We start from the raw sequence: 144179 nt of genomic DNA, 5'->3' as shown, positions 1-144179 counted from the left end.
ACCACACAAATCTTTACTCCTTTAGCCTGTGGTTGCTTTAAATACTAAAAAGAAACCAAAACATAAAAGATAATGGAACATCTTACATTTTGTGGCAGCAAAATTCTGGATTTATAGCGTTTAAAACACAATCTGATGTAAATTCCTAGACAACAAAGTGTGGTATTGGAATGAATTGTAGCCTTTTCCATGTTGTTCAAATGTTGGTGAGAGGCACTTCTTTGTCTGCTTTATTCCCTGCTTGAATCCATTGTGCTATATTGTCTTGCTTGTGTTGTAAAACCACTGATGGCCTCGATTTTTTGGACTGAGTGACACCTTATGACCTGAAAAAAGGCATGAGGGATTGCCAAGGCCACCTACAAAAGCAGGATTGAGGAATACTTTGCTGACAACGACCTGAGGATTAGGTGGATGGGACTACAGCAAATAACAAACTGTAGAGAAAACAACTTGGTGACTGGGCTAATGCCTCACTGGCAGAGGACTTAAATCACTTTTTTGCCCGCTTTGAGGCTGGAAGGCCCCCAGCAGTCACATCACAACCGTCAGTACTCAGTAACAGTACACTGATACTTCAGGAACATGAGATAAGACGTGTGCTGAGATCGGTGAACCCCAGGAAGGCGACTGGTCCAGATGGAGTACCAGGGAAGGTGCTCAGGGACTGTGCTGACCAGCTGACAGGGGTCTTCTCCACACTATTAAACCAGTCCCTGTAACAAGCCACCGTTCCACCCTGCCTCAAGACCTCCACCATCATCCCGATTCCCAAGAAGTCAGCAGTGGATAGCATCAATGACTACAGGCCCGTTGCCCTTACGCCTGTGGTCATGAAGTGCTTTGAGAGGTTGGTGGCCCAGTAAATCAAGGACTCCCTTTCCCCCACACTGGTCCCTCAGCAGTTTGCCTATAGGCAAACCACTCCACTGATGACGGCATAAATATTGCACTCTACAACGTTGACTAACCTTGAGCACCAGGGGAGCTATGTCCGAATGCTCTTTCTGGACTTCAGCTCAGCTTTCAATACCATTATCCCGGGAATTCTTGTGGAGACACTCTCTCACCTGGGGCTCTCTTCTGCCATCTGCCACTGGATCATGGACTTTCTCTCAAACCGCCCAAAACTTGTGAAACTCGGCAACCACGTCTCTTCCGCTCTAACACTGAGCACCAGCTCCCCCCAAGGATGTGTACTGAGTCCTCTGCTTTTCACCCTCTACACCTCTGACTGCTCAATGACCCACCTCTCCAATAAAATTGTTAAGTTCGCCAACAACACCACCTTGATCGGCCTTTTCATGAGACGGCGTCCAGAGAGGAGATTGAGAAACTGGCAGCTTACCAATGTTTGTCAATCCAATTGCATATGCATGAAATGTTGAGTTTAGTATTGACAATAAATGTAGATTTACTTCACCTCAGAGCCCTTTGTGATGTGTTTATTTTAAAGGACTTCTGTTTTTGTGTGTTTGTCTTTTTTAATAGAAATGTGAAAGAATTCCCCAACAGCAGGCGACTGCGTGACAGATCCCGCCTCAGCTCGCCAGATCCGCATAGCAATCGCATCCACTAAACGTCAGTGCGCCAGATGTGGCCCGGATCAGCACTATGACAGTCCAAATGATAGGTTACGCACTGTTCTGGGGCAGACCTTGCAGACCGGATGTGCTCTAACTCCTGCTTAAAGTCAGTGCGCCAGATGCGGCCCGAATCAGCTCTATGACAGTTTTGCCTTAATTGTCGCCTTGATTGCACAGATGGGTGAGTCTGGGATCAGGTGCCGCTGATCATCATCAGCAGCTTACTTAAACCGGTCCTTGGCCTCACACCATCTCCAGATCGACAACTCACCTACAGGTATGTGACTTTCAGCTAACAAAGAATCTTGTAATCCTGATACTGAGCTCATTTTTGTGTTTTTCCCCCCTAGATCCTGTACTGCTTGCCTGGCAAAACGCCTGCCTGCCCGTTCACCTGTTCTATCACCAAACTGCCCACCGGATTCTTTGTTCACTATCTAATCCTCCCTCTCATCGTCAATGAATTAGATCCCCTGTTACCCCAGAACCTTAACAAATACAATATGTTGTTTACAGTCTAAAAATGGGTCATGTTTAATGTTGAGTTGCTTGTTTCAATTAAAATATTTTGTGAAAAAAACAATATTATAATGTTATGTTTTTGTAATTTGCATTAATATGTTAATAATTATTAAATGGCATGAAAAAGAAGTGTTGTCATTATTGCTTTTAACAGACAAATTTAATTTGCAATATAAACACATTACAGAATGAAACATTGAAGGAAATGGACTCCAAATTTAAGACTGAAAACGGTTTTGATACAAATCTGGCCCAGATTGGGTAACGTGTGCCATATCCGGGCCATACATTAATGTTGCGTCTGCTACTTTGGACCAGTTCCGGCCCCAAAATGGGTTGCTGATCCAGCAAGTGACTCCTTACTGAGTTTAGGCCATTATTCAAAAAGACACTGGGGCAGATCTGTTTAACGGAGTTGGGCCGAAATTTTCAGTACATCTGGCCCATGTCCGCTCCAGTTATATTTTGCTATCTGGGTTGTCATCAGACAGTAACAATCAACAATCTCATCAAAACCAGCAGTATGAAGACAGAGTGTACTTCAGGAAGAGTGCGATTACCTCACGCTGTGTTTTAACATGTTCATTCATGGAATCCTCTCTTGAGCATGATCCCTGTGGATGATAGTTGAGTTTACATTGTGAGGAATTTTATCTGACTGGTGACTAGGTAAATCTCACAGGACTCATCCACTGATATTTGTTGTTACAGTTTCGGATGTAATTGAGTTTACAGTTTGTGATGTTGAAGTGTTATAATTTGAAGAAAAAAAAATTCAATTTTTGTCTGATTGCACGCTCAAACCATTCCGTTTTCCTCATTAAAACCTGTGGTTGTCGAGTTCTCTCATTGTTATCTTTTTGCTATCAAACATATTCTTATTTATAATTATTAATTCATTCATATTTATTGAAAAATAAATAAATAAATAATAATCATAATAATGTTCAGCTATAATAACCCTACTTTGTTATCTGAGCCCCATTTGTAAAAGAATTGTACAACAATTGGTACAATTTCTCTTGATTTCTTATTCAACTCTTAAATTTTACAGTAAATTTCGGACTTTCAACAGCTAATTTTTTTTCGACTGGTTTGAACCCTGCGGTTCATAGTGTAGTGCGGCTAATTCATGGATTTTCTGTACAGGCTAACGAGCTTTATTTGTTTAGCTGTAAATATTTTAATAATTAATCATTAATATAGTACAGTATAGTGACCACGACAGTTGCCTAACATAATTCACCCATGGAACTAATGTGGGGGAAATCTGTGTTCTGGATGGAAACTTTTTGACGTGTGGTTTCCGGCAGAGAGACGAGAGACACGAGCGCCCAGCAGACTACACACGAACTCAACTCACCAAGCGACAAGACTCACTAACATCGGTAACATCCGCTACAACTGTATATGTTACGTGGGGGATGCATGAAGGACCCAAATGCAGGGAAAACAGAGGCGAGGCAACTTGAAGGTGAGCTCAAAATGGTAACTTTAGATACAGACATGGGGTAACATGAACATGAACAATAATGAAATCCTAAAGTAAACCGTTATACGGGAAAAAGCTGCTGATCTCAAAACCAGAATTGGATATCTAAAAATTAGAATGTCAATGTATGGTACCATTCATACCACTTAAAATGTTTTTGTCTAAGTTTCACTTCACTTTAAAGAAATGTCCAAAACTGATGGCAGAACTTGAAAAGAATCAGTCACATTAAATTTCCTGGCTGTACAAGTGGAATCTTAGAATTCGATATTCATAAGACTTTCAACTCATTAGGTATAGTATCTTACGTACATCTGTTTATTCTCCTATGCTCATGCACGCATTAGACTTAAAAGGGTATTGTGTTTTCTTTTGTTTTATTTTCTTTTGTTTTTTTTTAAGTTCTCATTTGATTTTAAAATATATTTCAATCACTGGCAGATGCTGGTCTTTCAATGAAGGGAAGCTCAAAGTGTGTCCGCCTCAGAGTACTTTGTGACAGGAGAAAGGCTCAGCCGCACCCGCTGCTCGGTAAGAAAAGAAACTGGAATGCCAGAAGTCAAGTCTCCAAATAAAAGCAGCTACAATAGAAAAAAACATCAGAAATCAGCTCGCTAGTCATTTTTAACAAAGCAAGGGTCACTAGGATGATTATGAAAGTCTGTGGTTATACTTCAGCTCAGAACAATGGAATGAAAATTGAAAAATGCCTTCCGTGGATAGTAATACGACAAATCACTGATTCACTCATTTCGCTGTCAATCAAAAAGTGATTCAGCCTCAGACAGATGATCCAATCATCATGTAGAGCAGGGGTCCCCATCTACCGGGCCGCGGACCTGTATCGGTCCGTGGCGCATTTGCGACCAGGCCGCAAAGAAAAAATAATTTAATAACGACCGCATTCTGGCCGAATTAACCCTGTGCCGCTGCTTAACACACCAATATCTCTGTCTACTCTAGATATAATACTATGGGATAGATTACAATGTTGTCATAGAAGTCCATTGATTGGACTGCTAGCAGTACATCTTGTTTGTGTATATAATATATCTATGTGCGCTTGTCCTCGATAATAGCGTATTACCAGAGCCATATTACTAGGCCGCGTCGCAGCACATTTGTTCCCGGAAATAATTAGCCCCCACACGAGTGAAGATAACAGGAAAACAGACGAAAGCAGACGTCTTTGGAAATATTTTTACGGCGAAAAGGATATTTTTACAGCAAAAAGGGCACCTGACGAGCCTACAACCTCGAAGACCCACGGACTGCGAAGGAGTGGATTCATGACCCGTTTGTGAATAAACAGAGAGATCGCAAATGACGGCGACCTTATTAAACGTACATTTGAGACAACAACTCTATCGAGGTTCTGGATTAAAGTCATTCTGGAATATCCTGACATCGCGACAAGAGCGTTGAAAACCTTGCTACAATTTCCAGCATTGTATCTTTGTGAAGCGGGCTTCTTAATTAATGTTTAACGACAAGGCGAAGTCGTTAATGGTGAGCGCGGTGTGTAGCTGTTGTGTGAAGCTTACATGGCAGGATGAATCTGAGGAGAACTTTTCTACAAGTCCTTCCATGATCAAATTTAAGTTAATATTCCTTTCTTTCAAGAAAGTTCGTAGTGTTTACTTTAGAATCGCTGCATTTGCGCATTTTGCGGCTATGTATAACGTTACGCGCATGCGCAGAACCGCATCGTTGCAATTTTTGATGGGTTGCAAAATTTGTCAGAACACCGGTCCGTGAAAAAAAAGACCCAAATAACACCGGTCCGTGATGCAAAAAAGGTTGGGGACCCCTGATGTAGAGAACCAGAGCGTCGTGGGAGGAAAAAACAGAAAATCACATTGTTTGATTTTTAAAGAATTTATTTGCAAATCATAGTGGAAAATAAGTATTTGGTCAATACCAAAAGTTCATCTCAATACTTTGTTATGTACCCTTTGTTGGCAATAACGGAGGCCAAACGTTTTCTGTAACTCTTCACAAGCTTTTCACACTGTTGCTGGTATTCTGGCCCATTCCTCCATGCAGATTTCCTCGAGAGCAGTGATGTTTTGGGGCTGTCGTTGGGCAACACAGACTTTCAACTCCCTCCACAGATTTTCTATGGGGTTGAGATTTGGAGACTGACTAGGCCACTCCAGGACGTTGAAATGCTTCTTACGAAGCCACTCCTATGTTGCCCTGGCTGTGTGTTTGGGATCATTGTCATGCTGAAAGACCCAGCCACATCTCATCTTCGATGCCCTTGCTGATGGAAGGATATTTTCACTGAAAATATCATGATACATGGCCCCATTCATTCTTTCCTTTACATAGATCAGTCGTCCTGGTCCCTTTGCAGAAAAACAGCCCCAAAGCATGATGTTTCCACCCCCATGCGTCACAGTGGGCATGGTGTTCTTCGGATGCAATTCAGTATTCTTTCTCCTCCAAACACGAGAACCTGTTTTTCTACCAAAAAGTTCTATTTTGGTTTCATCTGACCATAACACATTCTCCCAGTCCTCTTCTGGATCATCCAAATGCTCTCTAGCGAACCGCAGGCGGGCCTGGACGTTTACTGGCTTCAGCAGTGGGACACGTCTGGCAGTGCAGAATTTGAGTCCCTGGCGGCGCATTGTGTTACTGATAGTAGCCTTTGTTACTGTGGTCCAAGCTCTATGTAGGTCATTCACTGGGTCCCCCCGTGTGGTTCTGGGATTTTTGCTCACCGTTCTTGTTACGGGGTGAGATCTTGCATGGAGCCCCATATCGAGGGAGATTATCAGTGGTCTTGTAAGTCTTCCATTTTCTAATAATTGCTCTCATAGTTGATTTCTTTACACCAAGCGTTTTACCTATTGCAGATTCAGTCTTCCCAGCCTGGTTCAGGCCTACAATTTTGTCTCTGGTGTCCTTCGACAGCTCTTTGGTCTTGGCCATAGTGGAGTTTGGAGTGTGACTGACTGAGGTTGTGGACAGGTGTCTTTTATACCGATAATGAGTTAAAACAGGTGCCATTAATACAGCTAATGAGTGGAGCCTTGTTAGACCTCGTTAGACCTCGCGTGCCAAAAATTACACACGTATAACAATTAAGTGATCACAAGTCCAACAGAAAATAGAGCCCAACATATCAAAGTGAGCAAACTAGGATACAACCATTGGAACGTCGGAGGGCACGAATATGAGTACACTCAGCGATAAGCTAGGCAATCGTCCGACACCGCTGATAGACACAGGCGTCCTTAAATACGGCGCTCTCCTAATGCACCACAAGTGCGTAGCATGACCCCACCCATCCAGCCCAATCAGATGCTGGAATAAAAAAACAACAACTGATAACACAAACATGACACATTGTCAGCCTGTTTCCTACTTCCGTGCATTTTGGTCTAACTTCCTTTATTCCTCGCATGCTCGCCACGCAACACGTGGCAAACATCAGTCGATTAACTTAATATAAAATATGGAATGGTTTTGTGTGACTGCGTTCAATTTTGGGTCCCTTTTGAAAATGATCCATTTATTATTTTTTCATCTGTAGCCTCCATGTTCACTCTCATCAGTGTCATGACAAGGCACTGAATGGACCACCACATCTGTATCGATGATACTCTGCTGTTGGTCCGCCGGATGACACAAGTCCACTGGATGATGTTTCTAACTGCCGCACATGTTTTATAGTGTTTTGTCATTCTCAAATGTTTAGTGACAAATCTTTTGAGTGAAAAAGGCTGAACGGATCCCTTTTTCAAGTAATTGGTTATTTTCTAAGAAATTGGGAGGGTTTCGAAATTATAACTGCAGCATCTGTTACCCACTCCTGAATCTTCAGTGGACGACTAATAAGTCAGTAAAGCTAGAAACCAAGCTGCTTGACAGATCATTGCCACTTTCTCTGCTCACTTAACATTTGTACCTTCACAACATTGCCTGGATACTTTATGAGCTGGTCAGCCACAACCTCAAATAAAACGAGAAGTACACTTTCGTAACCTGCTGTTGAATTGATGAGGTTTTGTTGAAGGCCTGAACACACTGCACTATGAAGTTGACATCACTTTGCACATTTCAGAGCTCTTTCCAGTATACCTATACTCCATCTTGGCAATGATTCAATGATGTTACTCACTTTTAAAACATTACATAAACAGTCTTAACCAGAAATTAATTGGTTCCATGGCAGAATACAGTGGTACCTTTACATACAAAGTTAATTCTCTTCCAGGACCTTGTTTGTAAGTCGAAATGGTCGTATGTCGAGCAGGATTTCCTCAAAAGAATACATTATAATTCCATTAATTCTGTCACGTTCTGCTGCTGGTTAGATTATGTTTTGTTACAGAGCTCATTGTGGGGGGCGTTCCTGACATCGCACCTGCACTCAATGCAGGCTCATCAACTCAGCATTTAAGCACGGGTGATCCCGAAGAAAGCTGCCGAGATATTGCTTGCTGATCACCACTTGATTCTTGCACTATAGCCTCGCTACTTTCGCTTATTCTCTGTCTAGGATTTTGTTTGTGTGCTGCCCTCCGTTGAATCGCTACCTTGTGCAGGTATTTGAGTATTTGTATTTTGCCTTTTCGTCTCTCTGCCTATTGTCTTAGTTTATCCTCGAGTTTGTATTATTGAGCCCCGTCGACCTACTGTCAAGGACTCTTTTTGTTTTTTCTAACTTTCAGCAATCACGTGTTGTTTTTTCGTTTGTGATTAATAAACCCTTTTACACCATCCCCGCTTGTTGTCTGCTGCTTGGTCCCACCTTATTTTCATATTCGCGGACATAACAAATTCTTTCCACAGCCCAAAAACCTACACTCAATCCCTAATAAATACTGCTGGTACCTTTTCAAATGGTAATTACGCATAGCAAAACAAATAAATTATAAATGAAAATCGTAATAATGATACAGTATAATAAAGATGATTCCTGTAATAATGTAATCGGGATCTAACGTGGTGGATGTGTTTTATGTGCTGTACCTGAATGCACTGCATGGCTGACGTGACAGTGAGATAGGTGCGGTTGAGATTTTACTTTCTCTTTTAATGTCCTGCTGTTGTTGGTGTCATATGAGGCGGACAGTAAGCGTGTTGTGTTGCACAAGCTCTGAAATAAATTCTTAAAAACCAGACAAAGCTGGAGATTTCTTTGGCGATACTACGACAAGAATAATTGTCACCTATACTTGTAAAGACTGGCAAACTGGTCGTAGGGGGACTGTCGAGATCGTAGACATTCTACGGCGGTATTAAGCCAGTTCACGGACGCGCACACCACGCTCATATTTTTCTATCATTTTCATCTTTATATCAATGGTAAACGCCACATTTTTCATTTTTTCACCACCTGCACTAACCTTGTTGGAACCCATGTTGATTTTTCTCACAAGAAAAACCGTCTTGTGGGAAAACAAGGAAACTGAGGCGCTGTCATAAATTGTCGTATTTTGAGCGTGTCATCAGATGTGGAAACAAATGGAGAGTCAAATTTTACATCTCATGTCGAAAAGATCATGTGTCGAAACGATCGTATGTCTTTGTACCACTGTAATCTAAAATACTGAGCAGGCAAATTTACAGTTTATCCAGTTTACACAGTTGAGTGTATGTGTGAGGGGAGCAATTGTGTGTTTGTTATCCTGAGAAGCAATTGCTCAAGTTGCTCAGTAACATAAAGAAAGTGTATTATTGGTGAGTGTTATTATAATGAGTAATTTGTTAGTATGTCTAATAACCTCGAAGTAAATCTGACAGTGCGACTCATAAAGTTTTTTTAAGCAAAAAAAAGTTTGGTCATGAAAAAAAGGATTGAGAATGTTTCCTCGTGAATTGATTGGAAAGGTTTATAAATTCTGACAGGCTATATAGAAATGACGTGTTTTTCTGAACATGATCGTGAATGCAGATACAATTATGCAAGCTTTACAATGACTTTAGGAGGTAATTTTCCAGGACACAGAATTTAAAAAAGAATCAACAGATGGGAATCCATCTGCATCCATCACCTGAAGTAAGTTGAGAGCATTGGCCTTTAACTTGGCTTTCTTTTAATCCTAATAGGCTTGTACACCCATAGGGTCAATTCAGATGCTACAGCAGTGCATTCATAACTTGAAGCAGACTTTTTCCCAACCCAAGGGTGCAAAATCAAGGAAACTTGGCCTCCGATTTCGAGGTGTTGATTTTCATCCTAGTAGCTTGACATTCAGCTGTGATCTACCAAGGTAACAATGAAACTTATTACAGCTTTTACAGGACCTTTGTAATGGACCCGAGAATTTGGGTTGCCATTTCCACAGCACCAAAAAGGAGGACGCTTTGTGGCCTGTAGTGAGGAAAGAAATATTACACCATCGAACTCCAGTGTAATACCCACAATATAGTACATGTTTCATCTAATTGAATTTTAAAGCGCTTATTACCATTTTCTGGCATTCTGATTCCGATGTGCTGTCATGAAAATTCACTTCACATTTTAAGCTATACTGCACGAACGCAGTCTACAAATATAGGGCCCAAACACACATTTACATTCAGGTGTGAAAGTGGGCCGGAATGGTCTGGAATGCCGTTCCGGTAAGAGATTCGCCGCCGGAACGGGGCGGAACGGTGCTTCGATCCTGGAATTATGACTGTCAAAACCCCTTGCTGAAAAGAAACCTGCCTGGCTGCCACAGAGGACTCTCAAAAAGGAAAACAACTACTCACGCCAGATTTACATACGCAAGTGTTAACAACAAGCATAATAAAATGCTTGTGTAGCGTCATCCGTTTACACGGATTTTTATTATTTATTTATTCCACGAACGGCACGGAGCTCTCTGTAGCTGCAGCATTTATCGAGTTTGACTAGATCAGGTATGAGGAGTCGCGTCAATGGGGGCATGTACTCAGTTGTCTGTTCAATTGGCTGACAGACTGACATGTGATCAGGATAGATAGTTAGCTCTGATAGGTTCGAATGTACGTTTTCTGGAACATCATAAAAAAAAAGGAAAAATGAATGAGCTTATTGAATTAATGAGATAAAAAAGAGCAATGCAAGACAAAATTGATCAGATATTTAAGAGAAAGGAAGGAGTTGAAGAGGCGTATTTATTTTATTATTTTATTTCATTATTTATTTGATGGGGAGGTTTAGAACATCTTCCATGTCAATGTGCACTTTGGACTTATTTTTGTTCATTTATGTTAGGCTTCTTATTTTCTTATAATTTAAAACAGTCAATGTTTGTGTGATCTTCAAAATATATTCCACTGTGCTTGATGTAAGTCATTTGTATTTAATTTTGTGAATGTATTTTACTTATATCATTATTATTTAAACAAAAATAAGTACATTTTTATATTGTCATCAATTTTAATCTGCATCCAATGTTCTTAAGTAGTTAAAATTTAGGTTTTGCATTTAGGTGTGAGGAAATGAGGGAAAGTAAAAATTAGGAAATAGAGGTTGGACAACTCTTATTTTGCAAATCATTGAAAAATACAATTTTGAATGAAAATTAATTTCTCATGTTTGCCTTGTGATAGTGCAGTAGCCTAATTCATGTGTAAAACCATTTTTTTGTGTGTTTGTGTTATAGGTACAGTATAACTGTGCCAAAAACAGTTTTCTTCGCATTTCGGTGGTTTTAGGAGGTTTGTACCAACCAACCCCCCCCCCCCCCCCCCACACACACACACACACACACACACACATACACACCTCAGAAAAGAAAAAAAAAAAAATCTGACTCCGTGGTGACTTTCATGTAAGGGAGTTCCAGCAAGAAGTTCTAGCACCTTTCACCACTGTGTAAACTATGTCAGAGAATACAACTGTCCACTGTAGTTTAGTTGATCAACACAATTTTTCCCTGAAAGTACAATGTGAATATTTGTTTTTATTGTGGTTTTAGCAACCAAAAAACAAGGATGCTAAATTGCCAGCTCATGCATTTTGATACACTTTTGGTGGTGTTTAATATCGGAGAATGTTAGATATGAAGCTAGGTTTATGTACACATAGCTTGGCCAAAAAGAAATCGATGTAGCTTTTGTGGAGGTTGGTAGCTGCTCCCCTAGCTGCTGTAATAGCAACCGTCTTTATTCAGGGGAAGACAAAAGGATGGAAGGGGCAGAAAAGCGACATAGAACATAGAATAGAATACATAGACTACATGGGGGCAACATGGCCCAGGGCAAAGGCAAGGCCGACTAGAAAGACGTTATCCTAACTGGTGACTAACTATAATTAGGAAAGAATAAACGCTAACAGTATGCACAACAATTCTAACAGAGAATATTTGGGATGCAGAGTTATTGCAAAACCCTTTATTTTACTGTGTATTGGTTCAGCCATGTACTGAGTTTAGCTTCATATTAAAACAGAACAAACCTGTCTCAAAGGCACAGAGGCGTACTTTAACAGGACGATTTAACCCAAAAGAAATGAGCCGGACGACAGAGTACATTTTTCTCATGCAGGCTCAATCTACACTCCAATTCATCAAATTTTTTACATGCACAGTTGAACTAAATGATACTTGGGCTTGATGGTGAGACACACACACTCGAAAAATGTTAAGAAATCTAGTACTAGCCTAATTTCTTAAATGCTATTCAATCAAATAGTAGTCAAGCACTTAAGACTCCCTTATTCGCTTTAACTTAACTCAATAATGTGGAAGGTTGATGAATGTTTAACAGCAGAGAGAACAAGGCCACTTATGAGTCTCATCAATCTTAACAACAAGAGTCTGTGGCATATTCCTGTGATTTAGGGTGCTTTTCCAAGCTCAGAGATGAATTGATTCTCTTTAAAGGGGTCAATGAGATCCACACACACGAAAAGAAAAAAAAAAAAAAAAACAGTTCAAAGATGGACTGCAGCTAAAAAGGGTGAAAGAACGGGTTGATGCTTAATTTTGTGGTGGGGTACCAAATCATTTAAAATAAAGTGGCCATTCAGTAGAACTTGAACACATATGTAACCTCTAGTGATGAAAAAGATTCAGTCCTGCTCCGTGTTCAAGTCACCTAAATAGGTTGCAGTCATAGTCACAGTCTAATGGGATGTATCTTTGCCTGAATGTGTTATTAGGAATGCTGCATTTCTATGAGCGAATAAATGTTGGGTTTTTTTTCCTGTGGTAAGTCTCTTTTGTAGTTACTTCGTGCATTGCAAATCCTTGTTTGCTTCTGATTATAATTTTGATCTTGCTACTAGTTACTTTAGTTGTCAAAGGACTCTCAGACCATGAGAGACACAATTTTTCGGCCTTTACCATCCATACAGTGCATAATAGTGGTATAAATGCAGTAACGTACGGAGAAATCCAAGTCAAAAACCTGTTCCAGATCACTCTGACCTCACACTGGGTCAATGATTCATTTTTACAGCAGGACAATGACCCTAAGTACATTGCAGAATGATTATACAGAGGTTCCTTCAGGACAAGTCTGTTCATGTCCTTTATTGGCACAGACTTGAATCTAAATAGTCAACAGCATTACTCATTTAAACAAACGAATGACCCCGGCCTAATTTTGAGGAAATATGGTATACAATAAATGACTCCCGGAGTATTGCCTCTGTGCTAAATACCAGTGTCAATTTTGAAGGCCACAGAACACAGCAAAGCAACAAGGGATGTACCAAAAGCAAAATTCTTGGCCGAAACAATAAATCGAACATTGGAAAAATGAATGGACGGATGGACAACCGAAAGGCTGAAAAATACATTCGCATGAAATTATTTTTTTTCTATTATTATTATTATTATTATTATATAATTATAATAATAATAATTATTATGTCATTAATTATTTTCCACTTAATGCCGTTTGCCATGGCATTGATTATTTCTAGAACCCTAGAGGCTCGAGAAATTGAGTTTGAAATTTGCCGATTCTGAAACCCCATGGGAGAATGTGTTCTCCGCGGCAGTGAGCGTTTTGTGGCAAACTCTGAATGCGTCTTATAGCAGAGTTGCTGGCGTCGTCATAGCATTCTGTTCAGTAGGCATAGATACACACATGATGGCCGATGAAACCTTGATAAATGCGCTTTCTAGGAAGTTTGGGACTCAAAAAATGGGTCTCACTCTTCCAATTGCTAAGCTACAGGACATCTCGATGTACGTTTGTATGGAACTGTAGTTCACAACAAAAAACTATTCAGTTCTCGCCGAAACTAGTAAAGATCTCTACAAGGGTATTATAATCTCTCCTACTCCTTTTAATAACCCAGATAGCAAAATATAACTGGAGCGGACATGGGCCAGAAGTACTGCAAATTCCAGCCCAACTTCATAAAACATATCCACCGCAGTGTCTTTTTGAACAATGGCCCAAACTCAGTAAGGAGACACTTGCTGGATAGGCAACAGTTTTGGGCCAGAACTGGTCCAAAGTTGCAGACACTAAATTAATGTATAGCCCGGATATGGCACACGTTACCCAATCTGGGCCAGATTTGTATCAAAACCGTTTTCATTATTAAATTTGGGGTCCATTTTGTTCAAATTATCATACTTTAATGTGTTTATATTTCAGATTTTAAATTTGTTTACTAAAAGCAATAATGACAACACTTCTTTTTCTTCTTTTTTATTAATGCTAACATATTAATGCAACATACAACATTGTTTTTTCACAAAATATTTTAATTGAGCTCAGTATCAGGATTACAAGACTCTTTGTTTGCTGAAAGTCACATACTTGTTGGTGAGCTGTTGATCTGGCAATGATGTGAGGCCAAGGACAGGTTGGAGTAAGCTGCTGACGATGATCAGCGGCACCTGGTCACAGGCTCACCCATCTGTGCAATCAAGGCGACAATTAAGTCAAAACTGTCATAGTGCTGATCCGGACTGCATCTGGCGCACTGACATTGAGCGGGCGTGATTGCTATGCTGATCTGGCGAGCTGAGACCGAATCCGGCACGCAGTCGCCTGCTATTGGGGCAGACTCCCTCTTGTCTTGTGCAACAAGTGGAATCGATCAAGAGCCAGGCGAATGGGCCCAGTTGTAGCGGCGACGAAGACGAGCGAAGTCGCTCCTAGCCGGATTAAATGGTAACCGGCAGAGGGGATGTGGAAGTCGCGGGAAAAAATGTGACAAAAAGTGGAAGTGGTCGTGCCATAAACAAATTGGACTTAACTACAGCAAATGTACATGTATGCATGTAAATACTACTATATTTGTATACTGTTCGCTTGATTAAACTCCAAACTACTCATGCAGGGGCTCAAATGCACTGTACTCTATGTGACGCAGGACATCAATAGACAACTTCAGAACAAGCGTTTGGCAGCAGTAAAGCCAATTTATTTTATCTTCCTTTATTTAATCATCTATATTTCTTTGTTACCTCAAAACCCTTCCAAGCAACACTACTGGTTGTGAGCCGTGCGTCTCGCCGTGTTTTGAGTATGTCAGGACTACGGTTCTTCACACTATCCGTTAGTAAACATTCGGTCTTTTAACCGAAAACCGATATTTTCGTCCGAAAATTTTCTGTCACATATCTAAAAGCAACTTTTTTACACTGGCATATATACAGTATACATATATACAGTATATATATGTACTGTATGTACAGCTCACGGTACGATTATTGGTTGTAAGCAAGAAGTGGTATGCCTTCTCTAGACGCTGTAGGCTTGACAGTTTGGGTCATGCTAACAAGAAAAATGCATGATATTTATAGGCTAGTCAAACATATGGATGACTTTATAAATCTGTGGAAATGATTTGCGCACACTTCTCTCTGTGCATTTCTACAGTTTTAGTCAGGAATTAAAACAAGCGTGTGAAAGCTTGTCAAAAACTTGCAACGTGTATAGAAGTTGGGGCCAAAACTCACTCAGCAGCCATTTGTCAAAACCACACAATGAAAACTGTTAAGCAAGTATGACATTGTCCTCACATTACCTTGGTGATAGGCTCGAGATTATAAAGACGGGAGAAGTGGGAGATATGGTGCATAAATGACAAATCCTTTGAAATAAGCACGCCTGTTGAAAGTTTTGATAGGGGTCTCCAAGAGCTGGAACTGCATCAGATCTAATCTGCTGTCCCACTTCACACCCACAGCTGGACTTCTGAAAAGCAAAAAGTGGAAATGAAGGACAGACAAGGAAAAACATTTACCTCAGCGATCAGTTTTCTTGAAACTGGTAAAAGAACAAAACTGGGATTGGCTGGCAATCAGACTACAGTGTAAGTATCTTCCTGCCCAATGTAATCTGGGATAAAATCCAATTCAGATGAAAATGAAAAGAATTTATAATTGTACTGTTTTGGGGACCATAGTATCATTAAACACCGTTCGAGTCCAACACAGTATGTAAGTTGTTACACCGAAACCAGACACCTCTTGTAACGCGTACGGGTCGGGGGGAATAAGCAGGCAAGGAACAAAGGAGGACCCGAATGCACGAAAACGGAGGCGAGGTGCAAAAATATTTAATACATGTGAACTATACACCACAAAAACGTTTAATTCAAGGTTTGCCTCCTTAAGTTTCTTGCTTTCTGTTGTAAAGAAAACTGACATAAAAACAAACAGGCAAATTTATAAGCATGGTTGCCAAGGACTAGTGAAAGGCAAACGTGTCATTTTCTTGGGCCATTTTCACTGATTTCATCTTTAAGGGAACCTCGGACTTAAAGACTTATAGGCTCTAATAAGCCACAACTGTTGTCTTTTGCTAAAATATGTTATTAGAAACACTTATAATGTTGCCATTGATTTAAAAATCTATAATATTTAGTACATGTTTTGACCTACGGAGGGCGCCATGTTTTATGTGCGCAATGGACGCTCGGGGTGATGACGTAGTTTGTTACCGTCATTAGACGAACACTGAGGGGTTACTGCAATACCTTCTACGCAGTGAGACGTCCAACACATGCGCACATTGGTTAAAAGCCGTGAGTACTTACTATTTGTGTTTTAATTGAGTCTTTTATTACCTTTTAATTGCCTCAAAATACTTTTTGCATGCGTTTCCCTCTCATACTTTAAAGCATCGTGTTTACTTGCAGTAGCTTTAAAGCAGATTGTTGATCTGTTAACCACATTAGTCACGAACAGTGTTGGGCACGTTACTTTAAAAAAGTAATTAGTTCTAATTACTCACTACTTCTTCCAAAAAGTAACAGAGTTAGTTACTTCTACTATAGAGTAATTCAGTTACTAGTTACCAGGGAAAGTAACGATTTCCGTTACTTTAAAAAGAAGTTGTTGTATGTGAAAGAATTTGAAATTTTCTGAGCAGTAAAAAACAAAATTAAAAAAAACAATTAATAATACTATAAGCAACTACTCGCGAAAAAGTTAAAGCTTTTCACAAATCCGGCCCTGAAGTACGTGCGCTATGAGGATCGAGCGTTTACGTCCCAGAATGGGGGATCACGTGAGATTTGACAACAACGCAGCCATATTGGAAGCAGGTCTGGCTCGCGGGACATTAAACTTTAACTTGCCAGTTCGATAAAGAGACAAACTCGTTACTAAGGCGAAGAACAGATATGTGATCAAACTTAAGGATGTGAACAATGTTGACCCTTATGAGCAAGCCGAAGACAAATGGAGTAAAGATGTCGACGGGCTTCCACAATTACGCGAAATGGACATTCTGCTGTATTTATTGTTTGGTGTATGTTACCAAACTCATCAGCGATTCCAAAATTACAAATCGCTACAAAGCTACGAACAGTTTCGCTGCGGATGGGTGCAGGACGTGCACATTATGACCGTATCAAACAGTTATAATGTGCAAAAGGTAGGCTATGTGTGTTTACTATTTTCATAGCCATAAACCTGAACGCACACAAACTCTTGGATGACAAATAAACAGAGCAGAGTAGACTCGCTACGGCTGGTAGTTTCTTCAATTTATTCAAAGTAAGTACCGCACCGCTTTTGACGGTCAGTAACGGTAACAGCGGAAAAAATAATTAGTTAGATTACCCAGTTACTGAAAAAAATAACATCGTTATGTAACGGTGTTATTTATAACGGCGTTATTCCCAACACTGGTCACGAAACATATTTAAACCACCCTTATTTGATATCACTACGTTGAAGTATTTATTTTCTTAAGGCATATTTAGTATGTTCTGTCTGTATGCATCTAAGCAAAACAAGCTCAAAGCGCACGGTAGTACTTTGGGTGTCAATTTCGCCTCTTGCAGGATGTTTCGCCGTTGTAGCACATTTTGTCAGAACAAGGTTTTTTTCCCCCTACTCTCGCCTTGTCTAATTCCGTCTTTCCTGTTCATTTTGCTTTTGCTACTCGTCTTGTGAAATATCGACATTGCTGTCATGCTCATTGATGTTCCTCTGTGGTTCCATTTGAAAGGGTTGAACAGATGGCATGTTTATGTCGCTAAAGTCATACTCTGGAAACCCGGCAGCGTAACCATGTGACGTCAACAACAATGGTGACCTACTAGTTAAACTAATTTTACAAATTGTATAAAAACCAAAAACATCAAGAGGGGTTTCAATATCAAATTATTTGAACTCATAATAATGTTTATCTTTTAAGAACTACAAGTCTTTCTATATGTGGATCCCTTTAAATACCCATAGCAAAAATGTGCTACTCATCCATTGCATAATCCCATCTCGTGAGATGAATTTGATCATCTCAAATTTATCTCATTGTCTGCTTATTTGTTTCTGAGTTTGTGCTCCTTAACCTTAGGAGAAAGTGATGAGTCAAAATGAGCAAAGATATTGAGAGAAAGGACATTGATTTGAGAAAACCAGATTTGAGCAATATTTGAGAAGAGAAATTGTCTTAATTGAATATGGAGTTATACTTGAATAGCACCTTTCAGGCACTCAAATACTTTGACACTAAATCCTCATCTACCTGCTGGTGACGCAGCAATGTGGGGTTCAGTGTCTTGCTCAAGGATACTTAGATGAATTTATCAGGACGGCGAGTTGAACTCTCAACCTCTGGGTTGGGGAATGACTTCTCTACCACTGAGCCACGCACGCATTGTACTGACTGAGACGTGGCACATCAACAAGATGAACCAAATGAACCAGATGTTATTTCATAATTTGACCAATGATAGTGATTTCTCGGATTTTGGCATGAGATGAATTCAGATGTGACTGGACATTACAGAGCAGACACTACTTTTACAATGAAAGCATCTTGAAAACCCAAAATCAGCAATTGCAGACTGGAAGGAGATCAAATTGAGAAATATTTGTGACTGGCACAATGCAGGGTTGCTTAGCGAGATCAGTAAAAGAGGCAGCTTTGAGGCAAGTTTAAGAAATAAAATACTTTGCTCATTCATGTTTTATATCGAGACATTACTGAGATCATGACTCCAAGTAAGGAGATAAAATTGAGACGCATTTGAGACAGACACAAGTACTCATAGTTGTCTCTTGGTGAGATCTTGAAAGGAGACAACTGTGAGACTTTATTGAAAAATCGAGCCAATAGAACTATTCTCAAGACATTCTCATGTAATGCTCACTATGAGACTTACTTCTCATTAGACACATTTGAGAAAAAGGAGAAAACCACTCTGGTCTCGATTATTGCTGATTCAGTTCTCAGAGATGTAAATGTGACATGAACAAGATCTCATCTTCAATTTTGCTTTGCTATGGGAATCATCAAATTTGAAGGAGAAGTTATGTAGTTATTCTGACCCTTCTAATCAGATTTCAAACTTTCATGCAAAGCATGCCAAATACACAAATAGGAGAGGTGAAAATCACGTTTTAAATTTTTGACCAAAAGTTTTGTTTTGGTGGAATGGCTCACGTACAGAGTGGAACTAAGTCCCTCCCATAACGATATCTGCTTTCCCAGTTCACAAAGGTGACAAATCACTCCTGTTATTTTGCAGCGATTTATATCCAAGTCTTGCACCTTCCAAATCCCGTGTTTCTCCGGTCACAGTTGTTCTCCTCAATTTTGCTGACTGAAGAAATTATATTACTCCAAACCTGTTGCTGTTGGCAATTGACTGCTGAATTATTGACAGAAAATAATCTTAATGTGATTTCCAGCTTGTGTAAGGCAGCGGCTTCATGTTTTTGCTTCTGGGTTTAAACTATGATGTTGGTACTTTGTGAGTTAATGCTATTACTCTTGGGAAGGTCAGCGAGTTCTGGGAGTAGCAAGTGGAGACGAAAGCTGGAACGAACACCTGCTTGCAATTTTGCAGAAAAAATAGGGGAAATTAATCTTCAGGTATGGCTGCGCTAGTTGGCATTGTAACAAGGCATCGTTTTTCAGATCAGTCTGATATTGAACCGACAGAAGCGCAGCATCTTTAAGAGGAAAAGCCAAGTGTTGACATGTCTGACATACGGCCGCTTTAGGCTGCCTACGACTACATTCCTGGGGAAGGAAATGTGAAAAATGTTTTTTTCATCACATTTCACACTAGCAGAAATTAAGCTTGTCCATGTGTTCATTCCAGTGGTATAAAATACAAGGCGACAAGCTGTGAGGACAACTGCGTTTGTATAAAAGAATATGGGCTTTGTATTAAAACGTCTATATAATAAAATTAAGCCAATTATCTGTTATTATGGCATTGTTTCACACTGGAATAGTGAGACTTGAGTCAATTAAACTACATGTAAATCATATTGACTTTGTTTTTGTTGTTTCATTACTATTTTGTAATAGGCCAGATGTTAAACATTTTAATGATGAGGCTTAGCTTTAAAGATAAAAATAAAAGGATGGGCACACAGTGTACTTAACCACAGAAAGTATGTCGTGATATTTTCATATTCAAATCTGAAAAACAGATTTGCTTTCTTGTCTGGGTACAGCTTCTCGTTTCTACAATGGAGTTGTGTGTGCGTGTGAGTTTGTGTCTTGGCATTTGCCTGCGTGTGAACTTTATTACGGCTTCCATTGGCACATTAACACATCTGTTTACAGTATTTGCGCATTGAGAGATTGAAAGATGTGAATCAACCCAAACCACAGTGATGTGCATCTTGGGGTCTGGATCGTCCACTGCCTCAGGCTGTGCGCATCAGTGCAGAATATAAACAGTATTTTTTGGACTATAAGTCGCACCTGAGTATAAGTCACACCAGCCAAAAAATGTGCAATGAAAAAGGAAAAAAAACATAAGTCGCAGCGGAGTATAAGTCGCATTTTGGGGGGAAATTTACTTGATAAAATCCAACACATAGAACAGATATGTCATCTTGAATGGCAATTTAAAATAAAAATACAATAGAGAACAACATGCTGAATAAGTGTACAGTATGATAGTGTTATATGATGCATGAACAACGAAATGCGAACGTGGCCGATATGTTAACATAACATAGCTATTAAGAGTTATTCATATAACTATGGCATAAAGAAAATGCTAACAAGTTTACCAAACCATCAGTGTCACTCCAAAACACCAAAATAACATGTGAAATGATATAATAACGTGTTAATAATTTCACACATAAGTCGCTCCAGTGTATAAGTCGCACCCGCAGCCAAACTATGAAAAAAAACTGCGACTTATAGTCCGAAAAATACGGTACAAGGACTGCCATCTGGCACCATCAAATTGTGTGCTGTGTTTTTGTCCTTGATTGTTGTGTTCTGTCTTTCATTTCTTCTCATTTCCATTCCGACGGGATGTAAAGTGATGATACTTGAGAGCTTTCTTGTTTGGAAGGGATATATTAAAAGGATAAAAGTACACTTCTGGATACTCAGAACTAACATTTGTAAAATACATGATGTGTTGAGAAATTTCACACAAAGCAACATTATAGGCTTTTCAACTTGTTGATTGATCCGTATGCCCAAACACTGACACATCTGTGTACCTCCTCCAAACACGCCAGCACACACAGAGATCCCATCTTACAGATGCCCCACCATCCACATGGTGAATTTTTTCTAAGTGTTCACGGTGAGTGCATATTGTCTACATTTCTTTGTAGCTGGACCAGAACCGACTGCCAGGCTGTTGCGCTACAGTTTAGCACCAGCTGATAAGACGGCTCTTCATGAACAATGCTTCCACTTGTAAGTTGGAGGGAAAGTCCACAAAGCCAACTTTGAAAGTCATTGAAAACTGTTCACTTAATGGCTTTTTGTGTTATTCATTTGCAAGTTCCTTGCTATACAGAACTCTAGGCTTGAAGAGTAAATGATTCAGCACCCTGGACAGTGGAAATGTAATTATCTAATCATATTAAAAAGCTAATTTTCCATTTTGGTGGTTATCACCATTCAATCAATTTTCAAAACAATTTACAAAGGAACTTTGAAAGTTAAAACAGCTAAAATAGGTAATCTCTAATGCGTACACAGTTGGGTGTAGTGTCATCCGTTTCCACCAATATTTATTATTTATTTATTCCACGGACAGCACGGAGTTCTTCCAGCATGTGTCTGATGTGTCGTGTCGATGTGTGCATGCGCTCAGCTAACCACGCTCCCTGGCTCGGACTCCAGTTGCCAGTTCAACTGACTGACATACTGACATGTGATCAGCATGAATAATTAGCTCTGATTGGTTGAAATGCACATTTTCTGTGACATATAAAAGAACAGGCTTACTGAATTAATGCGATTAAAAAAAAAAAAAAAAAAAGAGCAATGCAATGAAAAATTGATCAGGTCTTTAAGAGAAAGGAAAGAGTTGAAGACACTGATTTTAATTTCTCTGATGGCGAGGTTCATACCATCATGTTAACCCTATAATGCCTGACCCCAGAAATAATGAACAGAAAATTAAGATTTGTTTCTATTTGAAAGCTTTATGTGGTCCTTAAACGTAATAAATAATTTTAAACATTTCTTTAAAACAAATTTGTATATGTATGTTCTCTAATTTGTATCATAAATGATACATTAAGCATTACATGCAGTTCTCGTGGTAAAACAAATATAACTAAAGTGAAATGGAACAAAATAAGGTTTTTAACTTTTTTTTTTTTTACTGCAATGAGGTCCAGAAATGCTTGCCTCAAATATGATACATTTTGCAGTATAGTTTATGTGCACTTTGGACTTTATATAAGTTTTTATATAATAGCATAATATATATATAGCAGAAAACACTCAGGTGACTTGAAGTTTCACCCTGAGACCCTCAATTTGGCCAAATTTCAAAATTGTCCTCAATGCATGTGTGATACATGATTGGAAAGCTTGAAATCTGTATTTTCTGGGGGAAGAATAATTTTGAACAGGAGGGCATTAAAAATAAATAAATAAATAAATAAACAGCAAAAACCTAATTGGAGGTGAGAGCATAAGAGAGCATTATTAAAGACGCCATGATTTTAACGAAATATTTTCACGTACTTACCTCTTTTTCGATCTAAAATCTCATGTCGCATGTACAACCAAGTGTCAAGACACAGCTGTGAATGGCCACAGCCAGATTTTTGAGGGATTTTATGGGAGAGACGTGGTAATAACAAGGGTCGCGATGCAGAAATCGCAGACATCAACGAGTGGTCGAGATTTTATTTTTCATATATTTACCATTTTAAACTTTTTTCAATTTTTCTTTGTTTGGATCGATTATTTATCATCTAAAATATTGGGGAAAATGCGACAGTAACAAAAAAATATGTAATTAAGCGATAGTTATGAGGTAGATATCCGTGACTTATTTACAGACACTATTTTTTTCATTGTGACGTAATTTCTTTAAAAGTTGAACATATGCGAATGAATAATTTTTTAAGTCATTTTTTTTATCTAAATATTAGACATCAATTAATGATTGTACGCTAAAAATGACAGACATTTTGAATAATAAATATAATTACTTACCTTTTTATGGCTGGGTTGAAACTAAAGCGGTTGCGCAACATATGTAAACGGGGGTCTCCAGGGTAAAACGGACATATTAAAAATAGTTCGGGAGCTTAATGCGCCATGAATCTGCTATGGCAGTATATAGGCATATTGTTCTATCAAACAACAGTTCTTTTGGCTAAATTACAGCAGTTTATTTTAAAGAGGTGTGCAAGAGCAGAAACTGATTTTTCAGCCGTCTGTGTTTTCTGCCATATATAATAACTGATATAAAAAAGTCAATGTTTGTGTTATCTTCAAAATATATTCCATTTCACTGTGTTTAATGTAAGTCATTTGTACTTATTTTGCTCATGTATGTTACTTTGAAATACAATTTTGAATGAAAGTCAGTTTGTCATGTAGGCCTTGTTACAGTAAGTGTAATGAAGTAGCCTGATGCATGCGTAAAACTTTTTTTCAGTTTTTATTTATTTTTTTTGCATTTCTGTGGTTTGGCTCCGTGGCGACCATTTTGTCAGGGAGTTCCAGCAAGAAATTCTAGCCACTTTCACCCCTGGTAAAGACTAAATGAAAAAATTAAGAATTAAAATGTTAATCAAAGCCTTTAGATTGCTCCTACACATAGTGCAACTTACTTAGGAAAGGTTTTACCTTAATCAGCATTTGTCACCCATATCAAAGGGCCTGTCAATAGTAAGAGCTTGAATAAATCACCAGAATAAACCTTAATATCTGCAATCTGACCCACAACAACTGGAAGTTTGCAACCTCTGACGTGCTGTGCGCACACACATCTGTCCCAGACAAAGATCTCAGAAGGAGATCAGTTAGTCAGGCCACTTAGACAGCCAGGCACAGAACAGCAGGTTGTCTTATAATTCTTCGTAAATCTCCGCAGACTAACATTCTGCTTGCTAGCTTTCGTGTAATGACAGACACCCGTACACGAGTACAGATGAAAGGATAGCCTTTCAACACTGAACGGAAACAAACAGGCTGAAGAGTCATCAACCATCTCCCCCGAACCCATGCATCCTACGTGCCGTCTTCCTAACATTCATACGGGAGTCCTCCAAACTATCATTCAAGCGTGCGCAAGGCGTGATGCAAATAGATCAACTGCTGCTTAACAGATGGTTCACAGGAAGCTAAATTCTCTTTTCAATTTGCCACCTGGCCTAAATGATGCTCATCAAATTTGATACTTTATGCTCTATTAGATACTGTATGCTCTATTAGATGAGTCCTGATTATTTTCTCGTCTTTATTGAACATTATCTTTAATTCTATTAGGATTTTAAAGCATTTAAAATTCTCTTGGTAGTGTTAGATTGCATTCATCTTTTGTCGGTTTTAAGATGATTGGTTTAAACAACATTTCCCATATGCATAACGTGAGCTCATCATTTCCTACAAGGAGTCACAGCTCTCTCCTTATAGTCTGCCAAATAATAAAACTATCTTGAAAATAATTAAACCAGCACCAGATTTTGCAAGCAGGATTTGCTTTGTGACACTGTACTAAAAGGTGTTAGGGGCATGCAAGCAGTAATTAAAACAATGTAGCCGAGAACGCAAGATGCAACTGACGGAAGGAAACAGACGAGTTGATTGGGGAACGAGGTGGCGGCGTCCACTGGCTTTTAAAGATGGCTGATTGTTATTGCCCGCACCTGTGCCGCTCCACTCATCAGACGTCCCAACCTGTAATCAAATAAAAACATGCCCACCTGTGGCCTGCCCAGGGAGGGTCAGTGGCCCTAACAGAGGGAAATTCAGATAACATACTTGAAATAAAGAGTTTCATAAACTTTTTACTTGTATCACAAAATGTAAAATTCTTGCTAAATTCTGGATTTATCTAACAGCTTACTTCATAAATACAAGCATTGTGGTTCACATAAATACAGTGGTATGAAAAAGAATCGGAACCTTTTGGAATTTCTCACATTTCTGCATAAAATCACCATCAAATGTGATCTGATCTTTGTCAAAATCACACAGATGAAAAAAAAACTGCTTTAAATATAACCACCCAAACATTGATAGGTTTTCATATTTTAATGAGCATAGTATGCAAACAATGACAAAGGGGGGTAAGTAAGTGGCCCCCCCTTTGGCAGAAATAACTGCAGATCAGTCTGGCACATCGATCAGGACTAATCTTGGCCCATTCTTCTCTACAAAACTGCTGTAGTTCAGTCAGATTCCTGGGATGTCTGGCATGAATCGCTGTCTTTAGGTCATGCCAAAGCATCTCAATGAGGTTTAAGTCTGCACTTTGACTTGGCCACTCCAGAGCGTGTATTTTGTTCTTCTGAAACCGTTCTGAAGTTGATTTACTTCTGTGTTTTGGATCATTGTCTTGTTGCAGCATCCATCCTCTTTTTAGCTTCAACTGTCTGACAGAAGGCCTCAGGTTTTCCTGCAAAACATCCTGATAAACTTTTGAATTCATTCTTCCATTAATGATTCCAAGTTTTCCAGGCCCCAAAGTAGCAAAACAGCCCCAAATCATGATGCTCCCTCCAACCTGCTTCACGGTGGGGATGAGGTGTTAATGTTGGTGAGCTGTTCCATTTCTCCTCCACACATGATGTTGTGTGTTACTCCCAAACAATCGAACTTTGGTTTCATCGGTCCACAAAATAGTTTGCTACAACTTGTGTGTGTGTCCAAGTGCCTTTTTGTGAACATTAGACGAGCAGCAATGTTTTTTTACACAGTAGTGGCTTCCTCTGTGAAGTCCTTCCATGAACACTATTCTTGGCCATAGTTATACATATTAATGCGTGCACGTAGATTTTTCGACTGTCCCAGTGATTTCTGTTAGTCTTTAGTAGACACTCTTGTGTTCTTTTTTACCTCTCTCAGTATTCTGCACTGAACTCTTGGCGTCATCTTTGGTGGACGGCCATTCCTTGGTAGAGAAGCCACAGTGCCAAATTCTCTCTATTTGTAGACAACTTCCCTGACTGTCGATTGATGAACATCCAGACTTTTAGAGATGGTTTTGTATCCTTTCCCAGCTTTATAAAAATCCCCAATCCTTGATTGCAGGTCTTCAGACAGCTCTTTTGACCAAGCTATGATGCACATCAGACAATGCTTCTCATCAAGACAATTCTTACCTGGTGTGTGTTTTATAGTGAGCACGGCAGCTTTAAACCACTCATCATTGATTGGGCACAAACCTGACTTAAATTGTTTGGTAAAAATTGGTTTCAATTGCTCTTTAAGTCTCCTCAGGCAGAGGGTTCATTTACCTATTTTTCCCGTTCTGTCATTGTTTGCATATTATCCTCATTAAAATATGAAAACCTATAAATGTTTGGGTGGTTTTAGTTAAAGCAGGCACTATTTTTACATCTGTGTGATTTTGACAAAGATCAGATCACATTTGATGGTGATTTTATGCAGAAATGTAAGAAATTTCAAAAGGTTCAGATACTTTTTCATACCACTGTATCTTCAAATATAACCTTACTAGCCCAAGTCCGAACAATACCGCATATATCCCAAAATGTTATTTTTTACCCTATTCCTCATTCCCAAAATTCACTGATGAGCAACATACAAATTTGAATTAGGAAATAGAAAGTTACCCAAAAAAGCCGCACGGTTCCAATCCAGAGCTAATTCCAAGAGTGATACTTGAATTACCCCTCAAAGGAATTCTGACTGCAAATCATCCTGATGACAGCTCATTCAATGCAGCCTACAACTTTTAATTTATTTCTTTTAAAATGTTGGATCCATTAGTGAGACAACACTCTGTAAGTAAAAATGTTCATATGTGCTCTCAGTGAACCACTTTTTCCTTCTGTCAACCCTCCATTGTCTTCCATGACCACAACCATTCGCACAGCCTAGCCTATCTACAGACATCATTTTGTGACTCAAGCAGTCTGAAATGAGATTATCAGAGGACACGTACTGTATTTTTCGGACTACAAGTCGCACCTGAGTATAAGTCGCACCAGCCATAAAATGCCCAGCGAAGAGAAAAAAAACACATACAAGTCGCACCGGAGTATAAGTCGCATTTTTGGGGGATAAAATCCCACACATAGAACAGACATGTCATCTTGAAAGGCAATTTAATAAAAAAATACAATAGAGAACAACATGCTGAATAAGTGTACAGTGTACAGAGCATGAACAACGAATTGTGAATATACTGTCCTCACCAGGACGCTAAGGCTCGGTCCTGGCTATTCAGTGGGCTAAACTCCCAAATGACGATGCTGGACATCCGTATAATTTGCTGAATCAATTTCGTCCTTGATACCAAACAGGTTCGCATCGACATAAAAAAAAAGATAATTACGTGCTTTTACAGCAATGACATGACACAAACGGTTAGCATGCGTTCGCTAGCATTAGCGCATCGTTCAAACAACCACACAACTGGCTCTCAGTGTCCGATCACGGGTGGAAAACACACAACAACAAAAGAAAAGATAATAGACACAGGCGTTGCCTGTGTAGAGATATTTTACAAGCATAAACAATGAACGTATAGGTTCGCAGCCGTGTTTTTCTCTCGCTAACTCGCCCACTCAGTCAGAGCTATGTAGCTGTCGGTCTTCTTCTGGCGTGTGAGCGCTCTTCTTCACGTAAACAAGTGCAAGTGCGCCCCCCAAGTCAATAATACAATTGAACACACATTGCCAAAAGGCAGAACGTGAACGTGGCCATAGCTATTAAGTTATTCAGATAACTATAGCATAAAGAACATGCTAACAAGTTTACCAAACCTTCAGTGTCACTCCAAAACACCAAAATAACATGTGAAATGATATCATAATGTGTTAATAATTTCACAAATAAATCGCTCCTGAGTATAAGTCGTACCCCCAGCCTAACTATGAAAAAAACTGCGACTTATAGTCTGAAAAATACGGTATGTTTGCCTGATCGATCGACAGGCCAAGATGAAAGCGTCACACAAAATATTTACAAGTGGAGGACATTTAATACAACTGTCAACATTCCCAGGTCTAGCCGTCCAAGCAAGTTCACCCTGATCACCCTGAGAGCAGACTGCAAGATGCTAAAAAAAATCTCCAAAAACCCTAAAATGTCATCACGGGACCTATAGCAGGCTCTTGCTACTGTTGATGTAAAAGTGCATGCTTCTACAATCAGAAAGAGAATTTTACAAGCTTCATGGGAGGTGTGCAAGGAGCAGTGTTGTCACAGGTTACTTGAAAAAGTAATTTAATTACTGATTACGCCTCAAAAAAGTAATCAAGTTACTTTACTGATTGCTTCATTATCAAAGTAACTAAGTTACTTTAAAAGTAATTTGTCAGTTACTTTTTACCCATTTTTCTCCCTTTGCCGCCTCAGCATAAGAATGACAACAGAAAAATGTCATCACAAATAAGTCGCTCCTGAGTATAAGTCGCACCCCCGGCCAAACTATGAAAAAAACTGCGACTTAATAGTCGGAAAAATACGGTATGTTTACCTGATCGGTCGACAGGCCAAGATGAAAGCGTCACACAAATAGTCTACAAGTGGAGGACATTTAATACAACTGTCAACATTCCCAGGTCTAGCCATCCAAGCAAGTTCACCCTGATCACCCTGAGAGCAGACTGCAAGATGCTAAAAAAATCTCCAAAAACCCTAAAATGTCATCACGGGACCTATAGCAGGCTCTTGCTACTGTTGATGTAAAAGTGCATGCTTCTACAATCAGAAAGAGACTTTACAAACTTCATGGGAGGTGTGCAAGGAGCAGTGTTGTCACAGATTACTTGAAAAAGTAATTTAATTACTGATTACTGATTATGCCTCAAAAAAGTAATATAGTTACTTTACTGATTACTTCATTATCAAAGTAACTAAGTTACTTTAAAAGTAATCTGTCAGTTACTTTTTACCCATTTTTCTCCCTTTGCCGCAACATAAGAATGACAACAGAAAAATGTCATCACATGTCATTAACTTTCCGATGATTGAATTTAACGGGGAATATCAGAATTTCGCGCTAGCTTAGCCACTCCGGAGCCCTGAAACTAACAAATATCTGACAAACTGCTTGGAATTTTTTGAAATCAACTCCACCGACCAATTAAACCCCGCAAACTCTAAGATTAAACCTGATGTCAAAACTTCTGAATTTCGGCTTATGGTTAACAGCATATCAGTGCCAATGTAAAACAATGCAAACTGACTGCACAAAATTGCAAAGGTGGTGGCGGGCGCGGATGCGTGTCCACAACCCGGAAGTACTCCTCTCAACACACACGCCGTCAATTTGGCCACAAAACGTGGCGGCAACTGAGCACTTTACATTCAATCGGACTTACAACACATCCCACAGATGCTAAACGAACACATCACCTCATGGCATAAATGTGCAACACGCATATGATGTAAACAAAGCTTGCCAACTTGGAGCGATGACTGCCCGTCGTTGCTACGGCAAAGCTACGAAACGGCCGCGCGTGTAGGGGGTCCAACCTTTTGCTTAAACCCTCCAGAATGATGGAAAAATACTCACCTTCATTCATGGATATCCACAGATCAACATTCCGTCGCAACGTCTCAACATTTGGCGCGAATGTCCACCCGCCTCAGTCCCACAGCACGTGACGTGAGACCAAAACAGGAAATAGCTAAGAGGTTGTCATGGAAACACATACCGGGAACCTTTTATTTTAGCATTTTCCATTTCAAATGCTCTTTGTACATGACTACAATATTCTTCATTCTACATACGTTATGAGGCAATATAAAAATAGTAACGCAGAGACAGTAAGGAAACTAACTTTTGTCAGATTACTGGTGTAGAAAAATGAACGCGTTAGATTACTCGTTACTGAAAAAAGTAATCAGATTACAATACTGGCAAGGAGGAAACCTTTGCTCTCCAAGAAGAACATGAAGGCCAGACTGAAGTTTGCCAGAGTGAATGTAGACAAAGACCAGGACTTCTGGAATAATGTTCTTTGGAGAGATGAATCTAAAACAGGGGTCTCCAACCCAGTCCTCAAGGCCTGCTGTGGGTCCTGGTTTTTGTTCCAGCTGATCCAGCACAGACAGTTGAACCAATGAGGTTTCTGCTGAAACAAGCCACACCTGACTGCAATCAAGTGACTGATCTTGTAAAACACCAAATTAGTGAAATGAATCGTCATCTTGTTTGGTTGGAATGAAATCCTGCACCCACAGCGGGCCTTTGTGGAATAGGTTGGAGACCCCTGATCTAAAACACCAGAACAGAGGACATGTTAGGCGTAAACCAAATACAGCATTCCAGGAAAAGAACCTCATACCAACTGTACGATCTTAATCCCACTGAGATGCTGTGGAGTGACTTGAAACAGGTAGTACATGGAAGGAACCCCTCAAACATCTTCGCTTTAATGAGTAGAACAATGTTAATTTTTGTTGTTTACCTGCAATTGAATCACTTTCTTTTCCACATATGAAGAAAAACAAGATCAGACATGTTATGTGAACATTTCTTAATAAAGAACTGAATATTTAATGGGGTGTCCTAATTTTTTCACATGACACGACTTTTACGAGTTGTACTGGAGTTAGGGCTGACGCTGGAAGCCGCTCTTTCATTGTCGGCAGAATTCATGGTAAAATGTAGACTGTTACCGGCTCACGTGTGCAGTGTTTTTGCGAAGTGGAGACTAGCAGGAGGCTTGGTGAACTAGGGGTGCTGCCGAATGGACGCGCAGGGACGTGCACAGGCGCTTGTACGCCCAGAGTTTTTGACCCAAACTCTCTCCATTGAAGGGAAGAAAAAGTGCTATTTGGGACCGTCTCAATGAAAATGTCAGGTATCTGTATACTCATCAGGGCATTAATGGAGCATGTTTGGAATAGAATGGTATTTTACATGAACACTATAAATTCCATATAGTACCGTATTTTTTGGATTACAAGTCGCACCTGAGTATAAGTCGCACCAGCCATAAAATGCCCAACAAAGAGGAAAAAAACATAGTCGCACAGGAGTATAAGTCGGATTTTTGGGGGAAATTTACTTGATAAAATCCAACACATAAAACAGATATGTCATTTTGAAAGGCAATTTAATATAAAAATACAATAGTGAACAACATGCTGAATAAGTGTACAGTGCATGAACAATGAAATGCGAATATACTGTCCTCACCAGGACGCTACGGCTTGGTCCTGGCTATACAGCGAGCTAAACTCCCAAATGACGATGCTGGACGTCCATATAATTTGCTGAATCAATTTCGTCCTCGATACCAAACAGGTTCGCATCAACGCAAATAAATGACAATTAGGTGCTATTATAGCAATGACATAAACGGTTAGCATGCGTTCGCTAGCATTAGCACATCGTTTAAACAACCACACAACTGGCTCCTAGTGTCCGATCGTGGGTGGAAAACACACAACAACAACAGAAAAGATGATACACACAGGCGTTGCCTCTGTAAAGATATTTTACAAGCATAAACAATGAACGTAGGTTTGATTGATTGATTGATTAATTTATTTCGAGCAGTAATAACAAAAACAGCAAGAATAGGGGAAAACAATAACAATAGTACATGTTGATTTTAACAAAAATTAATAACAAATACATACAGTACATACGTAGCTCGAAAAGGAGTGGGAAGAAGCAGAGCTTTTTTTTGGGTCCCACCCCCAAATTACTCCCCAAAAATTCAATGTAAATACAGTCACTTCCCAAAAATCGTCATCATCATTGCACTATCACCACCACCATCACTACCACCGCCATCATCGTCGTCATTACCGCCGTCCCCATATATGAATTGTACATTTAAAATCAAAATTTATGTAATGACAGCTTTACTGGTGCCAGTGGTGATATATAGTTGCAGTGATAACACAATATATCAGTAGTAATATGTATAAGTAACTATAGCATATGTAATAATTATATATACAGTATATACCCAAAACATTTAGAGACCACTTTCTGTGTATTTTGACCAGACCTGATGTTAATAGAACAATTTGAATCTCTGAATACTTTGACACTGCTTAAATTTTAAATCCAGACTGTTCCAGAGTTTTACCCCACATACAGACATACAGAATCCTTTACGAGTACTGCGAAATTTTGGTATTGAGAAGTTGTGAAATCCTCTCAAATTATGAGATTGCTCTCGCACTGTAAAAATGGATTGTAAGTTTAAGGGTAATATTTTATGGAAGGCTTTAAATAAGAATATAGATGTGTAATATTTTACAAGATCATTGAATTTTAACAGTTTGGATTGGGTAAATAAATTATGGGTGTGAGCTAAAAATCCCACTTTATGTGTGATCCGGATTGCTCGTTTCTGTAATATGACTAACGGATTTAATGCACTTTTGTAGGTGTTTCCCCATACCTCGACACAATATGAAAAGTATGGGAGTACCAAAGTGCAGTATAGTGTACGAAGATCAATTACATCAAGGTAATGTTTTGCTTTGTTTATGATTGACAGACATTTAGAGATTTTGTTTTTTGTGTATTTAATATGGGGTTTCCATGACAATTTGTTATCTATTATAATACCCAGAAATGTTACTTCATTTACTTTTTCAATTGTTACGCCTTCAATAGTTATTTGCAACTCAGAATTTGCTGTTACATTGCCAAACAGTATTGCTTTTGTTTTTTTAATATTTAAGGATAATTTATTCATATCCATCCACTTCTTTATGGCTTTTATTTCCTTATTTATAGTAGTAACAAGCTCGCTATAATTGTCATGACTATAAAATACATTGGTGTCATCAGCAAATAATATAAGTTTTAATACATTAGATACGTCAAAGATATCATTTATGTACAAAATGAACAGTTTTGGTCCCAAAGCAGACCCTTGAGGGACACCACAACCCATTTGAAGTGTGCCAGATATGTTCTCGCCCATCTTAACATACTGTAGCCTATCCGTTAAAGGGGATGTAGCGCCCTGGGAAAATTTTGATATTCCATCATTTATCCATAAACGCATGCCTTTTGTATTCATATCATGCCACTTCGTGTAATTACACACAAGAAAATGAGAGAAATTTGGCTCGATTGTCAAGCTAAAACGACCGGCGCCCGAGATCTGGCAGATTGTGTGCGTGACGTCACGTCAAGTGAAGAGAGTGCCACCGGCCACTAGGGGGGCAGCGCCTGTCTGCATCAATATAATTCCTTCTAGTGTGGGGAGAATTAGGGGTGTTTTGAGCTGTTTATGCTGATGCATTGTGTTCGTCCTGCACATATTCCAGGTTCCCTCATGAAGAAACACCGCTCGTTGTCAATAAAAGAGAATTCAGAGTTGGCAGTGAGGGCTGTTTCTTCAACAAGAAAAAGGCTCAGTGCTTTAATACTGAATGGCGGCGATGATGGCAGACAATTTCGTTTCTAGTTTCAGCGACGAATCCGACGTAGAAGGACGTAACGAATGTTCATCTAATGGTGACGAGGAGAGTTGCAAAGCTTTAATCGGTGTTATAGGTGACCAATTTGAGCCCAAACGAACGCCAATGCAGCGTAATGAAACGGTCATTGAGGGGAGCAATGACACTGATGAAACATCGGCAGCAGATCGTGTGGGAAACACCAATGATTTGTTTAGCATTTCTTTTTGTGAAGCTGATACACCGTGACTGCAAAATAAAGGAATGCATAGAATAATTATAATTTATTGCGCTATCATAGCTTTTCGCTCTGCCAACAGACACAAATATGAACGGGATCAGAGGATTTGTTCTATATATTTTACGAACGATCATTTATACATGTGTCGAGTCCTGTATCCAAAGGCGTGGCATTTTTTTTTATTAATTATAAAAGAGTACTCACTCTGGCCATTTCAAGCTTGGCTGCTCCCTTCTTTGCGTAGCTTTAGCCTCCTTTAGCAGTCATCGTCTCTCTCTTGATATCTCGGGACATTTAGGTGGCTGTGCATCTATGGTCGGCACCGCATCTCCTTTGAGCAGCAATCTTTTAGCAAAACCCGATTTCTCTTGTCCATAGTTCGAGAAGCTTTCAGTTGGAAAATGCGCACCACAGAAAAGCGTGCCGGAGGCTGTGTCTAGAAAATTAGCCCTCTTTGCACGGACGAACTTTACCCATTTTCTGTGTAGTCCAGCTTTTTTTTTCGCGTTCAGGAACTCATGGATACTATATTCCGATAAACAACTATTTGTACACCACATAGCACAGCAGTTTTGAACCATTGTTGTGATGTTTTGGTCAAACAAACCCCAACGCTACTCTCTCGTCGTTAAAAAACAATGGCACCTAGCTCCGCCTCGACTTTCAATCACTTGTCGTGACGTCGCCGCCCCATTCGGCTGTTTCCGGAACACTTTCGGTAGTGTTCGTCATTTTCGATCTATTTTCGATAATTGCTCATTAATGTGATTGATTTTTTTGTTAACTTTATCAATATTTGTTATCTTGGCGCATAACGGTTCTATTGATGTCTCACACCCCCTTTGCCGAAACATCCCCTTTAAGTAGCTCTTCACCCAATCCCCAGCCAAACCTCTAATTCCATATTTTTCCAACTTATTTAGTCAAATGAAGTGATTTATTATGTCAAATGCCTTTTTAAGATCAATAAAAACACCAATTGCATGTTTTTTATTGTCTAATGCATTCGTGACTTCTTCAAGTGCGTCAATTATTGCCATTGATGTAGTTCTTTTAGTTCTAAACCCATATTGTCCCTCATTTATTATCTGATGCTTTTCAAGAAATTTATCAAGTCTAAAATTGAATAGTTTCTCCAGAATTTTTGAAAACTGGGGCAATAGAGAAATTGGTCTATAATTGGAAAAACAATGCTTGTTATCATCTTTGAATTGTGGAATTACTTTAGCAATTTTCATCTTTCCAGGAAAACAACCAGTTCGAAACGATAAATTGAATATATATGATAAGGGTTTTGCAATATTCAAAATAACTCTTTTAACCAAATACATATTGATATCATGACAGTCAGTAGACATCTTACTTTTACATTTAAGCACAGTGTTTATCACTTCCTGTTCATTTGTTGGTGAAAGAAAAAATGAATAGGGATTTTGCTTAATATTTGAGAAATGTTTGTCAGATCCTAGGTCAGGAATGTTAGCAGCCAATTTGGGGCCTACATTTACAAAAAAATTATTGAATTTATCCACTATTTCACTCATTTCGTAATTCTCCCCGTTTTCATCTAAAAAATAATTAGGATATGTAGGTTCGCAACCGTGTTTCTCTCTCGCTAATTCGCCCACTCAGAGCTGCGTGGCTGCCCGTCTTCTTCAGGCGTGTGAGTGCTCTTCTTTGCGTAAACAAGTGTGAGTGCCCCCCACGTGGGCGTGAAAGCGCCACAAACTAGAAGCATGCATTTCAATATAAAAAAGTCAATAATACAATTGAACACACATTGCCAAAAGCAGAACACGAACGTGGCCATAGCTATTAGGAGTTATTCAGATAACTATAGCAAAAAGAACATGCTAGCAAGTTTACCTAACCATCAGTGTCACTTCAAAACACCAAAATAACATGTGAAATGATATCATAATGTTTTAATAATTTTACACATAAGTCGCTCCGGAGTATAAGTCACACTCCCAGCCAAACTATGAAAAAACTGCGACTTATAGCCCGAAAAATACGGTAGGTACTTTTAAACTGCAACAGTTGATCATCCAGGGTCAAACTTCCATTTGGAAAGGATGGAGAAATAAATTGATTTATGATATATGAAACGATGCGATGTGATATGATACTATACAACACAAAAAGATAAGATACCATTTAAATAAGTGTTACACTATGAGTTAATAAATGTATACTCATCAAAATAAAGTTATGGTTCAGGATACGTATATATCTCAGTTAAACTGTTTCATATTTATATCTTTATTCTGAACTTGGATTGACTTTTATTAGATTGCGGGTGCTGTACACCTCATGTGTGTGGGGTAATGTTAATGTTGAGATGGAGGCATCCTAAATCTGTGACTCCCCCACTCAACAAGTAGCCATGCTACTGATTCCACAAATGCCTTCTCTCCAGGACACCTCCTATTCACATCTCACTAGCAATCACACATCAACTCTCTCCCTATTGCTCTCCCACTAATTTAATGTTGTCTTTTGTTTTTTTCTTGCCCTCTAAGACCTTGTCCTAATGGCTGACATTGATGAATGCGTGTAAAGGATACGGTGCAGGTAGGATATGGTTACAAGCTTAGCTGTGAGGGGAAGAAGATAGAAGACGGAGGGTCGTTTTGAGACGAGGTTGGGTGGTGTTAGTGGTGTGTGCGTCTGTGTGTGTGTCAGGATGTTTGTCTTCCAATGAGCCATGACTCTGAGAGAAAGACGAGGGGAGAGTGGGATGAGAGAAGAGATGAAGGGAGGATTATGAAAGGTGATTGAGCTGAGTGGTACAGCATCTTGATTGACATGGAAAGAAAATTATATAAATGAAAATGTTTTGTATCACCCTGATAAAAAAAAAATCCTTAAAAAGAAGAAACACAGAATAGGAGTTTAAAGAATTTTTTATATATAAAATATATATATTTTTTTTTAATTTGCTTCTAGGTGCTAATGTACTATATGTGAATGCTTTTCTTGGTAATCACACAGGGCAAGGGGAGTGTGTCACTGGAGATGTGTAAACACTTGGATATACCGACACACAAACATGCACACGCGCACACACTGGTCAGTTGAGAGGGGATTCCCTGTTTACCCCCCCCCCCCTCTCTCTCTCTCTCTCCTGAGGAGCTCAACTCAAACCAGTTACGGTAAATCTATAAACATGGAGAAACACACACTGATTAGGAAAACTTTTATGTTATGCATTTTTGTTTTTTTGCGCAATTGGACTCGATGCACAAAAACTGAAGGAAATCAAACAAAATTTGCATCAGATGGAAAGGTGCTCATTTTTGCTCTATTATTTTAAACGGTAGAAGCATCAATGAACAAAACATTTTACACTAGATTGAATTTGAACATACTATCTGGTGGATCAAAATGCACAGTAATGTGCACAATGAATTGTTCAATGTACCAAAATTTAATATATCTAACACAAGGTACTGCATTAGATTAAGGATATTGACAAATAGCCAACCAATAGATCTTTTTTTTCCAAGAGTGAAATGGAATCTGCTCCAAAGTATGATGGGATGTGCATCGAAAGATTTTCACAGTCACAGGTCTAAAAGTCCTTTCCAGTTTTGCAATTGTAAACAGTGTACATATGTCAGTGCTTCTCAATAATATTCTGGTACACCACTCCAGGCGTAAATGTTTCGCGCCCCCCCCCCCGCCCCTACTTTCCGCCACCTCTGTATATAGTATCATTTGTGTATAAAATTATTATAGGCACACCTCTGAATAACATTGTTTCCTTGTCAACATTAATGACAAAAATATAGATCAGAAAGGATAAAAATTGTTTTGTTTGTAAAAGAAATAAAACTAAAGCACAACTTACCAAAACATGCACCCAAGGCACATTTTTTGACTATTTGATACAGAAAAATAAAACTTAATAAAATGAATAAATAATAATAAATTCAAATTGATTAGCAACATTAACTCAGAGCACAATATGCCAAATAAAAATTCATGAAACAAAAACAAGTGTCATTGGACAGAGGGACAGTTTTTATTTTTGCATCACCTGTATTGTCCAGCATGACTGAGACCATGTATAATGCTGCAGGCAGTATTAGCTTCTCTGCTATGCTATGGTATTTTTTTTTTTGCAGTGAGTAACTTGCTAACGATACTCACTAGTTTACTGATTTAGCACTCAAAAAGTGGGACGATTTACAATATCCGACACTTTTTAGTTAAAAAATTTTTGAAACGGCTTATCAATGTGATTAGGGTCTAATGTCTTTAACTGAAGTCTTCATTGCACGCTTCATGTGCTCCGCTGCCATCATTTTTGGACACAGTAAACATATCGGTCTTTCCTTGTCTTCCACTGTATTAAAAGTGAAGCAAAACGCTACGTACGCTTTGTCATATTTCCTTGTCTTAGCTTTCGGGAGACTTCATATATCCTGGGTGGGGGGTTAGACGGGTGGGGAAAAAAAAAAGACATGTTTTTTTTTGTCAATGGGAAAGGTGCCAAATGCCAATTGCTAGTGGGTTGCATCGGCTTGGAAAACACGCGCGTTGACCCACTAGTTTCAGTGGGAAAGGGGCATAAGAGTGCCACTACCGTCCCTGACAAAAGTCTTGTCGCTTATCCATTTTGTAGAAACAATTACTGATAACCTGACTTTTAAGTATTCAATTGGTTTCAGAAATGGCTCATATGAAAGCTAAGACCCTCCCAAATGATGTTGAATGTACAAAAATATATTTGTTTCATTGAAAAAAGATAAAGAAGACATAAAGGTCAAATTTTGGAAGACAAAACTTTTGCCGCCTGCAGAAAGTAGTCTGAAAATTGAACAAAAAATGTACTTCAAATACAAAAATATGTTACATAACATAAGCGAATTAGGTAATGGTGCTGTTAGATCCAAATTTAATGTTTTGTATGACTTCTATGGGCTTGAAGGACTGCATCCATACGGTTCGGCAAGGATTCATACAATTTATGAATGAAGTTATCAGGAACATCAAAGAAAGCAGTCTTGCATGCCTCCCAGAGTTCATCAACATTCTTGGGTTTCATCTTCCATGCTTCCTCTTTCGTCCTGTTCATGTCTGATGACTGGGCTGGCCAGTCCTGGAGGATCTTGATCTTCTTTGCCTTCAGGAACTTTAAGGTAGAGATTGATGTATGCGATGGAGCACCATCCTGCTGCAGAATGTGTCCCTTTTTATGGTTAGGAATGTAAGAGGCAGCTAAGATTTGTTGATATTTCAGACTATTTATCTCTCAGGGCGCAGACAATTAAAAAACCGTGTGGCATTTGCCAAGGCCCACAGCCTGTCAAAAGGAAAAAAGGAAAAGTGGCAAAAGGTGTTTTTTTCAGATGAATCTTCCATTGAATCACACCACAGTCGCCGCAAATATTGCAGGAGACCTACTGGAGTCCGCATGGATCCGAGATTCACTCAGAAAACCGTGAAGTTTGGTGGTTACATCATTATCAAAATCATGGTCTGGGGTTACATCCAGTATGGGTGTGTGCGAGAGGTCTGCAGGGTGGAAGGCAACATAAACAGTCTGAAATATCAAGAAATCTTAGCTGCCTCTTACATTCCTAACCATAAAAAGGGACACATTCTGCAGCAGGATGGTGCTCCATCACATACTTCAATCTCGACCTCAAAGTTCCTCAAGGCAAAGAAGATCAAGATCCTCCAGGACTGGCCAGCCCATTCACCAGAAATGAACATCACTGAGCATGTCTGCAGTAGCAATTTTTTCTACAAAATGGATAAGCGACAAGACATTTGTCAGGGACTGTAGCACCCACTGAGGGGTTGGGCAATTGCACGTTATTGTAGTACAGCAAAAAACTATGTTCCGCGAGGTCCCTTCTCCCCCAGCATTGCCACTATTGAGAAGTACTGACATAAGGCCTTTTCACACACATATCCAGGCAAATTCCCGTGTAAGTTGACACAGGATTTACTCGCATCATTCCTTACACATATGTAGAGATGTCCCAAGAATGACGCGGTTTGGACACTTTCAGACTTGTCCTTTATTGTCCACTGGCGCTCTCTGTGCGGGGAGGTCTGCTGACGCGATTTTATAACTGCATCCAATTCAAGCTCATCAATCGTGATCGCGGTCGCGTGTATTTTTGTTATGTACTGTATATATATTTATATTGTTATTTATTTTTGGAGAGGCTCGCTCTCTCTCGGCTCCTCAGGCCCAGCCGAGTAGGAAGGTCGCTGCGTTGCGCATGGAAGCCTCGGGCTAGGGCCTGGGTGGAGCTGCCACGGGTGCAGATGTTGGTGGTAGTAGCAAATATGAATATAATAAACCGTTGAACGCTTCCCTCTGTTGTTTTTTGCTTTGAAGTCCAACATTGTTTCCACAGTAACTGACCCTAACATCGGCAACAAAAGAAACCGCTAATTTCCAAAGATTGACGATGGACTCTCTTCCTTGGTTCTACTGTCACAGACCTATTAGGTTATTTTCCCTTTTCTGCGATCGCATGTACAGTATTTTTGTTTGAGGGGTAACGGCGGGGAGAGGCTCGCTCTCTCCCTTCACCTCAGGCCCCGCTGAGTAGGAAGGCTGCCGCGGTACGCATGGAAGTCTCGGGCGTGGGCCCAGGTAGAGCCTGGATTTGAACCCCTACCTTCACGCACACCGCTTCCCGGGAAAGCTGGACAAGATACCAAGACGCGACCAGTAAAATGTCCGCGTAATCTCTATGTTAGTCGACCGGGTAAACGAGATGAATACCTTTTCACCAATCTGGTGTCTTACAAGTGTAATTAGTTGATTCCCGTCAGGTGCTGCTTATTGTAGCAGAAACCTCATTGGTTGAACTGTCTATGCTGGATCTGTTGGAACAAAGACCAGGACCCACTGCAGCCCTTTGTGGAATCGGTTTGACACCACTGCTATATGGTAACGTGTGTCCTTTATGTACCCAGATTCTTCCCTCTGGAGGTCATGTTTTACATTGCAGCAGTTTTAGATTTTGTAGTTCTGCCTTCAAAATGTCCTTAGTGTACTTACAGAAAGTACTTGTCTACTCTCATCTTGCTATTTTATGGTGGATTTGAAACAAAAATAGTCCATTAATTTATAATGAATGAAGCAACTGTTCTCTTTTATCACGATAAAGTGACTTTTTTTGTTCTGGTTTTGTTTGTTTTTTACCGTTTTTACCTTTATTTTACCTTCATACAAAAGACACCAAAAAGATGAAAAACTACAGCGATAAATGGATTTCACATTAAATAACTTCTCTTTAACCAGTGCCAATGTAAACTTTTTGGTCATTATGTTTCCCGCACTAATGTCATAAGAATTTCTGATACATCTGTGAATATTACTGGGTGCACTATGACCTATCAAACTGATAAAAAGCACATGGGATATGATGTACTATTAACATTATTTACTACGCTGTTTCTTCTTCCAAAGCTGTGTGCAGTTCTACATTGGTGCATAAAGAGTTGCAGCCATAAAGTTCTCATGATGAAAATTATCTGCCGCCATCACTGTATAGAGTTGTAAATATAAAGTTAAAACAGCTTGATCGAGAAAATGAGATTTGGGGAACGAGCCAAGCCTGTCGTCTCATTCAGTTCTGCAAAGGTATTTTTCCACTCGCATGTAAAACATTAATACCAAGAAGTAGATCTTCAATACTAAACTCCAAGAACAAAATGTATGTGACAAGATAATACCCCCATAAGGCATATAGTATATACACCTACAGTACAAAACGACTTTGGTAAAAGTGTATTGTACTTCACATGCCATCATACGCATATAGTGGTAGCTCTGGTTCAGTAGGCAATCATTTGTTTTCAACCTTACATTTCTCTTTGCATTCCTCTTGACTTTATCAGTTTCCTCTTCGGCTTCACTCCCTTTGCCTGTGTCTTTGATTAAGCAATGCTTGGTTGCAGAATCCCAAGTGATTTCTTTGAAATAATGTAAACAGCCCTGCAGAGCAATGCCATAAAGCAAACTTTTATGACGCACATTTCAAATAGTTGAAAAATTTCATAACTGCGGTCATACATAGCATTCATAGTTTGGAGGTCATTATTTAGGGTTTCACCAACTGATATTAAAAAGTTAGTGATTGCCCTTTTGGAACATGTCGGCAAAAAATGTATTGAACAGTTATTAATTTAAATGTGATAGGAACACCTAGTGAATGTCTTTGTTTGTTCGTTTGTTTTTTTGTTTGTTTGTTTGTTTGTTTTTACATAGAAAAAATAGGGTAAAAAGTCAGCTGCAATTCTTGATCCATTTTGGCAAAAACTATGTAACAATACAGCCCTACATTGTTTATACATAATGGCTATTTCACATCAGCCATTCCATCAGACAGCTTAAATGGATAAATATGCCATTCTTTGAATATGAGCTCCATAACAGCACTGATCGAGAACATTTCATATTCCTTGTTTAATGCATAGTAGAGCTTGCCAGCTTGGCTTTAAAGAGCACTCAAGTAAGTCATTCGAGGACTTTAAAATATGTATTTTGGGCTTCAAGCCCTGTTTAAAGACAAACACCTCAAATAATCACAGAGTAGTATTGGACCGCTGCACTAACTCAGTATTATACCAAAATTAGGAATGTAATCATATCTTAATGTGATTTATGTTTTCCTAGAAAATATTTGGATGAATGTGGTCAAACCTGGAATGTACTGTAAGTAAGCATTGAAGGGAGTTACCAATTAGTGCAGCAAACAATAAAGGTTAAAATAGTTCATGCCGTTTGGGCGGCAGATAACCTGGCACAAAAGAGCGTGTGAGTTCAAAGTGTTGGCACTTATTAGCTGATAGGAGTGGCAAAAAAGTATACAATTAGAATTCAAGTTACAATATACAGTGAGGAAATATAAGTATTTGAACACCCTGTGATTTTGCAAGTTCTCCCACTTGGAAATGATGGGCAGGTTTGAAATGTTCAACGTAGGTGTCTGTCCACAGTGAGAGAAAAATCCAGAAATCATAGTGTATGATTTTTCAACAAATTATTTGTATTATACTGCTGCAAATAAGTATTTGAACACCAAAGAAAATCAATGTCAATATTTGCTACAGTAGCTTTTGTTTACAATTACAGAGGTCAAACGTTTCCTTTAACTTTTCACCAGGTTTGTGCACAGTGCAGCAGGGGTTCTGCACCACTGCTCCACACAGATCATCTCTAGATCAATCAGGCTTTCTGGACTGTCACTGAGAAACACAAATTTCAGCTTCCTCTAAACATTTTCTTTTAGGTCTGCAGACTGGCTAGGACCCCCAGAACCTTGATGTGCGTTTTACAAAGCCACTCCTTGGTTATTCTGGCAGTCTGCTTTGTTCCATTGTCATGTTTGTGGACCCAGTCACGACAAATTTTCAATGCTCTAACTAAGGGAAGGAGGATATTCCCCCAAATATCACAATACATAGCCCTGGTCATCCTCTCCTTAATACAGTGCAGTTGTCCAGTCCCATGTGCAGAAATACACCCTCAAAGCATGATGCTACCACCGCCATGCTTCACAGTAGGGATGGTGTTCTTAGGATGGTACTCATCATTCTTCTTCCTCCAAACACTACGAGTGGAATTAAGACCAAAAGGGTCCATTCTGATTTCATATGACCACATGACTTTCTCCCATGACTCCTCTGGATCATCCAAATGGTAATTTGCAAACTTAAAACAGGCCTGGACATGTGCTGGTTTAAGCAGGGGAACCTTCCGTGCCATGTATAATTTTAAACTATGACGTCTTAGTGTATTACCTACAGTAACCTTGGAAATGGTGGTTAAAGCTCCTTTCAGGTCATTAACCAGGTCCTCCTGTGTTGTTGTTGGTTGATTCCTCACATTTTTTAGGGTCACTGTGATCCTACGAGGTAGATCTTGCATGGAGCCCCAGTCCAAGGGAGATTGACAGTCATGTTTAGCTTCTTCTATTTTCTAATAATTGCGTCAACGGTGGATCTTATATCACTAAGCTGCTTTGTAATGGCCGCTTAAATCATTCCAGGCTTGTAGAGGTCAGCAATTCTGTCTCTGGTGTCTTTGGACAGCTCTTTGGGGTGTATGGTGTGCACAAGTGTTTATATGCAGCTAACCGCCTCAAACAGGTCAAAAAGTCCAACTCAAAAAGTCCACCTCCACGCCGCTTATTTAGGAGAATAAAAATAATGACCTCCACTCCACTCACTCCAGTTGTTTAGGAGAATAAGTGGAATGGACTTTTTAAAAGCGACTATCAGGTCTTTGAGGCTCTCAGTTCTAGCTAATTGACAGGTGTTCAAATACATATTTTGTTACAAATTGTTAAAAAATCATACACTGTGATTTCTGGATTTTTTTAGATTGTCTGTCACAGAGTACAAGCACCTACCATGAAAATTTCAAACCCGCCCATCATTTCTAAGTTGGAGAACTTGCAAAATCGCAGGGTATTCAAATACATTTCCTCACTGTATAAACATTTTTAGTGGTGTTTGATGAATATGCTATTTTTCCTGTCTATACCGATTGCTTGTGTCAGTCTCATACTGGTTTGACAAGATATTGATAATTCAGTGATTACAGTATATCATGTCATACAGTTGTGTGAAAAACTGAAAATGGTTCAATGACCCACTGTCAGAACAATCAATGTGGCCTTTTCCACTGAGCTGGTGCTGGTGCTCGTTCTGGGCATGTGCTCAAGTTAGTAATGGTTCTTTCGATTTCCACAAAGCAAGCACTGGCTCTAGGGGCTCAAAACTGGTGCTTAGCAGGCACCAACTCCTTGCTGGGCCAAACAAGGGCCAGTGAAATAATAATAATAATACATTTTATTTATACAGCGCTTTTACCGATGCTCAAAGACGCTTTACAGTTGAAACGAAAAACAATAGAGAAAAGAATCAAAAATTAAAAGCCAATTTAAAAAGGTGATTTTTTAACTATTTTTTTGAATGTGGGAAGATCAGAACAGGTGCGGATGGATTTAGGGAGTGAGTTCCAAAGTGAAGGGGCAGCCACGGAGAAGGCTCTGTCCCCCCAAGTACGGTGTGTTATTTGTGGGGGCTGTGCGAGAGTGTTTCCATTAGATGAGCAGAGGTGGCAGGAGGGGGTGTGGGGACAGAGAAGGTCCGTGAGGTAAGGGGGAGCCAAGTTATTAAGTGCTTTGTATGTGAGAAGGATGATTTTAAACTGTATCCTGTGTGAGATGGGAAGCCAGTGCAGTTTGTGGAGGACGGGTGTAATGTGATTCTTATAGGGGGTACGGGTGAGAAGGCGTGCAGCGGAGTTCTGGATATATTGTAGTTTATTGAGGAGTTTGGCTGGAGAACCGAAAAGAATGCTGTTGCAATAGTCGAGTCTGGAGGTGACGAATGCATGTATGAGGGTTTCTGCAGCAGAGTAGGTGAGGGAGGGGCGAAGGCGGGCTATGCTTTTGAGGTGGAGAAGGCAGTTCTGGTGATGTGGTTGATGTGCTGGTCGAATCTTAGCTTATTGTCAAAAATGATACCTAAGTTGCGGGAGTGTGTTGAGAAAGGGAGGGTGCAGTTGTCGATGGTAAGGGAAAATTGACTGTCTTTGATATGCGCTGCAGAGTCGATGATGATTATGTCCGATTTGTTACTGTTGAGTTGAAGATAGTTTACTTGCATCCACGATTTAATTTTGCTGAGGCAATTGTGAAGTGTAGAATTTGTGCTGTGTGAGATGGTTTTTGTGGAGATGTATATTTGGATGTCGTCGGCATAGCAGTGAAATTGCAGTCCATATTTACGGAGATCTGACCAAGGGGGAGGTTCTATAGAATGAAGAGGAGGGGGCCAAGAACTGAACCTTGGGGGACACCTTGTGGTAGGGAGACAGCAGGAGACTTGCAGTTGTTAATGCTGATGAATTGTTGTCGGTCGGTGAGATAGGAGCGGAACCAGGATAGCGCAGTGCCAGTAATGTGTAGAGACTCTAGTCGGGAGAGCAGCATGGTGTGGTTGATTGTGTCAAAAGCAGCAGTGAGTTCCAGGAGGATGGTGAGTTGTCCGGAGTCCATGGAGAGGAGGATGTCGTCGGTTACTTTGAGAAGTGCTGTTTCGGTGCTGTGATGTGAGCGGAAGCCAGATTGGAAAAGTTCAAATAGGTTATTGTTGGTAAGGTGGGTTCGGAGTTGTGATGCGATGGCCCTTTCCAGAATTTTTGACAGAAAAGGCAGACTGGAAATGGGTCGGTAATTGCTCGGTAGCAAGCACTAACTACGTCAGGTCGCAGAGTTATCCTGATGAAGCATATCTTGTGTGACTGTCTAGACGTTTGAGTCGAGCAGAAGCACCGAAGTGACCCCCGACTCCAATTCCCCTGCAGCCGCCATTCAGCAATATTACTCAGTCTACTTCCCACTCTCAGAGCTTGGCTCAGTGTCAAATCATGGTTTCCAGGTGGAACTCAATTTTGAACTAAAATTGCCTAAAGTAGAGGCCTGTCAAACTTATTTACTGGCGTTAACTCACCAGGCTGGTCATGCGACTTTTTGGTGGAATTTATGGGCAATTTCAGAAGAATACAAATCTCAGAGCCCGAACCCACGACGTCTCACTCTCTAAGCCGCCAAAGGTGCATCATTTTGGGCCAGGCTCACCCGAAAGTTCGGTCTATTACACCCGCGGCTGGTTATATAATGATGTACTGACGTTTTACAGTGACGCAGTAATGTTGCTGATGGAAAACCAAAACAGAAAAGGAAAAGTCTAAAGATTGTTGTTTTGACATTGCAGTTGCAATGTCATTATTTTGTTTAACATTGTGGTGGTAAAATGGCAGAATCACTGAGGTCTTGCTCAAAAGGGAGCAGAAATTGGAAGAAAGATTGACAGAAAACAGTTAGATAATTATATTTGTGGTCCATCAGCGGTTTTCTTCCGCAATGTAGATATTGGAGTATCGATGGTTGGACTAAACAGACCATGAAACAAAGGAAATCGGATTACAAGAAACTTGCATATGTTCAATAAAAGGAGAACAAAATTCTTGTCCAACTTTGTCTCGGGAGTCTTATGCAGATACTAATAAGTGGGCGCAATTTCAGTATTTCATCGTTTTGATTAAAATCAGCAAAGGCTCGGTTTTTGGGTTGTCACTGAAATACAATCCTAAGTGATTCCCATGAGGAGTGGTTATGTGTTGAGAATTTTTCCATCTGCCTGAATTGATCAGAAAATGGTACGAGCTGACAAGTTTAAGTGATACCCCGTAATACACCAGGTGCGTCTGCGGCGCGTCAGCATTGCCTACGTGTCAACGCAGTGAAACGCGACCTGCAAAGTCAAGCAGCGAGTGCACACCAGTTGCAGAATGGCTGCATTTCAGTCACACCCTGATTGATTGGCAAAATGTATTATTTGTTGCGAGACGCAACCGTCCTGCGTCAATCAAACTTGTTAGGATTGGACAGACCAGAAGTCACTTGTGTAAAAATACAGTGGATCTGGTTCATTTTCAACAAAATACGCAATAAATTTCTGGGTGTCGCTGTAACTTGAGAAAATTTAATACTAAAGCTTTCATCAGAAAAAAATGATTCATTGAGGCATTTGATCTGTAAAATACATGTTAAAATCTTTCTTTTTCATTGCAATTATTTTTCTCTTTAGCACAGAACTTTCAGAAATAAAGCTGACCATTACACCAGGTCTGAACGGGAAATGGTTGTTGTATTGTTTTCTTTAAATGCCCGCTACTCCCGCGCGATCTTGCAATCCTCGCGTGATCAGTCGAGTCACTCCACAGATGCTGCCGCAACCCAATGTCAATCCCGGCAGGGTGTGTGTGGTGCATGCGTTGTATACATGCACAAGATAAACGTGCATTTGTTGACTTGCGACCTTTCTACGACACTTTTGTTATGTGATGTGTTTCGGGTATCTTTTTTTTAAACAATGTTTATTATTAATAATAATAATACTAATACAAATAATAATGGCTGTATTTTGAGTTATTTTGAGAGAACAATAAATGTACGCTGCTATATAAGCTGACTACACTGACTACTTATACTTGTGTAAAAGTCATATCTTCAGTGTTGTCCCATGAAAAGAAATACTTAAACACCTGCAGAAATGTAAAGGGATGTACTCAATTTTATATATTACCATAGTGGCCCAAATATAAGACGGTGTTTTTTGCATTGAAATAGCCTGAAAAAGAGGGGGTCGTCTTATATTCGCGGTCAAGACATTATACCTATTCACGAGACTAGATGGCGCCAGATATCATTGAAGCGATGTTCTGTCATGACAAATTTCAGCTACTCTCCCCATTCACGACGCTAGATGGCGCCAGATATCATTGAAGCGATGTTCTGTCATGACTGATCTCAGCTACTCTCAAGTTTAACTAGTTTGCTTTATTTTATTGCAATGTTTTTCCTTATTCAGATTTGTTTCAAGACTACAGTTACAGTTAGACTTCACTTTGATGGTTAATGCAGTTATTGCAATCTTGTTGTTTTATCACAATAGATTGGTTTATTTACATTTCAAAAACCAGAAGCCATTCATTTACGAATGTGATGGCACTTTAGTTTACATATTTAAATGTTCAGATATTAAGATTTGAATGAGGCAAAATAACATGCTTTTTCTCTCAAATATATTGTTATAATAATTTGTTTCAGATGTACTGTAATTATTTTCTGTATAAAAATTAATTGGGTGTTCAAAAAGTCTTTTTTCAAACTTGAGTCTTGAAGGGGGTCGTCTTATAATCAGGGCCGTCTTATATTCGGGCCAATGCGGTATTTGAAAACTTGTTCATCATCTCATACAGGCAACCACAATTTAATGGCAGTTCAACACAATTTCGCTTATGCTTCCAGTTCAAGACTTTGTTACTGTACACATGCGCGATTCACACCAGTCGCCTGCCGTAAACAGTGCGCATGCGATGCTCACATCCTGTCGGTTCTTACATTGGGTTGTAACAGATGCTCTGCTAGTAAAACACATCTTGTTGAAATTGGAAGCACGCATCAGCGGTGCGTTGACACGTCAGCAACGCCGACGTGCTACGGATACGCCAGGTGTAAAACCGGGGTTAAACAGGTTCAACGTGCAGTCGAATTTGTATGGAAAACATACAGATTGCCTGAGCCATGGGCTTCCTGATTGTAAGATAAAATGGAAAGTAACCTCAAGCTGTTGCTGAACGCTGAAGAGAAGAAAAGTAGCTGGTTTGTGTGAGTTTGGAGAATATTTCTCAAAAGTCATTTACCACAGAAAATTTACAGTATACTCACATTTTAAAAATTAGTTATGATCAGGGTTTACTATTCTACTTCCTTAATGCATCCATTTATATTCCTATGATCCATCTACAACTATTTATGATTATTGAATTGACCTTCCTGACAAATCAGTTTTATTTGTTTGATTTTCATTTTTAAATCTAAATGGAAATCACCCAGAAACGTAAGTTGTTGTTTTAATTTAATATCATAAATTGCATTGACATAATGAGCTGAATTACATTTGTATTTCTTTTCATATAACTTAATGAAATCACTCTTAATTGCTGTAATTTTCATATTTCCAGCTGATGCTATGTTGTAAAATTAATATTTGAAAGTATAGGCTTCAAACTTCTTTTTTTTTTTTTTCCTGAATTTTTGCCTGAGCAAAATAATATATCTTTTGGAACAATGGAAGAGCATTACCTTCTCAGGTCATTGGCATATGTAAAAGAGAACTAAGCAGTCTGGTGATTTTTTTTCCCTTTCACCATAAATCAATGGAAGTTCAAGTAGCAATTTATTTCAAAGAAGTCCAAATAATGCAAGCTGTTTTCAGAAGAAGATACTGCGCGATGGTCTCTCTAATACATCATGGAGCATTTCCATTGTCTGCACGAAACGACATTTCAAAGAAGATCTTCAAATCAAAACTGTTAGTAATTATAAACTCCATGCTGTAAAGTGTTGAAAACTGTACACCAATTCCAAAAATCCCCAGTATTTAACCACGGTGAAGAGATTATGTGCGATTTTGACTACCTAATTGCCATTACACTTGAGGCAATGCAATGAAACATTTATTTGCTGCACAATTTACACATTGGATGCTTATAAAAATCAGGACAATCTTTTTATCGTCGGATACGTCGATGTAAAAAATGTTGCTGTTGGCTTACTTTGCATCACACACCTTGTTTCCAAAGTCGAAGTCACATGCATAATTAGACTACCATTGCGTTTATATGGAGGCCATTATCACCGGTTATAAACTGCCACTGTTGTCAGTCGCCTTTTCTTTACGTCCAATGAGGGATCACTCAAGTTTTACTGGTCCCATGTGTTTCACATACGTGGAACATGTGTGCACTCAAAGCTCAGTGGACTGGCACTGTGTAGATTTTGCATTTGCTCAAGGAATAACGATAATGTCAGTCTCATAAACACTTTAGCTTGCTATTTTTAAATACATATATATATATATATATACATACATACATACAGTACTGTGCAAAAGTTTTAGGCAGGTGTGAAAAAATGCTGTAAACTAAGAATGCTTTCAAAAATGGAAGTGTTAATGGTTTATTTTCATCAATTAACAAAATGCAGTGAATGAACAGAAGACAAATCTAAATCAAATCAATATTTGGTGTGACCACCCTTTGCCTTCAAAACAGCATCAATTCTTCTAGGTACACTTGCACACAGTTTTTGAAGGAACTCGGCTTGTAGGTTGTTCCAAACATCTTGGAGAACTAACCACAGATCTTCTGTGGATGCAGGCTTCCTCAAATCCTTCTGTCTCTCCATGAAATCCCAGACAGACTCGATGATGTTGAGATCAGGGCTTTGTGGGGGCCATACCATCACTTCCAGGACTTCTTGTTCTTCTTTACGCTGAAGATAGTTCTTAATGACATGGGCTGTATGTTTGGGGTCGTTGTCATGCTGCAGAATAAATTTGGGATTTTTCTTTTGTTCACTCACTTTGCATTTTGTAAATTGATAAAAATAAACAATCATTGTTTACATTTTTGAAAGCATTCTTAGTTTACCCTAATTTTTCGCACTATAAGGCGCACCTGACTATAAGCCGCAGCCCACCAAATTGTGCCCGAAAACGGCATTTGTGCATAGATAAGCTGCAGCTGTCCTCAATGTATCATGGGATATTTACACCAAAAGATATTAACCGGTACAACCTTATTTGACAGCGGCATCATATGACCGACTGTCATAAGACCAAATGAACCATCATTAAACTTTGAACTAATTAGTGCAAAGCTTTATTGCTTCAAGAAGCTTCATTTGACCATCACTGCTCCCTTGGGGGAGACAGTCAACCTCTGCTGCCACCTGCTGTTGACTGTTGTCATCCAACATGCCTCTTAGCATGCATTGCAGCGCTACAGATGTAAATAACAATAAAAAATCATGTTCTGTGCTAAATATTTCTTCAGTTACTGTTCAAATTGTTTCATCAATTGCTAGTTATGGTATTTGCTAACACTTTATTTGACAGTGGTGCCATAAGATTGTCATTACACACTCATAATTATGACATGTCTCTGTCCTGAGCATTCATGAATGCTTATAACAGATGTCATTAAGTGTTATCCAGCAAATGATCTCACTTTTGAATTGATGCAAAAGATCCACGATGGACAAAAATTGAGTTAGTGACATAATTTGCCAAATGACACTTAATGACATAAGCATTCAGTAATGTCCATGATAGTGTCATGTCATAATTTTGATCATTTTATGACAGTCGTATGACACTGCTGTCAAATAAAGTGTTACCTAAAAAAATCAACAAATAAGCCGCACTGGACTATAAGCCACAGGTATCAAAATGAAAGAAAAAAGTAGCGGCTTATAGTCCGAAAATTACGGTACATCATTTTTTCACACCTGCCTAAAACTTTTGCACAGTACTGTATATATATATATATATACATTTTTTTTTTGTTTGTTTTTGTTTGTTTTTTTGTTTTTTGTTTTTTTTTGTAGAAGGAAATCATTGACTACAACCTGAAGAAAACTCATTTTTGGAAAATGTTCATCTGGACTTAGCCAAATTGCAAGTGCATACCAATACACTGTTTATTATTATTATTATTATTTAATTCATGCTGTAACTTTTCAACAGCTGCTTTGGACAACTTCAGCTGTGGGTTTGTCATGCGTGCAGTGCACCAGAATTGAACATGTTCCACATTCCCTCTCTGCTCATTAGCAGACATAAGCTTTGGCTTTGATTATAAAAACACCCGCCCTTGAATACCACTGATTTATGGGTCCTTGGTATTTTTATATGACTGTTTTTCATGAAATTGATGACTTGTGTCTTTAACACTCGGTACCCGTTAAGTTCTCTAGTAGGAGAAATTTCTTTATCTCACCATTATGTTACCCCAATCAGCAACTCAGTTCTAGTGAATAATCGTTTAATTCTCTAATCGGTATTGTGCTTTTACTTTATCACTCTCAAGATGGTGAATTTGTGGCAACCAGATGTCAGACAAGTTACTCAATGTACTGCCAGAAAAGGTCATGTTCATTTTTATCACATGACATGAAATGTGATGAAATAGTTTTTCCTGCAACGCCACCACTTTAAAAATTGCAGTATCCAAGACAGTTTGGTCTAAACATAGCCACAGATTTACATAATACAAATAATAATTTTTGTTATCCTTATTCGCCTTCTGTAGCAACACCAGGTGACTGAAACTTTTTAATATCAGTAAAATGACATCATAAGCAGTAGAAGTCAAACACTTCAAAGCTCTGTGGAGATTTCTGTTGCCAGCTTAAGCCACAAAAGCTTCCTAAAGCTGCAGCTGAGAATATTTAGAAAATATGAAGTATTTCTGGAAGAGGGAACATCATTTGTGTGCATGTGTTTCTATTGTTTGACTACACAGACTAAGAAAACTGACATTCCATTGCAGTACAATGGAGCCCCTAAATTTTGATGCAGATTTGTTGAGATTTCAAAAACAATTGTTCTCATACGAACTAAAACATCAACTTAATGCTACTTTGAAAATAATACTAATAAGTTAGCTGTGGTAACACTTATTCTCACGAGTGTCACTGGAGTGCGGAGCATTTCCAAGTTAACTATGGGCAGGAGATGAGGGACAAACTCAACTGGTTACCAGTCAAACACAGAGCACATGCAACGTACCAACCATTCACATTCACAATCACATCTATGGAAAATTTAGGGTGTCAAACAGCCTATCATGAATGTACCCGGATAAAATCCATGCAGGCAAGGAGCTTTGACCTGAACTCTTGATCTCAGAACTGTGAGGCGGATGTGCTAACCACCCAACCACTGTGACGCCAGGTGCTGTTAATATCAAAATGTAATTAAAACAAAAAAATTAACGGGAAATGAAGCAGAGAGGGGTTTTAACAAATTTGAAGTTTGGTGGTGTTGGGCTCAAATATGTTTGAAACTAAGGGTGTGACAAAATACCGAAATGGTGATATATCATGATACTTTGTATCCCCAAAGGTTATCGATATGCGTCTGCCAAGAATCGACATATCGTTTAAAAAAGGTGTCAATGTCTAAAAATAAATAAATAAATAAATAGAAAGGAACCAACAAGTTGCTACCAAAATCTTCCACCATAATAGTGTCTCAGTTAACTCAAAGGCTGCATTGACGTTGCCTGGTACACCAGACTCACCGCTGTCCCAGCTATTGAGTCTGGCCACCATTCAGCGGATACAATTTCCAGGGCGAGCAAGCCACAGCAAACAGACAGCGGAGTGGACCAATCAGTGACGGGCAGACGTGACGTTAGTAAAACGAGGAGGGCAGGACGAGGGACTTGCGCGTGGAAGGAAACATACGAGGAGAGCGGAGTTTATTCAACATGGCTAGCGCAAGACAGACTGTTGTCAATGACTCGTGTCGATGTGTTTTTGGTAATTTAAAACTGATTTTACCGTGGATTGGAACATATTCTCGGCTCTCCTGTTCACCATCTGTGTTGCTGTGGAGACGACTTCCGACGCGCAAGAGTGACGTTGCTCGTTAAGAACACGTCACGCAAATAAATGAATCTGATTTGTCGATTGATTTTGTACCTGCTCGAGAGGCCGTTAATGGGCTGGTTCCCAGACTTTTCTCTCAGTGTTTGAAAAATACACGGAGAACAGTCTGGCCGTGCCAGGCAAGCATTGACGGTGCTCGACGCCCAATCCGTTTAGACTAGAAACGTTCATTTATTTGAAATCAGAGCATTCACAGTAATTCTGTCCGATTTTCAGGGCATTTACAGTTCACTTGCTGTTCATTTTAGGGCATTTACAGGTCATTTACTGTTGAGTTTGAGTCACTGCCTATTTATTTGGGCGATTCCCAGGTCACTTCCTGTTATGTAACTCAAAATAAACAGGAAGTGACCCATAAAATACCCCAAATTCAACAGGAAGTAACTGAAAATCAACAGGTAAATGACCTTAAATGGCCCAAAATTACCTCGTTGCCTGCCATTGGCTGCCACTGACGGCCATAGATGTTCAATCCGTTTGAAGTGGGAGGGATGGCAGTGAATGAACAAATGTTTATTCGCTGCCACCCTCCCAGTTCAAATGGATTGGACATCAACTAGTGATAAACTCATTTCAGGAGCTTGTTTTTCTGTTTATTAGTCGTTTGTAGAATATCATAGAATGATTTCCTGACCAATGTATCGATAATCGTTGTATCGTCAGATCATCGTTATCGTGAGCTTTGTATCGCAAATCGTATCGTATCGTGAGGTACCAATTGGTTCCCACTCCTATTTGAAACCTTTTTCAAACCGGTTGCAGAATTGTGCACTGTCTCTACTGTGAAACCATTAAGGGCGTAAGATTGGTCTCAATATTGGAAGGGACGATATAACAGCATAAGCTGCATGAACAATTTTTGCTGGGAACGGGACCTTGATAAAACCAAACAGATTGAATGAATGGCGGTAGGGCTACATTTCTCACCAATAAAATCCTAATTAATTGATAAGTTAAATGATTAATGTAAAATAGATCTGTATTGACTTGTACTAACTTTCACACTGCAAATTTACAATATAATGTCTTAATCTGATAACTTTTCTTAAATCTAGTCGAATAATTTTTTTCATCTTCTTTTGAGTTTTAAAGCCTCGTTAACCGATTAATGTGTCAGATTCTTCCACTTACTTTTAGTAAATGTTACCATTTGATCTTATTAAGCCCATACATCTAAACGTCGGTCATTTTTCACCTAAATCAACAACAACAACAAATGCTTTCAAATAATGTTTTGAACAATATGTTGTTATACTTGTATAGCGCTTTTCCACCTTAATGTGCTCAAAGTGCTTTTACACTACATTGTCAACTACCTACTGGTGATGCAGCACCAGGAGCAATGTGGGGTTCAGTATCTTTATCAAGGACACTTAGGCAAGTTCATCAGGGCACAGAATCGAACCCACTGCCTCTGGGTTGGGGGACAACTACTCTACCACTGAGCCACGCCATCCCCCATAATGTCTATTCTTGAAGTAAGAACAGTGCTGACCAACAAGTTTTTTTAAAGCTTAAATATACAAACTTTTTGTTTCAAATAAGTCCGTTGAGCTTATTTTGAGCTAGCAGATCATTTCAAGTAGATTTATAGTGAAAACAAGGAATTTGTTTCATTTATTTATTATTATTATTATTTATTTTATTTTTTTCAGTACTAAAGAGGTGGGTTTTTGTAGTGCATATGTATTGGTTCAGGTGATATAGCATTCGATTCAAACCTTTGTTTTCAAAAACAACTAAACACACATTTTGAAAACTTCCAGAATAAATGTCTGGATTTTATTAGCAACTTTAAATTGCAGTTTTTTTAACGCAAATTATATTAAACTACACAACAAATACAAACTTGTTAATCATCTTTTAAGTATCCAGGAATGCAAAACAATAAACATTTTTTTTTTACCACTCAAAATTGTCTGTCTAAATAAATTAAATATAACAAAAAAAGTTCTTAGTAATGGAATAACAAAAACAATTAGAAATGGAGCCTTCCTTCAGGATTAACACAACTGTTTTTATCCACAAGCACAGCGAAACTCAACAAACAATGAAAGCTCCTTTGGGCTGCTTTAAGACCACGTAAGTAAAATAAAAATCAAAACTGGGGAAAATGGTGTAAACCTTGATCCTCTGCATTTCAGCTGCGCAGAGTTCACTATATTTCTCACTGTTTAATTAACGTTAACATAGTGGGTTTAGGGTAAGGGTTAGGGTTTAGGAGGACACTTCTTCTGTACCTAAGCAGCTTCCTTTTAAGGTTAGTAAGTTCCCACAGTTTATCGTAATGGTAATGCCAACTCTAATGTAGATCGGACTTTCAGTAGCAAAATTACTGGTGTGTTTCTCATCTTCACAACAATGACTTTTTCCTTTACTTACAGTAGCTGCTGGCCGAAAAAAAACTTCTAATATCTCTCCTCTTCGAAGCGGGCGGAGGAGGGCATGTTGACATGTAATTGGCATGTTAACGTAATTCTGTACTGTGAGAGTCTGCGCGCGTGTGTGTTTGGGGCTGGGAGGTGCAAGTCATCAGCCAATCAAATGTGCGTTTGAGGAAAAAATATCGACTAGCACAATCGGCAAGTGAAAAATGGGTAAATGTAGGTCTAAACATTATGAAAATAATTCATTTAATAATGGTGGGGTCAATTCTATCGTTAAAACACATGGGAAGACAATCTAAATAACTGAACAGATCATATAATGCAAATAAGATTGCTTAAAAGTTGGTGGGACCAATTAGAGCATCCTGAAAAGTTGGTGTTTTTTCCCTACCATCTCTTGGCAAACCTACGCCCCTGTGTGAAACATATAGAAGGCTCAGTTATGTTCTGGGGCTGCTTTGCACTGTCTGACACGTCTTGAATCTGTACACTCTGAATTTTCAAGAATATCAGGCTATTTTAAAGAGAAATGTGCTGCCCAGTGTCAGAAAGCTTGATTTTAGTTACAGGGTCTTTTGACAGGATTATGACCCATAGCATACCTTTAAACATCTAAGAATGGCATTGGACCATTCTGAAGTGGCCTTTCTATGCCATACCTGTCAAGTTGTACGGTTTGGGCGTAATTTGCACAAGTGAGCATTGATTTTGAAATGTGTACGCGGTACGTTCAAAATCTGTACGTTTTTCGTGCATTACGGGGTTTTTTCTCCGTTGGGCTTTTGTCACCATTTCGGCAACGAGACAATGTGCGTTACGATGGGTTACTACGTTGGTTGAATTACACGAGAAAAGTCAGAGACACTGAGAGAGAAGAGTGTTGTGACACTGTACCAAACACTAGGCTAGGCCAGGTGGCTCCAATATTCCCTGACTGTAGCCGAGAGCCTACAATCTACGCCTATATATCAAATGCTTATAAAACTACATGCGAAATGACAGACGGCGGCGTTAGTAAACAGCCGCCATTTTGAAGCAGTAGACCTCTCAGAAAGGCTCTGTTGTAGTGAACCTTCCTAGCGAACTTAAGTAACTCTTTATCTAAAATACTCCTAAATCGGCAAAATCTTGACTTAAATCTATCTTTAAATGATGAAACAGTTTTAAAACTTTAACATGTTGAAAGTAGACAGAAGGGAACTAATGCAAAAACGGTAGCAATTTTAACAACTTTAACAGCTGATTCACAACATGAAACGATTTCCTAACATAGCAAAGGTTACTATGATTTTTTTTGTTTTTTTAATGGAAAAAAAAAAAAAAACATAAAAGGTAACACCAGTTACTTTGCCAAGTAATGAATTACTCTTACCTTCAGGTAACTGAATTACTAACTCAATTACTTTTGGGAGAAGTAATTTGTAACTAATTAATTACTTTTTAAAAGTAAGATTAACAACACTGGTCATAAAGATAAAGTCTGCAGAATGAAAAGTGACGAAAGTGAAGATTTCATTCTGCCAATTTTGTTGCCAAACCTGCAACTATTGCTGATCACTTCTCAGAAATAGCAAAAGAAATGTCCTACTCAAAGATTGCATCGGTAAGTTAATTTGATCAATTGACCTTTTCAATTTATAATTGGACACACTAACGAACTATCTTCAAGTCAAACTGAATTGCGAGCTGAAGTGCCATGAAGTGCAGCATTCAAGACATGATATAAATTGCCAAAAGTGCTACATACAATTATAACAAACGTCACCGTTAAATTTTAGTAATCATGATGTAGCTGAAGATATTGTTCTTTGATTTCACCAGGTTATACCTATGTTACAATATTACCAATAAATTCATATTATTTTTAAAAATTTAGTTTTATTTTTGTTTCATAATGCATGTTATATACAACGTTGTAAGATTAGTTACCAATTTGTAAGGGCATACATCACTATTTGTAAGATTGCCAATGGTTGACAGGTATGGATGCCTAACCTAAATCCGATTGAAAATCTGTAGAAAGAGCTGAAACATGCCATTGCGAGAAAGCACCCTTCAAAACTAAGACACTTTGAGTAATTTGCTCTTGAAAAGTGGGCTAAAACACCAGCTGAGATGCGTTAAGATTCTCTTTCAAAGCTTAAACGTTGTTAGAATGCAGTGATTTCTTCTAAAGGTTCTGCAACTAAAAAGTTAGTTCATTTGATTTTTTATTTCTTAAAAATTATTTATACACCCATTTGTTATTTATTTTCTTTCTTTCTTTCAATAACAGGGGAGTAGCAACAATTTTAGGGACGTATTTGTGAGTGCGTATATATTTAAGACATTTGACTAATGAGGTTCCAGTAGATATCAACGATGTTGTGCTTGGGTATGAAATTAATAGTGTGTCTCTCAGGAAATTGCTCACTTGAAAAATTGAGCCCAGGCAATCTGGCTATTTTAATGTTAATACAAGAAATGTCTCCTGGGCTGTTTAGATTTGACCATGCGTTCTGTAAAACATTTTCATGATAAAGCAGATTTTCATAAGAGCTTTGCCAAGTCTATACAGTGCTATGGGTCTCTTTTCCAGTCTCTATAAGAGGGGGCCTGACAGAGGTCCCTGCAGAGCTGAACAATCTCAGTACAATGCTGGAGAGCAAAGGGGCCGCCCGATGTAAAGAAATGGTGAAAAGGTTTTTGTCATTGAGGAAAGGAAAAGAATCCCCATGCAGATTAATAATATAATCGAGAGTTTTGCCGCATACTTTGGAAATACATGGGAACTGCCTTGCTTGTTACCAGGCAACAACTGTTGGAAAAATATTCGGTGTTGCTCTAATGATTAAAAATTTCCTTGGTCTGCACATTTGATCCCCCACTGTGTAGTCTTTGTCTGTCTGTAGATTCATAAGCAACCAAAAGAGAGCCATAGAAGGGTTGAAATATATCAAGATTAGCTCTTAAAGTACGGCCGACTTTGCTTATTCACTTTTCCTCTAACTTTATAATGAATAGGTAGTAGACCCTGTAATTTTTGCAAAATGAGTTTAAAAAGAAGCATTAATACATTAGGATGTCCAAAAAAGGGTAAAACCATCAATGTGGTGGCTCAGTGTAAGTGCTTCTGTCGACTAGAAGAGGGAAGTAGTGTCAATGCTTCAAGAAAAATTTCAGACTCCTGACCCAATTAATCAGGCCTCCCAGATAGCAAAATAATAACTGGAGCAGGCATTGGCCAGATGTACTTCGCGTTTCGGCCCAATTTTGTAAAACGGATCCGACCCAGTGTCTTTTTGAACAATGGTCCAAACATGTAGGGAGTCATTTGCTGTATCAGCAACCAGTTTTGGGCCAGAACTGATCCAAAGTAGCAGACACTACATTAATGTATAGCACGGATTTGGCACACATGTTACCCAATGTAGGCCAGATTTGTATCTTTTTTTTTTTTTTTTTTTTTTTTTTTTTTTTTTTTTTTAAGATGCTCTGTTTGAATAATAGTATTCAAAGATTGAAACATTTCCAGCAACACGGATTAAATTTTTTCTCCTTCCATATGTTGTTATGCAACAAATGTGGAATTACTTGCAGACATGGTAAATCAATTTAAATCACCAGCCGTTTAATTAACACTCGGTTGAGTAATTTGTTTAGCAGTCAAGAAGTGACTTCAAAACGCAATTATGACTTTGAATAAAGCACTTACAATAAGAATTTCCATACGCTGAGATGACGTGTCGTGAATACTGCATGTTCTCCTGTTCAGTGTCGCAGTGGATGCCCGCCTTCAGGGTGCGCGCTGTTGTGACGTCACATGTCAACCGTTAAATTTCATATTTTTAGTGTGTTCGGTCTGCACGGTCCGCCCCGGACCTACCTATAATTTGGACTTTCAGATTGATGATACATTCAAACCTCAACTTAGTGACCTAAATTGTTTCTTTTTGCCTTCAACTGAATCGATTGAGATTCTTTCAGAAAGGTCTGAACAAGCTAAATTACATGAAATCTAGGCCACTTTCATAGGTGGCTTCAGAACTGACCTGCTAGATTATTCAGTCCAGGACCCAAAATAAGAATTCAAATGATGATGAACAAAGCAATAGAAAGAGAAAAGTGTTATGGCAAGAAAGCAAAATATTACAGCTGATTAAACACTTCAAAGGCGATTCAAGGAATCTTACCGTAATCAATGTGTTTGAGAATATTCCTTTTGAGATGGTCGAGAGTGGACAGAACCTGACCTCAATGACAGAGAAATATAAAAAGACTCAAAGGTTTTTAATGAGATGATTGATCCAACCAGTAGTTGGGGATAGATAACAGTTGTCCATTTTCCAATGAGCTGAATAATATGCTTGGTGAGAAACTAAGCATGTCTAGGCTGCTTGTGACTTTTGTTGTTATTATTATTCTGCATATGAGGGTCAATTTCGCTTTGCGCATGGTGTGGTTTGTCTTATTATTGATCTTCGACACATGAGTGTCATTTTAGAGTCTTCTTTATGTACAAAGACCTAATGTGACAAAACAATGGACTTCTGTGTTGAGACCTGTGGTCTGAACGTAGCCTATATGCCCTGCAATTAGGGTGCATTTTATCTTTGTTTTATTTTCTCTCAGTTTAATTCTGACAGTTATGTTTTTTTTTTTCTTTTCTTGTGTCATTCTCAAACATATTGGAATGAAGATCGTCATTAGATTATTATTCATTCAAGTGTGGTCTTGATGGTACTTTGACAGTGCAATCTTGAATGAGTGCATCACAAGTTTGACTCAAAAGCACGAGTTCCTGATTTAGATTCTGTAACGTGTAACAACATAAGCAATAACGTATGAAGCCAATGTTTGGAAAATGAGTTTTGATGACAGAATTCATGTGTATGCGATTGGTGCATATCAATGACTTTGTCGAGTCTGGCACTGATCCAGATTATGAGGATCAGGCTTGTAAGTCTCACGTTTGTTCACTGTTTTGATTGTTGTCTATGTTGGGAATAGGTACAACATGGGGGACGTTGTGGCAGCATTTTTTTATCAACACACAGACACATATAAGCACTAGCTTTGTCTTTTAACCTTCTCTCCAGACAACTTTGACCTGCATTGCCTCTGTATGTACAGCTGACATCTCTTGCTCAGGGTGATTATCTGTTCTTCACCACCATCTCAATCCCTCTTACTATGAAATGATCCCATCTATCATACCAGCAGACTTTGACATATGCACTCAGTATTATGGCTGCCCAACCACAAAACATCCACCTGTCTTATTCTTGTCTACATTAATCATATCATCTGTGCAAGCCATAACATTTCAAGAATCAATCATTATTTTCTTGAACTTCCAGATCCTTTATTTATGTGAACGTGTGTGTGTGTCTACATGCGTGTCTATTTTCATGCACCCTCTGCTGACCTGTTTATTAGCCTCAATGTTTGCTTCATGCTGAGGGAATGTGCGGGATTGCCAGGGGGATATCTGCAGCTTTATACCATGCAGCATCAGAGAGAGAGAAAAAAAGAAGCCCTTCTTGTGAGGCCGAGCCCAGTGAGGTGCGCGTTACCAGTGGTGGTCCACGTTGAGCCCGGGCTAACTCATAAGCTGGCAACATCACAGTGGCTCAAGACAGGCCATATCATCTGTGAATGGTATGAGTCATAGGCTGCAGAATGAATAGTTTGGAGGGCATGTGCGGGAACTTCTCTTTTTGCTAGGGCATGTTTTATACAATGTAGTGGAGGATTAAGAGCATCATTTTCTTGAGAAGGTTGAGATGCATGGATTTGTGAAATGTCATATGAATATAATAAATTGGACATCTAGTCTAAGCCTAGCAATGTTTAGTGTAATTAGTTTCAGATGGACTCTGAATCGGAACGTCTTAAATCCATATATGCCCCAGACTTGCCCTTTAAGAAGCTTTAAAGTTTAAACAGACATTTTCCCCAGACCTCCACTAAAATTGTTTTCCTGTTGCACTGCACTCCAAACGATTAATGCTGTCACTGAGACAAACGAATGATATGTATTATGATATTGCACATATTTTTACTGTCTCCTTCAATCATCAGAGGCAATGAATATTGATGAAATGTATACATTGGTTGTAATATTAGCTGTACTCAATCAACACAAAGCATTTCTATCTTATGTTACAGTTTGCATCTCATACAATATGTTGTGTATATGGGGCTGTAATATAAAGGCTTAAAAAGATTCAATGTTATCCAAATGTATTTTGTAAATGTATAAATTATTAATTCAAATAGACTTTAATTTTGTGACTTTCTGGGGGGAGTGGTGCATATGTTCCAATAATAGGTAAACTCAAAATAAGATTTTGGAATGACAGTCAATGAACTCAAGGATGAAAAAAAAAACCTTACGTAACCAACCATGACGCTATCCTGCTTTCAAATACTGTTACAAAGTGCACCAAAATTCGAACAGAATTATAAAAAGCACATTAAAACCAGTGTTGCACAGTAAATAACGGTGTTAGCGTATAACGGCGTTACTAACGCTATTTTTTTCAGTAGTGAGTAATCTAATTAAAACTTTTCTCTTCTTTGCAACGCCATTACCGTTACTGAGGATGTAAAGGCGTGCGTTACTGTACGTTGGTTGAATGACGCGAGAAAAGAGAAATGGACTTAGGAGAGAGCCGAGCGGGAATGGGGGGAGGTGGAAGGGAGTTGTGACGCCATTGCAATAATACCTGACTGTAGCCGATAGCCTCCAAACTACGGCCACATACAGTAGATATCGCATGTATATAGAACTAGATGCGAAATGGTGGCGGAAACTCAGTGCCGTTAGTCAACAGCCGCAGTAAACTTCTCAGAAAGGCTCTGTTGTAAAGAACCTTCCTAGTGAACCTAAGTAACTTTTTTATCTTAAATACTCCTAAATTGATAAAATCTTGACATGAATCTATCTTTAAATGATGAAACAGTTTTAAAACTTTCGTATGTCAAAAGTAGACGGAAGGCAACTAATACAATAATGGGAGCAATTTTAACAGCTTTAACAGTTCATTCACAACATTAAACGACTTCCAAACATAGCAAAGGTTACTATCTAGTTATCACAATATCCACAATACCCCATGTGTCTAGTTAAGTTTAGGGCAAAGAATTGGGCTAGGGCCATTGTGCCAAAACTCTTTGAATTTCCCATATGTGAATGTTTTACTTTTTTTTTTTTTTTTTTTTTTTGGGGGGGGGGGATACATGAAAAGCAAAACCAGTTACTTTGCCAAGTAACTAACTAGTGTTACATTCAGGTAACTGAGTAACTAACTCAATTACTTTTTGGGAGAAGTAATTTGTAACTGTAATTAATTACATTTTTAAAGTTAGGTGTGAGTGTGTGCGTGAATGGTTGTGTGTCTCCTTGTGCCCTGCGATTGGCTGGCAACCAATTCAGGGTGTCCCCTGCCTACTGCCCGAAGTTAGCTGGGATAGGCTCCAGCACCTCCGCGACCCTCGTGAGGAATAAGCGGCATGGAAAATGAATGAATGAATGAATGAATGAAGTAAGATGAACAACTCTGGTTATAAAATTGACTCTATTTTTTTGGTTTTTGTTTAAAATGATTTTGTTAAGTAAATGCATTGTCTTCAATAGTGACTTTTTATTTCTTCAAGAAACCAATGATAATGTTTGAGCTAGGTTAACTCTTTCTCTGCATCTTCATGTGCCCCTTCACCCCCAAAAATACTGCATGGTGTTTAGAGAAAGGAGCATCCACTCTTGTACAGAAGGGTTTAAGCACCTGCCCGACTTCATTTCCAGGTGTCGACTGATTCTCTCATCAGACTGGTCATGGATTGACCAAGTGACCTTAACCTTCTGCACCCAAGTGCCACATAAGTCACACACACCCAAACACACACATGTACCCACTCTGTTGGACAGACTTGTTCAGCTAAGACATAAAGAGCAGCATTGTTCCTCAACATCATTTATAGGAGACTGCTCAGGAGGTGAGAGGTGGGTGGGTCGGTGGTGGGGTCTCGCAACCTTGATCAGATTTCATAGCAACACAATAACATTTAATGTAATTTTTGCCTTGTAATAACAACATTTAATACATGCAAATCCCGTGTGTTATAAATTTCTCAATGTGTCCACTTGAATGTTCTACTGTATGTCCAAATAAATATACTGCGTTGTGTGCCTACAAAAATAATTCACACACAGTTTTGTGTACTACTTCGTAACACTCGTTATCATTATCAAGGATCAAATGTGGATTTAGAGCAGCAGGCTGAAAGGAGGTGAAAGGGTTTGAAACAATGAATCAGTCTCAGCTATGCTTGACTGTACTGTTTCTGGCTTAGAGCAGAGCTACCATGGAAGTAGTGCCATAAAGAAAATGACCACTGTGTTTGCATTGATTTCCTCGGCCCAGAGATGATGGAAAACCAGAAGCCACAGAGAAGAGAAGTACTGGACTCGTGTATACTTTTCTGCATACACATCCACCCACTAAAGACAAATGAGGATCCAGGGCCTCTCTTGACTGCTCTGCTCGGATTTCATTAAACAAGGAGGAATGTCAACGTCTCTGCATTTAAGCATATCTAAATGTGATTGTTGATTGAAGGTCTGGTGGCAGTAATGACTGATGATGTATTTATAGGTGCTCACTGTTATTATTCAAGGGGAAAGAATGCTGGATGTTTTCTCTCTTTTGCGTTTAGAGTTCAACAATACCAACAGAGTTGTAACTCTGCAAGGTCAAGTGCGAGTGCAAGTTGGCCACAATGTCTTGATACTCATTTGCTTCTGTGTGCTTTCATGGAGCTGACTCCCTCTAGAGGAGATGTGTACCATGTCACTGTTTCTTTGCTGCACAATTATGCTGTAATTGTTTAAGACTATAAAAGTTAAACTAAACTGCATCCAGTTTTGATGTTTATTATGTTATTTATTTCATTTACAGTAAGCATCCTTTCATTAATTTACAATATACAGCACTGTATATACAGTGCCAGTTAAATATTGTTATTTGAATGGCCTGGAGGCAAAGTCTTATAAAGTAATACAAGTGACATGTCAGAAAGGAAGGTTGTTGAAGTTTTCTCAATGTTATTTTTTAATTGGAAGTCCATGCCAAACTCAGGTACCCCAAAAAGGTCATGTATCAATTTGGAGATGGCAAAGTAGTATAAATAAAATCTATTGAGTTCGTTTGAAGTCGAAATCAGACATTGACGTTAACACAATTTAAATGTCATGTAAGTATGATATACCGTAATTTTCCGGACTATATGCTTCTACTTTTTTCCCTGACTTTGGATCCTGTGGCAAACTGTCCAGTGTGGCATATTTGTTGATTTATTTGGGTTAATAGGTAACACTTTCTTTGACACTGGCATCATAAGACTGCCATAAGACCATTATAATCATGACATGACAGTATCATGGGCATTAATGACATTTTGAATTATGTCACTAACTCCATTTATGTCCTGCTCGGATCTTTACATCCATTCAAAAAGTAAGATAATTTGCCGGATGACATAAAATGCCAGCTGTCATAAACATTCATGGCAGTTTCATGTCATAACTATAACAGTCTTATGACAGGCTTATGGCGTCAATGTCAAATAAAGTGTTACCAAATACCATAACTAGCAAAAAATGAAACAACTGGTACAGTGACTGAAAAAATAATTAGCACAGAACATGAATTTTGATTGTTATTTACATCTGTAGCGCTGCAATGCATGTTAGGAGGCCTGTTGGACAACAACAGTGTTGACAACAGGTGGCAGCAGTGGTTGACTTTCTCCCCTATGGCCAAATGAAGCTTCTTGGTGCAAAAGAGCTGTGCAGCCAATTGGTTCAACACTTCATGGTGGTTCATTTGATATTATGACAGTCTTATGATGCTGCTGTCAAATATTATGTTACTGGTTAATATCGTTTGGTGTAAATATCCCATAATACAGTGAGGACAGCTGCGGTTTATAGTCTAGTGCGGCTTATCGATGAACAAATGCCTTTTTCGTGTCACATTTGGCGGGTGGCGGCTTACAAAAATTATAGTAGTTAACTGGTTGGCAAAAAATGTTTAATTTTATGAGGCTGAAAAAATGCACTTTTACAGAAAAGTTACATAAGAGTAGCACCATAATTTTCACTTTTTGTTGCCAACAATCAAGTATTTTTCACAAAGCCTTTATTCAACCACGATCTAATATACTTAGATCAACATACTCGATCAGATTTCTGTAATAAGTGTCACAAGGTGATGCTATTGAAGAGGATAACTTTAAGTTTTACTTTCACTCTCTAATGATGCCAACACCGTAAAGCAAGGCATTACTTGCATGGTGGGAGGCAAGGGGCCCAGAGAAGCTGCAAACTCCTTCTCTCTGACACGGGGGGCATGCCCTTTATATAAACTTTAGAGGGGGGGAGGAGAGAGAGAGAGAGAGAGAGAGAGAGAGAGAGAGAGAGAGAGAGAGAGAGAGAGAGAGAGAGAGAGAGAGAGAGAGAGAGAGAGAGAGAGAGAGAGAGAGAGAGAGAGAGAGAGAGAAGGGGAAGAGAGGGGAGTGAATGACTCCTGCACGCAAAGCAGAAAAGCGCTGAAAGTGCGGAGATGTACTTTTTAGATTGGTCTGCCACTGAGAGGACGTGCGAGTTGGAGCTCACAACTTATTCCACCATTGTGCACTTATGAGCGGTTTGTCGGTGTTGTGTGTAGGTGCATTTTGTGACTTTTCATGTTGAATGAAAGGGGAGCCCATCCACGCGCCACCAGCACCAGGACGCACGGCGCGCCTCCACGCAGCGGCAGGAGCAAGAGGGGGCCACTTGTGTTATCCTAATGGATATAATATCTTAAACGCTTTCTGAGTCTTTGACCAGATGATATTTGTGCTTTTTATTTTGGGGGGACACCCTGGGATGCCTGACTTTTTATCTTTTTGGCTCCCTTTGCACATATGAAGTTCCTGTGCAGGATGTTACAGACCAAGCGGCCCAGGCATCATTGGGCCACTGTGCACTTTCATTACAACATATCACCACATTGTTGGGGGTATAGTTCTGTCTAAAAGGAGTCAAATACTACCCACCCTCTGCCACTGTCGAAAAGGAATTCTTTGACCCACCTTGGGTGAACATTGACATTGGCTTTTACCGGTCTCATCTTTGGGCTACTATGCAATTACAACTGATCTCCTTTGTTTTGATCATCTTGCACTGCATGGATTACACTGGATGTCAGCAGCACAGCACCTCCAGGCACCGGCAACGTAGACGTAAGAAAACAGGCACACACAATGTAACAGTATATATACTTATTACACCAACTTAATAAAAATGTTTATTTAAATCCTTGCACAAAATCCGTAACAAAAAATATTTATAATAATAACAACAATTATAACAATTAGTAGAAATAGTAGTATAGCAGTTTAATAATAGTTATAAGCAACGTTATTTATTTGCTGCTATTTGATTTTTGTTCTACATATATACCTCACTCAGTTCAAGCTATATCACAGTTTTATAGTATTCCATTTTCATCCCGTCGAGGTTCAGGCTGCAATAATTTACCGTACTTCATTTAGGTACATTGGTGGTAACATAAACAACAGTGTGTATGGGTCGCACCAAATAAACATTTAGACTTAAATAAATGGCTTAAAAAATAAACATTTAGATTTAAATAAATGGCTTAAAAGCCGTGTTATAAGGGTCTACCCATTTTTTCAGTACTGTATATTGGTTTAACTTAATTGGCTGTGTGTTAATTGTTGCGCTGTGTGTTGTGCATGATGATGATGCTGAGTATGCTGGTTCCAGTCGCTCCCTAGTGGCCACAATGGGCCAGACGGCGCTCCAGTCCAGTAGACTGAAACATGCCCTGACTAGTAGCCTACCTATTGTTTCAATTATATGACGTAATAACGCTTATGTGCTTGTTGTATGTCACATGCTATGATTTGATTGTTTTAAATAAAACTTCCTTTTCTAATCACATTACAAAACAAGATTGATTGATTGATTGATTGATTGATTGATTGATTGATTGATTGATTGATTGATTGATTGATTGATTGATTGATTGATTGATTGATTTAAACACATTCCCAGATAGAAAAATAAAATTGATAAAAAGAAAGTATTATCAACATGTCATATTCAGAGCAGTTTACATGTCCAAAGGAACTAAGAAGTAGAACTTCTTTAGTCCCAGCCCGTATTATTCACATTATGTCATCACTATTACATTATTTATATTGAATAATGTATAGAAAAAATAACGAAAAACTAAACACGTCGCTATAAAAATATACCAGATCTTTTTAAGTATTAGCGTAAACCATTATTCCAAATACACTTATGTGTATAAGAAAAAATATATATCTATACACAGGTATAACTAATATTTTCAACAAACTAAATTAATTTGGCCGGCAATCAATTCGGGATGCACCACGCCTACTGCCTGTAGTTAAATGGGATAGGCTCCAGCACTTCCATGACCCCCGTGAGGACAAGCTGCATGGAAGATGAATGAAGGAAGGAAGGAAGGAAGGAAGGAAGGAAGGAAGGAAGGAAGGAAGGAAGGAAGGAAGGAAGGAAGGAAGGAAGGAAGGAAGGAAGGAAGGAAGGAAGGAAGGAAGGAAGGAAGGAAGGAAGGAAGGAAGGAAGGAAGGAAGGAAGGAAGGATATATAAATTATAATAATATTATATATAATTATATATAATATATATAATTATATATATAATATAATAGATTCTTCAACAGTACATTTTGAAGCATAAATATAGCATATACATAGACACACATGCATATACATAGACACACATGCATATTGTGTGTTTATATATTATATGCATATTCAAATGTACTATGCTATATATCAGGGGTGGGCAAACTATTCCACAAAGGGCCGCAGTGGGTGCGGGTTTTTGTTGCAACCCATTAAGAGGATACCTTTTCACCAACCTGCTCTTTTACAAGTGCAATCAGTCGATTGCAGTCAGGTGCTTCTCATTTCTGCTGAAACCTCATTGGTTAAACTATCTGTGTTGGCTCAGTTGGAACAAAGACCAGGACCCACTGCGGCCCTCGAGGACCGGTTTGCCCACCCCTGCTATATATATATATATATATATATCAGGGGTCGCGTTAACCGGATATTTTCCGTCGTTGACCGGTTTTATAAAACGATGACGGAAAAAACTGAAGTCCGTCATTTTGACAGGTTGCAATTCACACCCCAGACCACAGGGTGGCGAGTGAGCATATTAATTAGCTATTGTCTCTCTTGATGCATGACGTCGTTGGCCTTACTCGGAAAAATGTCAAGGCAACTGAGTGTTTGCCTGGCACGGCCAGACTGTTCTCCCTGTATTTTTCAAACACTGAGAGAAAAGTCTGGGACACAGCCTCTTGAGTAGGTACAAAATCAATCGACAAATCAGATTTGTTCATTTGCGTGACGTATTCTTCACGAGCAACGTCATTCTTGTGCGCCGAAAGTCGTCTCTACAACAACACGGATGGCGGGAGAGCCAACAATATGTTCCAATCCGCGGTAAATTCAGTTTTAAATGAGCTAAAACACATCGACACGAGACATTGACAACAGTCTGTCTCGCGCTAGCCATGTTGAATAAACTCCGTTCTCCTCGTATGTTTACTTCCGCGCGCAAGTCCCTCGTCCTGCCCTCGTCGCTTTGCTAACGGCACGTCTGCCCATCGCTGATTGGTGCACTCCGCTGTCTGTTTGCCTCTTGTTAAGCTTGTTCGGACAGAATATTAATTAAAAATGAATGAAAACTAAATACTATTGAATATTTCATTATTATCATTTAAAAAATGTAAGTGACGGGTAAAAATAGATTATGACCGGATTTTTATGACACTGTCAGTCAAAATGACAGATAACGAAAAAGTCTAGCGCAACCTTTGATATATATATAAATATATATATGCGGAAAACACTGAGGTGACTTAAAGTTCTGCCCTGAGACCCCTAATTTGGCCAAATTTCAAAATTGTCCTTTATGCATGTGTGATACATAATTGGAAAGCTTAAAATCTCAATTTTCTGGGGGAATGAAACATTTGAACAGGATGGCATTTAAAAAATAATAATAATAAATTGAACAGCAAAACCCTAACTCGAGGTGAGAGCACGCAAGAGCATAATTAAAGACGCCATGATTTTAACGAGATATTATCGCGTACTTACCTCTTTTCGATCCAAAACCTCTATGTAGCATGTATCGCCGAGTGTCAAAACACAGCTGTGAATGGCCACAGCCAGATTTTGGGGGGATTTTATGGGTGAAACATGGTAATACAACAAGGGTCGCGATGCAGAAATCGCAGACATTAAGGCAGTGCTTCTCAATTATTTTCTGTGACGCCCCCCAAGGAAAACGTAAATGTTTCGCGCCCCCCCCCCAAACTCTCTGCCGCCACTGTAAATAGTATCATTTGTCCATAAATTTACTATTATAAATACCTGCCTAACATTGTGTCCTTTTTTCTCTAATAAAGAAAAAAAGTAACATAGATCAACTTATAATAAAGTATAACTTTATTAAAATTGTTTTGTTTGTAACAGAGAAGACTTGACGTGCATCAATTTGGCTGAATTTAAAAAAAAAAAAGTCACATCCAAACTGTAAAAAATACACTCAAGGTACATTTTTGACCATTTGATACAGAAATATAAAATGTAATAAAATCAGTAAACAATAACAAATTAAAATTGATTAGAAACATTCACTCATGAGGACAATATCCCAAAAAATTTGACCGAAAAAAAAAAACTGAATAAAAGAAAAAAGAGTGTCCTTCGACAGGACAGTTTTTATTTTTGCTGCTCACAGTACTTACCTCCTTAGCAATGGTGTGGAGTTATTTGCAATGAGCATGCTAACAATGCTCACTGGATTACTGATATAACACTGACAAAGCAGGACGATTGTTGGCAATATTCGGCACGTTTTCACTGAAAAACAATCAAGCGGCTTATCAATGAGATTGGGGTCTAATGTCTTTAAGTGGCGTCTTAATTGATTTGGCTTCTGGCTGTCCGCTATAATTATTTTTAGACACAGTAAACAGTGGTCTTTCCTCATCACCCACTATATTAAAAGTCAAAGCTAAAAGGCAAACAGCACGAAAAAAGCGCATTCTCGGCGGCCGAGGTAGAACCGTAGGTAAGGGCGGTCGTCGCGACGATCCCAAGCCGAAAATGGCACTTCTCGGGCGGCGACGTGAGAACCAGACAAGACAGTGGGTCGCTACGTGAGTCCTGTCAGAAAACGACTTTCGAAAACTGCGGTGGCACACTGCTCTTCATATCTGTTTTCTGTGTGTGCTGAGTGCTCTTCCTTAATTCAAAAATACTGCGCGCACTCTGAAAATGAGAGCGCCACTGCCACCTACTGAGTGGATGTGCAAGTACACTTTATTCCAGTACGGCAAAAAAAAAAAAAAAAAAAAAGCATGTTCCCCGAGGTCACATGCGCCCCCCCTGGCATCGCTCTGCGCGCGCCCCACTATTTGAGAAGTACTGCATTAAGGAGTGGTCAAGATTTTCATTTTCATATATTTACCCTTTTAAATGTTTATTTTTTTCAAATTTTTCTTTGTTTGGATCGATTATTTATCATCTAAAATATTGGGGAAAATGCGACAGTAATGAAAAAAATTCAATTGAGGGATAGTTATGAGGTAGATATCCGTGACTTTTTTACAGACGCAAATTTTTTCATTGTGACGTCATTTGTCTAAAATCAATTCATGATTCCAAGCTAAAAATGACAGACATTTCGAATAATAAATACAATTACTTACCTTCTTTTTATGGCTAGGTTGAAACAAAAGCGGTTGCACGACATACAGTATGCAAACGGGGGCTTCCAGGGTAAAACGGACAAATTAAAAATAGTTCGGGGGCTTCATGTGCCATGAATCTGCTATGGCAGCATATAGGCATATTGTTCTATCAAACACAACAGTTCTTTAAAATACAGAAGTTTATTTTAAAGAGGAGTGCAAGAACAGAAACTGCTTTTTCAGTCTTGTCTGTGTTTTCCGCCATATTTGTTTATGATTGCACCAGATTTGTATATTTTTAACACTATATTTGTAAGGCAGGTATAGGTAAGGTAGGTTAGAATAACCACGCTGATGAAGAAAATCTGATGGTATCACATTTATGAGAAGAATTCAAATGTTTGCTCTGTTAGAGCACAAGAACAACTCATCATGGATGGAATGCCCCATGTCCCGGGGGTTGAACAATGTGTGTCATCTCTCTAACCCTCTTCGTATAGACTGTAAAACAACAATTAATAGTGTATTTTTTCAATCCTTCTTACACCTACTTTATCACTAAGGGTCTCCAGATGTGTTATGTGACCAAAGCTGTTAGAGACAAGCTGATAACTGGAATATTCCATGTATTCCCCGCCAGCGTGGCAGAAAAGTGTGTCTGATCTACATTACAATAATAGGCCTTTGGAGTGATGTTTTTATCCCTGCCACCTGTGGTGGAATCCTCTCCCCACATATGTCTCATTTTCTTTACATCTCATTATTTAGCGTCGATTGGCTTTTCCCATCATAAGAAAGGATTTTTCGACCACCAAGAGCAAGTTTAGGAGGAAAATGGCTCTAGGTTTGACGGTGTACTGAAAACTGAGCTTCGAGGGGGTTGTATTTTCTTTTGGCAGCTTCAGTCATTCATTTAGTTCAGCTTTTGTGAGCTGAGCATGGCTTTCCAATGAACATGAAGCCTGGGAATGACTTCATAAAGCACCCGTGGAAAGGAATTGAAAAAGAAACCCCAGAATAATTCATGTAGAGACAATTTCAAAAACATAATTAGTACGGAGTCTGACATTTTTCTCTCCTAATTGGATACTTAACAGCCTGCATTTACTTTTCTGCTTCAAAACCTAATCACAGTAACACATTTGGTAACAAACTCAGAAGCAAATTATATAATCATAAAAATATTGCACTATATATTTAAAGTATGACTGGTAATGAAACTTTACATAAAACTAGATGCTCATTATGAAACCAAATGAACATCCTGTAATTGTTTCTGCTAAAATTATGAGTCATACACCTCGATTATTAAGATCAGTTCAAATGCCACTAATAAGTGCCTTTGAATGATATTGATTTGATAGATTTAAAAAAAACCCAAATAATTATGTATGAAGGACACAATTTTTGCCAATGTTGAGATGTGAGTTATGTATATGGTAGACACACACAATTTTAACATGATCTAAATAAAACTTGATCAGTGGGGTTCCCGAATACTATGAGATACAATCACAAAACTTTATGATACCACTGCATATTGCCTTTTGAGTGATAGACCTATAAGGGCATTTGACAAGGTGAGAATGTCTCAACATATAACACTCAAAATGCCAATATTCTTCACTTTGAACAATACTGGAGAGATAATCTGGGGTTGAAGAAGTAATGGCGTCACAGAATAAGGACAAGGCTGCGTTTCAAAAACAGTTTTAGTCGCCCTCGCTCACTTGCCCTCAGCGCTTGCCCTCTGGGAAATCCCCGCCACCATCTTAAGGGCTGTTCCATTTCTCTAAACAGCTGAAGTGAACTTAGTGAGATCGACCCTTGAGGGTTTAGTGATCGAGTCAACAACGATGGTCACTTCAGGGAGGTATACAGTATATCCCACACTGCATTACAGTTGTGCATGAAAAATATGTCAATGCGGTGCTGATAATGAAACTCAAACACCGACTGCTGTCAATATACCACCAAGGAAGAAGAAAATGAATTAAGGAGTCAACACGGTGCTTGAATGTTATCCCAATTGCCTTTCGAATTGCAAAATTTATTATTGTTGTTATTAAAAAAAAAAAAAAAAAAAAAAAAGAATTAGACTGTCCATGGTAGTTATGGCGGAACGTATACTGTAGAATCACAGAACTCCCAAAATTAAAAATAAACGAATAAATAAATTAATAAATAAATATAAAGAAAAATTAATGAATAAACAAATGAAAATATACCGGTAACAGTATATTTTGTCATTGACTTTTACTTTTGTCATTGAAAAACACAAACGGAAAAAACAATGGCAATTTTTCTTTCCTTTTCTATTTCACTTGTTAAATTTATTATTAAAACTCATGTCAACTAAATTTTAAAAAAGTAAATGTATTTAAACAACAAATCTGTTCATCAAATCAAATCATAAGATGCATACAAATAAATAAATAAATAATGAATTGCCCAAATAAAATTTGATAACCTATTCTTTTAATTCTGACAATTACCAGGTACCAACGTATTGAAATCAAGCGCAGAATACATCTCTGTCTTATTGACATGATTTGTCTGACCTGTGAGTGAACGAGGGCAAGTGTGTTCCATTTACAGGAGTATGAAACCTTTTGCAATTTCTCACCTTTCTGCATAAAATGTGATCTGATCTTTGTCAAAATCACACAGATGACAAAAAACGTGTCTGCTTTAACTAAAACCACCCAAGCATTTATAAGTTTTCATATTACAATAAGGAGAGTATGCAAACAATTACAGATGGGGGAAAAATAAGTAAGTGAACCATCACATTTACAATTTTGTGCCCCCCCCCCCCCCCCTTTTTTTTTGGGCAGCAATAACTTCCTGTAGCTGCAGATCGGTCTGGCACATCGATCAGGACGAATCTTGGCTCATTCTTCTCTACAAAAGTTCAGTCAGATTCCTGGGATGTCTAGCATGAATCGCTGTTGTTAGGTCATGCCACATCATCTCAATGGGGTTCATATCTGGACTTTGACTTGGCCACTTCACAACATGTATTTTGTTGTTCTGAAACCATTTTGAAGTTGATTTACTTCTGTGTTTTGGATCATTGCCTTTTTGCAGCATCCATCCTCTTTTTAGCTTCAACTGTCTAACAGCAGCTTTAAACCATTCATCAGTGATTGGGCACACACCTGACTTAAAATGTTTGGTAGAAACTGGTTTAAATTGCTCTTTAAGTCTCCTTAGGCAGAGTGTTCACTTACTTATTTTTTCCCCTTCTGTCAGTGTTTGCATGCTATCCTCATTAAAATATGAAAACCTATAAATGTTTGGGTGGTTTTAGTTAAAGCAGACACTGTATTTTCATCTGTGTGAGTTTGACAAAGATCAGATCGCATTTGATGGTGATTTTATGCAGAAATGTGACAAATACTTGAGAGAGATACTTTCTCATACCACTGTACCTCTTTCACTTACCCTCCGCCCTCCAAGTGGCCTCCGTGTGACGTCATAGCAAGGGCTAACGGCAAAAGAGCAAGGGCGACTCAAACGGTTTTGACGCAACCCAAGTCTCTAGAGGTCCAAAGGTAACCTGTCCCAAGTTTCCTGTCTGCAATTAACGGAAGTGAGGTTGGGGCTGAAATTATCACAGACTCCATCCTATTGACTACTTGACTTAAACATGATAATTGCTTATGAATATATATAGGGTACATTTTGAATAAATGTCATCTGTATGACATCCGCATCTTTATTTAAAACATTGACTGTTTTTGTTCATCCGTGTAATTGTGAGCTGTTTTATTAGCATGGGAATATCTTGGTATGTCTTCCAAAATATTACGGTCCAGATGGGTTTGTCAGTGTGAGGTGGAGGAAAACACAAATTCCTGAATCTTAAGACTTCTGGATTTTAGACAGGAACAGCTGGGCACAAGGCTGTACGATGTAGGAAAAAGTTTGTGAAGCAATTGTCGAGGCTGTTGAAATATTCCGAAATAACTCAAGGTTATAAGAGACATGAGCTCTTTCGCTGGCATTCCATTTATCTACAACTCGGTATTTGTGCGTGAGAGGACTGGGTCTCTTAGCTATCATGAACAATCTTTCAATATCAATGTCGTTATTGCATCTTTAAATTATACATTTGTTGTGCAATCAATTTACACCTAAAATAGTTGGCCTCCATTCACATAATGAATGAATGCATATGTACATGTATGAATACATTAACCGTATAATTATAACTACTATTTATCCAACCATAATTGGGAATAAAAATTTAAAAAATCCCGAAATATCAAATTCAATTTACTGCAAACAACCTGCTCACAATATTTGTGTAAACCAATTTCAATTATTTGTGTTTATTGGTTAATAGGAAGCTACTGTTATGTTTATCCTCAAATTTTAGAAGCTATTTTGTTGAACTGTGGATGTATTATTTTTGACACACTTTGGATTTCAGAATGAAACAGACGTACTTATATTGTATGTAAACAGGAGCGGACATAATGTATCACTGTGGTCATTCTGTGTAAGATTCTTGACATTAAACTGAGAAAACCCATTATACAGAAATTCATATTTTGTAATTCAACAAACACTTAAAGGGAGATATTTTGTAAAAAGCCAAAATTGAATACGCCAACTGACCACGACATTGGTGACACCTGTTGCATAACAGTAGTGTGCACCCCTTTTCATGCCCCTCTCAAGTCCAAAATAGAGAGTACAGTGGTATGAAAAAGTATCTGAACCTTTTGAAATTTCTTACATTTCTGCATACACTCAACATCAAATGTAATCTGATCTTTGTCAAAATCACACAAATGTTAAAACAGTGTCTGCTTTAAGTAAAACCACCAAAACATATATAGGTTTTCATATTTTAATGAGGATAGCATGCAAACAATGACAGAAGGGGGAAAATAAGTAAGTGAATTCTCTGCCTAAGCAGACATAAAGAGCAATAGAAACCAAATTTTTACCAAACAATTTAAGTCAAGTGTGTGCCCAATCACTGATGAGTGGTTTAAAGCCGCCCTGCCCACTATAAAACACACACCTGGTAAGAATTGTCTCGATGAGAAGCATTCTGATGTGCATCATGGCTCGGTCAAAAGAGCTGTCTGAAGACCTGCCATCAAGGATTGTTGATTCGTATAAAGCTGGGAAAGTATACAAAATCATCTCTAAAAGTCTGGATGCTCATCAATCGACAGTCAGAGAAGTCTACCAATGGAGAGAGTTTGGCACTGTTGCTTCTCTCCCAAGGAGTGGCTATCCACCAAAGATGACGCCATTAGTTCAGTGCAGAATACTCAGAGAGGTTTTTTTTTTTTTTTTTTTAAACCTAGAGTGTCTGCTAAAGATTTACAAAAACCACTGGCACAATCCAATATCTCTGTGTACACATCAACTACTGTATACTGTATATAAAACTATGGCCAGGATTGTTGTTCATGGGAGGACTACACGGAAGAAGCCACTGCTGTCTAAAAAAAAAAAAAAAAAATCATTGTTGCTTGTTTAATGTTCTCAAAAAGGCACTTGGACACTCCACAGAAGTTATGGCAAAAATATTATGTCGACTGATAAAACCAAAGTTGAATTGTTTGGAAGTAACACACAACATCATGTGTGGAGGAATAATGGAACAGCTCACCAACATCAACACCTCATTCCCACCGTGAAACATGGTGGAGGGGGCATCATGATTTTTGGGGTCTTTGCTGCCTAAGGGCCTGGACAACTTGCAATCTTTAATGGAAGAATGAATTCAAAGGTTTTGCAGGAAAACCTGAGGCTGTCTGTCAGACAGTTGAAGCTAAAAAGAGGATGGATGCTGCTACAAGACAATGATCCAAAACACAGAAGTAAATCAATTTCAGAATGGTTTCAGAAGAACAAAATACATGTTCTGGAGTGGCCAAGTCAAAGTCCAGACTTGAACCCTATTAAGATGCTTTGGCATGACCTAAGGACAGCGATTCACGCCAGACATCCCAGGAATCTGACTGAACTACAGAAATTTTTTAGAGAAGAATGGGCCAAGATTAGTTCTGATGGATGTGCCAGACTGATTTGCAGTTATTGGTGCCAAAGGGGGCCACAAATATTAAATGTGATGATTCACTTACTTATTTTTCCCCATTCTGTCATTGTTTGCGTACTATCCTCATTAAAATATGAAAACCTATAAATGTTTGGGTAGTTTTAGTTAAAGCTGACACTGTTTTTTCATTTGTGTGATTTTGACAAAGACCAGATCACATTTGATGGTGATTTTGTGCAGAAATGTGAGAAATTCCAAAACGTTCAGATACATTTTCCAACTACTGTAAGTTGATTATGATGAATCAAATCAACTAATTCCCTTGAATATGGATCAGAGGCGTAGATCGTAGAATTTTTCACTTAATTTTCTAAAACAAAGACAGTTGAGGACCATCTACTGAATGGGCAATTTCAGAGTGCACACTATTGATTGTAGAAATGTCTCTCAGTGTCAGGCAAACTATCATAAAAAGTGAGCGCTTGACAAACATTTGCATTCTAGCTGCAGTTTCTTCCGCCATATTACATTTACCTTTAAATGAGCCTTTAAACTAAAATTCAATAAAAGCCAGCTATTGAATGTTTCTTACCTTTACAGACTTATTTGTCATTGCTGATACAACTGCGGCTGGCATCCCAGAATGATTGATCATGCTATCTACCATACCACCAGGATTGTGAGATGAATACATAACTATGCCCGTGTTCTTCTCAACAGAGATCTCTAGTGTGAGTTCAGGCTGCCAGCAGAGTAGCTGTCTTACCTGCTCTGACTACAATGGCTGCCTTTCCTGCAAGCCACGCTTCTTCATGTATTTGGAGAGGATTAGAATGAAGCAGATCGGGGTGTGCTTGACTTCCTGTCCTCCGGGCTATTACGGCACTCGCTCACCGGAAAGAAATATATGCACAAGTAAGCCACTCCACGATACCCTTTTGTAAATGAGCACACATGTAATGTAGCAGATTAGCAGCTAGAGATTTGTGGGAATAATAGATGATTTTTTTTTTTTTTTTTTTTTTTATCACCACTCACATCAAACAATATCCTGAATTTGATTTTAGTAAGATAAAATGATATCATGGATCAGCAATGAGAAAAAAAATGTCTTCAGCAGTCTACATCCATATTTGTACACACACAACACTCAAACACATATGCACAGTGACAACCTGTATATCTAACAAAGAGGAAACACACAATGATTTGTACAATTTAAATAAATACCAGTGGTGGGTCTGTGTTTCTCTGTCAAGAGTGCAGATCTGAGTGTGACTCTTGCTTCAACAAGAACTTCTGCACACGTTGTCGGATAGGGTTTTACCTTCACCTGGGCAAGTGCCAAGAGACCTGTCCTGAGGGGCTGGTCCGCAGCGATACACAAAGGGAATGTGTTCCCAGTGAGTACTCAGCTTCATGAGAAATTTTGCATATTATCTATTGAGTAGGAAGCCTCTTATATGACTAAAGTCTTCCCAGATGCGGCATTTGTTTATAATGGCACAAAGATGATTAACTGTGTGAAATATATACATACATTTTTTATATATATCTTTGCAGAGTGCTATGCAGAATGTGAGTTATGTGTGAACAGTGAGACATGCACCAGGTGCCGGCCTGGCTTGTACAAGCTCAATGGGCGATGCCACCACTTCTGTCCTGATGACTATGAGCCCAATGACAAACTAATGGAGTGCGTACCACAAGGTGAGTCATGTATACAAAATCATCTCATGACAAACTTACCACAACTAACTCCTCTACGATGATTTAATTGAAAACATTACACAGTTGTTTGTCACAATACACTGTACTGATTAATTTTTGCCACTCATACTTTTTAGGATCCGGTGCAAAAATGTGACTCCTAAGAGACGGATGAAAACCCCTTAGACATCTATTTAGTTATGGTGCATGTCTTTGGACCATGTAACATTATTAGCAAGCCACACTGGAGTGCACATCAGTGTGTGCATGATATGTTCTATGCCTGATCAAACAAAGAACTGGAGACATTGTGCCGGAGTTGTGTCAGTTTTAACGGAACAAAATTACCTTTGTAATACATTTTAAAGATCCCAATTTCCTGCAGAATCCTATTGAAGCACACCAACCACCCCAAACTAGCTGGGGGGAAAAAAGTACTATTAGAGTGATTTGCCTTTTGCATCAAATCCAAATCGATAAATGATTCAAACAAGTGTATTTCTCATCCACATTACAACAACCACAGATAATGGATTACCTGAACACTAGAGATTACTGTGTTACACATCCGAATCTTCCTTTTCATTTTCCTTTCAGTGCACTGTGAAGTTAATATATGGAGTGAGTGGAGTCCCTGTTCTCGATCCGGTAGAACCTGTGGCTTCAAGAGGGGGCAGCACACCCGCACACGCCAGGTGCTGCAGTACCCATCGCCTTTTGGCAGGCCATGTCCAGAGATCTCTGAGATCAAAGACTGTTCAGTCAAAAGAAGAAAGTGTCCAGGTGAGTAGAAGAGTGTTGAGAACAAAATAAGGGTCTGCTAAATATTGTGTTACCTGAACAAAAAGTGTGGTAGGGTGCTAAAAACAACAACAACAAAATAACTTGTGTGGTGCCCCTCAGACCAGACCATGTGTTGCCCTACGGACATAGGCAGAGTTTGACTTTTGGGGCACAACATGTTGATGACCCTGAAATGCAGTGTCAGCAATAAAATTAACTTACAAGAATATTTATAATATCTCAAGTTGAAAATGAGCGTTTTTTTTTTTTTTTTTTTTGTTTCCCATCATTCTTGAGGGGAATTCCAAATCAGGCTGCTTAGGCTAGACTTTTCGCCAAGATCGTCATCCATTGAATATGGTACGCCAGCCGGTGTCGTGCCAATGTAGTTACTCCAGTCAAAAATTGTATCCCCTTGGCGGAGCCATTGCGCTACACTGATTTGCTTGATTTCCATGTTTTGGTGATGTAGTTATCTACGAGGTTTTAATACATGGCACATCCATCAAAAAAAAAAAAAAAAACTTTTCGCCTGTCGTATAACGTAACATACGTACTGAACGTAAAAAAGGCAATATTTCACTGTTTTACTCGTAGGATGACCTATAACTGTTATTACTGTAATTCAAGTCCTGTATGAGGTTTCTCCAGTTTAATCAACGTCGATGTCCAAAATATATAACTGTGGTTCTTTTCTGGCTTAAATTGTTTAAGTAGACATAAATGGGATACAATTTTTGACGGGGGTAACTACATTGACAAGACACCGGTGATGGCTCTGTTGTACAATTAGCGTCTTTAGTGGGGCAAATTGAAACTCCGCTCACCATTTTGATGGTGCTCTATGGCGTTTCATGGTCCACATTTTCAATCCTTGGTTCTTGCTCAGTAGTTGTTGTCGCTTTTGAAAGTTTAGGTTTGAAAATATTACGTATATCCATCTTGCCCTTTCGGTCCTTGGGTGGTTTTGGCTAAGCAAAGCAAATGACCGTCTACGGTGCTAGTCACATGATCTGTACGAAAAATAATTTTGACCCATAATAAAAATATCTTTTTTTTTTTGTTCATTTTATCCATTTTGTTGTTTGTTTTATTGTCTTTTAGACAATATTTTACCAGAAAAATTCTTAATATTAAAATCATGTACTGTATAGGAAAGTCAATTACATTAAATGACACTTATCGGCCACCGGGGGGGCTGCCCCCCCCCCCCCCCCCCCGAAAATCCGCTTATGCCTACGGACTGTGTTCTATGTGCTTGTTGGAAGTGGAAGCTGTACCTGTAAATGTATCCAGAATTAAAAGGTCAGAAAACGAATTTAACATGTCATTGTTTCTGCTAACCAGTCACTCAGTTTTAGCTGTTATTGTGAAGCATGGACAAGGTTGTGAAGTGCAGACCTCTCTGCTTTTACAATCACAGCTAGTCCTTCCGCTCAGGACTAGAACTGTTTATTTAGAGGATTGCCATTGTGGTTAGAGGGAGGACATTTGGGGCTGGGGCGAGCACGGGGCATGCATGATGTCGCAATGGGGATATTGTGCGATTCCCACATGTTCTCTTGGGATATAAAAACAGTAGGACCACTACCAACCGGGTAAACATGATCATTTCCATAGAATGGAGAGAAAACTGCCCCTCGACAGACTTGTCGCTATATAAATCCCAATGCTTTGTTTTCAGTGTCAACTGTGTGTGTGGTTGCTGAGGTGCTTGGTGGCTACAGCTGGTTGTTTTGTAGCAGGGCTCTGTAGTGTTAAATGACAGATCGCAGACAAGCTGAGATCCAGCCCTCTGGGGCCTCACATTTACAGAACAAACACGTGTGTGATGCTGCAGAAAAGCAGTTCACTCTGGAGCAGAAACAGCCAGCCCAACATCAACATCCTCCCCCAGGGAGGCACGCGGCGACCAGGGGATCAGTATTAGTTTATCCCCACAGCTGCCAATACACACACACAAACCAATAGACAATTTCAGATAAATGCTATGCATTTCAAACATGTAACACCGTCTTACTTAAATGTTGCTTTGGTGTTGCACAACCGATCCACTGCCATGACACGTGAACACAGGCACAGCCATCTCTCATGATGAAAAATTGTAAAGAATTAAATACTGTAGGTTGCTGTGATCTGTATTACATGCAGTGATTCATGCACTCTGGCCTCGTCTCTCACTCTAACCCATTCCAGCTATCCTCACCCCATGCACGCATTCCCTGCCATCCCCCCCAAAAACATAGTGCCTCATGCAAGCTCCCTGTCAGTTGAATTGGAAAGTGGCTTTATTGTGACTAACAATGTTGTCACGGCTACCATAAACTTCACTATCAGTTGACGAGACACCTCCCCAGGCCATTTGGGGGCCCTAAACAAAATAATGCCAAGGGGCCCATATTTTTGCCCACCATTTCGTCACAGTGAAACCTGTGAAAACCATACATGCAATCCAACCAATACGTCCATATTTTGTATATTAATCAGCGTATTCACCGTAGGCTGTTACATGGCATACTATTTGATAATAATGTTCGATATAAATGAAAGGACTATATCTACGCTCTAGAGTCCAAATGCATATTATGCCAATATTTCATTTTACTACAATCAGCGGAAGCCGTACATTTGTCCTTGCCGAAAGGTGACAACTTGCTCGCCTTTACTTGATTTGCTCCAGGCCTTTGCCCTGCGGCTAATGGCAATTACCAGTACGACATATTGACAAGCTCAGTTGACAACAACGTTCAAGTCGAAGTGTCTTGCACAACAACAACAACATAAACAACATGCTCTATTACCTTGATACTGTTGTTTCTTTTCTTCTCCGATTTTCTTCTTCTTTCGTTTCTCTGCTCCAGAAGAATAAATTTTCTTCGACATATTCGTGCATCCATTTTCCAAGCAAGTTTGAGCACCAATCATCGCAAAGCAGGTTAAACGTCACTCCCCAGGTTGCCAGATTGTAATGACAAGAAAATGGATGTTTGCATAGATAAACGGCAATGCGCGCCACCTTATTCACGATGCTCTATTAACAAGGTTTAAAATAAGGTTGCCAGATTGGGCCCTAAGCAGCTTCATAGTCTGCATGTAGGCTGGGCCGGCCTTGAGCTCCTACAAACATTACACCATGGCTTCCTGTAGGGGGCTGGGCATAAACTCAAACATGCTGCGTTCTAACGCCGGATTTAGGTGGTAACAGGACAAAGGTTTTAGTGCATGCAAGCAGGCAGGAGTGTCTCAAGAGTGATTTGGTCAAGGATTCAAGGTAATTATTATATACAGTAAAATAGCACCATGCATGCACTTTGAAAAGTTGTGAAAAAATTCAATGTATGGAAGCGCAACTTTAGCTTGAAAGTTGAAATATTTACGTAAAATGAATGATAACGGCCCGGTTTGTTGTTTTTAACCAAGAATCTAGACTTTTAAGTTCATATCTATAGAAATTCTGGGATTTGCGCATTTATTTACAAGAATTTTCAACTTAAAAAGCTATTTGTTTTGTGATGGCCGCCATGTTGGATTTTATATGCATACACAATAGCGTAAATTTATATTCAAGTAATCTGGTCATTTTCGGCCAACTGCCCGTTTTTGGGCAAAAAACTAGTAATTTATACATTTCTGCATCCATAAAAAATCGGCTTTTACGTGTTTTATTTTATGTAACATTTCAATCTAAAAATGATGAGGGCCAGATAGCCAGCAAGACGTGCTTAGGCAATCGTGACATCGGAATTCAACCTGAATAAGGAAAATGCAAAATGTGCTTTTGTTGAGTAAAATTAAGATGATTCTGCATGCTTTCCTCAAGTATTAAGTTTCTGATGTGAAAATTGAGTGATTTATTAGGTGTTGAAAACTTGCACTAAATAGATTTTTTTTAAAAGGTACTATTTCAAGCAAAAACTTATATGATATGTTAAATATTGCTATTCATCCTGAAAATATAGGTTATTAGCTCTGCATTTGGTGATTTTTGTGTATCTAGTGTAAAATCTGCTAATTTTACATCCATGTTAAATGATGTTATATACGTATTTAAAAATAATTGATCATGATTTTATTAGGGAACGACTTTGATTTTTTTTTTTTTTTTTTTTTTTTTTTTTTTTTATGCTGCTGCTTATGGAGACTTATATATGCAAGCGGCTTTGGTTTGAAAATATTTGAATTTTAAGTTTTTGAAAATATACCCCCTACGGCGCAGCCCTGTTTCCCATCAACTGATAGAAAAGTCTATGCAGCTACCATTGAAAAGGAATGCGCTATTTCACACTGCAGATAAATTTTGATTCATTTGCCCATAAGCAACACGTAACTGATTTTTCCATGCAGTGTAAATAGACCAATTCAAATTTATTTCAGGTCTGACCTGGGCTCATTCATATGTGGATAAAAATCGAACATCTATCCGATGTCTCTGCAGTATAACACAGATCTGTATGAAACTGACTTATACAGTATGCCATCAACAAGTGACAAGCATCTCCACTGTCTAGGAAAACAGTCTCGAACTATTAATGGCTGACAAAGGCGTAGAAAATACTTTTTTCCATCTTGATACCGCCCATGAAGCAATTGGGTTGACAAAAAATGTTGGTAGCATAAAACCCTCAAATTGCAGCTGCAAAGGGACACTGTGACACATTGTCATGTGACGCAGAGCACAAGCGTGTCACTCGGCAGCCCCATTCCAAAAATGTATGTGTGTATGCACTGTTTAAAATGCACCTATTAGATGTATTTTAACATATTTTGTGAACATTCAATTGGTTACATCAATGAGTGCTTTGGTCTGATGTCTGATGTATGACGACAAGGATATCTATAGGCAGCATTGTAAACTGAATACGCTACAGAAAACATGCTGTGTCCTAAATTTCGGTATCGGTGGTGATCTCCCTCTTATGAAAGGAAAGCACATCTCTGCATGTTGCCCATCTCTGGTGGTGTTACTGTATAAAAAAAGAAGCATAACAAAAGAAGCATTAGAAAACTCATTGTAGTTTATAATGACAGCACGAGACTGATGCTTTGAGTTTTGAGAAGCTCCAGTGCAAACCAGATGCCTGTTGGTGTCTGAGTACGTACAAAGCTACTCCGCTGCTATACAGAGTCTGATGTTTAGATTTATGTGAAGGGCATCTGGCTCAGAAAAAAAGACTGTCTGGCATAAAGTCTTACAGAACTGCGAATAGGGTTAACCAGTGGCGAAGATATCTGCATGTTGAACATTGAGATTTTCATTGGCTTGGTATAATTTCATGCTCTCATTTCGCTTTAATTCATATTTTTTCACTTCTATCACCTTAAAAATAGTTTTGGGACACTGGGATATGGATCATCTTTGCTCCAAAAAACAATAGTAAGCTAAACACCAAATATACCTAAAAAGTCAATAAAAACAAAACATCAATCTCAAGGAAGTTTTTTTTTTTTTTTTTTTTTGTAAAATGTGAATTAAAATAATTGATCTGCTAATTATATCCAACATAATTAATGGTGTAGTGGTGACAGTATGGGCATTTTAATCTGGTGCCTGAAAACTGTTACTAAAAACTGGAACAAAGCCATACCTAAAATTGAGTTAAATAACCTTTACTTTTAACAAAAGTAAAGAAGCATTTGAGAGATGAGGACATCCATTTTTGAAGCTTATAGGTGGGGGAATTCTTTCCTATTCCTGCTTGATGTACATTACTCCATTGTTGAATTTTGCACTTAATAATGCGCACACACTTTTTCAGGTCTGGACTGCTGGCAGAGCAGTTTATTATTCCAACTATTACTATGAAGCCACAGTGTTGTAAGATGTGCAGAATGTGGCTAGGCATTGTTGTGTTGAGTTGTCTGGCATCTCTGGGAATTGTTAATACTGTATATGGCTTTTGCTTTGCATCAGTAGTTTTTTTTAACTTGCATTTGAAGATATTGTGACAAAACTGTTAACTGACAATAGGGTTACTGAGCCCATGTGGCAAAATCCGGTTGTTGTTGTTTTTAATGCAGTGCCACATAAGGGATTGAAAGTCATTCACTGGTGCTTTTTGGTCTTGCAGCTTACATGCTGAGCTTTCTCCAGATACTCTAACTCGTTTGATGATATTAAGGACCACTTATGATGAAATCCCCAAATTCCTTTACATTCTATGTTGAGAAAGATTGTTTTTAAACCATTGAACTTTTTTTATTTTTTTATTTTTTTTTTTTTGCTAAGCAGTTGTTCACAAAGGTGTACGTAAGCCTTTTGAGGAGGTTTCTTTTATTCCCAATTATGACATTCACCTGCGTGTAGTTTACCTGTTCACTTCTGGAATGTTTTCCAGATTGATGATTTTTTTTTTAACATTCCTAAAATTCCCTGTCTTTTACTGCCACTATTCGTGTTTATTTAAAAGAATCAAATTAAAAATGAGAGAACATTGGGGGGATTTTCATCACGTTCAAAATGATATCTTTTTTATCTTTGTGGTGTATTCGACAAAATACTGAAATTACGTTAAAAATAATCATATTTAAAAACCACAGACTGTACTTCATTCTCTATTTATTAGCTGCAATTACGTTTTATTTGATTTTTTTTTTTTTTTTCATAACTTCACTGCAATATGGGTGCAATAGTGTCCACCACAATTTACAGTAATTGTGGCTGTCCCAATATATATTGAATTTACTGTACACTGCCTGTCCAGATAATATTTTCTTTAGACCCAATTTGGTGGAAAAAGAAAAAAAATATGACATGATACCGTCTGTTTATTTGCTGATTTTAACTGGTAGCCTTAGCTCGAAGAGGATCTGCGATGAATGAGAGCTAATTATCTGTTTAGCCGCATCCTCTCCACGCTGTTTACGTTCTGCACACGCTAGAGGGTCAGTGTTCTGACCTCAGAGAGTCCCCTGTAATCCTCCAGCAGCCCTTACACACTGATACATCCTTCTCCCATATTCCTCGCGACTTTCACCTTCCTCCGCTCCCCCCTTCACATTGCTTTAGCTCTCCACATTAGCACATCTGTATACATCCAAATTTCAATGGGGGTTATTTTCCTCCTTAGTCCTGCCAAATTTACTTTCCAGTCCTAGCATTTGCAACCAGTATTTCAGCAAATGTTCACCAATGAATTTTAGCTCCATATACAGTAAGACCCCAATATGGATGAGTCACGTACCAGCTGTGAGCACAGAATGAAATAACTTAACCATGAAATTCAACATATGTATGTGTGCACGATACATAGCAAAACCAATAATCACAAATAGACATGCAAAAAGCAATTTATAAAAAAATAAAATAAAATAAAAACCTCACACAAGGGTTACTTGTAACCCCAGCCTTCACTAAATGAATAAAATGTGGAAATTCTTAAATGTCATCTTTAAAGATAATAGTCTAATAGTCAATTACCGTAGATTATCAAACATTTATGATGGATATTTTATCAGCCCGTTCTATAAAAAGTAGCCCCTCATGTTTCACATGTGAAGAAACTAATAGGTATATCATTTCCAATTGTACGCATATTTGCCTGAAATACAGCAATCACATGATTCAAGAAAACTTTTGAAATGTAATGGAAAAGAGAAACTTGGCTCTGCTTTAGTGTTATCCACAACTAAAGATTGTGAATGTTTACACACACTTCCTCATCCACCATCATCTCTCCCAAGTTAATGCAGGGTAATTTGTCCTTTGATCGACCTGCTGTTCACCCCTCTGTATCTCTGTAGCTGGACAGACCGTGTGCCTGCCCCCTTTAACCTTTTAACTCCCCCAATGCATACATAAACACACATATGTTCACATGCACCTTTAGTTATGCAAAATATAGACATACTATCAGAAACATATTTTTATTGCATAATTGTCTATGATAACATCAAAAAATATACTTTTTTCTCAAAAGGACCTGAGAAAGTTTTAAATAAATGAGAATATGCATGTGCACCTAATTAACTATTTCTTGAGTATGCAAGCCCACACCAATGCATAAACAAGCCCACTACAGCAAGGTATACAACAAAAACATCCAGGAAACAGACAGTTACACATACATCCTTCATCGTGATATCCTGGCAACCATTGCAGGCATTCCACTTGTTGGGCAGCACATAGCCTTTAAGCTCCCGCCAACAGCTCCCCGGATGTCAGCACACTTGCCACAGAGGATGTACCACCAATAAAACACAGTATGTCCCTCTGAGAATGTGTGAATTTGCATATGTGCATGCACACACACCCTCCACACACCGAAGAACCCCTCTGCCATCTCACTTTTCTATACATGGAACCACTGTAATTGTTTGAAATCTGAGTGACAAAGTAACTATTTTATAAGCTAGTGTTTCAGGATTCTTTCAAAAGCTGAAAACTGGCATGATGTACAGTGATTTAGATTTAGCATTGCAAAGATTTATTATTTATTATAATTATGATAAATTTTAAACATGTTACTGTCCCACCAAATTATTTTTAAACAGTAATAAAGCAGAGAAATGTTTGGCTTTATTGAATGATTCATTGAGTGAGTCCACTCAAATCCAAAGCTGCTCACTTACACGCAATGAGTTGCCACAGCAACTGTTTAACAAGTTAAACCATGATTGACGCATTCGGCACTTTGAAGCTTGGTTCCCTGGCAAAATCAAACATCAACGTCTGTCAATCATTGTTAACTTTAATAAGCAACTCCAGTGCAGTCACTGCCTGACCAACAACCAGCAGGGAGAGGGAAGGCGAGTGAGACGCGATCGCCTCTGGACAGCTCATCTGTTTTTTTGTTTTTGTTTGTTTGTTTGTTTTCAATTGAAAAGAAACCCGCGATGGCCGAGGGCGCAAAGTTTGAAGCGTGAAGTAGTGAGGGATCACTGTGTACCATGTTGGATTTGCAAAATACAAACCTCAAATATCAAAAAACATGTACAACAATCATCAAAATATAGCTCCAAGATCAAGTTATGGGGACGCAGCCCCTCTCCCCCACAAAAAAAAAAATCGTACATGCTGTACCATTTACTAATATGCATTTACCTAGAAGAATTATTTATTTGTTTATTGTCATCATCATCCGTATCATTGACAGTTACAAGATGTGATATGATTAACCCGAAGAAAAAAAGAACCAAAGAAAGACAAGGGCTGACGGGAGAAGCATATGCTTATCAAGTCCCGTCCCCTGCAACCAAGGACGCACAATCAATACATGGTAGAGTAGGCATTGTACATTGCGTTATCCAGACGTGAAGGTGTTGGTCAGACATGGCCGTTGGTTCAATGCAGGTCGCATTGTTGAAAAAAAATTCTGTCCAGTGAACTCAGCGACCAGTTGCAACTCCATTGTACACAGATGTTACAGTTCAAATCAAGTGGACAATTAAGCTCTGTGCAAAGTTTATACAGTATGAAAGGATAGATAGATAGATAGATAGATAGATAGATAGATAGATAGATAGATAGATAGATAGATAGATAGATAGATAGATAGATAGATAGATAGATAGATAGATAGATAGATAGATAGATAGATAGATAGATAGATAGATAGACAGACAGACAGACAGACAGACAGACAGACAGACAGACAGACAGACAGACAGACAGACAGACAGACAGACAGACAGACAGACAGACAGACAGACAGACAGACAGACAGACAGACAGACAGACAGACAGACAGACAGACAGACAGACAGATAGATAGATACAGTTGTGGTCAAAAGTTTACATACACTTGTGAAGAACATAATGTCATGGCTCTCTTGAGTTTCCAGTTATTTCTGCAACTCTGATTTTTCTCCAATAGAGTGATTGGAACAGATACTTCTTTGTCACAAAAAATTGGTTTGTAAGTATAAAGTGCATGGCACTGTTTTGTCACTGCCACGATCAGGAAGAAAACGCAAGCTATCACCTGCCGCTGAGAGAAAATTGGTCAGGAGGGTAAAGATTCAACCGAGAATCACCAAAAAGCAGATCTGCCAAGAATTAGAAGCTGCTGGAACACAGGTGTCAGTGTCCACAGTCAAGCGTGTTTTGCATCTCCATGGACTGAGAGGCTGCCGTGCAAGACGGAAGCCCTTGCTCCAAAAGTGGCACCTTAAGGCTCGACTGAAGTTTGCTGCTGATCAAATGGACAAAGATAAGACCTTCTGGAGGAAAGTTCTGTGGTCAGACAAAACAAAAATCGAGCTGTTTGGCCACAATGCCCAGCAATATGTTTGGAGGAGAAAAGGTGAGGCCTTTAACCCCAAGTACACCATGCCTACCGTCAAGCACGGTGGTGGTAGTAATATGCTATGGGGCTGTTTTGCTTCCAATGGAACTGGTGCTTTACAGAGAGTAAATGGGATAATGAAGAAGGAGGATTACCTTCAAATTCTTGAAGATAACCTAACGTCATCAGCCCGAAGATTGGGTCTTGGGCGCAGTTGGGTGTTCCAACAGGACAATGACCCCAAACACACATCAAAAGTGGTAATGGAATGGCTAAATCAGGCTAGAATTAAGGTTTTCGAATGGCCTTCCCAAAGTCCTGACTTAAACCCCATTGAGAACTTGTGGACAATGCTGAAGAAACAAGTCCATGTCAGAAAGCCATCAAATTTAACTGAACTGCACCAATTCTGTCAAGAGGAGTGGTCAAAGATCCAACCAGAAGCTTGCCAGAAGCTTGTGGATGGCTACCAAAAGCGCCTAATTGAAGTGAAAATGGCCAAGGGACATGTTACCAAATATTAGCGCTGCTGTATGTATATTTTTGACCCAGCAGATTTGATCACCCATAACCATAATAAAGGCATAAAAGAACCAAACTTCATGAATGTTTTTTTGTGACAAAGAAGTATCTGTTCCAATCACTCTATCAGAGAAAAATCAGAGTTGTAGAAATAACTGGAAACTCAAGAGAGCCATGACATTATGTTCTTCACAAGTGAGTAGATAGATAGATAGATAGATGGATGGATGGATGGATGGATGGATGGATGGATGGATGGATGGATGGATGGATGGATGGATGGATGGATGGATGGATGGATGGATGGATGGATGGATAGATAGATAGATAGATAGATAGATAGATAGACAGACAGACAGACAGACAGACAGACAGACAGACAGACAGACAGACAGACAGACAGACAGACAGACAGACAGACAGACAGACAGACAGACAGACAGACACAGACAGACAGACAGATAGATAGATACAGTTGTGGTCAAAAGTTTACATACACTTGTGAAGAACATAATGTCATGGCTCTCTTGAGTTTCCAGTTATTTCTGCAACTCTGATTTTTCTCCAATAGAGTGATTGGAACAGATACTTCTTTGTCACAAAAAATTGGTTTGTAAGTATAAAGTGCATGGCACTGTTTTGTCACTGCCACGATCAGGAAGAAAACGCAAGCTATCACCTGCCGCTGAGAGAAAATTGGTCAGGAGGGTAAAGATTCAACCGAGAATCACCAAAAAGCAGATCTGCCAAGAATTAGAAGCTGCTGGAACACAGGTGTCAGTGTCCACAGTCAAGCGTGTTTTGCATCTCCATGGACTGAGAGGCTGCCGTGCAAGACGGAAGCCCTTGCTCCAAAAGTGGCACCTTAAGGCTCGACTGAAGTTTGCTGCTGATCAAATGGACAAAGATAAGACCTTCTGGAGGAAAGTTCTGTGGTCAGACAAAACAAAAATCGAGCTGTTTGGCCACAATGCCCAGCAATATGTTTGGAGGAGAAAAGGTGAGGCCTTTAACCCCAAGTACACCATGCCTACCGTCAAGCACGGTGGTGGTAGTAATATGCTATGGGGCTGTTTTGCTTCCAATGGAACTGGTGCTTTACAGAGAGTAAATGGGATAATGAAGAAGGAGGATTACCTTCAAATTCTTGAAGATAACCTAACGTCATCAGCCCGAAGATTGGGTCTTGGGCGCAGTTGGGTGTTCCAACAGGACAATGACCCCAAACACACATCAAAAGTGGTAATGGAATGGCTAAATCAGGCTAGAATTAAGGTTTTCGAATGGCCTTCCCAAAGTCCTGACTTAAACCCCATTGAGAACTTGTGGACAATGCTGAAGAAACAAGTCCATGTCAGAAAGCCATCAAATTTAACTGAACTGCACCAATTCTGTCAAGAGGAGTGGTCAAAGATCCAACCAGAAGCTTGCCAGAAGCTTGTGGATGGCTACCAAAAGCGCCTAATTGAAGTGAAAATGGCCAAGGGACATGTTACCAAATATTAGCGCTGCTGTATGTATATTTTTGACCCAGCAGATTTGATCACCCATAACCATAATAAAGGCATAAAAGAACCAAACTTCATGAATGTTTTTTTGTGACAAAGAAGTATCTGTTCCAATCACTCTATCAGAGAAAAATCAGAGTTGTAGAAATAACTGGAAACTCAAGAGAGCCATGACATTATGTTCTTCACAAGTGAGTAGATAGATAGATAGATGGATGGATGGATGGATGGATGGATGGATGGATGGATGGATGGATGGATGGATGGATGGATGGATGGATGGATGGATGGATGGATGGATGGATGGATGGATGGATGGATGGATGGATAGATAGATAGATAGATAGATAGATAGATAGATAGATAGATAGATAGATAGATAGATAGATAGATAGATAGATAGATAGATAGATAGATAGATAGATAGATAGATAGATAGATAGATAGATAGATAGATAGATAGATAGATAGATAGATAGATTGACACACATATATGTGTGTGTGTATTTGCATTGTACAACGAAATGTGTGTTGATAATCATGTAAGTACACAGTGAAGCACCATGTTTCAGTATGTATAGAATTCTTGGCAACTTTAGAAAGTCAAGTAAATTGATTTACAATGTTTTAAATGCTGGAAGTCTACACTATAAAAGTGGGAAATTTTACTGTCTTCTTCACTCATAGATTTGACAGTGTGACAAATTTAAGATCTGGCTTTGGTGTATGCTCTGTTTCTTTTGACAATGCTACAAAACCCTAAAGGGGTCTTTCATTGCCCGCCTGTTACACACTTGTCAAAACACTGTTTTGCAAAACCCCATCAGAACCCTTTCCAAAAAACCAAATGCATGTTGCTTTTGATACACATAAACACTCTCCTAATCATGTCAACCCAGCATGAATTAGGTTTCTCTTCTGGCTCCGCTAAAGCACGGGGTCTACAGTATGACTAATCCACCCAACTTGTTGTAAATAGTTATGGTGTCAGGAGAGGAAAAACAATGAGAGCGAAGGGGACTTCCTGTGTTTATAGAGGACTGGGGGCAGAACCCGAATGAGTCAGTGCACCCGATTTCAATGCTTCCATCCATCCATCTAGCTTTTCCTTTACAGTGATCTAAGTACAGTGGAATAGAACCATTTAATATTACTTGTATTTTACATACATACATAGTGGGTGGCCATAGAGTACCTACCACCTATAGTATGTTTGGGCACATGCACCCACACATTAAGGCAAACTTCCACAATATGTTGAGCTCCAATACAAGAGCTGGATAAAAATTGTGTGCCTTACAAAAACTCAGTCTGAAACACATTGCTTCATTAATTTAAGACAACCTTGAAAATTACCTTCAGCAGGATTCATTTAGTTCTGCGCCACTGGGAACAACAACCACTTGTAGCAAAATTAAAAGACAATTTTGCTGCCAATGATGCCAATAGACATCCGATATATTGAAACGAGAGGGCCGGCTGTGATCATTCTCTCTGAGTTCAAATAGATCAGACATCTAATAACGCCAATGACACTGTTACATGATCAATGGCAGTGAATGACTTAATTATAGATGAATCTGCGGTCAAATTTTGCGATTAATCTCATTTTGCAGTTAATTTATTAATTCTAACACTGTCAATTGTTTTGAAATATAATTCGTTGCCCACTCAAAATGAATTGGACGTCTATTGCCATCAGTGGCAATGACACATGTTCATTGTCAGTCAATTAGATTAATCTGTTAAATAATTTTGTAATTAATCGATGAGGTTGATGAATTAGTCTTTCGTCTCGTCGATTAATCTTATTTTGCAAATCTACTAATTGTAATGACGTCAATGCCACTGAAACATGATCATTCACTGCCGGCACTCCCAGTTGAATTTGATGTCCAAAGCGGTCAATAACAATAAAATGATCATTGGAAATGAGCGAGTTAAAGACAATTAGGTGTCTGTTTATTCAATGACTGATGAGCAGGTTGACCATGTTACTTAAACCTCGTCTCTGTGATGGACGCAAAGAGAAAGGTCAAGGAGTGAGCCTCTGGTACTGCAAGAGAACAAAACTGATTAATGAGTAGGCAAAAATGAGGGGCCGTGCGTGGGGGTGAGGGGTGTTTCGGCCTGAGGGGAGACAGAGAGAAATCTCTTTCTCCCTCTCCCCTGCGTCTGTGCCTACTGCCGACTTCAGCAGTTTCACAATCCCTCATAGCAGCCAGCCAAGCGGTCCAGCAGGATGTGCTGCTCGGTTCTGTTCACACACGAACAGAAGCAGCAGCATAGCAACAAGAAAAGGGCCTCTGCATTCGCTCGCAGATCCCGTCTCCAAGCTTCCTGAGGCGGGATCTTGTTATTATCAATATTACTGTATACTGTACTGTAGCTCAAGCAGAGATAAACCTGCAGCATACCACAACTCTTGGTTCTGTTTATGAGATGTTGCAAGAGCAGAAAATGGGAGGAGTTTATTTAAAGGTTTTCTATTTTGAACAATGGCCTCATGCTCATCACTACAGAGAGGGCAGCAGGCAACAGCTGATGTGCTTGGCAAAGCAAATGCTGTTAAAGACTGACCCCTACTGGTCCATAACCTTATGGTGCCATTGCAACCATTTTTCAAAATCGGATGCAGTGGTTCCTGAAACTGGATTCGATCGAAACCTAGGTTCGGTGAGTCAGTCTAAGGGGTTCGGTAAATGTTAAGACACGCAGGGCCCTATTTTTCGACGCTGACTAAATCCATACAAAGTGTTGTTTTAGACTGGGTTTTGAACTGGTTAGTCCCTAATTTAAGGGCTTTATTCCAATTCTTTCAATTGCTAGTTCTCTGCTATCTGATGGGTGGGGGGAGAAACGGGTTTGCTCAGTGGAAGCTTGACTTTCACTTGGTATGAGGAGGTTCAAAAGACCTGCGGGTCAGGTGCACTACTTTTTTTTTTTTTTTTTTAAGTTAAAACAATATTTGTAGCACATTTTACGGCATGAAAATAGTATGTGATGTAAGGATGTGATAGAATGAGAATGTTGACATGAAAACAAAAATAGAAACAGTGTGAAACGAATCGAGTTTAATTTCATGTTCCAATGTGAAAAGCATATCAAAAGGCAAAATTATTTGTTGTAAATTCACACTCTTTATTGGATTTGTGAGAAGATTCATGTTTTTTTTTTTTTTTTTTTTTTAAACATATTGACTTTGTGTATAAATTTGGCGATCATTTTGTGCAGTTTTTTTCCTAAATTAAATCTGACATCATTTGAGAAGTAGACATAACAGAAACTGCACGGTCAAGGTTAAATCAACCAAGGAGGTTTAATGTTGAAAAAAATAAGATATATTCCTCCAAATTTGAAAAAAAGATTCTAAGATATGCGCATTGGGCCAGTATAATGGCCTGAAGTTCGGTTCGGTTAATGCACGTGTGAAACTCATGGAGTTGGGTACCTTTACTCAAAATTAAGTACACTTGCCCAATATATTGAGAGCAACTATATAAACTGCTCTCAATTTTAATTTCTTGTCGTGATTGGCAACACCTGTCAATTCATATTTGTTTCTTAAAATGTGCTTTTCTCATCAAGTTAGATGACCGAAACAAATGTATTGATATGTGTTAGAAACAACAAAAATAGTAACTCTAATACGTCTGAGACAATGTAAGTCAGCACTGAACAATACTATATTGAGAAATAGTAAATAATGTATTTTTCAGTGAATGAATGAATACATTGGCACTAATTAGGGTTGTGTAGCTAATTGTGTGACCAGAGAGGTAAGGTTTGGGAACGGTGAGCGCTATGGGAATCCCAGACCACGCAAGAATTAAGCAAGGTGATTACAGTTATAATACTCTTAGCTCCTGCAAAGTAAAGAAGATTATAGCAAGGCCTCTGTAGACTTCACTTGCTGCAACACAAGTGATACCCCATATTGGAAATCCTTAAAATACAGTAAATATACAATAAATAAGTAATCCACTAATGCTGGTATTTAAGTTTAAGGCACTGAGTAACACATGCACTATTGTGCTGTTAATATGTTGTATTTGGGACATGCAATTGCATTTTAAGATCATACTAGATTTGTGTGAAATGTGAGTGAGTAAATGCATAAATAAAATGTCTTTTCCCAATGTAGGACAAAGGCTTACTGATCGAACAGAACGGCGGAACCGCAATAACCGCAAAGAGAACCATGAGGCCAGAAGAGAGAGGAAAAGAGAGCGTGACAGGGCTCGAGATGCGGGTGATCGCCAAGACAACAGGAACAAAACAGAGCACAGACATTGGCGAGGTCATGTCCCGGATCCTGTCTCGCCTCAGGAGGGCCTTGTACAGTAGCTCTGTGAACATACCAAAGTCTAACACCTCTGAAAACTTCCACCTCCTCTTCCCTTCACCCACTCTCTGCCCCTTTCATCTCCAGTCTGCGGGGGTGTCGCTGCTACCTGTACGATTTGAATAAACTGTTTATGCACAAGCGGGATTGGGGCACATGGGGCCTAACGGTTTCAAAGGATTTTATTTTTCTGTGTAGCTACTCTTTACTTCCACCACTGACTTGTGTCTCATTTGAAAAATACAAGAGACACTGCTGAGACTGCTGCTGGTACTAAAGAACAAAGAAAATGTCAGTGTGAAGGAGCAGTAAAGAATTCGAAAGACAATGAGACTAGCATTTATGCCTGTTGATATGGTTATTTAATGGAGCCCTGGTACAATGTTGTGCTCTTGCATTTTGAATGTAGATGTTTTTTTTTCCAACATTATGTAGAACATTTTATTGTTTATGACTTTTAGAAGCATCTACTTTATTTGTTGCAGAATTTGTAAAGACAAAAACATAAGAGGTTTGTTCGTGCCAATTTGTGACCATTTCCTAATCACAATAGAAAATGATGTAGTGGAACCTTCATTGCTAAGTCAAAGAACGCCAATATTTGGGCAAAGCAAAGTTGTAGTCTTTTAACACCTGCTTTGTCGTGGACTAAATGGATCCCAAATGGGGGGAAAATCTAATTCACAAGAAAGTTTTTTTGTTTGTCAAAATGGAAAGTTCTGCTCAAAACACATCCAAAACCATCTGTATGACAAATAAAAATATAGAGTTTTGTAACCTGGTCTCCTATTCTCACATACTGTACCTTTTACCTACGAGGTGCATTTTTTGTTTGTAAAATAACTACCAGGATTTGAGCCCGAATTTGAAGACTTGTTATTGCTTTGTGGGGTTTTGTGCTTGTTTTTTTTTTTTTTTTTCAGGTTGATAATCAGGCAGTGGTCAAAGATTGATACATGATACATGTTAAACTATGCTTAAATTGGTCAAATTAAAGTTTGACAATTTGGAGGGAACATTGTCTTAGACAAGGCAACAATGTTTTTTGGGGGGGGGGGGTGAACTATTATATACTGTTCATCAAACAATTTGAAAGCAATTGTCTTCCATGCAAAATGTGATATTAATAGGAATGTGGAGTGGCCACAGAATACGTTAATTACACAACAATCATAACTGTCTGCAAGTCTAAAATGTATTAAACTGTGCACCTTAAATTACGCACAAACTACTAATAAGAAACATAAAAGACATGGGTACATTTTGAACCTATGGTTTATTGTTTGTCACCAGTTGTTTACTTAGTGACATGGGCATGAAAATCATTGGTGATAGTATTTCCTCTTGAGCAATGATACAGTTTTATGAAAAACTACTGAATTCATATTTGCAAAACATGATTCAAGAGAGAGCAGTGAACTGGGTGATATAAAAACATTTGATAAGGGAAATCCTAGTCAGAGAAATGGACTGCACAAAGGTCAAAATCTGCTTCCAATTTTAGACTATCACTGGGCTGAAAAAAAAAAACGACAGAGGAAGAATCACTTGACAGATGTTGAGATTTGCACAAGAGCCATTTTTTAATTTAAGACAGGAAATATCAATGACAGTGCCAAGTTGTAGCTGTTTTCGTGTCCTTGTTCACTTCATGTTGGCCACAAAATCTTCGCCTTTCTTGATGGAGCCTTTCAGCTCACCAATTGCATCGGCCACCAGCTTCTCCTCAAAGGCGGACAGCTTGCCAAGGCCGAGGTTCTTCTCGATGCCATTCTTGCCCAGGAGGAGAGGTGTGGAGAAATACTTGCACTCAGTCTCCTCGGACCGGACAAAAGCACATTCTACTACACCCTCCTTTCCATTCATGGCGTCCAAAACGGAAAAGGTGAAGCGGGCGCCGGCGTACGCCATAGAGAGGGTGGCAGAACCAGCTCCAGCCTTGGCCTTTACTACCTCAGTGCCAGCTTCCTGGATCCTGCCGGTCAGTGCGGACAACTGGTCAGCGGGGAACTCCACTTTGGGGGTACATTGGGAAATTAGGGGGATGATGGTCTTTCCCGCGTGACCCCCAACAACAGGCACGCTAACACGGGCCGGGTCAAGGCCTTTGAGCTCAGCCACAAAAGCATTGGCTCTTACAATGTCCAAGGTGGTAACACCAAACACTTTATTGGGGTTGTAGACTCCATGTTTCTTCATGACCTCCGATGTGATTGGGATGGTGGAGTTGACAGGGTTGGCGATAATGCAGATCATTGCTTCGGGGCAGTTGCGAGCGCAGGCATCGGCCAAGGTGGCTACGATGGTTGCGTTGGTGTTGAAGAGGTCGTCACGAGTCATGCCGGGCTTTCTGGGCACACCAGCGGGAATGACGACAACTTCGCAACCTTGAAGCGCAGCGTCCAGCTGGTCGGGACCCATGTAGCCCTTGACCTGGGCTCTTGTCTCAATGTGGCTCAGGTCTGCAGCAACACCGGGAGTGTGGGCGATATCGTAGAGGGAGAGTTGACTCACCAGGGGGCTGTTCTTGAGCAGTAAAGACAGTGGTTGGCCTATTCCGCCAGACGCTCCCAGCACCGCCACTTTTGCGTTATTCTGCGACGAAGTGGACAAGCTCCTGGCGAGGCTGATGGTCGGTCTCACGGCACGGGAAAACATTTTGCTGTTGGTTTGCTCTTATTTATGTTAGTTAAAGATAAGTCCCCAAGAAGCCCCTCTCCTCTGTGACACCAACGTCCTCTAGCTGTTAGCGAACAGGAAGAGATGGTAACTTCGTGCGTACAACCAGATAAATCTCGCGTTATCCTACGTCATCTTGCGTAACCACGCACTACTTTGCATATAATTTACTGGCAGTCGGAGTTCACACAATGAATCGAAATAAGAATACGCAACGCATTCTGTACTATTGTGAAATGATGTAGACCTTAACTGTTGTTCATACGTATTTATGATTGACTATTCAATATTGGTACTATTAGTCGGAGCGGGGTGGGGGGGAGTATGACGATTACACTCCCTGCTTTGATTTTTATTTTTTATATATATGTGTAATAATTGTATCCAACCATAGCATCTTTATAGTCACCAACGCAACAATTCCAAATGTTAAGATATGTATTTTTTTTTTTTTTTTTTTTTTCCGCTCGTGTTCATTTATTTTTTAACTGGGACGTCGATGATCCGGAAGTGACGTTTTTGAGTATCATAATTCCGAGGTAAATTGAATGCGTCACCCTGAGCTTCTTTTTATACGGCGGAAAACAAAGACAGAAAACATTGCAATTTGTTTATTGACTTTTGGTGTTGGCGCCCTTTTATTTAAATGTAGCCTTTCAGGAGAAGTGGATAACGATATATATCAGTACGGTATGTACGTATAAGCTTCCTTGACTGAGAAGCGATTGGAAAGGTGCTCCTTGTTGTTAATGTCGACCTGCTAAAATAAGCTAGCGCCATCACATGAACCCCGTCTATTTGCTGGAGTCAAATTACAGCCCATAACCCAGTTAGATGAAACAATTCGCAGCAGCGTTAACAGTTTATATTTAATACCAATTTGTTTTGTTTGCTCGTTTGTTATGTAGCAAATTGTGCTAATTTTTAGCTCATTTTCTTTGTTCGTTTTTCAAACGTCATTACATGTAGTTTATATTTGTACTGTCATTCACCATACTAAGGTTCATGTAATAATTCACAATCTCTTTATTGAACTGTAGTTGGTACTATAAGCTGAATTTTCAGTGGCTTTAAGGTTGCCTGAGCTTTTTTCCCCCCATAGGCTTTGCTAAGAGGCCATCAGCACTCATGTGAATCGTGTTGCCGACTCAATTTGGCCAAGTCATAAAAATTAACAGAGTAGCCCTTTGTTTAAAACAATCGTACATGCGACTAAAAGCTGGATCGAAATACTTTGTAAGGTCACGCGTCGAATGCAAACTGTTTATCAAGTGTCTGAAAAAGGTCAAGACCATGAGTTTCAGAAGTATGGATTTTCTTGACGAGCAAAGTTTAAAGATGTCATGCTTGCTTTTGGTCTACTTCTAGGTGCATCATTGAAGGTCCGCCAACACTCATGATACATGAACATTAAGGCTACTTAATGTGAGTATTCATGTTTTTTTTTTTTTTTTTACTTATTGCTTCTATCTTTCAAGGATATATTGAAATAATGCTTATGAAATATTAAGATGCCACTTATGAGCAGCTCTGAATAACTTCAATTTGACTAACCTGCCACCAAGCAACCTCAGAATTATCCATCCAAACATCTTCTGCCACTTTTTAAGTTCTCATTTCATTTGTTTCGATATAGTTTGTTCTAGACCCACCTGCAATAGTTGAAAATATAAGACCTTCTTTTAAATGGCATTTTCCTCCCAAACACTTTGAGTACATTTACACTTACAGCTCACTTGCACGTATTAACTCATTCACTGCCAGCTAAAATGGATCGATGTCTGTGGCAAACAATGAGTTACAACACACTTCATAAAGTAACACCTGTTCTCACCTGGTGAGTTCTCCAAATTAGACTAACTATGCATGGCATCAAGCTGTTTGTCACTCCCGGGTGATGTTGACTCTCAAATTGACACATAGGGAAAAAAAGAATAATTGCATGTTTAATATATAACAAGATGTTCAATTAAATCATATTTGTTTATATTTACAATGATCACAAAATTTCCAAAAATGCTTGAATAACACAAACCGCAAAAAGTACAAACTGCACAGAAAATTTCTCACAAGCACCAAAATTACTGTACCTTTGTAGGTGACCTTCTCTACCTTTCACTACACCTCTTTACCATCTATCAAGCTCATTCACACTCTGTGTGTGTATACATACATGTTCGCCATAACAGTATATATTTTTTTACTTGTCTTTATCCCCAGTACGTGCAAAGGATGGCTAGTTGTGGGGAGGTTGACCACTCTGTTAGCTCACTTCCCCCAAGTAAGAAAGGTAGCGGAAGCAGCAGCAATGGTAGTGGGAACAGTTCAGAATCATGTTCTGGATCCAGCAATGCATCGCCAGCCCTCGCTGTACCCGAGTGTGCCATCTGTCTACAGAGCTGCGTCCACCCGGTGCAACTGCCTTGCCACCACATCTTCTGTTTCCTTTGTGTGAAGGGGGCATCCTGGCAGAGCAAGCGCTGCGCTCTCTGCAGACAGGAAGTGCCCGACGACTTCTTGGAAAGGCCCACACTTCTCTCTCCGGAGGAGCTAAAAGCATCTGCAGGGGGTCGGGGCGGGGAAGTGAGCGATCACGCCTGGTATTACGAGGGCCGCAACGGTTGGTGGCAGTATGACGTACGAACCAGCCGGGAGCTGGAGGACGCTTTCTCCAGGGGTAAAAAGACGGCGGAGATGCTTATTGCCGGGTTTTTGTATGTAGCCGACTTAGAAAACATGGTGCAGTACAGGCGCAACGAGCACGGACGGAGACGCAAGATCAAGCGGGATGTGTTGGATATTCCCAAGAAGGGAGTGGCCGGACTACGTTTGGACACTGAGGGAGTCACTGGAGCGATTGGGCCAGCAGGTAGAGAAAACTCTGCGGACGGAGCCGATACCACAGCGGCGGGCTCGCAGCAGCAGGGCGCCGCCATCCCATCCACGACGACAACCTCTCCACCCGTTGCCAGACCTACTGCTTCCTTGGGAGGTCAACCTAGCAGCAGCAGCAGCCCCTCTCTCGAGGACGCTTTCTCACAACTCCAAGTCAGTCACAGGCCCACGCCATCTTCCGAGCGATCCGGGGTAGGTGAAGGAGAGGAAGAAGATGAAGAGGAGGATGCCTCACCATCCAGATCCTCTGACCATCACACCTCTGTGGACGAATCTGGCTCCGGAGACTGGAGCGATGATGAGGAAGAAGAGGAGCGTGATGAGGAAGGGGAGGAGGGAGGCGACGTGGAGCTGTGGGAGGTCCGGCCACAGAGGCAAAGACTGAACCCAGAAGACAGAGCCCTCCCAGGGGCAGAATCCACTTCCCCCCCTTCGTCATCCGCGAGCGGAAGATCCCGAATGCCTGATGGTCAGTGTACAGTGACTGAAGTGTGAGATTTTTCCTTTAATCGATTAACTCTGTTTTGTTCCATTAATTTATTCGATCTTTTGTGCTCTCATTCACCGTGTCACTGCTCACAAATTAACAGCCCTACTTAACAGGCTACCCATTAAGATACCTTTTGGAGAAATAATAATAATCTGTGACATGTGAGAGGGAGCATGGATGGATCATTTGGAACTGCATCATCCTCAACGTGAATAGCTGCATTCTAATCATCTTTAACTCTCTCAGCTAACATGAAACTCGACGTGTGACGCCTATTCTTCCCAAACTTTCTACCCTAATAGGGTGCTTCAGAATTCGCAAATTCTAAATTTCTGAGTGCACTTTTACATGGGAAGTCATTTTAAGGCAGGCTGTTTTCTGTTTCCCATAAGGAACATAACTCATAGATAAGTCTACAGCGTAGTGATCTACGTACTTCACAACCCATTGAAGTTGATCTCGGCATCTGATCTTTCAACTGCAGCAAAATATCAAGATTTTTTTTTTTCAATATGTAAAAATAGATGTGACATTTCATATCGAAATTGTTCAACTATTGAAGTAATTGGAACGAATGTGAAGTAACAGTGTTGTAAAAGTTGGCTAAGACTGAGCATTCTACACTAGTGTGTCTCTGAATTGTAAACTGGTGCATGTTTGAAGAGAGAGTTATTTTAAGTTACGCTTCACGTGGCAAGGTTCTCTTAATATTTTGGTTTTGATGTGGATAATTGTCCATTTGTTTTGACTTTGGTTTTCTATCTAATAAGTGCAACATGTGAGGCAGTAAGATGATTATGCCATTCCAAATCACATACCGGTAGTTTGAATTTTTTTTTCTTCTTCTCTGTGTTTAGATTATCTCCTCAAACTTTCCGCTCGGATTTTTTTATTTTATTTTTTTTAACAGTTTTGGCTTGGCAATTTTCTACTTGGTTTGTAAATTAATAAATGGTCATTTCATCATTCTGACTTGGTCTTGTTGCCTTTTCATTTCCTTCTTACAATTGTTGAGTAACCATGGGATTTTAAATTTACGTGTTGTTTCAATCCACTCATGTTTGTGTGCAAAAGATGTTTTCTCCAGAAATAAGATTAGAAATTTGAATTCAATATTCATCTGAATAACTGAGCTAAAGGAACGTCCAACAGAAAGGGCAAGGAGAGAATTAGAAAATAGAATGTGAAGCTGTGCGTTGAACAATGGTTCCCTCACCAAACAATATCAATGATACAAGCTTAGAGTTTGAACAATTCCAATTCTGATTACATGATCTGACAACTGGAAATGCAAGTTTCTAAACCCGAAATGCAATTCAAAATACAAAGTTTTTTTTTTATCACTTTCTCTAGAATGATCACAGTTGTTTAAATGCACTGCACCAAGGTTTACTTCAAGATTGATATACACAGATTCTACAGTCAGGTTGAATGTTTCCTGGTCAGTATGACATACTTATTTGTATTTAGTCTTGTTAGCTAATGCCTGCATGTTAGCTGGACCACCCCAAACTGTCCCAAACACCTCCTTTTCAGTTCTCAGAGCCTCCACTAGAGGGAGCTCCCTCCCTGACAACACCACCTTTTTCATAGCCTGGACTACTGGTGCTGGCCCTTTTGTGTAGTGACTGAGCCACTTTTCAGTTTGCTTCAAGAAAGTCCCAACACCTTCCTCTAACTGAGGGTCTTTAAGAAGTCCATCTACCAGATTAACCTGGAGGCCAAAATCAGGATCCACTTTCAACGCACCACTGAGCAACTTGACTGAATTTCGGCTTCCAATAAGATTGACAAGTCGAGCAGCTCCACCCCAGCCTGGTACCACACCCATGTGTTTGTGGACGAATTGGATCACACTTTCGGGTGCCATTAATCTAAAAAACAAAAAGTGCCGTATCAGTCTTGATGTTCTTACGTCTAAGATCAGCTATGTTTATGTGCAAAGTCCTTTCAAGAAAACATCACCTGAAATCACAGGCAGTAGTAAGTTCTGCACCTCCACCCAAAGCTCTCCCCTCCACAAGAGCAACAGAGATCAGAGGCAGCCTGCACTAGAAACACCACATGGTGTACTCCAATTACATAAGGAACTTCATAAGCTTTGATCATGCAAAATAGGGTCCCTTACCTGAGTAGTCTTGTGAGAGTATTCTGCATGAACATACACATCTTCATACCATCCTACAAGATGAAAGCAAAATTGCTTAGACTTTATATATGAAAACACTCAGGTGACTTGAAGTTCCGCTCTGAGACCCCCAATTTGGCCAAATTTCAAAATTATCCGATATGCATGTGTGATACAACATTGGAAAGCTTAAGATCTCAATTTTCTGGGGGAAGAATTTTTTTAACAGGAGGGCATTTAAAAAATATACATATATAAACAGCAAAACCGTAACTGGAGATGAGACGCGAGAGCAGAATTAAAGACGCCATGATTTAACGAGATATTATCACGTACTTGTTTCCATCCAAAAACTCTGTGTAACATGTATCACCGAGTGTCAAGACACAGATGTGAATGGCCACAGCCGGATTTTGGGGGGGATTTTATGGATGAAACATAGTAGTATAACAAGGGTCGCGATGCAGAAATCGCAGACATCAAGTAGTGGTCGAAATGTTTTTTTTTTTCAAATATTTACCCCTTTAAACCTTTTTCTTTCAATTTTTCTTTGTTTGGATCGATTATTTATCATCTAAAATATTGGGGAAAATGCAACAGTAACAAAAAAATACAATTGATCGATAGTTATGAGGTGGATATCCGTGACTTTTTTTAGAGACGCAAATTTTTTCATTGTGAGATAATTTGTTAAAAAGTTCAAAATATGCGAGTGAATAATTTTTTAAAGTCCTTTTTTTTAACTAAAGATTAGACATCAATTAATGGTTCTAAGCTAAAAATGTCAGACATTTCAAGTAATAAATACGATTACTTACTTTTTATACCTAGGTTGAAACAAAAGTGGTTGCGCCACGTCTGTAAACAGGGGTTTCCAGGGTAAAACAGACAAATTAAAAATAGTTCGGGGACTTGATGCGCCATGAATCTGCTATGGCAGTATATAGACATATTGTTCTATTAAACGCAACAGTTCTTTGGGCTTAAAATAATGCAGTTTATTTTCAGGAGGGGTGCAAGAGCAGAAACTGCATTTTCAACTAGCAATAATCGCGCCTCGGATAAACCTCATAGGCTACGATATTTTCAGCCTTGTCTGTGTTTTCCGCTATGTATGTATGTATATATATATATATATATATATATATATATATGCATACAGTATATAATCACTATAATCTAATCAAGGTATGTCAGTAAAGCAAGGATTGGACATCTCGATTTTCTATTTTTTGTTTTTGTTTTTTAACAATAATGTGGATGACTGGTTAGCAGACCCTGCTTCTCAATTCTAAAATCAAGGGTTTAAACCCGGGATCTGAACCTCCTGTGTGGAGTTTGTACAGGGGTTGGACAAAATAATGGAAACACCTAACATTTTGGTATCATAATCATTGAACATAACTGTTAAAGAATGGCAAGAGGAACATTCTAATGAAGTTGAGCATCTTGGTTGGCCGGCACAATCCCTAGACCTCAACATTATTGAGCATTTATGGTCAGTTTTAGAGATTCAATTAAGACATCGATTGTCACCGCCATTGTCTCTAAAAGAGTTATAGAGTATTCTAACTGAAGAATGGGTTATAATTCGTTTGGAAACAATTCACAAGTTGTATGAATCAATACCTCGGAGAATTGAGGCTGCAATTGCTGCAAAAGGCGGACCTACACCATATTGAATTAGTTTTTGTTGATTTTTTTTCCCCAACCCTTGTATGTCCTAATCACTCTTTAAAATAATAATAAGGATCTTAAAATATCATACATCAGGTTTGGATATTGCTTTGACAGCATTGAGGTCTGATCCAGAACAGAAAGTCCCCGCAGCACCCTGGACTATGAGGCCTTTTCCATCTGTCCACTTCTCCAGTTGGCTAACCTTTTCCTCCAGCTGCACCATCATGGTGCCTAGGACAAAACAGTAAAATACCAAAGACAACACAAGTGATATGTCCAGATATGATATTCAGAGAATAGAGGTGGTTTTGCGAAACCTTACCAGAGAAGGCATTCATGTAGGAGGGGTTGTTGATTGTGAGAATGCCAATGCCGGAATCTTGTTTGGTGAGATCAACGGAGCCTCCAGGAAGGCCTAACAGCTTGGCTTTTAGATCCTCCTGGTCGAAGTCCCTCTCAGTGTAAACTTTTTCACTCATTTGTCTCTGCCACATCCTTGAGAATATATTGGTTGTTAAGCCAAATTGGACCAATATGCTGATAAGAGCCTCAAGAGATTTTTGCATGAACCAAATTCTGTAAATAATGACTGTAATAACATGTTGAAAAATTAAGGCCTATCAAGCTGAGCATTATATATCTGTCAAAGAGTGGTATTACTATTATTGTTATTGTTTGTATCTAAATTATCTAACAACGTGACATTATTTATGTCCATTCAGTGTATTTTATTTTGATAGAAAAGGCTGATACCTAGCCCATCTGCCACACAAATAATTGGCCCTCAGGATATGATGTCTGGCTGTACAGATGACCATTTTCCTAGAGACTGGACATGGAAGAAAAAAAGCATCGTGTTTACAGAAAGGTTTGCAGCCAAAAACAAATTTACAAAATGACTTAGTTGCATTTTGAAAAACTTGGTGTTGGGTCACAGTTTTGTCTGAATAGCTATATAAATGTGCTTATCAACATTTTTGTTCTGAGATTTAAAGAAAATGAGGATTTAGATTCGTGGTAACACAATACAATGTCGTTAAACACTGACGAACGACAAAGGAATAAAATAGTACAAAATGCACTCTTATTTGTAAATCAGGTGAGTTGAATTTTTTCGCTATGACCCACACATACAAACTCTGGGGTGAGCTGAAATCATACGCAAACATTGGGAAAAAAAGAGGTCCTGTTTTTGCTGCAAACGTGAACAACCAACCTTGTTTATTGTCGGTCGAACAGTGCCACCGAAGATATCAAATGTATCAGGCGAGATGCCCAAAGGCGGAGTCGACAGCGTAAGTAATTGGCGGCCATCTTGAGTCGGGGTTCTTTGACGGATATTATTAAAGTTGATGTAAAGTCATTGAATTTCTCCACTTGGATATGAGTAACTTGCTAGATTATTGACAAATTTACAAACAGTTTGGTTAAGAACAAACATTATTCAAGTGTCTATGATTCTGGCCAGTTTTTGATACAATTCTAATATGGCTGAGTACGTTTACTGCATCTCTGACGTTTATGACAAACCAAGCCGTTGGAAGATTGGGTAAAAATTTAGCATTTTATAGCTATTTCCAAATACACATTTCATTGGGTATAATATAAAGTTTTACGAATGGCACCCACGCAAATGGCCGACGAGTGACGACCCGCCCTCCTTTGACTCACAGCGCACAACAAGTATCTAGCATCATATATGTGATGTCTATATGTGTTACACTGAAATAACTCCCTCCAAACAAGGTATATTTCCTTTTCCGTTCCTGCTGGATTTGTACTCATGGGCACTAACACTGACAGAACTGGAGTGTATTTATCGTGAAACTGACAGTATATTTGATTTGGACCAATACCAATTTACCTTTATTATCGAAATTAAAACCCGTCGCAAGTACACAGATTTTATTAAACAACTACCATTGTCATTGTCCAGATGTGCCACCATTCTATAATTGTGTTTGTGTGCTTGTTTGCCTAATTTGAAATTTGCACTGGCCTACACGTACAGTTAGGAAAACAGTATGGGCTTGGGCCTTACATAAAAGATTTGGCTCTTTTCCATAAATTCACTCATTGATATACAACTGTTCAATTCTGCACATGATGTATGTTATAGAATGTGCTGCAGCAGCACACACAGGTCTATTTCAGAACAAGCATAATGGCAGGTTGGCAGGTGCCAGAGGCTTCAAGTAGGCTCAATGTTTCCTTTGCGGGTTATAGATAGGTCAGTGTTGCTGGAGAGCAAAGGGACAAACATTTTGAAAGCACAAAATATCAAAGTGATGCAAGACTGCCATTCACGTTGGAGACAAGTTGTTAAATAGACAAATATATTGTCCGTGAGTTATATGAAAATTCTTATTTCATGGCACTGACGCTAATAAACGGCCAATCGATTTGAACTAGGACGGGCTATCAGTGATGATTCATTTACATTCAATTAAAATAAATTGGACGTGTAATGCCATTATTATAGCTCATATTAGTTGTAAATAAATGTAAGTAAATAAATGGTGCACAATGTAATTTTAACATATTGTGCCATCTCTTCTCCGTCTTTTTGTGTTTGGAAGATTGACAACTGCATCACAAACCTCAGAGATTATCAAGCATCACTCTAGCGACATCTAACACAGGTCCTTACTCTGCATAATTAAGCGCTGAGAGTATTTATATCTGGAGCACGTCACTACACCCAAGGGTAAGATTTCTGGCACCATCACATTGTCGCACCTGTTATTTTAGTCTGTCTTGGGTGCCAGGTTTCCCGCTATGTGCAAGGGTTACCGTACTCTTTTTCTGTTTACATAAACAAATGGCTAAATGTGTGAATGTGCATGGGATTCGTTTTGCAATTAACACTTTCCTGATATCCACTGGGGAAATATAGTTTAAGTAGCTTGTTACAATTTTGACCTAAAACACATTGACAGCATGCATGCAGGAAGCTCTAGAATAATTAGATATGACTCAGAAGAAGGCATGTCAGTGTCACCAAATATGTCAGCCAGCAAGATTGCAGAGGCCATGAAGTAATTTGTCTCTTGACCTATTGGCCTACAGTAGTCATCTTGACTGATAGTGGTCCAGAATTTCAATATTTCTGCCAGAAATGACTACTGTTCCAACTTCACGCCTGCATTTTTGTTATATTTTTAAAATAATACATTGAGAAAAACTCCCAGTAAAACATATATATATATATATATATGCTATGATGACTTAATGTTTTACACAGATAATGTGGTCAGTCATGTTACGAAAACACCATAAATGGATGAACAAAAGGACAATTGGAATTTAATACTCCTCTCAGTCCTTATTTTATTACACAAAATTAACAGCAAAGGCATTTCTTTAATAGTGATGGAGTTGAGTACATCACCCCTAACTGTAAGATACTCAACTGAGTAATGTCCTGATATGTTACTATTTATTTGTATACGATTTAAAAAGGCCTGGTCTTTGTTCACTAAGCACTGCCATTCATGTTGTACAGCAAATGATACTCAATATAAGTGATATAATATAACTTAAGCAATTAAGATGACAGTAATAAAATCATTACAAACATCAGGTTTCAAACTAAAGTCAGAAAAATGCAATGAACAAAACCAGCTTTTAGTACAAAGTATAAAAGGGAACTCACAGGTACAGTTCTATGAATACCGAAGATACAGTAGATGTATCCAGGGCATAATGGATGCAGAGTCAGTGCTCAATGTAAAAGGAAAATCTCAGTCACAGCACAGGAAAGGTACAGCACATGTATGCAATTCAAATTAAAGTAAAAAAGTGACCATTTCAACACCATACAATTCCATTCAGTTATGAGCTTGCGTCACTTTCAGTTGTAAATTACTGTATGTAGGCTGTCGGTAAATAATAAAGCATCTTGAAGTAGATAGATCTGCAAGGCTTCTATAGTCAGGGCAGGAATACAGACCTGAGTGTAGTAAATCAACAATGTTTTCATCGCCCTCAGAAGCATGCACAACACTTGGCAGGTCAGTGTGAGCATGTTACAGCACAGCTGAAGCTATTTCAGAAAGTCTTCTAATTAGTTAAATCAGTTCCAGGGCATACATGTGACAGCAGACTCACAACTATAGCACCTAAACGGGTATGGCAGGGTAGATTGGAGTAATTATGTACAACAGTGATGAGGATGCGAGCTCAGGTATAGCTGTGTGAAAGGTATGGCAGTCAGTAAAGGAAGAAGTAAGTTTCTGGCAGCAGTTAAATAGGTGTGGTACAGGGAGATATAGCAGCAGAAGAGGAAGAAGAGTTCAGTTCAAGTTGGGGGGGCGGCTGGCCCATCGGGAAGGCAAACGTCTATTGGCTGGACTTGCAGGCTTTGAAAAGACATTCAGGTTGGAGGAGATGCACAACTCTCTTTCATCCTGTGCAGAAACACATGAATTAACATTAAAGATAACACCATTCTGTCACTTTTCAAATCTAGCTCTCAGGATACTTTACATGATGTCATGTTTTCCATCTGATGTCTTCTTGGACCTGAGAAAAAGAACAAGTGGTTTCAAACAGCATTAATATTTTCAGCGTTGTCCTGTGAAAGCAAAATGACACAACAAACAATGCTCATCTCAGGAAAATTCCAGTGGAACATATGCACGACAATGCACACGCTAAAAATTTGGACGCGTTACCGGTTTGCATTGTCCACTTGGTCTTAGCTTACTGGGATCCCATTTGAAAAAATAACCTCACAGGTGAAAGCATGTGGTGATATACTAGTAATACAGTATGTAGGTACTGTATGCAGTGCTCTATAAGCCAAGTTAAGTTGAGTGTCTTAAAGATGAACCCATGCAAGTCTATTTTCACGCGGACCTGCATGTACCGTGAAACTACGAATGACTCATTAATTCAGATGCTGTATATAAATATTTGCATAACGAGCAATGATAAAGATAATACACAATTCACTGTAACTTTAATTCCAGCAAACAGCAAGTATAGTTTGTGGGGTTTGACACTGTCATTTTAATCACTATGTAGACCAGGTGATCACACTCAGAACCCTACATGCACTGAGTGCATAAAATGTCTGACATTTTAACCACTTTCATATTTAATGGAAAGTCCATGACATTACCAGTCTTCAAACTTGGTATGTACACGGGGAGGGAGCATTTAAAAGGTCAGTAACAGACAGCTTCTCTCAGGTATTCAGTTGTTCTTTTTCTTCCTTTCTGAGATCACTGGAAAAACCTTATGGTGACAAATTCTGAAAGGTGAATATAACATTAATAGTGATTTTGTAAAAAGCCATGAGCTCTATTTGCAGGGAGCCTTTAAGCATGGACATGCCCCATATTCTCTAATGGAGGCTTTGTCCTGCTTATGTTAATGCAGCACAGAAAAAAGAAGTACCGTATTTAATATTCCCAACAGAGCCTTCTGCCTCAATTTAGTAATAATTTTATTTTAAAAATAATTAAAATAATAATCATCTCATATTATGCAAGTCATTTCAACACAATTTCGGTCAGAACAAACGGTTCTGTGATTCAGAACTGTTCAAACCTATGTGAACGTGTGCATACATTAAACTTGACCCACCTGCACTGGTTGCTGGATCTGTACCACTCTCATGCCACTGCGATTGCTGAGTGTGAGACCTGACTGCATTAAAGATGGCTGTCGCAGAGTAGGAGCAACAGGATGGGCGTAGATGTCTTGCATGTTTAATTCGATGGTGTTGTCTTGTCGAAGGCTGACGTTAGGATTTGAAGCTGTCTCGTCCTGTGCTTGTGACTTAGCTGCACTCTCATAATGCTTCAGAATTCTTTCTAATGCTCCGTAGTTGGATCGTGAACCCTCAGGGCGTGGGTACGCAGCAAGAGTGAGGGGCTTCCATGGATGGTCATTTAACGTTCGGGGTGCAGGTCTGGAGCATTCAGTCTGGGAGGAAGGCACAGACCCAAATTTGGGAAGTTTTGGTTGTCTATGTTTGCTCTGAGCAGAGGTTTCCTGGAGTGAGACCTCAACCTTGGTTGGCTGAATCTTTGGACCTAAAGGATAGTCCATCCTGGAGTTGAGATCTTCCATATTTTGATATTGATGGGTAATTGTAGACAATACAGGCTCACTGCCTGTCCGTGCTCTGTTTTGTGTTTTTCTAGAAAGGCTGCTGGCTGATTGAACATTTTGCTCAACCTCAGAAATGTATTCTGGACTCTGAGAATGTACTGTGTTGGCCTCCCATACTGAAGCACTTGTTTGTTTGGGAAGATTGACATAAGATGTGCAATTGATTATTCCAGCCTCTTGAGATTCAGAACTACTTTGGGTCAGTTTGACCTCTTTGTTTTGAATTGTAAGAGGTAAAGTGGGGGTGGATAAAGAACCTTCAATATTTACTTCTCTGACACCAGTGGTGTCATCAGGGCAAGGCTGTGAGGGTAACCACTCATCTGGCACACTGTCTGCTATCGGGGCTGGTTGGCAACCCACAGAGGAGCCATCTACTTCTGTAACTATTTCTTGATCCTCTACCCCACGACCCATCCCTGCTTGAAACAAAGTTCTGTTGAACTCTGCAGTTTTGAGTTCCAACATGATGTTTCTCCTGGAGCCCTGCAGATTGGGACCGGTTGGTGGTATTTCCAAGGAGGACAATAGCAAATCAACAGGTAGTTCTTTGACAGCTGGAGGTATTTGTATTTGTGGGTTATGTGAATTCCCAATGCCAGGGCTGAAAGGTGAGCAGTCTTTTCGTGAAGTCAATATGTTGGCTTCGGAGAAACTCTTCTGAACAGTCCCACATCTGGACAACTTACTGCTTGTGAACTTGGATGCATCACAGGACCAGCGGTTGTGGCAGCAGCCATTGTTACAGTTTGAACTTTTAGGGACCGAACACGATACCACGCCATCTATGAAAACCTTTCCTTCATTTTCTTGCAACATGGCTTCAAACTTTCTAACAACAGAGGGACTGCTACACTTCTTATCTACTGTAACACATGGACTGTGACACTTTTTCATTGTTGTCATAGGGGATTCGGGGATGTAGAGTTCTGTGTCTGTCTGGGAGGGGGAGCTCAGATTCCTGAAGAAGCTACGGGGAGGGACAGGGGGGCATGCTGTATCCATATCAAAGAGTGCTACCGGGCTTGTCTGTATATCTTTGCAGCTGTCAATATAATTCTTTTCACAGGAATCTTTCAACCCTCTGTTAGCCCGCCAGGTGTAATTGGGGGTCAAGGTTATCCAGTTTTCCTTCTCCAATTCTTTAAGTTGATTGTAGATTTGTTTGAGGTCGTTTGGTGTCTCATTTGACCGCAGTCCAGTTTTATCCATTTCTGTAGGTGTGTTCTTTTCTCCTGAGAGGTACAATGATTCCGATTGATTCCTGAAACAAATTAAACCCACAAAGTTTTGTCACTACTTTGTTTTCCATTATTAAAATGTTTAATTTGAATCAAAATATCTAAGAAATGTAGGGTGATGTATGATTTACTAACTACTCTTACAGTTCAACTCAGATTTAATAACTATAAGATCACACAATTATACGGCTTTATCACCTTTTATCATCACTCTTCTTTATTATCTCATCCTGGTAGCTACAGAGTTCCTCACTGACACGAGCAATCTCCTTCAGAGCCTAAAACAATGAGAAAACAGGGACATAGATGGTTAGATGAAATAAATTACTCCACATAAGTCCATTTGTTATTCAATCATTTTAAGTTGAGCTAAGAAAATTAACTTCTGATCACTCACAGCATTGAGGGCAGTGGTGCTTTTCTTCTTCTCACCGGCATTACACAGCTCTGCCAAAAGTGGATTTCCTTGAATGCCAGAATGAAGACGTCTTTCATTCTCTAAGGAGGCAGGTTTTGTTGCCAGTCCACATCCAGTAGGTTTATGGAAATTTGCTTCAAGCTCAGAATTGTTCACAACATTATTCCTGTCAAGGATGGGGTCTCTCGACGTCAATCCAGGATGTGCACATTCATTATGAGTAAATTGACTACTAACAATTAGTCCTTTGAAGCTGTCTGGTTGATAACAAGTGATGTTATGAGTCTCTCTCCTCTCACCACTCGTGATGTAGTGGTCAAAGACAGATAAAGGCTCTAACTGACTGCAGCTGCTGTGTGTCTGTGACGTGTCACTAAGCACACTAGAAGCAGAGCTGAGTGAAGGCACACTTAGCCGATGTATTTCTTTGTCGTTCTGCCTTCCACCAGCTCCTTCTCGTTTGGCCCTCACCTCATTGTACAACTAGAAAATAGTAAAAATAAATAAATAAAAAGAAAGAAATAATAACGTAAATACATGTTCCTTTTGATATAATATACATACATTAAATAACAATCCAAAATTAATACAGATACAGAAAACAAATCAGCAAATTAAATCAACTATAAGGAAGGGATAAAAAAGGACACAATGTAAAATACATATGTAAGAATAGCTCTAGCCTGCTATCATAGCATCCCAAAATAGCAACTGTTTCATGCTAACTTAGTTGACATTGCCTGTCGATCATGCACTGCCTAGATAGCAGGGCAGCCTATAAGCCTACATTCTCTCCAAGCTATTTTCTTCTCTCATTTTCCAGTTTTGGAAAGACAAAATAAAACCATGATGCATTCATTGCGTCAACATCAGTCTTTGAAATATATATTTTTTTATTTCTGGGCAAAAAGACTTTTACCTTGTGCTAATCTAGTCAATGTTTGTTTTACATGCTTAAATATGCATGTATATCATAATCACCTACCTAAATCTTTTTTAGTCACTTAAGATTTCCTCACAAATGCATCCTCATCATGAATAGACTCATGTTGTGTACTGAGTTAAAGAACAGAATTGTTGCGCCTTCCTTCCACTACATCCTGTCCTCACACTTTGCAGCTGCACTGATCAAAAAAACATTTTTTTTGACAGTGCCAGGTCGTGAATAGAAGTGGAGGTCATTTTTACACTTGGGCTACAGTAATACGTAAGCCAGTGGTTACTTTACATACAGAACAAAATGAACAAAGTGCTTGAGCTCTCTTCAAACAAAATCACGTATCTTCTTGCATCTAAACCACATGTGATTGATAATGCTAATCTCAGTAAATATTGGGCCTACCTCCTCTATTTTCCTTTGCATATCTTTCAGTTGGCTCTCCCATTCACTCCTTTCGATGTTGAATCTCTCAAGCAGCTCGGCTTTCTCTTTCAACCAATCCTTCTCATTGTGCTCCAGACGACAACGCAGTTCCATGGTGGTTGAGTGTGTGTCTGCCAAAAGTCTCCGCTGTTCCTCTTTGTCCTGGCGCAGTGTTGACGTCTCACTGTGTTCTTCACAACCAACTTGTTGAGTCACTGAAGTAGAACCTGCGACACACTGGACACCACCACTTGCTGATCTCGAATCGTCTTTGGTTTCCAGCTGAAAAGAACCAAACACATGGAGAAGGGAAAGGAATGCACAGAGGGACAGAGAATGACAGACAGTTGTAAAAGCGGTCAGTTGTTTGGGATGGATTAAAGGAAAGGAAGGATGGGAGCCAGATGGCAGACAGGAATTGTTAAAGGAAAAAGAAGTGGGGAAAAGGAATGATGAGAATGAAGGAGTGGCAGGAAGAGAAGGTGGAAGAAGTGGGGAAGTGATACACCGTGGGATGAATGTTTTTAGGTTCAGAGGAGGGAAGAATGAAGATAGAAATGTGAAAATATCCTGTGAGATTTTACACATAGGATTAGTAGGTTCAGAGGCCATGAATCTCTTGTCTCTGGTACTTCATCAACAGAGGATACAGTTCAGAACATCAAGATCATAGTTGGTGACAAGCTTGCTTTTAGAACCATATATGAAGGGCCGCTGGGCATTCAATAGTTTAATCAATATTTCTTAGAAAATGTTTTTCAGTCCAATATGAATAATGACTAATAACAATATTATTAACCATTGTTCTGATGAAAGACTGGACCTTTTCTGGCTTGTATTCTACAGTATAGAAGTAAAATGTGTAAGATTGGGCTATGCTGAGACTGTCTCCCTGGAGGAAGACAATTTAAATCAAAGTTCACTTGCACTGATCTTACAATGACAAATGTATTCTATAAAATTATACTAAAGTACTGTTTCTAAATGACCCACAAAAATGTGAGTATTTAGCAGCAAGCTACCCTGTGGTACACGTGCAAAGGATGTTGGGCTAGGGTTAGATTAGATCCACAACAATGCTTGTTTATATACTGTTTCTACCCGTTTGTGTGGAATGGGATGCTGTGGCTGGTGAGAATGCTTGTAAGTGAGCCTGGGTGTGTTATTTCAGTATTGAGTCACAAAACTCTCTTACAAGCCTCAGACATGGTGCTATTTCTGCCTGTGGCCTGGGGTCAGGAAATTATAGTCTTGCAAAACAAGTTACCCCTTTTCTCTCAGTTTAAGACTAATTGTAGTTATCTTGAATTACAGACATATGATGATGGGTACTGCGCGCACTGCGGTTTACTAAAACATCCAAAGGTAAAGTAATAGTGAAAATGCAAAAAACAATGTGTAAACGTAAAATGTCTCAGGCCAATAAGTGGCAAAGCCACAGCAAGAGCAATCTTTTCTCAGAAAGGCATTTGTAAAGAAGCTGTACAAGTTTGCAAAAACATGGGGCTTTCAGATTTCGACTAGATAAAAGGAACCGAGGTCATCGGTGCACAAGCACCTCAAACTTAGTCTAAAACTGCACTCTTTGATCATCATGCACGTACATAAGATAATATATAACAGTAACTTTGTCGCTACAGTGATACACTATAAATAGTGAACACTAATGTCACATTCCTAGGGGTGGTGGGGAGACTAGGTAAAGGGGGGACTGGCTGCTAAGACAGTAAGATGTCGCCTTGCTGCCAGCAGCCTTTATAAATCAGCAGCACACAGAAAAATCTGCCTGGAAATATCTGGTCTAAGACCTCCAAATTGGACACTTGTCCTGAATGTTTTAGCTTAAAAAGAATGCGGAAGCAGTGCACGCTAAGGAAAATTTTAATGGTTCCTTTATACAGTGTAGGGAAAGCACATGCTTTTTCAGTGATGGCTGCATTCTGATTCAGTTTTTTAAAGCCAAATTTACCTTGGCTCTTTTACATCATCCTTTTCCTGCAACAATGGAATCCTAATGTTGTGTTGCATGCGTGTTTTAAAAATGGTAAACAGGCAAGAGTGTGAAAGGATGTTCCATTAGAACAATGGAGATTCCCCCACCCAGTTTTACTTCATGCCAAATCTTATTTCCCTTACTGTGTTTGTGCAATCAATATGGGAAACACTCTTGAGAAGCTACTGTTTGTACAGTGCTTCTAAACTAATATCTAAGATTTTGTACTTATGTGCATGCATTGTTGCTGCTAGGGATGTCCCGATTGCATATTTTTGCACCAGTGTCTGAGTCATCTGATTTTGGGAATCTGCCGATACAGAGTCCCGATCCACTACTGAAAAAAATAAAAGTTCCAAACATGTTATATCCCGATCCTCTGAAAAATGGTCCGATCGGACCGATTTCCTATCATGTGATCGGATCGGGGACATCCCTAGTTGCTGCAGTTACAGTAAATAAATTGACTGTTTAATATTTTTTTCGACATTACTAATGCATTGATTAGATTAATCAATAAAGTACGCACTTTTTAATAACGCTGTAAGGCTTTGTAAGCTAAATCAAGGTAGTACACTCTTCACACACAAAAATTAGTTACAGGATGTAAATGTCAGCTGTGATCTATTAACCAAGACCAACTGGAATTTGGTGAGTAATCATTCCATTATATATTGTCAACAGCAACTATGCATGGAGCGTCAAGTAATCAAACCAATGCCTTGCACTCTGGCAGTGGTATGCAAAGTGAACTCTTAAGTATTTTGTAGGCTAACAGTAGCTGTCACTAATAAAGGATAATTTACCGGCTTGATCATGAAAGAAAGCTGTTCTGAAGGTCTGAGTAAGAAAACTGATTGTTTCTTTTGTGTAAATATTTTGTCAGATTTGAGATTACGTTTCAATGTAGGTCTAGGGCAGGGGTCCCCAAATCTGGCCTGTTGTAAGGCTGCCACATGATTGCACATATAAACATACACACAACAGTACATGGCTGCATGCAACACATAAGAAACATTCCCAGCAAACTTTATCCATCACCTGTGCAATTCGGCACTTGAGCTCTGCCCTCTCTAGCTCCCAGGCACACCTGTCTCTGGTGTATTGCAGTTGAAGATCACTTCTCTTCTCCTCCTCTCGCTTTACCTCCACCTGCACTTCCTCCAACACTGTCTTCAAGTCCAGCAAAATTCTTCGATTCTCCCCTCCCTGCTCACAAACATTAATAACAAAACCTTCATCCATATTAAACAAGGTAAACGCCCATCATAAATTATTGAGAACCATATTAGTGTAGACCCTGCTAAGTGTTGTAATCGTAATAGTAGTAATTTACCGTAATTTTCGTACTATAAGGCGCACCTGATTATAAGCCACCCACCAAATTTGAAGCGAAAATGACATTTGATCATAGATAAACTGCACTGGACTATAAGCCGCAGCTGTATTATGGGATATTTATACTAAAAGATATTCACCAGTAAAACTTTTACAACAAGAAGTTAAAAATAGCCCTGAGAGAAATTCATAGCAAAGTTAATTGAAAGTTCATATAATTTAAAAAATAATCGAGAAGTTAAGAAATGAATATAAACTGTGCAATTTTTTTTACCCTGCCTATTAAAAGAATCGGAATCAAGAATCGTTTGGAAACTGAATCGAAACATCGAATCAGAACCGTTCACATTCAAACGATGCCTAACCCTAGTCTTGATGAGCTTCAATTGGCTGCAGTTACGACATCGAGAACAACCCACAACCGGCTCTGTAACAAGACACAATTTGTCCAACATTGTTACAGCCGATGCCGACCAAAAATGATGTAATGTCCAGGTTATAAAATCGCGCCAGCAGCCCTCCCCGCACAGAGAGCGCCAGTGTAAGTCTGTGAAAGTTTCCAACCCGCGTCATTCCCGGGACATCTCTACATGCGTGAAAGCAATGACACGAGTAAATCCAGCGTCACCTTACATGGGAATTTACCAGGATATGTTTGTGAAAGGGGCTTTTGTGTCATCTGGCAAATGATCTCACTTTTTTAATGGATGTAAAAGATCCAAGCTGGATACAAATGGAGTTAGTGACATAATTTGCCGGATGATATTTTATTACATCTGTTATAAGCATTCATTAGTGCCCACGATACTTTCATGTCATTATTTTGACTGTCTTATGGCAGTCTTATGACGTCGCCGCCGAATAAAGTGTTATCTATTAACCCAAATAAATCGACAAATAAGCCGCACTGGACCATAAGCCATAAGATTCAAAATGACGTGAAAAGTATCTTATAGTCCGAAAATTACAGGAATATTTATCCATTAATTTAGAAAACATTATTCTGACTATGGTTAAAAGTGAGCTGGAGCCCTTCCCAGCAGCTTTTGGGCAAGATGCAAGGTACATTTTGGACTGGTTGCTAGCCAATCGAAGAGCACATAGAGACAACTATCCATTTGCACTCTCATCTATAGCTGTAGTATGGTCAATTTGGTGTCTTCAAGAAAAATGTTTTTGGAAGAGGAGCCAAGCTTAAGACAGAAAGGCTAGAGCCCTGATTGGAACCACAAACCTTACGAATACAACTTTTTCACTATGACACACAGCAACTAAGGTCTAAGGTTAGATACAATATACCGAGGCAAAGAAATCAATGCACTACAAATGTTATCCGAGTTGCAGTTTGGTAGTTAGCCTACTTGAATATCAGCCACTTCTCTCAACAGTGACTCCTTCTCCAGCCTCCATTCCTCTTTATCCTGGACATGCCGCTTTTTCAGATCCTCAAATTTCTTTTTAAGCCGCGTATGCTGCTGCTGACCCTCAGGGCCAGGTAACATTTGTCCTTTGAGGGACTCCAGCTTTGTCTGAGTGCCAACTTCACCTTCTCCCGGCAAGGCGTCGCAGTGGGGCTCGTAGATATGACTGAAAACTGTAGGCGGAGAGGAAATTCTCCTCAGTGGGCTGCGATTTTTGCCTTTGGTTCTCTCGTTCTTCTCAAGTCTGGTGCACGGTACAAACTCCCATCCCTGAGACGGGACGTAACCCCCGGCTGCACCGCCCCCGGCGTGCAGCCCCGATCCATTTAGAAGCGCACTCCACATGGCTTTGCAACATCCAAGTTGAAGTTAGTTTAAAAAGTATAGAGTCATCATAATTGATATTCTTCGCGCTTTTAAAAACATTAACATATCATGATAAAATATTTATTTCACAGTAGTATAAATGGCCCAATTATCCAAACCCGACCACATTCCCTGAGGGCCAAACAGCAGCTCCTCGTGCAACAGTCCTCGTGCACGATTTTATGCTCCCCTTCATGGCTCAACAAAAACAAGATTCAGTCTTCATCGTGCCGCTCTGGTCAATGTGTGCGCTCCCTTTCTCTTCACTTTGCTTGAAATAAAGGCGCGGGCGAGGACAGGCAGCTAGTAACCACTCCACCACTCCAATATGAGAAGGTGCCAAAAATATCATTGAACCCAGTCATGTCAGTATGGGAGCGCGGGAGTATTTTTACCCCGTGTAACCATGAGTTTACTTTCCAAACACCAGCTAGGAGCCTGGAAAAGACTAGCTCCATCAATCGCCGCCAAGGTAGTCGTTTACGCACCACCTGACGCTGTCTCCGTGGCAACAATCCAATTTACGCACGCGCTGTGTTGGCAGCTGGACAGCGAAAGTAGCTACGCGCTAAAAAACTGAGCAACAGTAAGTGCTAAAAAAACAGTCAGACACAAACAGAAGCATTCATAGAAGAATGGAAGGCTGAAAATATCTTCAGTTTTGACAAGGCAATTCGTCATTTCTTTTGGTAACCTTCGAAAATGCAAAAGAAACCTGCTAAAATAAACCCTTACCTCGTCTCTAATGCGGGCTACAGCTCAGGCAGAGAAGTGGAGTAACAGAATGTCAAAACTTCGTTAAAAACAACTGGAGAGGGACTTCCCACAGCTGGAATCATGCTGTCATATGCAGGGGGGGAAAAAACTCCTCCCTCTCTCTCTTTCTCGCTCTCTCTCTCATTCTCTCTCTCTCTCTTTCACCCTCGTGTTGGACCAAAAATATGTCAAATCAATGCATGAATCTATTTCATAAACTTAAAACTAAATTAATGAATGATGGAGTAAAATACCCCTACCTCAACTTGTAGTCTTGCTAGGAGGTTTTAAAATTGAGTTTTCATATTATCGATATACAGTGATCCCTCGTTTTTCGCAGTTAATGGGAACCATAACCTGCCGCGATAAGTGAAAAACCGTGAAGTAGTCCCAATGCGGATATATGTATGTGTGTATATATATATATATATATATTAATAAATGGTTTTTAAGAACTTCAAATTAGAGATGTCAAATTTATCACGTTACCGGGCGGCAATTAATTTTTAAAATTAATCACGTTAAAATATTTTAACGCATGCGCGGAATGACCTGCTCGTGCATTGCCTCAAACAGATTACAATGACGCTGTTTTTGCACTAAGAGGCAGAGAAAGACGAGTGGACACAGGTATTCATTGAACCGCACCGTTTATTGGCATAAGCTTCGGTAACTCTTTCACAACAGACATAAGTATCATTTAGAGAAAGCACAACAAAGTATTCCTAAAAAGAATAATGTTCACATAAAGAAAAGAGCGTCAATCTGTATTAATGAGGCCTGATCATCACACAGTAAACAACAATGCAAAGAGAACTGGCATTTCCAATCAAAATAGCCATGTAAAATACACATAAAACACACATAAATACACATTAAGACTTTGGTCAAACTCTATTCAAACACTTCGTTTAGCTCTTGTTTAGCTCAACAAATACACTGGATGGCAATATTTAGTCACAATATACAAACTATCAGAAGTCTCGTACATTGTGAAGCCAGCACTCAATGTCCATGAAGTACAATGGATTGACCAGTAAACAGGCAACTACGCCACCAGTCGAAGGACAAAACACACTCAGTGGCTTGATTTCTAAGTAATTTAAAACTCGCCATTGACATCTTGTGGTGTATTTCAATCACTACCTTACGTAGTTAAAGATACTGTGGAAGAACGGCAGGGAGCCCATGTGACGTCACCGCTCGGCGACGTCAACAATGGCGAGCTACTAGTTTATTTTTTGACTGAAAAATTTACAAATTTTATTAAAACGAAAACATTAAGAGGGGTTTTAAAATATAATTATTATAACTTGTACTAACATCTACAAGTCTTTCTATCCGTGGTTCCCTTTACCAGAAATAATGTTAATAATGTTAATGCCATCTTGTGGATTTATTGTTATAATAAGCAAATACAGTAATTATGTACAGTATGTTGAATATATATATATCCGTCTTGTGTCTTATCTTTCAATTCCAACAATAATTTAAAGAAAAATATGGCACATTTTAGAGATAGTTTGAATTGCAATTAATTACGATTAATTAATGTTTAATCTGTGATTAACTCGATCAAAAATGTTAATAGTTTGACAGCCCTACTTCAAATATAATAATTATGATAAGTTTTAAAAATGTTACTGTCCCACTGAAATAATTTTAACCCTCGTATTGTGTGTCCGTTTTTTAAATTATTCTATGCAAAAATCAATGGTACTTTTAATGTACCCAAACTTGAAAATGGGTCAATATTGACCCAAATGTAATATACTGCAAAGGTTTAGTATTTTCAGGACAAGTTGATTTACAGATCAAATTTAATTCACAAGCGAAAATATGGGCTGATTCTAACACAAGACATGCGTTAAACAATAATAAAGTAGAAAAATGCTTGTTTTTATTAAATGATTCATTGAGTGAGTCCACTCAAATGTGCTCAAGCTGGTCACACACAATGAGTTGCCACAGCAACTGTTTAACAAGTTAAACGATGATTGGCGCATGCGGCACTTTGAAGTTTGGGCTTCCAAGCATCTGTGGCTAGATCAAACCTTAACGTATGTCATTCATTGTTAACTTTAATAAGCAACTCCAGTGCACTGCCTGACCAACAAAGAACAGCAGGAGGGGAGAGTGAGACGACGTGATCGGCTCGGGACAGCTCATTTGTAATTATTTATTAATATTTTAATAGGAAAAAAAATCTGCGATGGACTGAGGGCACGAAGTTTGAAGCACGAAGTAGCGAGGAATCACTGTACAAAAATGTGTTTCTTCTTCGGGACTAAACTCTACTGTATAGACCGCAGATGATTTAGTGGTTAACACATCTGCCTCACAGTTGAGAGGTCACATGTTTGGATGTCCTCCCTATGCTTGCCAGATTTTCTGCGGGTACTCGAGCTTTCTCCCACATTCTAAAAACAGGTTAACTGAAGACTCTAAATCAGGGATGATTAACTCTTTTTCGTCGTGGGTCAAATAGCCTACTTACTGTATTCCTTAGAGTGCTGTGTCATGATTAAAACTCATTTCAAATCCCATTGCCATATTATTGCTGAGACACAACTGCCCCTGCATTGTTACTGTATATTTTTAATAAACTCTGAATGGGCTTTCACTTTAATAGCTCTTAATATATCGACCCTCTAGGTACTCAAAGCACTTTGACTCTGGCACTTCATTCAATACAAATTTAATCAGAATTCACGGAAAATATTAACAATGAAGTACTATATGTACATTTACAACTACTGTTCAATATCAAACACTGCTGTGAAATGTATTTTATGCAGTTTCCCCCACTTTAATATTTAAGACCATCAAACATAAGTATGTAAATATCAGACAAACATAACAATGCAGTTTTTAAATCGTGATTTCATTTATTAAGAAAAAAATAATAAATTCAAATGATAAATTAATTTCCCTTGAAACCTAATAGGTGTCGTTTTGCACATTTGCACTGCATGTAAACTAAAAATTGTACTTTTAGCCATTTTCCTTTTCCAGAGTAAAGATGGAACATATTGTACTATGCTCCTGAGATGTAAAGATTTAAAAAAGGTACACACTATACAGTCCACTTAAGGGTACACTTTACCTATAAACGTACAATCTATTGTGATGAAAATGTTTACTGCTGTGTGAACTGCGAAAGAATGTGAAAGAGATTTGTTCATTTTAATTGTTATCTCGGCCACTTTAGTGCAAAAATGTCCAAGCAACATTTGTATATATAAAAACAACTCCAGTAAATGCCAACAAATCTCAGAAACAATTTCCATTCATGTATCTAGTATGTTTGTCTATTTTAATTCAATGACAAAGTATTGCATACTCACCTAATTCTCCACTATTTCCTCGATGTGTTTGGTCTCTATGAACGTCGAAGATCACTAGAGTGACGAATGGCTTGGCTGTGCTTATAAAATGTGACTGTCCTGTACCTTGAGTGACCTTGTGTTCAATATAACATAATTAAAATAGGAATATGTGGGGGAAAAAAATAAAAAATAAAGATGTAATGTCAATTTTGAACCCTACAGAACAAAGAAAAGAGTGAAAAGAAACACAAGTTTAAAAATTGTGGCATAAGAGAGAGAGGAAAACAGAACAAGAATGAGGATCAGCAAAATAATTGGCTGAAACATCTTGATGGGTGAAATGAAATGTGGGAGAAGAAGCAAAATGACAAATAGTTAGCATATAACTGTTTAACAACAAAGATTATTTTCAGTTCTGTGTGAAAGGCCACCATTTCCAATGGGGATCTAGGTTTACCCACCAGAGTGGGCACTAAGAAATCTTGAGGGGGCATCCCCAATGCAGGCTTTTTTCACCCTCTGCATTTCTCCGGGCTTAGGACCGGCGCAAGTAGGACACTGGTTTGTGTCCTGTTGAGGCTGCATTAATTTTTGGGGGGTTTATTTGTTTTTTTTTTTTTCATTCATCTATCTACTTATTTATGCAGTGGGAGTGATGTCACGATGACATCATCTCGCATAGCAACGTGTCGCCATTTTGGGATGGGGGCACGCACAGGTAAACATCCGTAGACAAACGTTGTCTGAAATTCATATATTTCAGCTGTGTTTTGTGTCTTTTTTTCATAAAAACGTCTTAAACATGACTTATTATTATCACGAGTCACTGCCGACAGACGCGAGGAGGCGATACAACTTAAAATTAGCGTGTATTGGCCTGCAAATCTGACCATACAAAGTCAGACCTGATAGCTGGATAAACAATCCAAAGGAATTGCCTGCAGTGGAGTTCAGAAACATCTACAACTACCTCATAAAGTCACCCAGTAAGTTGACCTTTATCAATTACATGGAATATGTACTGTGTGGAACTCAGAAAACTGGTAGTATATATATTATTTCTGCCTTAACCGGTAATTCGCCTCCAAGCGTTATCTAGCCGTGAACACATCACGGCAAAATAACCAATTCCCACCAGGCCAATAATTTACCGATTGACCGATCAGAGCAGTTCACGGCAAAAGAAAAATAACACTTTGCGAGTTGTCGGTTACGGTAATAACCATTGCCTAGTCTATTGAATCCTAGCAGCTACTTGGGGCAAAAAAAATCGATTAAAGTTTACTCACAGTAACAAAATGTCGGCTGCAAACGTAAATGTGCCTGGCTTTAGGTTCCCACTGGCGAGAATGGTCCACGGAACCGTCTTGTTTTACTGTTTCTCGATTGATTGTTTTCAGCCATTTGCTTGTCCTTTTCTTCTTACGAGGAAGAATGAAGAACTTCAAATTGGACTCCGAACTCTTCCATGTGTTACAACCCGCAACACGGCAACTTTTAGTCATTCCGACGGAAAAAAAGACTGCAAATAAGACAAAAGCTCAACGCGGTTGTACTACAATGCACGACGGAGCAACTGCTTGTGACTCGTGTTTTGCCCCCATTTCAATATGGCGACGCTTTGTTGTGCCTGGTGACGTCATTAATGCCTGGATGTCCGACTGCGAGAATGTGTCTGGAGGAGAGAGAGGAAGCACGCGGAAAACAGACGAGGTTGGAAATACAGCTTGTTTTGGTGATTGCTTGTTCAGCGTGGTTGCGGCCAACAGTAACCGTTAATCCTGCAATAAAAAAGTAGGTGAGACCAACCCTCCGTGCGTTCTCTATATTCAGTGCGAGGTTACAATTCCCGACATTTTGATTAGGGATGTACTGAAGGCAAAATTCTTGTCCAAAACCAAAAACCGAATATTGAAAAAGCAGAGGTGCCGGTGTCTTTGTAGCACTCTGTTCGGTAGACGTCAAGGGCGATAAAAACTTGATAAATGCGCTAACTTGTGAGACACTCGAAAAATGATTCTCACGCCTACAGTGCTAAGCTAAATGAGATCTCGATGTTCATTTGTGTGGAACTGTAGTTCACAACAAAAATCTATTCCGTTCTCGCCGAAACTAGTAAAACTCTTTACAAGCATAGACATCATTATTATTGACGTGTCACTTCGTCATTCTTTGCGCGACGCCTTATCAGAGGGGGCCGAGCTTCATTTAGTAATAGCTGAAGACGGCACACGCTCATGTCGGATTTAAGCTTGGATTTACTTACAATTGGATTTAACTACGAAAGCTGTACCACATACAAACTGGAAGGATTGTCTCAGGAGTGATTTGTTCGAGGATTCAAGGTAAATATTATATTTTTCGTATCATGCATTCGTGATTGAAGCTTTTATTCGTAGGAATTTTCTTCGTTGTTTACACATGGAGGCAGCTAATTTTTGAAACTGACTAGCTTCATAGTTTACTTTTAACCAAGAATCGAGACTGTTTTAAGTCCATATCTATGAAGAATTCGGGAATTTAAGCATTTATTCACAAGAATTTTTGCCATAAAAGCACTGTCAATGCCAGGCGGCCGCGAGGCTCATTCGCTAACATAGCAGCATTGTACTTCATCTATATACGTAAAATAAATGCTAACTGCACGGTTTATTTGCTTTTAACCAGGAACCGAGACTGTTTTACGTCCATATCTATGAAGAATTCTGGGATTTAAGCATTTATTCACAAGAATTTTCGCCACAAAAGCTCTGTCAATGCCAGGCGGCCGCGAGGCTCTTTTGCTAACATAGTAGCATTGCACTTCTTCTATAGCCTATACGTAAAATAAATGCTAACCGCACGGTTTCTTTGCCTTTAACCAAGATTCGAGACTGTTTTACGTCCATATCTATGAAGAATTCGGGGATTTAAGCATTTATTCACAAGAATTTTCATTAGAAAAGCTCCTTTTATGCCAGGTGGCCGCTAGCCTCATTCGCTAACATAGCAGCATTGTACTTCGTCAATATACATTAAAATAAATTCTAACTTCACGGTTTCTTTGCTTTTAAGTGAGATTTGAGACTGTTTTACGTACATATCTATGAAGAATTCGGGGATTTAAGCATTTATTCCCAAGAATTTTCGCCTTATACACTTCTGTTATGCCAGGCAGCCGCTAGCCTCATTCGCTAACAGTATATAGTGTATAATGATTATAAAGGGCTATTCTATTCTATAATAAGTTGTGATTGTATATAGAATTTATTAATAATCTATTTACATACTATTTATAATTGATTCTGCATGTTTTCCTCAAGTATTAAGTTTCCAATGTTAAATTAAGTGATTTATTAGCTGTTGAAAACTTGCAGTAAATTTAAAAAAAACAACAACAAAAATGCTATTTTGGTCAAAAACCTATATGATATGTTAAATATTGCTATTGATCCTGAAAATATAGGTGATTATCCCTGCATTTGGTGATTTTTGTGCATGTAGTGTAAAATCTGAGACTTTTATAGCCATTTTAAGTTGTGTTATATAAAAAATAATTAATGGGATTTTATAAGGAAACGCTTTGAATTTTTTTTAAGCCACTGCACATGGAGACTCATATGGCTAAGGTAGGTAGGTGCCTGTTTTGGTTTTAGGTCTGTAGCAGTTTGGTTTTGTAAATATTTGAATTTGAAGTTTTTGAAAATAGGCCCCCTATGAATCGGCCCTGTTTCCAGTGTCATGTCAATAAGTTATGAAGTCTATTTTACAAGGCTATTTCAATCCCTCGTACTCATTAAAATAAGATGCGCTGTTTTCTTGTGCAACAAGTAGAATCGATCGAGAGCCAGGCGAGTGGGCCAAGTCCTAGCAGCGACAAAGACGCTTCCGGTCTGTTTAAACGGCGACTGGCAGAGGGGGTGTGGAAATCACGAAAAAAATGTGACAAAAAGGGAAAGTGGTCGTGCCATAAAATTATTGTATTAAATCAAAGCAAATGCACATGTATGCATTTAAATACTACTTTATTTGTGTACTGCTCGCATGATTTAACTCCAAACTACTCACACTCGGGCTGAAATGCACTGTACTCGATGTGACGCAGGACATCCATGAAAAGCAACTCCAGAACGAGCGTGTTGCAGCGAAGAAGCTAATTTATTTTATTTTCATTCATTTAATCATTTATATATATCTTTAATACCTCAAAATATTTCCAAACCACGGACATGTTGGCTGTGAGCCAGTAGTGTTGTTTCCCACCGTGTTTTGATTGCATCATCACAAGATGACTACGGTTCTTCACACTATTCGGTAGTAAACTTTCGGTCTTTTAACCGAAAATGCAATTTTAGCTGTTTTCAGCCGAACGTTTTTGGTGTCAAATTCTCGTTCACATCTCAAATTACCATATTTTCCCAGCAATGTTGCTGTGAATAGCGGCAGTGTTGCAATGACATTCACTTTGCATTTCGTTTTAAGATGAAAAGGAGGGTTTCTGCGGTTACTCAAATATGAGCAGAGGTCAAATTCTTCCCCACCGAAGCTGCCCTGAATCTTCTGGATCTATTTTCTGATTGGTTCAAGGGTAAAGCTAGTCCTTGGGTTACGAACGAGTTCCATTCCTACGCTGGCGACGTAATCCGAATTTCCGCGTAAATCAGAATTAAACCTTAAAGTGTCCCTAAATACCACCCCACATCTCAAAATAACTATCCAAAAACATGCGTTATACGTCATTGTACCGTCCTCACCAAGATGTTGGCGCTAAATCCAACCTAGACAGCAAGCTAAGCTCCAAAATGACGATTACAGACGTCCGTGTGGTTAGCTGACTTTATTCAGCTGCTCATGACATCAACACCTACAGAATGAAACTAAAAAGAAAATGAATTAAGTCCGTTTCAACTTCAATAACAGCAATTCAAATTTGTGTTTATAACTAGATGCAGATTCAGCAATAACAATCCAGACAAATGATTAACATATATCAGTTAGCGTCCGCACATCATCAAAAACAATCACATAAACTCGCCCCAAGTATTCGACCACAATTGAAAACGTACAATAAAAAGTACAAAAGGTGTTATATACAGGTGCCTCCGTGGATGCTTCACAAGCAACAAATGTGCGCGCAGGCTTGCAGGCTTTCCCCTCTCTGTCTCACTCGGCTGCAGGATTTTTGTTGGAATACATGCGCTCTTCCTCGCGTGCCCATGCGCTCTTCTTCATGTACTGTATGCAAATACGTTCTTCGTGTATTTCAGTCTAAGTAACCTATAATTATGCACTTATAGCTTGAGAGCATATATTTTTCTTTTTATTTATTTTATTTATATAATACATATGTTTATAATTGAGTGCCACGTCCAATTTCGTTGTTCACATTCTACATGCGCTCTTATTCGCCATTAGTACTACCTGACCTTCGCTTCCTGTGTCAAGATAAAAGCATGCATCACAAAACAAAAATTAACATTATAAAAAGAAAAGAAAAAAAAACTTAAAAAAAAAGAAAAAAGACTCCGACGTCGTGAAGTCGAAATCACATATATCGGGTACGTCGTAACCCGGGGACTACCTGTATTTGTTTGTCTTTTTTAGGACTGTCAAAATTATCGCGTTAACGGGCGTTAATTTTTTTTTTTTTAATTAATCACGTTAAAATATTTGACACATTTAACACACATGCCCTCTCAAACAGATTAAAATGACAGCAAAGTGTCATTTCCACTTGTTACTTGTGTTTTCTGGTGTTTTGTCACCCTCTGCTGGCGCTTGGGTGCGACTGATTTTATGGGTTTCAGCACCATAATTATTATTGACATCAACAATGATAGTTTATGTTTTGATTGAAAATTTTACAAACTTTATTAAAACGAAAATATTAAGAGGGGTTTTAATATAACATTTCTGTAACTTGTACTAACATTTATCTTTTAAGAACTACAAGTCTTTCTATCCATGGATCGCTTTAACAGAATGTTAATAATGTTAATGCCATCTTGTTGATTTATTGTTATAATAAACAAATACAGTACTTATGTACAGTATGTTGAATGTATATATTCGTCTTGTGTAATATCTTTCCATTCCAACAATAATTTAGAGAAAAATATGGCATATTTTATAGATGGTTTGAATTGCGATTAATTAACGATTAATTAATTTTTAAACTGTGACTAACTCGATTAAAAATTTTAATCGTTTGACAGCCCTTGTCATTTTACATATGAAGTGTAAATAGTGAGCTAGTGTTTGTCCAGGATAAAACCTCGACACGCCAAAGACCAAAAGGCCACTATTGTTTTTCTGATAAAGAGACTTGCTAGTAATAAATTTAAAGGTGGCGAAATTTTGCACAGTATTGTTTGAAGTAGCTCAAACTTACAGATAGAGGTTCTTCTGGTTGTTTGTCATCTTGTTTAGGAACATCCAACCGGTCAATGAAACCTTGCAGCTCTTTTCTGAAAGCTTTCATCTGCGCATTGATGCGATATAGCAGCTCATGTTCTCGGATTCTGCAAAGAAAGAAGCGTGTGTTCCTTAATTGCCATCCAGGGCATGAGAATGACCTCTTCCTTATGACCTCCTACATACCTGCCACCTTCGTCTTCATCATCTAGCCTAGAAAAAAGTTCACCATTGGTGACATAAATCCGAGCCTCAGCAATAATGGTACTTGTATCAGCAATAAGCCTGTCGATGGTCCGGCCCAGCCTTTCGGCTTCGATTCGGATGTCTATCATCTGCTGCCGGTCCTTCAGGCTTCTAGATAAAAAACGGCTCTCCACAGGTGAGTAGAGAGAGCGTGTCGGAGTAAGGCAGCGGATGTTCCTCACCTCGTCCGAGTCACTCTCGCCTCCAATAGGGCCCTCCCGTTTACGGTGGGGCGGCAGGAGGCGAGGTGAAGAGGCTGAGGCTGAGGGGGTATCATCGTCCCGCCCTCCGTCACTCTCGGCGTCACTGTCCCGTGGGCTTGCTCGTATGCCCAGGTGTGAAGCCAAATCATAGCGCTGCATGTTAGAGAGCAGTACACGATTCTCATACTGGAGCTGCATCACTTTGCCGCTCAGTTCATTGATCTGCAGACGGGCTGTTTTTAGCTCCTCCTGGAGGGCCTCCATTTTAGCAGGGTCACTTCCTCCTGGGATGTCAAAACAAGCCAACAATGGAAAGTGGGACACCATTGCAAATGAGACTTTAATAAGCTACACCTGGAGGCCTTATGAAACAGATTTCTTTTCATCAAATACACATTCATGCTTGCTGCTCTGGTCCGCAGCGGCTTGTTTTCTTACAAGTGACAGGAAAAAAAAAAGTCAAACAAACCTCCTGAGTGTCTCAAGCCTGCTTCATGAGACCCCGCCTTGTACTTGAGTTTGTTCAGTTCATTTGTCACCTGAACACAAAATGGAAAAAGATTTTGACTGTAAAAGACAACCTGCAGTAGTATGTCCGATTTATTCTTTTGTGGATATCCATTTTCAATCACCTTTTTGTTTTCTTCCTCCACATCTGCTAAATTCCTGCGCAGTAGTTCTGCTTCATCCTCCACTAGCTGCAGCTGCTGCCTCAGCTCAGACAGTGCCTCACCCTGCTCTCTGCACTGCTGACCTCCACGCCCATCACCATCCATTCCTGCAGCCACAAGACTAAGAGAGGACAATGAGAATTAGCACAAGGACAGACACAGTGCCAGCAAAATGTTACCCATAGACTTCATAATGATAGTGACGGGTCACATTCTTCAGACACTGCGCCACGCCTTCAAATAAGGGGCCGTCCCACACTCCGCTTCAGTCGGTCAAAGTCGGTCGCAGTTATTCTCCAACACATGCAGTGATCCAACGCCGGATTTAGATTGAAAAAGTACAAAAGCTGTACCGCATATAAACAGGAAGGATTGTCAGGAGTGATTTGTTTGAGGATTCAAGATCATTCTTATATTTTACGTACCATGCATGCATTTTGAAACATTGTGAAAAAAATCAATGGGAGAAATTAACCGCTACGGCATTGGCGTCATAATTTGCAATCATTACGTAAAATAAATGCTAACTGCTTGGTTTATTGCTTTTAACCAAGAATCGAGACTGATTTACGTTCATATCTATAAAGAATTCAGGGATATAAGCATTTATTCACAGAGTTTTCAGCGTAAAAAGCTCTTTGTGGTGATAAGGCGGCGCCACATAGTGGCTTAAAGACTAGCAGCACATTCAACATATTTACGTAAAATAAATGCTAACTTCCCCTTTTTTGCTTTCTACCAGGAATCAAGACTGTTTTACGTCCATATCTATAAAGACTTCAGGGATTAAAGCATTTATTCACAAGAATTTTCAACGTAAAAAGCTCTTTGTGGTGATACGGCGGCGCCACAGTGGCTTAAAGACTAGCAGCACATTCAACATATTTACGTAAAATAAATGCTAACTGCCCCTTTTTTTTCTTTTAACCAAGAATCAAGACTGTTGTCCGTCCATATCTATAAAGAATTCAGGGATTAAAGCATTTATTCACAGGAATTTTCAACGTAAAAAGCTCTTTGTGGTGATAAAGTGGCGCCACAGTGGCTTAAAGACTAGCAGCACATTCGACATATTTATGGGAAATAAATGCTGACTGCTGTTTTTTTTTTTGTTTTTTGTTTTTGTTTTTTTTTTTTGTTTTTTTTGCTTTTAACCAAGAATCGAGAGTGTTTTACGTCCACGTCTATAAAGAATTCAGGGAATTAAGCATTTATTCACAAGAATTTTCAACGTAAGAAACTCTTTGTCTGTGTTTCCACTCGGTCAGCTTTGACGGAGATAGGCCCCCTATCAGTCGGCCCAACGCCGCGTGTCCCGTCAATATATGATGAAGTCTATGTGTTACCGTATTGACCAGGGATTGGCAAAGAATGGCCCGCATACATCTACTTTCAAAATCAAAAATTGGCCCATGAGCACAAAAGTTTGCCGTTCCCTGCTGTAGACAATCTAATGATTATTTTTTACCTGTCCTCTCTCATGTCGTCCAATTCAGCCTTCAGTCCCCTGTTCTCCACCTCTAACTCTACAATCTTCCTCCCCAGGATGTTGGCTTCCTCCTCAACCAGGCGCAAACGGAGCTTCAGCTCAGATTCACGTGTAGTGGGGGGACCCCCGGCTTCACCTTTGGGCAAGGGGCTGTCCACGTCCCCATAGAAGGAGCGGTACTTCTGCAGCTCCTGCTCCAGACGGTCCTTTTCTTTGTCTATCTTTGCCATCTTTTTCCTCATTAGGACAGCCTCTTCTTTGATAAACGCCAGCTGGCACTTCAGATCGTCATTTTCTTCCTATCAAATGGGGTGAATCATTTAGTTTCAGTGATTTATGGGGAAAAAATGCAATTTGGGTTTCCTTGTACACTGAAATTTAATAATTTGATAGATTTTAAGTACTGTATATTCCGCACTGTAAGTCGCACCATGATAAGGTGCACCTTCAAAGAATGGCCTATTTTAAAATTGTGTTTATATATATATATATATATATATATATATATATATATATATATATATATATATATATATATATATATATATATATATATATATATATATAGGGCACACTACATTGTAAGGTGCAGTACTAGTAGTAGTAGTAGTAGTAGTAGTAGTAGTAGTAGTAGTAGTAGTAGTAGTAGTAGTAGTGGTTGGGGTTGCAGTATACATCTACCAGATGGTGCTGTAGGGAATGTTATGCCATGGTTAACCAATATTAATGCATATATGAGGCACATCAAATTATAAAGCGCACTGTCTGCTTTGAGAAAATTGAAACCTCTTAGGTGCGCCTTATAGTGCGGAAAATACGGCACAAGATATTTTAGCCAGCAGATGCTAACTTAAAAAGTAGCATGTAACAATTAGTGACTGGTTCACCTCAATTGGGGTATGCTGAGTCTTTCTTTCTTTTTGGAGATCCTTACTTCCTTTTCTTTTCAATGAGAGCTAAAGGGAAACAGTGAGTACATCATCGCAATTATCATTTGCTGCTGCTAAAGTTTCCTGTAGCAATTTCAATCACTTGGAAGACAGACATTAGCAAAAAAAGAAAAAAATATATATAGGCCCAAGTGAGAAAAATCTACATGTGATTAGTTGTACTAGTAGATAATTTTGACAATTACAGTTTATGGTTGTCATAACATATTGATCAGGGAATTGGAAACAGCAGTAATAATACAATACAGTACAATGGATAATGTGTGAGCCTTTAATGAAAATGCTCAGAATAGATTGAATTCAGTTTAGGCTTTTTTTCTGTATAGTGATGGTTAAGAAAAAAATATTTCATACACATACATTACTTGTTAAACCGGTTATTTGTAGTAGCAGGTAGGTTATTTGTAGTCCCCTCACTAATATATATTTTTTTCTGCTTCCTCACCTCTTTGGCTTTTTCTAGCTCATTTTGAAGAGCTTGCTTAGTGACTTCCACTTCTATTAATTGCTGCCTCAATTTCTCATTCTCCTCTTCAGTCCTTGTTCTCTTCTCCTCTACGTTTTCCAACTCATGGTGCAAACGCACAGAAACATCCTTTGCCACCTGGTTAAAGGTAGAGCATACAATCATTGCAAGCCTGAAAGAGACGGACAGCATGGAACATGAAAGACTGACAACAAGTCACCTTCAGGTCTTGCTCAAGACTTCTGAGCATCTCTCCATCTACTTGGCCACTCTCTGTAAAGCGGAGCCTTTTTCTCTCTGCCTTCTTCAAGCGATATTGGAGTATTCGACAGTTCTTGTTTGCTCTCTCCAGCTCTCTGCGCATGTCATGCAGCTGGCAGGCATCTTCCTCATAGAAGGTGTCCCGCATCTCATCCATCTCTGCTCGCATCTCCTCAATTTCAGTCTTGGAAACAATGAAACAATTACCCAGGCGTCAAAATATTAAAGTAGTGGGCCATTAGGTACACCAAGGCCTTTTTTAGCTGGGCTAATGATCAGAAACGCTGACCTGCAATACAGGCTAAAGTTTCAATTTTCTCCATTCGGTAGTTTTTCCTTGGCTGCACTGCCGTGTGTGCATCCTTGTGGATGTTACATATTTTGTTTATACAATTTAGTTTATATGTTCCAGCATGTCAATCTAACCTGGCGTTGCCTGCAGAATCAGATGTATGAATAAGTTGGCCTTAAGAATCTAACTTTGTTTATAGAAAACTGCAGTTGTCCAAAGTACTGAATAAGGCAGTGAAGTCAAAACAAAATGAATAATATGGCACAGGCATGTGAAGTAACAGTTTTAACCATAAAAATATGTAAGTCCCACACTGACTATTCCTTATGGCCACAAATGCGCCACCCCACACTGGTTAGGAATCATTGGACAAGCATATATGCAATGTATTTTATTTTGTTTTGTTTTGTCCATGTTTTGTTCATTCGTAGCTGTTCTGGATGATGTACAGGCCACAGTTGTCTGCTGTTGCACTGTATTGATTCTTTCTATAACGTACGTAACTTGCATCGAAGCCTAGGTAACAAATGCACCGCATGGTTAATACAATGCAGCAAATACAACAGGTGCTCCTGACACTGCACAATACAGCATGCATGTATTTTAACATTTGTATAAAATTTACCTTAAGATCATCGTTTTCATCCTCCAGCCGTTCCACCTCCTCCAGTAGTGTCTGGTCCTTCTGAGGTGTTAGTTGCAGGGGTACACGCTCTGGGGACAACTCCGAGGCAGGGGGAGATGCTGGCTTGGCCTGCATCTTTGTTCCTTTCTTCCCCAAGCTTTTATTCAGGTGGAACTGAATCAGCTCTGATTGTAAGCACCCTTCCTTCCAGAAGCCAGGTCCGCAGCCGACTGTACCTTTGGAGCTTTTCTTAGTAGCCACAGAGGCAGAAACGTCCCCTCCTTTCTGGTTTTTACTCCTCAATTTGGGGGATTTGGATGCGCAGGGCTGGTCCGACACAACTCGGTTGGGATCGGCTCTGGATGGGGAGGAGGTATCAGGGCCCAGGCGCGGTGAGTCGTCACATGTCTGAATGCCACCTCTGTCTGCTGCCGCCCGGCTCAGAGTGGGGCTTTCAGAACCGGCGAGCTGAACAGCAGCCGCGCCTTTGGATGCGGGAGCTCCCCCGGCCTGCCGCTCCCTGCCTGACGAGACGGGGGAATGACCACGACTGCTTCTCCCTCCTCCTGTGCCCACCGCTTGCTTTGAGGCGAGGGGCTTTGACAGGTTGCTTCCTTTTTGCGTCGATTTAGGGCCGGCGGGGGAGGAGGAGCGCGACTGCTTCCGGCTGCTATTGTCCGCCTGCCTGTGCGAGTCGGTGGAGGATGAGGGCTGCATCATGGTGTCAGAGGCTCAGCTCATCCTTGACACCATCCATACTGTAAGCCTGTAACTGCAACAGGACACCACCCTTCAGCCTCAAGCGAGTATACTGCATATAAGCCTTTAATTCTGACTCTTAACCGGAACGCACAGACATATGGGGCATTTTAGATGACACCCAAAGAGAAGTGATGGCCCATACAGTCTCAGTTTGATGAGATGCAAGTGGGATCAGCTGCAGTTCAGCCAATTAGACCACCAGCTTGCGTCATGGGGGAGGTTAGAGGGTGTGCATTAGAGCAAACAAAACAAAAAAAAACAGTCGCAGGCTGTAAAATCTTATGGAGTACAGATAAACGTCAAGTGACAAGTCTATCATCCTGACTAAAATGAAGATGAGCCAGTTTACACAGTATACAACAATCGTTTCCCGTCAGCCATCTCCTCTTTTCCACCATGCATGATGACTCACTGTTTCAACTGCTTTAGGATGAGCAATAAAAGTATCACTGGATGACAAAACAACCTTTTCCCTACTTCAAACATTTAAGTTTGACTGAATAAGCAACAAAAAATAAACAGTTTCTTACTCCAAACATGCAAACCCAGCATCTAGTGTTATCCTGCAATGTCAATGTCAATGATCCATTGTGGAAAGCAACAGTAAGTCAATATTGAAAGCCATAATGTTGAATTAAATCTACCACAGTCAAAGATAACCTTGTAAATGATCGTAATATTGTTATCACCCATCTGATCAAATAGGCTGGAGCATTCCATGTTCTTTTCTTACCTTTAAGTCGGATGCTGAGGCTCAGTGGTGATGGAAGCAGAGGGGAAGCCGACTCCAGAGCCTCCCAACCACCCAGCCAGGCTATTTGCATATTCATGACATTACATCATTGCTGGGAGAGAAGCTCCCATTGGTGGACTGTGACGGTATAGAAAACAGACAGTTTACAATTTGACTCTCTTTCCTGCCATTTCACCTCCACTATTATTGATAATGCTTCTTTAAACTACACTGTTCAAAAATGCTTTTGTATAATTTAAATTTAGATTTAAATAATGAGACATGCAACAGATTAGTTGACTGTCTGAATTTGGTAAAGTTGAAAATAATCCCTGAGCTATTTTTCCCCCCCGAAAGTCATTCTGATGAGAGTAACCACATTTAGATAAATAATTTCATGGTTTAACCTTTTAAGCAATGTGTTTTTGTCTTGTTTTGTTTTGTGTTTGTTTCATTTTTTATTTTGATTTAAGAGGCTTAAAAATGTGACCCTTCAAATTCAGAGTCCTTACTGAGGATCCACTATCACGCTGTATGGGACCAGAAGGAGAATCCTCTCTCTATCAGCAGAAATTCAGTAGTGTCTTGTCTAGGGTTGGGCATTGAGCATCGTGCATTGATGGGAACCGGTTCTATCATTCCGATACTCCCGGAATCGTTCAAATTTTTAAATTTCGATTCCATGTTTCGCTGCCCTGACCACCGAGCGGGAAAAAAATTCTCAAGTTCAAAGACTGATATTTATATACAAGGTAAAATTAGCCCTGTGAGAAGTTCATATAATTTTTAAAAAGTCAAGACTCGTTCGGAACCGGAATCGAAACGTGGAATCGTAATAGGAACCGGAATCATTCAATTTCAAACGATGCCCAACCCTAGTCTTGACTCACAAAAACACAAACAATTGAAATAAAGACATGGTTTAAGGTTGCAATTGGCATTTTCCCTTACTCATTATATTGTGAAATAGTCCTGAGAATATTTTTTCAAAGCTCAAATGAACACTAAACAAGCAGAATCCTTTTAACCCAAGAAAATCCTGACGCCATCGACATACTGTGTTTGGAATAAAACCCTGAGCCTTACGTAATGCTGTCAAGGGATTCATTTAAAAGAAGTGTTACTTGTGGTTCTGCTTGCCAACTACTTTTGCAAGAATGTGCTTGATGTTTGGGAATACAAGCTTTTTGAGAATATTTTGAACAGTTGGTGTGTCAATTGTGTCTGGGACACGGCCTAACTGTCCTTTGAATCACAAAACCAGACTTAAATCATTTTTTGCCTTTTATGCAACACTTGATGATTGACAGATTGTTTAAAATTACAATGCCGAAATAGCACAAAGGAAGCTGCTCTCTTCTTTTAAGTGGAGCAACTACTGTGTCAGCGCTGTTAATAAGATTTTTTTTCTTATGGCCTAGTTTAGCCTGAGCAGCATTACAACAAAACAAAGTCTACTATCATTCAGCTGTGGTTATGACATGATGTTGCCATCAGTCTGCTACAGAGGCAGGGTTGATTTATTCTGATACAGTGTGATAATACTTGGCCTGTCCTTTTTAAAGATTCACACGCAAACATCTTGTGCACCAGGACCATTAACCCATCTTGTTGCATGTAATCGAGGATGTCTGCATAATGGAGACTCTTTTGTCCCAGTCTAGTTACCAATACAGGTAGTCCCCGGTTTACGAGCGAGTTCCGTTTCTACGCTGGTGACGTAACCCAATTTTCCTTGTAAGTCAATTAACCCACTAAGTACACCTAAATAACCCCCAAATCTCAAAATAACTATCCAGAAAAATGTATTATACGTCATTGTAACTGTCCTCGACAAGATGTTGGAGCTACGTCCTAGCTAGACAGCGAACTAAGCTCCGAAATGATGATGGCAGACATCCGTGTGGTTTGATAACATTACAGTGATCCCTCATTTTTCGCTGGTAAAGGGGACCAGAACCCGCCGCGATGAGTGAAAAACCGCGAAGTAGCACCCCCAACCAAAAACAAAAATATGTTCAACGTATTCATTTTGATTTATTCTTGGATAGAGACACATATAAGACATGTTTTTTTCACTTTTTTCCCCAAAGTATACTTAAAAAAAAACTTTATACATATATTTATTTATTTTAATAAATGGTTCTTAAGTTTTGAACATGTTACTGTCCCACCGAATTATTTTTAAACAAGAAAAAAATGTAGACGCCCAATCCATTTTAAAAAAGTATAAAAATGCTTGTCTTTATTAAATGCTTTATTGAGTGAGTCCACTCAAATCCACTCAAGCTGCTCACTTACACACAAAGAGTTGTCACAGCAACAGTTTAACAAGGTAAATTATGTTGACGCATGCGGTACTTTGAAGTCTCGGCTTACAAGCGTCTCTGGCAAGACCAAACTTGTCTGCAAATCATCGTTACCTTTAATAAGCAACTCCAGTGCACTGCCTGACCAAGAAAAGCGGCAGGCGCGAGAGCTAGAGACTGTAAACTATCTATAAAATACTGCATTTATTGTTTTATTTTTTTTTAAATGGAAAAAAAAAATCAGCGATGGACTGTTTGAAGTTTGAAGCGTGAAGTAGCAAGGGATCACTGTATTCGGCTGCTCATGACATCAATAATTGCAGAATGAAACTAAAATCAAAATGAAATTAAATCAGTGTCATCTTCAACAACAGCAATTTAAATTTGCATTTATCACTAGCTGCTGAAACAGCAATAACAATCCGCAAAAATGATGAGCATGTATCAGCTTCCGCACATCATCAAAAACAATCACATAAACTCAACCCAAGTATTTGACAAATATACAGGTGCTGCCTCTGTGGATACTTCACAAGCAACAAATGTGCACGCAGGTTTGCAGCTGTATAACCTTTCCCCTCTCTCTGACTCGGCTGCGCGACTTCTTCGTAGGAGCAAATGTGCTCTTTCCCATGTGTGCGCGTGCGCTCTTGTTCGTGTGCGCAAATACGTTCTTCTTCGTGTGTACGTCTGCTCTTACTTATGTGCGGAAGTACTACCTGCTCTATGCTTCCTGCACCAAAATGAAAGCATGCATCACAAAACAAACGTCACCATTATATGAAAAAAAAAACCAACAACAAAAATGACTTGAGACAAAAAGGCGGACGAGACTCCGGCGTCATAAAGTCGAAATCACGTAAGATGGGAACGTCGTAACCCGGAGACTACCTGTACAAGCATCTCTCAAGCAGATCATCTTTACCATGTTCATGTGGAAATTCACGTATTAAGAAACTGTTTATTTTCTATGTGGGAAATTTTTAAACCTTAATATCCAAGAGACACATTCAACTGTAAGAAATGGCTTACAAATAATATTACAGTGTATCACAAAAGTGAGTACACCCCTCGCATTTCTGCAGATATTTAAGTATATCTTTTAATCGGGCAACACTGACAAAATGACACTTTGACACAATGAAAAGTAGTCTGCGTGCAGCTTATACAATAGAGTTAATTTATTTTCCCCTCAAAATAACTCAAAATATAGCCATTAATATCTAAACCCCCTAAACAAAAGTGAGTACACCCTTTTGAAAAAACGTACATCCCTAAATGTCCAAATTGAGTACTGCTTGTCATTTTCCCCTCGAAATGTCATGTGACTCGTTACAGGAGTGCTGTCAGCATTGCTGCAGAGATTGAAGAGGTGAGGGGTCAGCCTGTTAGTGCTCAGACCATACGCCGCACTCTAAATGAAATTGGTGTGCATGGCTGTCCCCCTAGGAGGAAGCCTCTTCTGAAGACGGTACACAAGAAAGCCCGCAAACAGTTTGCTGAAGACATGTCAACAAAGCATATGGATTACTGGAACCATGTCCTATAGTCTGACGAGACGAGCGGGTTAAAAAGTTAAAAATGGCCGCGAATACAGCGATTACAAAGTAAACACTACAAACTTTCTTTTTAATAAAGGACTACTTAGGTTCGATCATGGATGGGCATGTACCATGTAAAGCTCTCGTCATACACATTAGCTGCACAACAACAGCAGCCGCCCTCCTCCACTGAGTGTCTCGCTGTTTACGACTTCACCGTGTAGTAAAGCATTATTTTGCCATATTTGTGTTGACCATTTGGCAGCTACACGCTCCTCCGACGTCGGCCGGTTTGTTCGGCGGCAATTGTCCAGCTGCTTCCCCGGCGAGCTCTCCTGTCCGTAGTAGCAGGGGAACGAGCTGTAAATTGCTCTTCGCCGGGCGGTTTGCCGATTGGCAAAGACAATCGACAACCCAGTCGTCATGTGAAATGATACGGGCTAGTTATGTGTGATTTTCCACTTCGAAGACTTTGAAACATCACTCAGTTCGGGTTAGCATGTCGGCTAGCTGTCACGCCTCTTGGTTTGTTTCTATTCTCCGAAGCCGGGGAGGGGAAATGACATAAGCCCAATTTAGGTGGCATAAAATATCGTTCGGGAGATGCGACAGTAAAGGGGAAGTCGACAGTTTTGACCATTATGGAGTGATTTTGCCATGTCGTCTTGAATAAATGCATTTTTATGATTTCATATTCCATTTAGCACAAGACTGTTATTTGGCATGACCTTGCCATTTATTTACCTATTGGGGAAAAATACTTGGATAAAAAGAATATCTTGTAAAAATATTGGAGTAGAGACTGAAACAATGACATTTTGCAGCTCTCTTCGTCACGTTTTCCTCGTTCTGAATAATTCCCCTTCAACAAGCTGACTGGTCATTCTCAAGCCATTTATTTAGCTATTGAGGAAAAATACCTGGAAAAAAGAATTTCCTGTAAAAATATTGGAATAGAGAGACTGAAACAATGACATTTTGCTGCTCTCTTCGTCGCGTTTTCCTCGTTGGGAATAACTCCCCCTCAATGGGCTGCATACTAAATCAGATGAAATCGTGACTCCACTGACGTCATCCACCTGTTGGGGTTGCTAGAGCCCTATAATGGTAGGCAGATTAAAAGACTAATTTCTCGTCATCTGCGCTTTGCTAAATTGTTGTATATAATCAAATCGTCTCAAAATATGATTCTAATGATCATAATAATCATATTTAAGACTTTTTTTCTCCTGCCATAGGCACTTTAAATGGCTATATTTTGAGTTATTTTGAGGGGAAAATAAATTAACTCTATTATATAAGCTACACAGAGACTACTTTTCATTGTGTCGAAGGGTCATTTTTTTGTTGAATTGAGCATCTTAGTGCACAATGTAGATAAAGGAAAACAGAAAAGGTGTGTGGAACCTATTCCTGCTGACTTTGGGAACACTAGATTGTTCACCTGTCAATGACAGGGGACATACGGTATACACAAATAACCATTCACACTCATTTTTACACATATGGATTCTTAAATTAAATTAACACATGGGTGCAAACTGGGAGAAGTCAACCTCCAGCTCAGAGAGAGCATTAAAATTCTAAATAGGAAGAC

General features: G+C 39.2%; 5 protein-coding genes across 7 annotated transcripts; 2 read left to right on the top strand and 3 right to left on the bottom strand.

Moving 5' to 3' along the window:
* Positions 1 to 67047: 67047 nt before the first annotated feature.
* Positions 67048 to 98202, top strand: rspo3 (R-spondin 3). Its single transcript, XM_057835477.1, has 6 exons — positions 67048 to 67751; positions 79051 to 79245; positions 79590 to 79733; positions 79894 to 80040; positions 80638 to 80823; positions 97221 to 98202. Exons 1-6 carry the CDS (start codon positions 67652 to 67654, stop codon positions 97421 to 97423), a joined length of 975 nt encoding a protein of 324 aa, XP_057691460.1. The 5' UTR covers positions 67048 to 67651; the 3' UTR covers positions 97424 to 98202.
* Positions 98203 to 98321: 119 nt separating this feature from the next.
* mdh2 (malate dehydrogenase 2, NAD (mitochondrial)) lies at positions 98322 to 100211 on the bottom strand. The gene has a single exon (XM_057835476.1). It carries the CDS (start codon positions 100077 to 100079, stop codon positions 99066 to 99068), a length of 1014 nt encoding a protein of 337 aa, XP_057691459.1. The 5' UTR covers positions 100080 to 100211; the 3' UTR covers positions 98322 to 99065.
* Positions 100212 to 100621: 410 nt separating this feature from the next.
* Positions 100622 to 104457, top strand: rnf146 (ring finger protein 146). Its single transcript, XM_057835438.1, has 3 exons — positions 100622 to 100790; positions 101469 to 101525; positions 102321 to 104457. Exon 3 carries the CDS (start codon positions 102333 to 102335, stop codon positions 103488 to 103490), a length of 1158 nt encoding a protein of 385 aa, XP_057691421.1. The 5' UTR covers positions 100622 to 100790; positions 101469 to 101525; positions 102321 to 102332; the 3' UTR covers positions 103491 to 104457.
* On the bottom strand, positions 104196 to 108596 carry echdc1 (enoyl CoA hydratase domain containing 1). Of its 2 annotated transcripts, none has more exons than XM_057835440.1 (7): positions 108510 to 108596; positions 108047 to 108122; positions 107616 to 107788; positions 107382 to 107524; positions 105614 to 105666; positions 105451 to 105531; positions 104196 to 105359 (listed from the first exon to the last, which is right to left on the bottom strand). In XM_057835440.1, exons 2-7 carry the CDS (start codon positions 108109 to 108111, stop codon positions 104942 to 104944), a joined length of 933 nt encoding a protein of 310 aa, XP_057691423.1. In that variant the 5' UTR covers positions 108112 to 108122; positions 108510 to 108596; the 3' UTR covers positions 104196 to 104941. The 2 variants fall into 2 exon arrangements, with proteins under 2 accessions (XP_057691423.1, XP_057691422.1); XM_057835439.1 differs by lacking the exon at positions 108510 to 108596 and adding an exon at positions 108428 to 108470.
* Positions 108597 to 110611: 2015 nt separating this feature from the next.
* Positions 110612 to 138204, bottom strand: LOC130915219 (protein SOGA3-like). Of its 2 annotated transcripts, XM_057835086.1 has the most exons (15): positions 137238 to 138196; positions 136280 to 136504; positions 136039 to 136197; positions 135531 to 135599; positions 134623 to 134942; positions 133116 to 133275; positions 132953 to 133022; positions 132221 to 132767; positions 132012 to 132141; positions 119473 to 119640; positions 116418 to 116720; positions 115055 to 115558; positions 114856 to 114935; positions 112886 to 114680; positions 110612 to 111702 (listed from the first exon to the last, which is right to left on the bottom strand). In XM_057835086.1, exons 1-15 carry the CDS (start codon positions 137955 to 137957, stop codon positions 111589 to 111591), a joined length of 5364 nt encoding a protein of 1787 aa, XP_057691069.1. In that variant the 5' UTR covers positions 137958 to 138196; the 3' UTR covers positions 110612 to 111588. The 2 variants fall into 2 exon arrangements, with proteins under 2 accessions (XP_057691069.1, XP_057691070.1); XM_057835087.1 differs by lacking the exons at positions 110612 to 111702; positions 112886 to 114680; positions 114856 to 114935; ... (1 more) ...; positions 116418 to 116720; positions 119473 to 119640 and adding an exon at positions 122807 to 125968 and having other exon boundaries at positions 137238 to 138204.
* Between the last annotated feature and the right edge of the window lie 5975 nt (positions 138205 to 144179).

The sequence above is a fragment of the Corythoichthys intestinalis genome, chromosome 4, assembly GCF_030265065.1.
Source record: "Corythoichthys intestinalis isolate RoL2023-P3 chromosome 4, ASM3026506v1, whole genome shotgun sequence".
NCBI lineage: Eukaryota > Metazoa > Chordata > Actinopteri > Syngnathiformes > Syngnathidae > Corythoichthys > Corythoichthys intestinalis.
The sequence above is the reverse complement of the archived record's forward strand: the minus strand, read 5'-3'. Positions and strand labels throughout refer to the sequence as shown.

Coding starts and splice junctions, on each gene's coding strand:
- rspo3 (XM_057835477.1), top strand. CDS start 67,652: ATGCAATTACAACTGATCTCCTTTGTTTTGATCATCTTGCACTGCATG. Junction 79,734..79,893: donor ACAAAGGGAATGTGTTCCCA/GTGAGTACTCAG, acceptor ATATCTTTGCAG/AGTGCTATGCAGAATGTGAG. Junction 80,824..97,220: donor CAAAAGAAGAAAGTGTCCAG/GTGAGTAGAAGA, acceptor TTCCCAATGTAG/GACAAAGGCTTACTGATCGA.
- rnf146 (XM_057835438.1), top strand. CDS start 102,333: ATGGCTAGTTGTGGGGAGGTTGACCACTCTGTTAGCTCACTTCCCCCA.
- echdc1 (XM_057835439.1), bottom strand. CDS start 108,452: ATGATTTCAGCTCACCCCAGAGTTT. Junction 107,789..108,046: donor TTGTGTGGCAGATGGGCTAG/GTATCAGCCTTT, acceptor TATATTCTCAAG/GATGTGGCAGAGACAAATGA. Junction 105,360..105,450: donor ACTACTGCCTGTGATTTCAG/GTGATGTTTTCT, acceptor TTTGTTTTTTAG/ATTAATGGCACCCGAAAGTG.
- LOC130915219 (XM_057835086.1), bottom strand. CDS start 137,957: ATGATGCAGCCCTCATCCTCCACCGACTCGCACAGGCAGGCGGACAAT. Junction 133,276..134,622: donor GACGACATGAGAGAGGACAG/GTAAAAAATAAT, acceptor GTCCTCTCTTAG/TCTTGTGGCTGCAGGAATGG. Junction 114,936..115,054: donor GCACCACTGCCCTCAATGCT/GTGAGTGATCAG, acceptor TCATTGTTTTAG/GCTCTGAAGGAGATTGCTCG.
- mdh2 (XM_057835476.1), bottom strand. CDS start 100,079: ATGTTTTCCCGTGCCGTGAGACCGACCATCAGCCTCGCCAGGAGCTTG.